Raw genomic sequence first — 144,179 nt, forward strand, 5'->3', positions numbered from 1 at the left:
CTTTGGCAAGGCTGTTAAAGATGTATGTGTGTACACAATACACATTAAGAGTGTTAACCCTAAACCCACATTAATACATCATCTATTTATTTAGACTATGACTCAGCCAAGAAGTCAACCATTCAATGTCAGCTAATATGTAGACAACAACTATGCAAAAACGCACAGACAGGTAAAATACAGCATAAATAAATGTGTAGAGCAAAGAAATTCATGTATCATGATTACTGTATTATTGACAATCCCATAAGTTGTTGAAATACAAAAGCAGTAAAAACACAAACCGCACGTTACGTCAAAATCAATTTTAATATGGAAAACAAGAATGACAACGCAAGCTCAAAGTGAACAAGTCTTTCTCAGTCCCCAATATATTACTATACAGTATCTACTCTGTTTATGCAACGTACATAAAGGACACACGGATAGATATAAGGTTTAAAGGATTGTAACAGAATGCTAACTTATAAAAACACTCATGAAACCACGCACGGTATTGTTCATTCACGCGTTCATGCATTCTTGGTCTCTGTATATGTGTGAAAAGCAAACTCTGATCAGTCTTAACAGAAATTGCCTTAGGCTCACTGCAGCAAAGGTTTCTGGGAGACTTAAGAGTTTTAGTGGTTGGCCTTAATGAACCTATTCATCAGACATCCAGCAATGAACCTTTCAACAGCCAAATAATAAAACATTTAAGACCATTTCTAAAATACGGTAAACAATCTACGGAAAGGAATGCTTGTAAGAAATATTAGATTATAGTTATACATTAGTCCATCAAACCATTTTAAGACTTGACAAGACGTCAAATAAGAGCGATTTCTTGGTGCAACACTCTTTCACAAACATTTGTTACAAGACATACAAGTTTTATACAACATAAAAGTGGGTAAAAATATAGAGAAAATGTGCTTAGAGTAATTTTAATTTTGCAGACATCATCCCCAAATTCATGTGCCTTCTATAGAGATCAAAAATATAACTGGATCTCTTTCAATGTACTTTCAGGGTTCAATACAAGTCAAACTCTACAGACACTGTGGCACAATGTTAACCATAAAGTCCCTTTAAAAAAGGCACAAATAAACAGTGTAACAGTAACTTTTGTATTTTTGTAAATAATGTTAAAATGTTCATATCTTTTTAGTTGTTGCTTTTTTTGTTTTCATGTTAAAGCAATAGTTCACCCAAAAATTCTTTACATTTGCTCACCCTCAGATTGTTCCAAACCTGTATACATTTCTTTGTTCTGCTAAAGGAAGATATTTGTAAGATATTCAGTAACCGAGCAGATCTCTGAAATGATTTTTTTAATATATTTTTTTATTTTCTCCTGTAAAGCTGCTTTGGAACAATGCGCATTGTGAAAAGCGCTATATAAATAAAATTGAATTACAAATATCTTCCTTGGTGTTTAGAAGAACAAAGACATTTATACAGGTTTGGAACAATCTGAGGGTGAGTAAAGTATGACAGAATTTTCATTTTTGGGTGAACTACACCTTTAACTTAATTTTAAGCAATTATGTTATGCCTTTGTCATTTAATTAACGATTTATTTATTTTCAGCTTGGTTTTTTAACATACTACCCACCACTAATCCACATAATTCCATTGAGATAAATCCAATTTATTTTCTATATTATACCACACATTGAACATGCATTGAACCCGGGACATTGGCTTATTATAAATTGGGAAATAGGAAACAGTGCATTCAACTGCACATCAGTCCACCGTTGACTCTAGAACCCTCTCCTTTCTCCTTTGAAAGGGTTTTTAATGTAACTATTACAGTAGTTCTGCTAGACCCAGGCAGGGAAAGTCTCTAACCCGGCTATATCCGAAGAACCTGTAGAAGCATTCATATTCAGAAAGCAAAACAACACTTCTTATCATACTATCCACATACTCAGAACAATAAGACATAATATCTCCAGTGTGGGGGTAAATAACGAACAAAAACAAGACAAAAACGAAAAAAAAATTAGAAAACGACAGCAGACAGCAGTGCTTAACAATACACAACCACAGTTCTGACAAACACAACATTCATCCAGTTGCTTTTATATGCCTCGATTATAAAGTAGGCTAAAGAGTCACTGTTCTTTTGTAAAATAAAAAACAACAACAAAGAGAACATTTATGATCAAAAGAAGAAAAGGATTGGACAAGAATAAAAAGTAAAAAAAAAACATCTCAAGTGTCTATGGATTGGAAAAGCTCTTTGAGTCCCAATGGAGATGTGAATGCCTTTCATGAAGTGTAAATTTCCAGATCTCCACTGGATACCTAACGCTCCGATGATGCTACATTGTGGCTATAATGTTCCCGCTCTACTTCACTGACCGTCTGCAGGAAGAGCATCCATTCCTGACGTATCGTCAGCTTACCCCCAGGTTGATTGTGTAGAGCAGGTGTCAGTCATAAGGGGGGAGCAAAAGTTCGCAGGGTCTGGTACAAACTTTGAAAGGAGGGTCGGTCGGCAATGTCTCGACTCCAGCAACGCATCATGACCTCAAACAGAAATGATGGACAGAGCGGAGGCGCGGAGAGACAAATCTAAACATAGGGGAGAGAGAAATAGACACTTAAAATGAGTTAATGATAACAAAAAGTAGAAGTTCTGAATACATTTTACGTAAAGCATTATGCCATGTAATCTTTTTAAATCAACTCACAAAATCGTATCAGTTTAACCTCTTTTGCGAGACTTTTCACTACACGATTATTGTGGCCAAAATAATCACAATAATATTATTACAATATATTTTATTGTTATTACTATAAATAAAATTGAAAATAAAAAAATAATATATAAAAATAAAAGATTTTAATCAAATTCATCTTTAATAAAAAAAAATTGGGGGGCGCAATGAATCACACAAATTCACTGTTAAGGAAAACTTTTAAATGGGTGCAACCACTGATCATAAATGACTGGATTGCTCATGACGTCATTACACTGAAGCTACCGCGCCGCCATGTTGGTATGCCCAAACGTTCTATTGAATTAATAGGGAGTTATCACATATTAATGATAAAAGTCTCACAATACATTGTTACAATGCAAGTGTCTTAAGCATGTAAATGGTTAATTATTAAAAGTCGGGAATTTTCCCGTCTTATTAGATATAGAGTGAGTTACATTCATTTTTGATACAGTAGCGCACATATCAGATCAGCAGACTAACGAGACGCCTCAACATATGACAAATGTGCTTAATCTGAAATCTAAATACAGACAGTCTGTATATGTTCTTTAAGTCATGAAGCTTTATTTCTAAACATTGACAAGTGCCATTACAACAGTGTGCAATACACACTTACCTAGATACTTTGATTTCTATACGTCGCTATTCTGCCCAAAATATACAAACACTGGAAAACTAAAAACTTATCGCACGCCTAATAAGATGAAAAACAGGTTATTTTAGATCGCCATTTTGACTGTAAGTCAATAGCGCTCTCTATCAGTTGGGCATACCAAGATGGCTACGCGATCGCTTCCGGTGGCTTCACCTCCTGCCATTAGTTTAGCGTTCTAGGCGCAATCCAGTCATTTATATAGATCACCAACTACAACGTTAAACTGTCAACCAGGAGTGCGTTTCCCGAACAACGACATAACTCGCTGGTTAACCACCACAGTACGATGCATAGTTGGGGAAATTAACGATTACGACTGTTTCCCGAAACCGTAGTAACTCTGTCGGAGATCAATTGTTTGAACCAAGTTGGTTCAGCAGTCTAGTTGATGACGTCACACAGGTGGTGGAGTAATGACGTCTACTAATAAATACGTTCAGATCGAATGAATGTCAAATTCTTGCTGTAAATAACATACATTGCATTTAAGGACTACTTTTGTTATCCTATTTTTGTTATCGGTTGTTTTATTTCTCGATACTTAATTCATTTATAAGTGGCCTCCTACGTCATTCCACCCAGGGATTCCCCAGGGTCCTAGAGCACGCAGGTCATGCGCATGCGCACTTTAAAAAAACAGCGCTTCTATTTTCTTGACAAACTAAAAGATATAATTGAATTTGTATATATTTAGAATGATGGATAGCTGAATGAGCTGCAAAACTGCGCATTCGGTGGGGGCAGACACCGGCGTTCTGACTGACAACCCGGAAGCGCAACTCTGTGTTTACAAGAAGATGCACGATGTATATAAGCTGATCTTCGCAAAATGTCTTTTGATTTCGATATTGAGGAAGACTTGCACTTTCTTTGCCCAACCGAATACGCATGCGTCGAAGTGCTCTCGTGAACGTGCACCATAGACTGACATGACAGAGGAGAATACTGTATATCGATTGAAGTCGTTATTTTGGTTTGTTTTTCCGCACATAAAGCATTCTCGTCGCTTCAAAAAAAATTCAATTGAGCCACTATGAACGGAGGGACCAATTTAACGATGTCTTTTGTACTTTTCTGGACCTTGACAACAACTATAACCATTATGTCTATGAGGAGGCCTGGAAATCTCTCGGATATCACCTAAATATCTTTATTCGTGCTCCGAAGAAATGTTCTCAAAACACGTTTAACGTCATGTGGGTGAGTAAAAAAAATCACACAAATTTGATTTTGGGATAAACTTACCCTTTAAATCGTTGAACTATGCTGGAACGACGGAACTTGCAGCCATAGTTGGCTAACGATGCTTTTGGGAAATGCACCACAGACTGACACTTGATATTTGCAAAATGATTATAGGTGCAGTAGTGACACAATATCCATAATCACAGTTATGATTGACGTTTATAAGTTACTTATCACGTTTAATGTCAATGCCGGTATATGGGACACTCCTACTTCACTAATAATGTGACCCACTTTTTCAGATTATGTTTGATAAAGAAAATAAAAGCAATGGGGTATATGCATATGGCCAGCCAGCTAAACCACTTCCGTTCTCATTGAGGTCATTTTTCATCAAGTGATAATGATGTATTTAGTAAGAAAACGTTCAAATTTCAGCGAACCGACAACACTATGGCTGAACATCGCTATCTGCCTTTGTGATCTAGCCTCGAGTAAGTGCAAAAGTTTAATTAGCCTTTATTCATATTTGTGGATGTGGGTTAAAACGGATAGCCTGAAGTGCTTCTTCTTTTTGGTTGTCGATGTATGACGTAATGTTTGGATAATTTGACTCACGTCGTTGACTGTAATCCTATGTGCATCTTGAAGCGACCAAGTGAAAAACGCCATTGTTTCCTATGGATGCTACGTGCGCCGGATGTAACAGAGCTGGCTGAGATTTTAGCGGACATACAGTACGTCATCGCTACCCCATTGTGCCCCCTGCCCAAGCTGACTTTGGTGTGTGTATACCTGTCTTCCCTGGTTTCGGAAGAACTCTCCTGTGTTTTCAATGACCTGCTCATCAGACAGAAGACTGTAGGGCTGCTCCTTACAGAGAGTGAAGATCTCCCAAAGAGTTACCCCGAATGCCCAAACGTCGCTGGCTGTTGTGAACTTACCCTAAAACATGATGCATTGACAAAGAAAGCCATTTTAAACTCATGTTTCTAACTCGCAATACTAAATCTAGCAACAAAACAAACAAGCTCTCCAATATACCCCACCCAACTTTCTGTTTAAATACGAAGAATTTTACTGTATACTTATTTATTGCATCCAATACATATACAAATAAATGTGAAAATAAAACTATCCAGTCTCTCTCACCAGCAGGATGCTCTCCCAGGCCATCCAGCGTATAGGCAGTACAGCACGACCTTGTATACGATAGTAATCGCTACTGTACAGGTTTCTGCTCATGCCAAAGTCAGAGATCTTTATGGTGAGGTGGCGGTCCAGGAGACAGTTCCGTGTGGCAAGATCACGATGCACAAAGTTCAGAGAAGCCAAATACTTCATGCCAGATGAGATCTGTACCGACATGTGCAACAGATCTGCTATGCTGAAGAGGCACAAAAATAAAACGCTTTCGGAATGGGAATATGCAAGGGGGACGGGACAGAATCAAGACTGACTCGTCGGAATCAGACACTGAAAATACACTTGATATTCCAACCTGATTCAATCTCAAATTGATCTGTTACTGTATTCTGAATTCGAAAACAAGATGTTTGTAGGATTCCCAAAATCTGCCCTGAGTTTAACCTTATCATTTTAAACCAGTCCCGTTTTCCATCATATCTACGGAGCTGATTTGAAACTGTAAGGTTAACGTGAAGAATTTAAAGGTTAGGAATGTTACGCTCGAATTTGACCTGCACGATAAGGATATTGACCCCAGTGTGGAGATGAAAGTGTATAAATGTCAGAGGCGTACATTACGACAGACACACCTGACAGACGGAATGTTGTTGGCATGTGTAAGTGTGCTCTCGATCTCTCTCTGCGACAGGAACATGTTGAGATCTCCGTTCTCCATGTACTCCGTTACCATGCACAGCGGATCCGAACTCACGCACACGCACAGCAGCTGAATGATGTTGGGGTTGTTCAGACGTGACATGATCTTGATCTCCTTCAGGAAGTCATTCCTAATGGGTGAAGAAGGTTTAAGGTCATTGACATTGACAGTATATCAGCGAACACAAATATGCAAGATCTAAAATCCTTCGAGGTTAATGACCTGCCTGAACGTTACACGTGTCCCATATTGGATATTTAGAAACTACTTTCAATTTGTACTTACAGGTAGTACGATATCAGGTTTGCACTACACGGTTACTGTGGCAAAAATAATCCTCGGTAACATAATATTGCGTGTTGGACACAAAATAATTTTTGTGGTGCTGATATTATCACGATACGGGCTTTTTGTGGTTTTAAAAAAAGAAGTAAATGATGCTATCCGTCAAATGTATCTTTCATTTAGTCTTTGTGTTTTGTCTTTTATTTATTTTATGCACAGAATAACTCACGGTAATGATATTATCGCAATATCTATTGAAAGGGCAATAACCGTTTAGTTTAATACCACGGTTATCGCCAATAACAGGATATTGTGACACACCTACTTACAGGATTATGGCAGATAAAATCCACCACACAATCGTAATTTTAAAAGTGGGAAACTTTCCACATTTGGGAAAAGTCAAAACATGGCAGAAGCTATTATTGATCCTAATCAATTTTTTATGGTAATGTCAATCGTACACAATTGCTTGTCCACATTTTTTTAATACCTGGCATTGCTGGTGGCGTCCGATCTAAGCTGTTTAACTGCTACCAGCGCCGGCCTGCCATCCTGCTCGGGTAACGGGGCGCCTTCTCCCAAAAATTCTGCCAAACCCTCGGCCTCACACAAGTGCACCTGGAAACGGCAAAGACACAGAACCTTAAGGCATTTCTTGAATGACTTTGAACTACCATGCACACACATATGAATATTATATATAATCTTGACAACATTTTTCAAAACAGTCTGTAAAAAGTAACAAATCAAGTATGTACAAACGCCAACAAAACACATAGCAACAAAAAACCCCAAATCCTCCCGCTGTGGTTTGTAGTGGGCGGCTTGCAATTTTCTCTCCCACTGCGTGTCATCCAGACTCACCTCCCCGAACTGGCCTTCTCCCAGTTTCTCTCTAAACAGCAGGCGCTCTCGAGGGAACTCGGCCACAGAAATGTCCTTCCGCGTGAGGGAGTCGACAGTGAGCGCCGGAACGGCGTACATATTGCTCCCGGTGACCCCCTGAAGGCTTATGATGTCTGTTTCAGCGTAATGGGGCACACTGCTCTGAAAACTCTGATGGGGGGTGCACAGGGTAACATCGGGCTCGGCGTACCCTCCACCGCAGGCTGAAGAGAGAGAGAGAGAGACAACAATGACTTTTGGTTGGCTGTCATTGTAAAAAGAACCCCGATATGTTCCTCTGTATCAATTACTGATATAGTTGTGGTGTGAACTCTGCATTTCTCTTACATTCAGAATGATCTTTAAAACAATGTCTTGTAAATGGTCTCTTTTTTTTCAGCAAGTAAACAAATCTCAGCCTCTAATGCTTTGGCAATACGAATGTACAACTACTGTATGTCACACTAACTACAGTTACTGAAAACTGAGAGAGAGAGAGAGAAAGAGCGAGCGCGAGAGAGAGAGAGAGAGAGAGAGAGAGAGAGAGAGCGAGAGAGAGAAAGAGCGAGAGAGAAAGAGAGAGAGAGAGAGAGAGAGAGAGAGAGAGAGAGAGAGAGAGAGAGAGAGAGAGAGAGAGAGAGAGAGAGAGAGAAATCAAGAACAGAGCAAAAACAGGTGTCTGGGTGTAAGAGAAAAGGAAACATCTAGCTTTGGATCTTACCCTAACTGAATCCTCAGATCAGACGGAGTTCACATACAGCATCTGTACTGTCAAAGCTAAAGAAAGCAGGACTACAGAGTGAAAGAAAGGAAAAGAATTGACAGGCAGCATGCAAAATGATTTACAAGGAATCAATGATGATTCACGTTAAACATGCGAAAGAGAGAAAAATTATTTGAAAGGAAAATGAAAATTCTCTCATAATTTACTGTTCGATAAATTAATTCAGATAAATTAATCTGTCACCAAACTTAGTTTTTAGAATAAATCTGAATTTTGTATTACAGTGTTGTCAGTTTATCTTCTAATACGGGACATCCACACACAGAACATCACAAAAGTAATCCAAACGACTCCAATAGCTTAATATGTTTATTATGTACATTTAATTTAAAACACTTGTTGCGTTAGAAAGCGTCGCATTGCGAGCGTATTTAGCAGAAACCAAAACGAATGCATACAGTTTCAGTGATAAATTCTTATATGGTGGCACATAGATATACATCTGGGATGGAATGAGGTCGAGTAACCGTTGAGAGAATTTTCATTTTTTGATCAACTATTTCTTTGAAAGAAGAAAGAGGTCCGTTTCACAAAGTATATGAGGGGCAGAGATGCTCAGTCTACATTCTAACAGGCGTTGTTCTAACCCCAGTACGATGATCACACAGCAGAGCGCTTCAAACAGTATGATGTATTGAATGGGGAGAGCTATTTGTGTGGCACATAAAGAGCTTTTCACGTTAATCACTGATATTCATGGGGCTCCCGTTTGATTAGGATGCCACGTCAAAATGTTGCTGCCTAGATAGTAGACTATGTAGTCAGTAAAGCAGCCACTAGGGTTTAAAACAGAGTGTGTGTGTGTGTGTGTACCAGAAGACTCTGCGCTTTGGGACAGCTCTGGGAGTTTGTTTCTGAGCGCAGCGGGGTCCTGATACTGGGGATCCAGCAGGAAGATCCTCTCATAGGGAGGGTCGAGTGACACGCGGGGGGGAACCGGAGGGGTCTGCAGCATTATAGTGTCGCTGCTAGAAGACAGACGCACTGTTACCTCCTCCTCCAAAATACGTCTCGGAGCCTGAGCGAGAAAGGCTTGACTGTAATGACTGCTGGTAATGTTTCTGAACGGCACGATGCTTCTGATCGATCAAGTATAAGCTGAAGGCTGGCTAGTGAGTTAAAACAAGCACACGTACCTTCTCCAGGACTTTACACACGTATTGGCACCACAAAATCAAGATGATGATGACCACCAATAAAAGAATAATAGTCACCAGACAGCCAATCAGAATCGATGTACTGCCCTCTTCAGGGGAGCCTGTCTTTGGTGTCGTCTTGATGTCTGAACAAAGACAGAGGGTCCCATTTTTTATTTTGTTTATGTATTTTGCAGATGCTTTTATCCAAAGTGACTTGCAATGCATTCAAGGTGTACCAGTACATAATAAACAATTATTCAATGAATTATTCATTTTAAAATGTCTATTCATTTTATTCACTCTTTACCTATTTTTTGTGTAGTACTTTCTAGTTTGCTGTTAACTTCATACGAGGGCGGGGTAAACACTGGGGGCTTCTGGGTAGGAAGCACATTGGTGGCTGCAATGCAAAAGAATTGAATTCAAATGAAACCACCTTAAATATGCATTTATCGGTCTAAACATGTACAGACAATAAACAAGAAGAGGATTTGGAAATATGAGATGGAGAGGAATGAGCTACATTGTATTAACATGTTGAAAGTGTGTCAAAGTGGAAATAAAAAAATTGGAAATAATAATAATAGGAAAAGCGCTTTTGAATGATTTTCACTTGAGGGATGGCAGTGGAAGGGAAGGCTCGTTCATATTTCGTACCAGACTGGAACGAGATCTCGCTGAACAACATCCAAGTGTCAGCAAAGTAGAACCGGCAGCGTAGAGCCGTGGCTGATCTGTGCTTCAATGGAACCGTCACGTAACGAGCGCTCGGGTTCCGGTCGTCCACGACGGTGTGAAACTCCACCGCCTCTGGTTCCCACTCAGAGATGAGGTGCACTTTAAACACGCAGGATACGGACGCAAAGATCTTCACACCCCGAGAGAACATGTTATTACTGTGAACCTGTTAAAAAGAATAAAATAAGAGATAAACAGAATTGTAGTCATTCATTTATTTAAAGGGATAGTTCATCCCAAAATAAAAATTCTTTATTTGCCCTCATGCTTGAAGGACTTATTTCTCTCTGCAGAACACAAAAGATATTTCGAAGAACATTGGTTGCCATTGACTTCCATTGTATGGGAACAAAACCAATGAGGCATTTCTCAAAATATCTTCTTTTGTTTCCACATATACAGGTTTTGAATGACACGAGGGTGAATAAATGACAGAATTTAGATTTGAACACAACACCAGTTTTTCACTCTCACCTTCATTGAGGTGAAGTTTCTTTGTCTGTCGAACTCAAACTCCATCTCCACGTATCCAGGTCCCAAACTGTCGTTCCTCCAACCCACATAGTCATTTCCGGGCCACAGTCTGTATTGCCTCCACTGTATGAAATCATCCTGACCAATCACGCCATCCGTCAGCTGACCCAGCCCTCCGGACAGCTTCCTGTGGGACCAGCGCAAGACAGGAAGCACTCAGCTTTTGGTGAGGAGTGATTCGCATTCATTCGAGAACTTAAAGACAATCATGATTGTTCTGCTATAGAATGACCCCAAAACCACCGCGATCTCGGGGTTGGCAGCTGGTTTTGGAAAGTTGGGAAAAGAAGGATGTGGAACCAATGTGAAGCACCAGATAACCTTCAAACTGTGTGCAAAGTTTATTTTTTTTAAAAGGTCAGTTCACCCAAAAGCGAATATTCGGTCATCAGGTAGAAATCCTGAAGACTGAGTGAGTGGTTTTCATCAACAAAAGCGTAGCGATGTGATGGCTTTACTTACAAAAACGCCCGAAACAAACACCACAAAAAGTGGTGAAAGTCAAAAATAATTTGTGCACTACAAAATTTTGAATCAAGAACAGAGCAAAAAATAAATCACAATTTACTTTAAGCCACACAATCCGTAATGCCCCTCTATCGCCATCTCTGTTCAAATGTAAAATTGCAGGTTGCGTTTTTATCTTTACATATATTGAAGTCAAATGACGTAAAACTGACAATTCCCACAAAATTTTACAGGACAGCTCAACTTGAAAATCATTATAATATCCTTAACGTTGCGAATTGAGGCATGAACGCAGATTTTTATGTACTTAATTCCAACATTTTGTTTATTTTACGTATTTCAGCTTCGAGATCTTTTTCTTCCTTAGCGCTCAAATCTCTCATTCATGAAAGATTTTTAATAAAAATAGACTTCACAAAGCTTCAAAAGGTTTGGATAACCAAACGTGAGCTATGTGTCCTATATTTATGGTGCTTAAAGGGACGGTTCATCCAAAAATGAAGAATCTGTCATCATTTACTCACCCTCAGGTTGTTTCAAACCTGTATACATTTCTGTGTTCCAATGAACACAGAGAAAGATATTGGAAGAATGTTAGCAATTTTCAGTTCTGGGACATCATCCACTACCATAGTAGGAACAATAATGAGATATTTTGAAGAATTTAGGAAAACAAAGAGTTCTCGGGCAACTTTGACTGACAAATTTTCATTCTTTTCTAAACCAACTCTTTAAAGCTACACATAACATTCAGCGCTGTATAAATCACCTGCGTTTTAGGGCACCGTCGTACGTGGAGTCGTTAAGTGGCATATTGGGATATCCCGGAGCCATCATGGTTTGACCCTCCGGAGAGCTGTAGGCTGTCAGGCCATCTGCACACCAGGAGAGAGAGAGAGACAAACTTTAATAAGTTTTAGCTGTAGAATGTCATTACTCATTTCTCTTGGCTCGTGTTTAAGGCACTCGAGTAACTGAGGTCAAATGAAATAAAGCTGCAGCAAATCAGACACCAGGGGGTCGATCTACATAAACTACAGCTGTTCTCGTGTGAAGCTCTGAGCTCCTTCACCGACTGCCAAAATGCTCCGCTTCAGTCTGTAACCCATAAGAAAGAACAAAACTGAATTTGCATGATCTGTCCGAGCTCAAGTTTAAAATCTAGTGCAAATTTGTGCATGTTTGTCTACACTGTTCAAACAAGAATCATAATTTGACCTGGAATGGCTATAAATGGTACCACAAATCCTGTAGTTATATGGAGATTTGCTACTAGTTTTCTAAGCAACTGTACTAATTTGACTTGTAGGTTGTGAACAATGGAGTTAATGATTTAGGTGAAAAACTGGAAACTAGCACATCCAGTGACCTCATCCTGAAGTCAATAGGTTATTTTGAATGGGTTTTTGCAACCTGATCTCACGGGAATTCGTAACTATTTTACGAGGCGGCTTATTCGTATGAATTCATACGTTGTGAATTGTGCAAAACCGTGCGATGACTAAAAACAGGCAATTCTGAAACCCCACCCCTAACTGGCACAAAAGCAAATCGTAATAAAATGTACGAATGCGATTGTACGAATTCATACAAATACGCCAAAATTAGCCACATCGTAAAATAGTTACGTTTTTGCTGTGATTTTGTGTTGGTTTTTGGTCTAAATAAAAAAAGATTCTTATGCCAAAACATTTTTTGTGTTTATGTGTCATGAAAAATGCGGTTGCTAACAAGAATTGCCATCGCAAATTAAAAAAAAATATTAATGCAACATGGGCATAATTCCGCAAAAAGGTGTGTGAAGACACATTAGTAAACATGTTTTTATGAAAGTTTGAGTTGTTCGAAGCTTGGCGGAGGTGCCATTGATTTTTATTTCTATAGCCTAAGATTGGCTTTTCGTATTCAGGCTTCAAAATTCATGAAAGTTGTGTTAAACATCATAAACTGAACTGAAAACGTCTAGCTACTAAATAACAACGTCCCTGCAACCACCCTAGCCTTTGCACTGTTCACTACCTAAAATGTAAAGTGTGAAATGACTTACCCTGCCAGAGACATCCGAACAGCTCCACTCTCATACACACCGTGTGTACAGCATCAGTGACAGGGATCAGACGCAGGAAACGAGTGATGATGGGAGGATGAAGATCTCGTACCACAGAGTCGTACGTGTTTACATTTCCCATTATAATCTGTAAGGCAAAATGACATTACTCGTATTAATGCTGTATGACTCTTAATAAACCTGCCAGGACAAGTTCAAGTTCACCCCAAAATCAAAAGAAATCATGTCTAAACCTAGTAAATAAAAAATGTAAACGGTCTCTTTACCCAGATTTAAAACAGTAAGCTTACAATAATGACTAAGAAGTTGAGCATTTTACAGAACATTCATTTTTACAGAACTTCACACTGATAAAAATATTTATGATCACATCGTCTTTTGTACCTCACTGCCAAAACGATTTCTCCAGGGTATCCAGCGGTGCCCGTCACGACTGTACTCCAGGCGGTACTTGCGTGCATACTCGTTGCCGGAATTCCGTGCGTAACGACCTTGCGTAGCAACCACGGTGAGGAAGATGAGCTGACGAAGGTCGAGTTGAAGATACTGAACATCTGAGGGCTGCAGTTGACCAGCAGGACACCAGGCACCATCTCCCTCCTCTCTGTTCAACCTGAACAACAAACGTAATAATCCTTTAAAGGGGTCATATGGCGAACACGTGTTTTTCTGTGTCTTTGGTGTGTTATAAGTTGCCCATGCATGTATTAGACACGTATTAAAATTGCAAAAATGAAAGTGTGGGAACAAAAGATGCATTCCATCTAAAAGCGAATGCTCACCCAGACCTGCCTGAAACGCCTCGTGTAGCCACACCCCCACAAATCTACGTCAGTTCGTGGTCTGATTTGACTAAGACCGCCCAAATGTATACGCAAGTAAGATGGGCGTACCTGTCAGTACAATTGCTTTGGAACCTGACGTTCCAAATATGGTAAGAGGCGTCACATTTCCGTCACATGCTTGCAGTATTCGACCAATCACTACGCACTGGTTAACTGGCCAATCATAGCACACCTCGCTTTTCAGAGCAATGAGTTTTGTAAATAATCTGTCGCGTTTCAGAGAGGCGGAGCAAAGAGACGTTACAAACATGCATGGTATGTGGAAAATACAGTGTTTTTGAACCTTAAATCGTGTATACACATTGCATTACATCTAAAAAAATTATATTTGTTTTAGGCGTGTCACATGACCCCTTTAATAATCCAAAAATATTTAAGTATTTAAGTAAAAGAGTGTACACTTAAAGCTACGAGAGGTGCTTCGCTTAAGGTGCAGGATTCGAACTGAGAACCGTCATATCTATGTTACCTTGCATATTGAGGTCCAGTGGTTTCATACCACTGGCTGGAGGCAGTGATGTCATCGTTTTGGATCCTCCCATCCTCCATACCAAGAGGATATCGACATTGAGCTGCGGAGAGCAAAGAAGAACACAATGAGATACATCAACACAAGCACAACAGCTAGACCGAGTCAAATATCAATACGGATTATACCAGCCGATAAAACTAAATATAATATTAGAAAGTAAAAGATGCCAAATTACAGTCAAGAGAGTCTCTCTGAAGTTGCTGGATTGTATAATATTTTACATTATTTCATATCATTTCACATTTCAACTGTCTCAATGTCCATCGGCTCACTTTATTCTCATCATTGCAGTATTTATTGTTGTGCTTTGAATAAGTATGTGGACTTAGAAAAGAAGCATACTGAGATATGGGGCATCAATTAAAAATTATTGTAAAGAATTTTTACATATTAGGTACCTATAAATCTGGCACGTATAAGTGCGTGTGTGTGCTCATGTTACCTGGGTCTGTCTGGGCATTGACCTTAGTTTGTAAGGCCAGCAGCAGATAGAGCAGCATAATGAGACGTCAGAGCCTGCCAACAGACCACAGTACAGACTACATCTCTGCAAAAAAGAAAAAGAGAGAGAGAGTAAAATATTTCTATTTCAATTATTCAGGAGTGGCCAAAAAATATATTAGACATTTAATTATGCATTAATGTCATTACATTATATCCATCCAAGTTTAACTTATTCGCAGGAAAGACAACACAAGCATCCTTTCAGAGCAGGGTGAGTATACTACCAAGTGTGTGAATTTTCGGTAGGTCCTTTGCATTAAATACTACATTAAGTTTAAAGTGCAGAAACTGAGATACTTAGTACACAATGCAAAGCCATCAGCTTGACCTTCCATTTAGAGTGTTACAAAACAGACGTAATGTCAGTCAACTATGATTTCTTAGTGTTTCATTCATGCACAACCATTACATTACTAAGCAGTTGGCAGTTTACACTTTGTTTACACTGTATTTGTTTAGCAGTCAGCTGTTGCACTCAATGTTACGAAATACACAATCAAATTTCATCATTTTTGCAGATGCTACTTGGTTTGATATTTTATTATATACTGCAATGACATTCATAATTTATAGAGTTCAAGTGTGGCTCAGGTGTCCAAATACTTTTGAAGGCACAATTGACCTCATGACACCACTGTGTACGAGATAGAAATCCTCAGGGTTTTTTAAGTCCTATGAAAACCCACAGGCCACATTAGCATCACTGCTATGCTAACTATGCAAACTATGCCAGAGCAGATGTGGTCGAGGAATCACTGACAATTCTGTCCCATTCCAGGGCTCTAGACTCATTTTTCCCACTGGTCGCACTGGTGCAACCCACTTTCTCAGTTGGTCGCACCAACTTACAATTTGGTCGCACCCTTTTTTTATAGTAATCATAAAGACCTTGCATAATGACCTCAGTTGATGAATCGTTCTGTTAATGTTGTCACTCTGTCTTTTAAAATAGTCGGCTATAGACCGCTTCATATTTGCGCTTTAACACTTGCGAGCCCAATAAATCCAAAATAAACGCTAAGAAACTTTGTATTTGTTATTTTATACAGTTGTTATTATTTAGTTTTATATTCAAGTTATAAATTGGCAATGAAATGATCTAACACAAATATAACCTGTCACTCTTCACAATCCTCCTTTATTGCCACCTTTGCAAAAAGAAACTAAAATTATTTAAAACATAAAATTAAATCAATTTAGCTAGCTCAAAACTCAAAAGTAACTCAGAACTAAATTATTATATATGTACTTAACTACACATTCTTTAAATACTTAATCTTACTAACCAATCTTGTTAAATGGTCTAAGCACGCTTGTGTTCTGATGTGTTTTGAGTGACTGATTTGATGGGTTTCAACAAAATGAATCGGTTCAAATGAGTCATTACATCGCGAATCGGACATTAGCGGACATTGACGCACTGTTTGATTTTCACAGCTGTTAGGACATAGCAAAAGATAGAAGTTAACAAGGAAAACACTTCAGTGGATAGGATTTTTCGTTTATGTCAGCTGCATGTGCGGAACACTTGTCAGGGAAGAAAAGGCAACATGTTTATGAGAACATTCACACCCAGCTGCAATTCAGGTAAAAATATTCTCCGAATGCACCACGTGAACATGCATTCTGTCTTCCAACCTTGCTCTTGATTAAAGTGTGAGGGAGAGAGACAGTTCAGAAACCGACATGTTCGACTTCAATAAGCGCTGCGCAGAAAGATCGGAATATGACATCAATGTACCGTTTAGATTGGAGACAAACTCTACTCGCTCTTTCCTGCACTAATCACAAGCGCGTCATTCACTACTCATAAATCACATTGAATGTTCAAATAAATCTTTGGCGGAGCAAGAATTAGTTTTACGCACTTACACCAATGCGACCCTGTTAAACTTTACCTCGCACGTTATAAAAAAACGATCACATTTTGGTCGCAGTCTAGAGCCCTGCATTCAGAATAAAATTCTCACTAGTTGCAAATAAAACAACCACTTTTTGAAATACACAGTGTAACTGACACTAAAGATGAATGCTATTATATTTATGTATACGCTCTGTTGTGCCAATTATTTCTATACAAAAAGATTCACAGTACATACAATACAAAAACACTACAATAAACACCCCAGTAGGCTAAACGGAATTACTGATGCATGATGAGTTGTTCATCATTTTATTTTTGTAATAGCTAAAAGCAGGTTTTTTTGTTCATTTCTAACCACTAAAATGGATTAAATAAACATTGTTTAACATGAATTCTGTGACTTAAATTAAGGCCCTTTACCAGAAAGAGGCATAACATAAAACAAGACATACAAATGGATAATGGTACTCATTTTTACCAAACAGTGCAGCATTTATAGTCTGTTAATCTGTAATATCGTACACACAGAATTTCACATTAGTGGTTGTCATATATCTGCAAGAAACAGAGAACATCCCACTCTCACACACATCCAGACATATTCAGAAGGTTGCTATCCATTCCAAAACCTCTGGATAAAATCTAAACCTTCAAAATTCTTGCACTATATCATTAGTGGTGTTTGCTAGCAAGCATCTATTATTATTATTATTGCTCATACGCTCAGGGATTTAAACAAACCCATAACATTAACATTAAGTATTAAATTCACCAAATTCACAGTTTGTGTGGTGTGTGGTGTGCGGCTTGAGCAGAGGTGGGTTGTATGTTTTCTATACAATTCCCCTATAATTACATTATAGACACCGAGTTAATACATCTAACTACCACAATACAACATAGCAACACCCTAGTAACCATGCACAACATCATGGCATGTGAGGATCCACAGAAAATGTCAAAATCTGACACTTTTCTAAATGGATGTAAGCATCATTGAACTGCCGAGGCTCTGGGGCCCCTTTGACACCAGCAAGTTTCATCACTGGAAAGAGTGAGATCAAAATAAGAGTTGTTGTTAGTAAGGACAGCGTGCAGTTCATGTGTTAGCTTGAGTGTTTTTTACTGTGGAGGGTCTCTTTCCCCAAACCTCAGACCACAGGAATGTGTCTGATTTCATGAGTGTATCACGCCACATCCATTTCTCCAGAGACAATTACACACACACCGTCATCATCGGCCATTTACTGTACAAGTTTATCGAGTTCACTTGTTTTCATTAGACAACACAGAAGAGTAAGATTTATGTGGGGTATCAGCGCGGCATTCTTTATTCCTGAATAATGTCTTATGGCCATGTCTGATTTATATAATATTAAGATTTGTTCTTGGAACATTCGTGGCCTCCAAAAACCTGCCAAGAGGACGGCAGTATTATCATTTTTGAAAAAGGAAAATGTCTCCATTGCGTTTCTCCAGGATACTCATCTGGAGGACAAGGACAATGCTAAATTGCAGAGGAGCTGGGTGGGGCACGTTTTTGCTACTTCATATTCTTCTTTCAGTAGGGGTGTAGCCATTCTGATTAGTAAAAAGCTGGCATTTAGGCCTCTTGATTGTGTTAAAGACAGCCAGGGCCGGTATATAATTGTTAAAGGAATACTTGCAGGAAAAGAGGTTACATTTATGAATTTATACTGTCCCCCAGCCTACTCCCCTGATTTTCTCTCCAAGGCTCTTGCAGTTTTTATGGAACGGGCTTGGGGGACTCTTTTGTGGGAGGAGATTTTAATTGTCACCTTAATCCCTCTCTTGATAAACTTCCATCTGACATTTCTCCCCCTTCTAAGCAAGCGAGGGCGCTTACTAATATTTGTCATGATATTGAATATTCTGATGTGTGGAGGCAGCTTCACCCTACTGATTCAGAGTTCACCTTTTTTTCGGCCCCTCATAAAAGCTATACCAGAATTGATTACATTTTCATCCCCTCCTCAAAAATGTCTCTTGCTTTATCATGTTCTATAGGCAACATTGTGTTATCAGACCACGCCCCCCTTTATTTGGTATATTCTCTTGCTGAGGACAGGGCATTGTCACGGTGCTGGAGATTTCAACCTTATCTTCTCAAAGACAACAAGTTTATCTCCTACTTTACTTCAGAATTTAAGATTTTTTACTCTATCAACTCATCATCCACAGATAGTCCCTCTGTCCTCTGGGAGACATGTAAAATATACTCTCGTGGACTGATTTTGTCTTTTGTTGTGTCCAAAAGACGTGAGAAAAACGAACAGCGTAAACTTCTTGAATCTCGACTAGCGGAATTGGAGAAAAATCACATATCTAACCCGGGTCCTGATTTGCTCAAGGAACTGTTACACACACGGGCTGCATTGAATACTTTTCTGATTCAGGACTCTGAACAATCCCTTAAATTTGCCAGGCAGAAACTATATGAGTTTGGGGATAAACCTGGAAGATATCTTGCTAGTCTCGTCAAGAAGAGGGCAGATTCTCAAAATATAGTCTCTATTACTGACTCTAATGGTGTTAGATTGTTCGATACCAGAACCATTAATAAACACTTTGCATCACTTTATTCCAATTTATACAGTGCCGAACAGCCTGATGATGCCCTGGCCCTTATGCGTCAGTTTTTTGCAGATTTGAGGCTCCCCAAAGCTACAGATGATCAAAAATTACAACTAAATGCCCCAATTACCAGAGAAGAAGCGCTATTTGCTTTGAAATCTATGCCGTCCGGTAAGGCCCCAGGGCCAGATGGATTTGGATGTGAGTTCTATAAGGAGTTTAGTGGTATTCTTTTAGACCCTCTGCTGTCTATGCTCAATCATTCATTTGAAAATGGGATCCTTCCTCAAACTCTTAGGGAGGCCAACATCTCTCTCATTCTTAAAGAAGGAAAATGCCCGGATAGCTGCGCCTCATACAGGCCAATAGCTCTACTTAACTCTGACCAAAAACTGCTCTCAAAAGTTTTGGCCTTACGTCTAGAGAAGGTTCTGCCCCATATTGTCAAGGAGGACCAAACTGGTTTTGTCAAGGGCCGAAACTCCAGTGATAATATGAGGAGGCTCCTTAACATCATCCAAATAACCCAGAGCTGCAAGGACCCGGCCCTCGTGCTGTCTCTCGACGCCGAGAAGGCATTCGATCGGGTCGAGTGGTCGTATCTGTTCTATGCTCTGGAGGAATTCGGCCTGGGTGATAATTTTGTGAATTGGATTAGGGTTCTGTATAATACTCCGATGGCGGCGGTTCTGACTAATGGGCTGAGATCCGACAACTTCCCCCTCCACCGCGGGAATAGGCAGGGCGACCCCCTTAGTCCCCTGCTCTTTGATATCGCTATCGAGCCGCTGGCCCAGGCAGTAAGACAAAACACTTTAATTTCTGGTATCTTCGTTGGTGAAAGGGAACATAAAATTACTTTATACGCGGATGACATTTTGATACATTTGTCGCGACCCCAAACTTCTGTTCCCTGCCTGATTAAGGTAATTTCATCATTCAGCGTCTTTTCGGGATATAAAATTAATTTTGCAAAATCCGAGGCTATGCCCCTGGGGTCATTAACATGTGTTCCAGATATAGCTGAGCCCTTCCCGTTCCGCTGGTCTCCCACCGGTTTCATTTACTTAGGAGTGCATGTTACACCCACCTTTGGTCAGATGTTTAAGTCCAACTTCCCCCCCCTCTTGGATGCTATAAGGGCAGACTTAGACCGCTGGGCCCCTCTCCCTCTTTCCTGGCTAGGTAGGATTGCTCTCATAAAAATGAACGTCCTGCCTAGACTGCTATACCCACTGCTAATGATTCCTATCTTATTATCCAGCAAGGTTATTAAGGTGCTAGAAGGCTGGCTAACCTCCTTCATTTGGAATAAAAGGAAGCCCCGTCTTAAGATGACAAAACTTCAAATGGCAAGTTGTGATGGAGGGTTAGATGTACCAAATCTCAGATTTTACCAACTGGAATCGCACTTGCGGATGATTGCAAGCTGGCGCAACTGTGATCCAGCCTCGATTTGGCATGATATTGAATCCTCTCAGTCGAAGTGTCCCTTGCTGAATTTACTGTTTTTGAATAATCCTGATTCTGTTAAAAAACGTTGCTCTAACCCTATTACTCTCAGTACCATTAGAGCATGGAAATCCATTCGCTCTATAGAAGGCCGGGCTCAGTTATCATCTCCTCTCACTCCCGTTCTTGATAACCCGGACTTCCTGCCAGGCTGTAAGGACCAGGGCTTTAAAGTGTGGAGCACCCAAGGGCTGAATAAAATAGGCGATCTATTCAATGGCCAGATTTTACTATCCTTTCAGCAGTTGCAACAGCAATTTGGTTTATTTAATCAAGGTGACTTCTACAGATATTTACAAATGAGAGACAACACAGTCAAGAGTACAGCTCATCTCAATGGCACCATCAGATGGGTCGCACACGGGTCAGATGGGCCACGCTTACCGCGGTGAAGCAGTTTCGATCTGTATTTTTGTTGTTTTTTGCTTTCAGAACATCTGCAGATGGAAATACCCTAAGGCCTATAGTGTGATTTAAAACAAACGAAACATCTTTCAAGCCCACTTACATGTTTTAGGAACCAACCTAAACATTCCTTGAGTGCCAAAGTGTCTGAAAAGTGCTGTTGTGTGAGGGCATAGGCAAACAAATATGTGTTGGTGGTTGTTTGGGGTGAGTGACTAAAGGAACCAGAAGGAGAGAGAGAATAAAGGGATGGAGGTTTCAGATGGTTTATGTAACGTCTGGCTCATATAGGCCTGTCCAGTACCGAGATTCCAGCCGTCTTGCTCATCTTTCTAAGGGACCTCATGTGACCAACCGAGAAAAAAACAGCAGAGCAGCAAAACACTAACAGACCCATTACAAACAATGCAGTGCTAAAAATCCCGCTAGCATGACATCCAGCATTGCTTTAAAGTTGAGTAAAGTTGGTCTTTTATAGCTTCATTGAGTTCTTAACTTTGTCTAAGCTGTTTCTTAAAATTATTTGGGAGAGAAGAGAACTGACATACAGTCCGTAAGTATAGAAGTTTAACATTAATGTGAATAGTATAGCTAAAACACATACATTTACATGTGTGTATACATTTTTATATACAGTTTATATAATATAAAAATATATATTTTTTTATATATTATTCTTAAAATTATACATGTGTGTGTATTTATATATACTAGTTATTATACACAGCACACACACACATATATTATGTAAACAAAAACTTTTATTTTGCATAAAATTAGTGGCGAATAATCCCTTGACAGCCCTAAATTATAATTTAACACACAATGGTGAAACCTAGTTTAATTTTTGATTTTAAATTGTGAATTTCAGCCTTTCTATTTAATCTCATCATTGTCAGAAGAAATAAATAAGATTAAGAGATCTCGTCCGTCCAATTCTTAAAAGAGTTAACAAAACGTGTTGCTCAAGAAAAAAAATGGAATATTCAACAACATCCTGAACACGCTATGTGATATTGAAGTTTGCAAAATCGATTTAAATTATATTGAAATACAAATATATAAATGGAAATGATATGAAAATACATGTCCTTTATGGGAAAAGAAAGCATCACGACAACAGCCATGTTTAAATACAAATCTATTAGTGTTATCGCTAACCATTGCGATATGCATACAGGTGGGTGTGTGCAACATTTGAATCATTATGATATTTTGTGCAGCTATACTCTAAAAAAGTTCCAAGTCATATCCGATCCAGGCAGGTTCAAGATTCTAAAATTCCAAAATTCCATACTCTTACAACTTGCAAGTACATGCATGCATGCAGACAAACATGCGAAACTCAGCAAACATGCAGGAGCGTGTTTGCTCAACCGAGTTAAACAGCAGGAGAAATGTGAACCCGTGTTATTCACCATCATCTACACAACACGTCGTCCTCCCACAAACACAAACACACACACACAAACACACAGCTTTTTCTCACATTCCTTCAATTTGGTTTCTGCATTGACTTCCCTCAGTGACTAATGTTGAGAATTCCTGCCAAACATCTCACATTATGCAACACATTAAACAATGCGCATGACAAAAGCATGAGAGCAACTGGCATCTCACCAGAGAGATACTGTAGAGCTAAAAGACCAAGAAATTCAGAGCCAGAACCATCATAAATGTCATAAATAATCTGATCCAACAACCAGCTATTCAGGTATAAAATACCTTCAAGTGTACATAAACACACCACACAAGAGGAATATCCAAACAAAATGTTTCAATGACAACCCTTTTTTGGCAACTACTTCAACGGTTTACGCCAAGATCTTATTCAAACTGCTTGAAAGAGTAAATGAGAAATGTGACATTGCCGCATTATACTGTAGACAATTAAGCTCCCTCCTCCACCTGGAAAGCATACAAATCATTCCTGAATTTAATAAAACACACTACTGATCTGAACAGTCATTTGTTCTACGTTCTAGCACTTATCAGGTCTGAAAACAGCTGCGAACCCCTGCATAGGCATTCCTTTGGTAAACTCCAGATAACTTATCACCATAGCAAAGAATCTGCAGCACAGTTTCTCACGTTTCAGAGAACAGCCATCAATTCTAATAAATCAAAGGAAAGTTGGTTTTCATCCCATGCTCGAATGTTTCAGCACAAATATGCAAACAGCACAGTTTCAGATGATATTTTGTCCACACTGGTATTTACACTACAAAGCTTTTGGCAAACCGAGCTAAAAGCGAAAAGAGCTTGGAGGTCACATCGGCAAAACAGCTCTAGCTAAGAAATTCGTTTTTTGTACTGCATTTCGTTTTCATGCAATTAACATTTTATCGTACTTTCTCCGCAAGTTTGAGCACATTTATGAGCATTTATGCTAAAGGCATTTTTCATTAGTTAGGCACCATCTGACCTCTGCTCTGGCACACAACACTTGTTGCATCACAGCAGGAAGAAGAACAGCCCGTAAGGCAAATAATATACAAATAATATAAAAACATGGTGGAGGAAATAGCAGCAATATTATGTGACATTCGAATATTAAACTCGGCTGAGATTCAACAGGTGCCACACCAAGTGATGCGCCCAACTCTGGAATATTGAGTGATATTATTTTACTTTAGCTAAACAAATGTCATGAACAATTTCAGGTCATTTTGTATACATTGTACTGCTATTTCAAATAGACAACAGATTGCACCTAACCTCAACTTTAACAACATACAGAAAAGACAGTGTATTAAGTGAATTCGTGCATGATTTTTTTTGTTTATCTGTTTAATATAGTTTTGTATATATCCTAACACACCATTACGGTCATATTCGATATATATGTTTGCTAGATTGTGTTTGCTACCTCTAGCATGTTCTTACATCCAAATGCAACTCCATAAAACTTTTATAAAACTCAAAAAGCATTTTTGAGATAGTCTAAGCAACTGTGTGCCTATAGCTCATTTGTCCACCACGATTGAAGACTTCAGAGGACCTGTTGGGAGGGGCTTTAGTAATGCTTTTTTCTAATAATCTTATGTCTTTGTACGATTCACATACAAACTAGCCACCTCGTGAAATAGTTACGAATTCCCGCGAGATCAGGTTGGGGTTTTTTAGGGAAAGAATGTAGTCAATGAAGCCATTTGAAAGCTCTAGAAATGGTCCTGGCTAGTGAACTAGAAAGGTAACTGGGAAGTTTTTGCTTGTAAATGTTTGTAGTGGACTACTGTGACCAATCTTTGTGACCAACACTCCCAACATTCCCATTTCTTATTTGCTAAAAGTTTAACTCCACCTTTGCTGGTGGTTACTATTGCTCATGTAATTGTGAAGATGAAAACTGCTGTTGGTGTGAACGCTGCTTAAGGAGACAGTTCAACCAAAAATATGTCATTCACTTGATTGACTCTTTTTCAATAATAACGAAAATATTTGGAGATAGTAGTTTTGGATCCATATGATGGAAGTCAATAGGGGTCCATGTTGTTTGGTTACCGACATTCTTCAAAATATCTTCTTTTGTGTTTTGCAGAAGAAAGTCATACAGGTTTGAAATGACAAGAGTGTGAGTAAACGATGACAGATTTTCATTTTTGGGTGAACTTTCCCTTTAAAAGTCTCCATTCAAAATTTAAGAACTGAAGTTATTCTTGCAACTCAATTTGAATAATTTCTCTGATTTCAATAAACTAATCCACCAATTCAACCCTCAGAAAAATGGCCCATTGTACAAATGCAGAAACCATGCTTTTGGATTAATTATCATTTGTGTATTTTAACACAAATACCCTTGTATGGTTACTATAGTAAAGTAAAACCATGGTTAATTTTCCCACACTTCTTCTATAATAAAACCATTGTTAGTGTTTGTAAAAGATGCCGTCAGCAATCGATGAAACCTGCAGCATAAAAATGATTGTCATGTTTTTACAACATGGAGTAAAATACAGTGCAAGCTTGAGGTCTGTAAAAGGCCTCGCGCTCACATCTGGTTACAGATGTGCACGAGAACGCGCGCTGCCGTATCATTTCGAGGAACGAGCGCGCGGCGCGAGAACTGCCGCCGGTGAGCTCGTGCAGAAACCGTAACATAAAACACTATTTAACAGCGTTTGTACGTTAATAAAGTCATTATTGCATGATCAATTACTGATGACAACGTCATATCAGCAACTACTAGTAAAACAGTTAAACCAGTAACAACGCGGCCTAATGTATAAAACATGACAAATGCAAACACACACAAACTTATAAAGTCAGAAACGATCGCCTCAAGACAGCAGAGCTAAACAAGGCAAGCAGCACAAAACACATTGCCATGCTAAAAATAAAATCCTTCCCCATATCAAATACAGCAGTTCATGTATATCAAACATTTCAAAATAATCGACAACAAAGCTAAGATGACGGTGTAAACACAAAAGTTGACGAAACAAAGTTTAAACATCCACGAAACGTTTTGTTGAGAGTCAACAGGCATCAGTGTTTCTCAATCGCAACAAAGAAGCCAAAAAATCAACAACTTCAGTCTTGTCTTTCAAACTTTTTATCTTTTGCTTTAAGCAGATCGAGTACCTGTTTTTAGGTTCCTGGCGATTGTTTAGTCCCACATTCGAAGGTCAACGCGCCATTACAGATGCTGTAGCATTGTGAAAAAGAGTTTATGCTCTTATAAGATGTTACAATGCATCGGAAGATCTGCCGCACAGCTCGAAAAAAAAAACCCCGTTCAATGTGATTTTTACATCACATCCCTCTTCCGGCCACTTGGAGAAGGAAAGCAATCTATGCAACACTGAACAGACTGAAAATAAAACTGATTATCATCATCGGGCTATTCTTACCATCATCTTCATTATTAAAAATATGAACGAATTCATCATGTAATTTATTAGTGTTATTCTACATTAACATGACCAAATTATAAACCACCTTGTAGGCTGTAACAGGAAAGTTCAGCATGTCATCTCTATAATATCAAAAGAAAAAACTCCACAAGTCTACAAACTAATCGGAGGGCCTTAGGAATTTACTACACTCTTTAAAATGCTAAAGAACAACTACTTTAAGTTCTCCAAAGAACCTTATATAGTTCCTTTTCTACTACAAAGAACCTAATTCTTTATTGAACCATACAGCCTAACAAATCATATTTTGGGAAATTTTTAGGAGTGCAGTAATGTAGTATATTTTGTGGTCTGTATTGATTCAGAAGATTTGAAATAAATGATCAGTCTCCTCCCCAGTCCATCATCACATGAACAGATGGTAAAGCAGATACATGTTCACATCAATGTCCACAATTATTATTGCTTTATGAATCACAGTAAGCTTGTAAAAGGTGATCCCAAAGTATTATGTCTATATAATATTATGTCAATTTTAATCTGAAGCATTGTGTGAGCTCTCTACTGACACAAGATACAGTATAATGCAAATGAATTCAATAAAGTATTATTGTATTCTTGGGCACCTTTGAACATCCACAGCTCACCTTTAAGACTTTTTTTATTTTTTATTGATCTGTTTTCCTACAAAAAACATACTTTAAAGAGTTAAAATAGTTGTCAAGGCATTCTTTTTTGTTGACATAGTTTATCAACAGTTTTACATACATCGTTCAAATATTTTTTCTTTTTAACTAAATCTATAATAACACATAAAGAAGTACAATATACATTGTAATTCTTTGTATATGAAAAGATGTATTCAGACTCCTCTCAGTGTTGTAGTTGTAGATTTAGTCCATTAGGGGGCAGCAGAGACCCATTTTTGCCTATTACGCCGGTCTTATATACGGGGCGACAGCTGTTCATGCACATTCCTGAAAAGACTTTCCTAGATTTTTTTGGATTTAGTAAGGGGCGATGTAAGAGCCAACAACGCTTCCTGGCAGTCAGGGAAATATGAGGAAAACACACAGAGCTACTTAGGAAGTGCCAGAATAAGAGCAGAGAAAATATATATCTCATTGCAGAAACTTAAATGCACTTTTTTAGGCCTACTATTAACACCTTTTAAGTACATTTTAATGCATCTTTAAGTAGGTCCTTCGGATGATACGTTAAACCGAGGTCCTGACTCCCTGTGGTCATTAAAGATCCCATGGCACTTCTCGTAAAGAGTAGGGGTGTAACCCCGGTGTCCTGGCCAGATCCCCTCCACTGGCCCTTGTCAATCATGGCCTCCTAATAATCCCCACCCTCTGAATTGGCTCTATCTCTCTCTCTCCTCTCCACCTATAGCTGGTGTGTGGTGAATGCACTGGTGCCGTTGTACTGTGGCTGCCGTCGCATCATCCAGGTGGTGGTTGAGGAGAGACCCCCCTCTTATGATTGTAAAGCGCTTTGGGTATACAGCAATACACAGAAAAGCGCTATATAAATGCCTCATTCATTCAGATGTTAGAACAATAGATTTGTGTTTGTTCATGCAGAAAGATTTTAGGACTTTAAAATATATTTTGTGGCTTTCTTTCATTTTTGTTAAAGGGCCAGTTGCTGTTTATTGACAAGTTCCAATTTGTCAACAAACCCTTACACTGGGACATGTTGTCACTCAAGGTGAATGTGTGTTTGTTAAAAGATACAGTTTATTTCTTCCCTGAGCGATAACTGTTACATAATAAAAAATTCCAGGTTTTGTCGTGTTTTCATAACCTCAATCAAACTTATAAAACGTAGTGTGTGCTTAGTGCATGTAGTGCTTAGTCATTCTAGCACTGACCTCCACGTCCTCAGATGAACCAGTTATGAGTGGTTTGGCTATTTGGCTAGATGACCATTGCGTGAAGAGAAAGTGAGGAAGTTTTTGGGAAAGGCCTCTGTTGAACAACACTTGGATGACGTAACATTATTTCCTCTTCTTCTGGCCAGAGAGAGAGAGAGAGAGAGAGAGAGAGAGAGAGAGAGAGAGAGAGAGCGAGAGAAACACTAAAAACACCAATACTGAATATCTTGGAGAGAGAGTTTGGAAAACACATTGATTACATTATTTTAGCAACTGCATTCAAAGCACCGGGACACAAGTCATATTCTACAGATCATGTTCTTAGCAAACTCTTTCTGTAGTAATGTATTTCAAAATATTTTACATGCACGACTGAAATACATTAATCTGTTGCAATGACCCTTTTGACCCAAAAGTTGACAGAAATTGTGAGTAATACTAACAGTTTAAGGAGCGTGGTGTAACATTTGTTTCTAATATTCATTATTCTGAAGAATGGAATAGTGTTGGACAGGAATTAAAACCAGAAGAGTGCTAAATTTAGCCTGTCATGTGTACACTGCCATCAATCATCTGGAGTTCATTGTTACAGTGAGATAACACTCCTGAAGAAACTCTGTATATCTCTCTAGGAATCAACCGGTTATTTTCAGAAACTAGTTCAGATGCTGAATCACTTAGATTCTACAGACTGTGTTAGGGTTAGGCGCAAATGCGCAACAAGCTTGAGATGTCCAGGATGATAAAAAACAGTATTGTTTTACAAAGTATAGAACTTGTTTTAAATGATTTCTATTTGTTTTCTATGAAATATTTAGATAATAACCAAAAATAAAAATCCTGTAAAAGATAGACTACGATTCTAATTGTATTACAAATATTCTGACATTATTAACTGCAGTTTGTATAACTGTCATCAGAACAACTTTCCCATTTCCTCCATCATTGTCCTCTAGATTTAAATAATGACGTGTAATGTCTTATAAAAACGTGTTTAATTTTTTTAAATAATGATTGTCCCTTAAATAATGTCATAGAAAGTATGTTAGAAAATAAATCCAACTTCTATGTTGTACATTTTTATAAAACAATCTACTTTTAAAAGCTTAAAACAACAACACATTTCTCACATTTGTCATTTACCCATATAATGATGTCATTCTTTAAAACAGTGGTTCTCAAACTTTTTTTGTAAGGGCCCCTAGAGTGCTTCGCTTTGCGGCCCCCAAATAAAGACTTAGAATTTTAATTAAATCATAAACAAATTAAGTTACACAATGCTGGAACATCAATTGTTTTGGCTGGTGGTCTTATTTTTCTGATGTTTGATTGCATAAAATCTATGATAAATCTCTGTTTCATAAAATGCCACAAATGTATTCCCTCCCTGGATCCATCTTCGGTTTGAGAACCATTTCTCTAAAACAAAACTTACCAGACCATATTAATATTGTATGTGTTTATTGTTGCATAAAACAAATATGACAAAGTGGTCTTTTTTTTAAAGGAAAATTTGGCAAGAAGTGTATGTTCCTATACTGTGACAAAACATTGTTATGTTTAAAATCGCATAGCAACAACAATGACAGACTTATGAGCTTTTATGAACAGTATGTTATGGGTAGTAGTGCTGTAACAGGTGCTGTAACAGTGACATGGTAAGAGGGTTTCCTCTTGACACCCACTCCTAGCTGTCACTTTTCCCTATTTTTATTTTTTAAACTAAAAATGAAGTCATGTTGTAGTCATGTTGATTCAGACTTTCTCTCTATTTCTGCAACACGCAGATTTTTATTTGTTCAGACCTGCCCGCAGAAACACATCCACCCTTATTGAATACCTCCAGGAATCCCTGCTAGAGCATGCCAGCACAGGAAGTCGAGAGTGAATATCCAGCGTGGACACACATCTGCCAAACCGGTTTGTTCCTGCTCTGCCTCCAGCCTGATGGAATAGACTCATGTCATGCACTGTGTACTTAGCGACTGAAGAAAAATGCATGATTCACATGAGCAGACATGTTAATGCTGAATGCTGAGCTAGCTCATATTTTACCTTAAATACTGTGAAACATGAATCATGAATTTCATCAAATGCTGGCGATGGCGAACTACCGTGTGTCACTTCCGGGGCAATTCGGGGGCCCACGGCCAAGCACTTTTGTCAGGCCAAAGAAGGCCTAGGCCACAGGTCTGGAGGCGCCCTAAAAAGGTCAAATAATAACAAAGTTAAAAACGTATGAAGTCTGGATCGAAATGACTTCCATATTAGATGACCTGAAAATTAAATTGGTCTGTGAGTGTTGTATGACCCTGAAAAGGTGTTTATTAATAATAATTCTTCAAATCGCAAATAAAATGTCCTCAATAAAATGTTACAGTATTATTTTGTATTATTTTAAATGTTAGCTTTAGAAGTATTTCAGTTGTTTTTAACGAATACTATGTCGATACAGATATAACAAATGATAAAAAAAGTATTAGGCTATTATATCTGTTGCTTGCAGAGTACTGAACGAAAATATATTTTTATATATTTTCAAAACTAAGCTTAATAAACACAGATACTCACTAATTAAAAAAGATTCGCTTAATAGGACTAGTTGTTATAATCCCACTATTTCAGCACAGTTGAATCGCCCAATAGGACATTTCCCACGCCTAATGCATGACAGGGGAAACAATAATGAATTCCCAAATGAAAATAAAGTGTAGTTCACTGAGCTTTGAACGATTCACTGATCTCTTACATTCTGTGTAAACGAATCGGTTCAAAGGAGTCATTTGTTTGCGAGTCGTTCTGATCACGTGCGTTCATACTGGCGAACTCGCGGTGTACAGAAAAACGCTGTTTCAACGAGCCAACTTCACAGCTAAACATATTACAATGATGTATAGCAAGTTAATTTAGGAAACCTTTTCAAGAAATTTAACGTAAAACACCTGAACAGCGGTGAAACACAGCTAATACAGCTCCTAATAATATACAGTAGCTCTTTTACCGAACTCGTCTCACTGTGCTGGTAACGAAACAGCGCCTCCATTGTGGCGCAATCCTGCAACTGCAGTTACAAATGACTCATTGTTTGACAGATGTTTTGGTCGTCAGTCATTATAACTGTGTTGTCGGTGTTCATGGAGAAATACTCACCGGCACATTATCATTGCTCGTGGCCGGGAGAGTGCTGTGTCTGGCGGGAGAGAGAGGCGCTGCTGAGGTAGGAGCAGCGGTGGAGTTTGTGTGGGGAAAAAGCAGAGACTTTGGCAACAATCTTTAATAAACCATCTTTTTTCCTCTCCGCTGGGTTTCTTTGTTGTTTTATTTCCCTGCGACTTTAACTTCGTTTTGCAGCTAATGTACCACACAATGACACTCTCGCTGTTGGCAGCTGTGCGTTAACTTTCTAGATAGTGTCGAATTCGTCTCGCGCATATACGGTGCTAATGGAATGGTCCGTTGGGGGGGGCTTCGTACAGATGTAATAACGTAAAACATTAACAGGGAATCCCAGGGATATCCCGACTATTTTGATGATTACTTGGGGCTCTACGTGGCTAGTGACATAGCTTATTGGCTAAGTCCACCCCTTTCTTTTGGAGGCCCCTGGTAGCTCGGGGACCCAGGCGATTTCCTACCTTTGCCTAATGGGTAAGTCCGCCCTTGCAGCGGACCCATATCCGATCTGCTAGATATGATCTGCCCTTTGTATCGTATCGCTTTTCTTTGACTTTGTTCTTTCTGACATTTCTCACCTGACAGCACCCCAACGGCTAAATTCTGTTTGTGTGTGGGAGAAAGAAAGCGCGAGACAGAGGTGAATGAGGTAATGAAAAAAATCTCTCACACCCCTTTGTGACATAAGATTGATGACACAAAGAAATACTCTTATGCAATATAAAGACATTGTTGGTTGGTCACCATTACATCAGCTTCCTTCCTGTTGGCATCCTTGCCCGAACTAGCTACAAATAAAATAAAGCGTAATGCTGCGTCCCAATTCGCCTACTTATACTATGCACTAAAAGTATGTACTGTTTTTGTTATGGAAAAGTATACATTTTAGTGTGTTGCCTAGACAACATTGTGGCCATTAACTGTCACACACATCAAAATACAGCTCTTCTTTCCATTTAAGTATTTATTCATTCATTGTTTCATATGTAATGTTAACTCTGTGCTTATATTTATTAATTTAGTGACGCATCAGTTATTTAATTTTATTAATGCAGTGGAGCGTCACTTAACTCCGCCTACTCGCATTGAGTTGTGGGTAAGATTAGCCATTAGAGTGAGTGTGCATCATTCTGCACTTCGAATTTCTACCGGAAGAAGTAGACCATCCGGGAATCTTTGGAATACTCTTTTCAACATACTACGATTTGGGACATACTCATTCTATTTTCGAATACTATTTAGGACGGATAGTATGCGAATTGGGACGCAGCATATGTTCATTCTTTAATTACTTTGTCACCTCATCTTCAACATTCATCTGGAGTGAATTTTTCTCACCTTTCTTTCGGAACAGATTCTTATCATATCCTTAATGTTTCTAATTCCTAACATTTCTCAAACAATTGTAAGTTTATGCAATATGGCCAACGGTACTACATGCATATTTACCATTCCATCATCATGACACAATATGATCTTTCTTCTTCTTTATTAGCCATCTTTGGACCCCAGAGTCATTTGAATACTTCTTGTAAACATACCATAAATGTGCAGTCACTGATACAGATTGGTGATGTTAGGACAACCAACAGAACTTCATAAGACAAAAAAAATCACAGATGTGATCTCTTATTGTCTCATTTATTTCTCCTAGACATCAATGAAACAAAAGGAGAGCAAATAGAAACATTTGCTTAAGTGTTCCTAACAAATATACCGTACCCCAAAATATAAAAAATCTTTATGAGTGTTTCAGAAGAGATTCAGAAAGACTTCACAAAGTTGTTGGCTGCTCATGTACCGACTGTTTTAACGGACGCGCGTGCCTGGACTGCAGTTAATTTCCGGTCTGTGTTTGTATATCGGTCTGGCTAGCATCTAATAATATAACTATTTATATTTTATTTAATTTATGTTAATAATAATTTATTTTATAATTTCATTGTATAATAATTGTATTAAATAAACGACTTGTTGAATTTTGTTGTATATGGATTTTATTAAATAAACAGTTTGTTGAATGGGTCCTGTAGTTTCGTAGCATTTAAAGAAACCGTGTGAGACACCTAGTGGTTGAGCTTGGTCTCGCAGTCTAAAATCAAAATATTGAAGAGGCAAGTTTAGCCAAGTAACGGTTCTTCTCGGTTTCTTTTGCTTGTTATCAGAAATAATGTACTACAGACACTCTATTATTTGCGAATGTGCACCGGAAGTTAAGGGCAGTCCACAAACGCGCGCATGCGCAGTAACCTTTGTTGATGTTGTTGCTTTGAAACCGTTTATAGCATTTACATTTAAAAAATATATTGAGCATTGTAAACAACATTTATTGTGCCAAGAGTTGTTTTTTTCTTAAACATTAGTAATGCGGTACTTGAATTTAGTTGCACATTGCCAGAGTTTGTTTATACACGCTCTCTCAAGGTCACACTGAGGTCTCACAAACAGGAAACGCATCATAGATGAAGCTGAGGATGAACACGTGTGCACAAGTTTGGACACATTTGACTAAATTTATATTGTGAGACTTAACTGGTGTTGTGTTTCTGATCTTAAAAAAGCTATTGATTTAAATAAAACGATTTTTGTTTGCTCTACACAATTCTCATTTTTAATGCATTTTAAGTGCACTTCTTATTTCAGATCTCACTCTAACAATGCCTCTTCTGTCGAAAACCTTTGGTCTCCTACTGTAGGATTGTACAGTTTTTGTGTGTGCGTGTCAGAGATAGAACTGTACTCTTTGTACATTATGTCTTCAATCATGCCCCGACACGCCAAACACACCTAGGCCGTTTTAGGGATTTCTGTATTTCTTTGCTTTACCAGCTGTATCTCTTCATCCTCCCATTTCCTCTCGGGTTTCAGGGCAGTGGGCGTTTTTCATTAGGAGCATGTGGTGCCACCTGACTCAAGGCTCTGGAATGCCAGCTCACACAGAGAGAGAGAGAGCAGAAGGGGGATGAAAGGAGAAAACCGGGAGGTTAGCGTGCATAGAGGAGTGTGTGTTTGGTGTGGGGGCGTTCAGATGTAAACTGCTTATTTGAATTTGTGGCAGTGGAAAATAAATGGTGTTTTATGTGCATCTGTGAGGAAGTGTAGTTGGGAATCTCCCACAAGTGTTGATGGTTTGCTTGCTGCCACAACTTCCGACAGGAAACACTTACACACATGTGACCGGCGTGTTTGTGAGGGTTAATTTATGAAAGCTCAATTTGTAAATATTTTGTTAGAAGTGGCAAAGGTCAGAAGTTTGAATCCTAGGAAACACTCATACAGATACAATGTATAGTTTGAGGTATGTCGCTTTTGGAAAAAAAAAAACATAAATATGAATAAATATAATTCTTATAGTGAACAAATTTGTCAAAAAATGTTTATATGCTTATATATAAAGAGAAAATGATAACTCAGGCATTTTACTGTATATTCCCCAAAGCATCCCATAAGAAAGAAAAGTCACAGATGAGATCTTTTTAATATCTTCTATAAATATAGCTAAATATTATATATTTAAATAATATATATAGATATATTATTTTTTCAAGACATCAGTAAAATTCAGAAGAGATCTCAACAATGTCACAAATTAAGATCAGATTTGCCATGTCTTAACATTTCGTTATGAATTTAAAGCAAATGGTTCTTCAAATCAATTTTAGGGGAAACACTTAATACTAATTCTAAATCTAAATCTAATTTGGTATTCAAATAAAACACAACAGAGAACTCCACAAAATCTCATGAGCTACTGTATATGAGGAGTAACATTTTCTACTGAATAGACCTTTGACCTTTAAGCTACATTGCCATCTATTATTTCAGAAAAGTACATGGAATCATATTTCGATTTTATATCATTTTAGTGTTAGCTGCATATTTTTTACTCTTCTACTGTCAATCATGCAGATGTGTTTTAAAGCACGACAGATGTTTGGAGTTCGAAATGGACAACATCCAACATGTGGATGGGAAACTGTGAGGTGTGGAAAGTTGTCTTAGCATGATGGATGATGCTCTGGGCTTTTCCTCAATTTGTTTCCAGTCTAATTTCTATCTCCAAATTAGGTTATGAGGGCATTGGATTGGCTATGTACTGTATGTTCGCTTTAACAATCATGTAATAGCGTTTAAGTGTGGTCTTAATGTAAAATGGAACCTTTATCCGGCATTAAATGACTTTGACGGGTGTAACAGGTCATAGTCATGTTGATTAAGTCATTTAAACTAATTTGGACATGTAAGGCTCATTTTAGGTACACAGTTTGCAAGGTAGAGTTTGAGAACACATATGAAAGTGTAAAGTGCACTCAAAAAAATGATTTTACGATACTGTTCACTTTATTTAAACAATTAATTTTGTTTTAACACCATTGTATTAGGTTTTATGTTCAAACACAATTGCATTGTGTTAAACGGACTAAAAACAGTAATGCTTTGGCTTAACTAAATGTTTACATTTTAAATTAACATGTTTCAATCAAGTAGATCAAAATCATATTTGATGCTTGTTCAATGTACTAAAATAAATCAAGTTAACACAACATAAATGAATTTAGTTGTATTAAAGTAGCGTTATTAACTAGGAACAGGATTTCCACTTCCCATCATGCTTTGCACGGGGCTGAATAGGGAGAGTAAAAGTTGCAATAAAATGTTATTTTATACATCTTTTATCAAAATGATGAAACACGGATATTTGTTCATGTTTAATACTCTTTTATGTTTGTATTTAAAAGAGTTTCTGGTGTGTTAATGTTTTTGGGGGGTTACCATTGTGGTAAAGTGTAGAGCATGTGCTTGGGTTGAGGACCTGCTAACCAGATTTAAAATTGCTTTAATAAAAAAGCAGGTACTTGGGGTATGCCGAAAGTTTAACAAAACCAACTTCTGGCTAACTCCGAACAATAAGAGCTTTATTTAGCTTATTTAGTGTGTTAAAAATAACAGCTGGTTCCACATAATGGAAACATGTTATCGCTACTTAAATACTTTTAGTAGGATGAACTTATTTGATTCAAGTTATTTGGACATTATTTGGACATGGTTGTTTAAGTTTACTCAGTTCAGTTTAGTTCGTTTTACATTAAGTATTTGAGTAGAGATAACATATTTCAGTTGTGTGGAACCACTGTCCATAATTTAATTATGTTCGTTTAAAGTATAATTTTTTTCAGTGTGTTTGTAACAAAGTCACAGGTGCAGAGTATGAAATTGCAGTTTTTTTATTTCACTTTTTCAAACAGATTTGTGCTCAATAGTCCTATCAGCGTAAACGTTAATGAATTACAAATGTAGTGATACGTGTCAGAAATTAAATACGTTCATATTTCAATAGTAGATTGTATTAAAGTTGTTTTCAGCTTGTTGGTTACTTTATAAAGTTTGATTCTGTGAACTGATGAATTTCTAGCTCATATTAATATTCATAATATTGTTCATAAAAAGCAACAAGTAATAAAATACATCAACTGACATTTAAAAACAATATGAAATAAATAAGTCAATAACAATAAATAGATAACGTTAAATAAATAGCTACAACAAACGACAGTTCTTCATTTAACACAATAAAATCTTCAATGTGAGGTTCAAGTATTTCTGTGCGTTCAGCAACACAAACTTCAAGTGAAGTTTTGCACGACAGTCAGTGATATTCAAGTATATCTAAAAGAGCCGTTCACATTTGGCTCAGTGTTTCACCCTTCAAGTCCATCAAATGTTTTTTTTTCAGCTCCGCTGGAACAATTGGGCTTTCCAAGCGCCCCCAGGAAACCCCACTGCTGTCCACCTTTCAAACATTGAAATTGTTTAGTCCATTACGTGATTTTCAGTTCTCTGTACCGAGTCTATGGTAAACTGGGTATAGAAGAGCCACCACGTATCCATTGCGACGACCGTGCTGGTAATGCGCTCTCACGTCTTCCTCCCAGTTTGCTCTCGGGCACGTAGTGTTGAGAAACTGGTTCTCCTTCTCGTTGCTGGCCTGGAGCTGCTGGCTTGACATCTGGGCGAAGTCTTTCCCCATCATCTGTCTGGCTTGCTCCTCGGCGGACTGGAAGGAGAGGACGTTGTACGTTGTGGCTTCAGTAAAGGCTGCACCTTCACTCTGCGTGGACTCAACGGATCCCTCCTCCGTGTAGATCTGCATGAAGACCACCAGGCACAGGATGAGCAGCCACCGTTTGGCGGGGCTTTTCTCGACCGGTGGGAGATATTTGCGCACTTTTGAGGGGTACATGACCCTCGTGTTCCTCTTGCGCGGGCGCGTCGGAGCCGCGCGGTAAGGGAGCGTCGGCTCCGGAATGCGCTCGAAGGTGAAGATCTCCGGCTCCGTGTTGCGCGGCATCACCGGTCTGAAATCAAAGTGCGGCTGCTGCTGGAAGAAGTTGTTTGTCGGGACTGAGAAGACCAGACTATCTGATCTGGCGTACATTCTTTTCGTTTCAGGTCAGTTCGCGCTATTCTCTGCGTCTTGTTCTTTAGTTCTCAAAGTAACCTCTTGTGACTTCAGCGTGAGGTTTATATATTTTGCTTTTAAGAGACGCCCATGTTTTAAAGCCACACCCTTAAAATGAGTTTGCTCAAGACGGAAAAACACAATTTTAACGAAAAAATCCCCAGAAATCTGAGAATATGAACTCAACACATGACACAACACAACACACCGAGCTACGTTTACCTGCCTACATATAATAATATGATCTTATTTATAGATAAAGTTAACTTTTCACAGTTATAAATGTTGCTGCCTTAAATGTTTAAGTATTATCAAACTGTGTAAATCTTTTCAGCTTAATATTTTAAATCTTGACTCGTGATCAAATGCTGTAACATGAGAAAATGTTAAAAGAGTTTTTTGAAAACTTTTCTGGTAAAGTGATATAAACATTGCCATGACTTATTTATCACATTATTTTTACAGTGTGTTTATCAGTTATATCAGTCTTAAAACAAATGGTTCCAATTAACATCAAAAAGGTTCTTGATAGGGTTCTGCAAGAAAACAAAAACATTGAACTATCTTGTTTTTTTACATGCTAGTATTACTGTATGTATGCTATTCACAACAAAGGTGCTAAAAAGTTCACCAATGCCATAGAAAACATTTTTGGTTGCCCACAGAACATTTCGGTTCATTTCGGAACCATTCGGTTTTCTTTTTATAAACACTAGAACTACAAAGAACGCTTTGTGCAACACACATTTTTTGTAAATGTAATGCTCAAGGTTTTTTCTCTTACTGTCTAAACTGTTTGTGTGAACCATTATACATTTATATCATTTAAATCAGTGTTTTCTTAGCTTCTAAAAGGCATGGCTAGCAAGTGTCAAAGCTATTGTGTCGAGCTAGAATAGCATTTTCTTTCATGGCTTCCAGTGTAGGGATGTCCCTTATGACAACACTGATGTAAAAACTTGTCATATTAGCATAATACATTTCAAATGTTATGGATTAATAAAGAACTCTTTCAATAGCCACCTTTTAAAGTAAGTACTATCTAGACCACAATGTAGCCTACATTAAAAACATATAGGCTAACAATTATAATGACAACAATAATAATACAAAATAATAAACATTATACATTATTACCCATTACTTGGAAATATGTTTTTTCCAATTTAGTCTTTATGCAACCAACTCTGTTCACAAATAAAGTAACGAATTTGCTAAATTATGTTATAGAATATGTTTTCTTACATTTTTAGGGCTGTCAAACGATTAATCACGATTAATCGCATCCAGAATAAAAATTTGGGTTTACATAATTTAAATTATTGGCAAATATACATTTTTCTAAATATTTGTGTACATGCATGTGTTTATAAATACAAAATGAATATGCACAGTACACAGACATGCATTATGTAAACACAGACTTTTATTCTGGATACGATTAATCGCGATTAATCGTTTGACAGCCCTAATTTTAATTAATGTTGCAACTGTCTCCTGTTATGGGGTCAGTTGCAACATTTGACTTCGTCTGTTCAAGTATATATTGTGCGTGTATATACGCATGTTACAGCAGTGTATAGGTGGGTAGCTGACATATGTGGGTATAACATATTAAAATTTTGGTTTTCTACTGAAAACAGTCTCTGAGAAACTGAAGGAAATACAAAAAGTGTTGCAACCGTCCCCAGTATCCCCTACATAATTTACATTTACATTTAGTCATTTACATTTACCTTTACCTTTAGTCATTTACCGGCCACTTTTTCCACAGCGACTTACAGAGAGTCCAGGCAGCAATAAGCGATATGTCATACAGGAGCAATAATACAATAGGTGCTAATACCAAGTTACTAGTTTCAACAAAAGCTAGACCAATACCTGTTGAGAGAAAGAGAGAGGGTTAGTTTTTTTTAATCTTTTTTTTACTCATTTGCCTGTCAAGTACTTACAGAAGAGATGTGTTTTAAGTCGTTTTTTGAATGTTGTGAGAGATGTGGTTGACTAGACTGAGTTAGGAAGAATGTTCCACCAGGAAGGAGTTGTGAAGGACAATGAGCGGGTAAGCGATTTACTTTAGCAGACGCTTTTATCTAAAGCGACTTACAGAGTCTTACAATTTTTCGAAGTCTTTCTTTGCCTGTCAAGTTTTCACAGAAGAGAAGGGTTTTAAGTAGTTTTTTGAATGTTGTGAGAGAAGTGGTTGACCGGACTGAGTTGGGAAGAAACAATGTTGGCAAATGTGTACATCTGGACAGTTGTCATCAATGCTCATCTTATACATGAAAATATGAAAAATCAGTTTGAAAGCATGTAGAACTCACACTGTAATAATAGTGCTGATGTAAAGAGTTTGGTATCAGGCCATGCAGACAATGCGCCACAGGTTACATCAAACAGTGAAGAAGCAGAATCATGCCGACTCCATACATGGAGTTGATTTCCAAAGAAACGGTCTTCCCCCTATCATGAATCAACATGAGACTAAAACTCAGATTACTTCCTTTATCAGGAAGGTACAGAACATTGATTTTTAATTCAACTACTTTACCAAATAGTATACTTTTACTATGTGTAAACCAAGATGACATTAGTTTAGTTTAATGCAAAGTCAACTTAGAAAACTTAGTTGTCCCCAGTATTTTCACTTTGCATTTGACTGATACGGTATGTGTGTACATTGCTCATGCATTCTCTGTGGTCTGCCGAGTTTCTCTTAGTGCGAATGGAGGTATGTCTGCCCCGGGTAAAACCTCGGGTATGGCATGTTGACTTTAGGAAGGGCCACAAAGGCTTGGCGTCACCCTACTAAAAATAACACTCATGCACACACACACACACACACACACACACACACACACACACACACACACACACACACACACACACACACACACACACACACACACTGAGTTTGAAGAACAGTTGTAGGTGAAGGTGTGAAATTCAAGCTCTGTGATTTATGGTTTCCGAGTTGTTGAGCAATGCAGCGTGTAATGTGACTTGTGCATTCCGTTTGTGCCTTCAAGCCTAGCAAAGTTGATCTTAAATCACATTCATGAGAGCAAAAAGATTAGGATCTAACTGCGTTATGGCTGTACCAGTCGCTGTGAACTACCTCTACCTCTCAGAAAATGTCGCACACTATTTGATCTGCTTTTGTTTGTCTGGGATTCACACAGTTTCGGCCAATTAGAGTTTGTGATTAGAAACTATAGTTTCTCAAAAGAGCGTAACACGAGGGACAGTTCACATTCTCTCTGTCGGCTGAACTGGCAGATGAAACCTGACAGCCAGAACAGAAAGCATGAATTCTTGGTTTGTTAGTGAGACGTGGGTCATTGTTTCCCATTAAAGTGTCTCATTCATGTTCTCTGTAGTTTTCCAAGCGTCTACGTGCTGGTTATCATGTCAGTCAAACATAATTTTGCAGCACCGATGATTACAGTAAGGGGGCGGCCTGTGTCACTTTCAGGTTGGGGAATGAATGCATGTACAGTAATGAGAATTCAAAACGAAGTGCTTATGAAAAAGGCTTCTTTTAAGTATATCTTTCCGGGTGAAATATGAGCCAGACGTATTCTTACATTCTTAGAATTAGTTAACGTTACTGAAATGAGCATTGTTGTAACATAAGAGGGACAAAAGCGTAAACCAAATGCTCCTAAAGCATTATTATAGATGTCTATTTATAGGTTGGAATGTGTAACCTTTTCTAAACAATTGGACCGTCAAAGGAGGTGTGAAAATCCTGGATGATTGACAGATACAGTATGCTTTAGCGTCACAGCAGATTAAAGTAATGCGTTTAGAGATGCTTGAAGCAGCACTGTGTGACGTTTACAACTGAATTAATGATGTCTATTGAATTCTATTGCTGAAATACACTCATATGGATAAGGGCAGTTTTCAAAAATAATTCAAGTTTTTTATCGTACACACTACACGTTTTTTTCCTGATCTTAAAGCTCTAAGGCGATAGAGAGGCAAAATATTTCAACTTTAATAAATAATATTTAAAATACATACCCAAAGAATTGCGTATAGTTTAGTGTTGTGTATAGTATTATATGGATGAATACTACATTTGCCAGAATGCTCAAAGAAATTTGGCCTTTAAAACTGAACCAAACATAAAAATCCAGATTTCAAGATGGAAAGATAAAAAGCCAGTCTTTCCTGTGAATTTTTCTTTCCGTCATTACAATTCAGACTTCTGTGTTTCTGTAGCTCAATTGATGGGCATTGCATCAACAAGACAAAGATCATGGGTTTGATCCTGAGACCTGAGATGCGCGCTCTAAAAAAATGTTGGGTTATTTCATCCCAGCGTTGGGTCAAAAAATGGACAAACCCAACCACTGGTTTGGTTGTTTTAACCCATAATGCTGGTTTGTTTAACCTATTATTGGGTCAAATATAAATCATTTGCTGGGTTAATTAAACCCAACGGTTGGTTTTGTCCATTTTTGACACAATGCTGGGTTGAAATAACCCAACATTTTTAAGTGTGCACTGTTAGCAGCTTTGGATAAAAATGTCTATCAAATAAATAAATGTAGAGTACAAAAATCACATTTAATATCCTAAAATCAGACTCATTGAGCCAGTTGTTCATTTATTCTCTATGCACATCAAAAGAATTAAAGAGACTAAACTAGATATTAAAGTCAATTTAAAAGACAGAACACCGCTCTGTCTCACACTTTAATATTGGCATATGTCAAGTTTACGTCTAAGCCTCTCATGATGATTCAAAATTGAGTTCTCATGGGAACAGAAATGTTCAGCCCTGTGTATTGATAACAGTTTGGGCATAAATCAGATGACTAATGTGTTTGTGATGATGACAATGCATCACACCTGCTCTCTACATGATATAAGCAGACAGGTACACATTTTCTCACAGTGCTGGTTGAAGTTGCACAGATGTTAATAAGCTGAGGCACTCAACAGGTGACTATGGTGTTTCTACGGTGATGTAATGTTCACTGGTAAGTTTCAGGTACTGTAATGTCTAACTAGCGCAAAAGCAGTTACATTAGAGGTTTGGTATGTAAATGTGCATGTTTGGGGTCGTTGTCATTACCATGAGACCGATGTTTGTCTGGGTGTCCTTACTTTGTGAAACATGTTGGTCGTAGATTTCACATTCAAAGTTTCAGGCATCATTTACATCCTTCGACATTCCGTTTAGTTCAAATGTATTTCTATGCAAAGCAGCTTTACAGTAAATGCACCGTACAAATGATGTAAAACATATTTGATTACTGTAAAAAATGATGAAAACATGTTTGGTCAGTCCTTTTTAGTGTATTAAATGTATGTTTACTTTAATCTTTAAGAGACGAATAGATTGGACGGTAAATATAATAAATGATTTATTTTGTGTTTTTATGACCATATATATAGCAAATTTATGTATGTATGTATGTATTTTTTATCACCATTAAAATTAATTTATGTAGGCTATTATATTTATTATATTATATTATTTACGACCCTGAACCACAAAACCAAGTAGCACAGGAATATTTGTGGCGAAAGCCAACAAAACATTGTTTTGTTCAAAATGATCGAGTTTTCTTTTATGCCAAAAATCATTAGGATATGAAGTAAAGATCATGTTCCATGAAGATATTTTGTACATTTCCTGCCGTAAAGCTTTATTTTTGTGAGTGGATGCAACAAAATCGCTAACAAAAATGGCCAGAAACAAGCCTACAAACTTCCCTCGCTGCTGCCTATTTATTCGGCTTTCAGATGATGTGTAAATCTCAATTTCGAAAAACTGAGCCATAAAAGCCATTTTTGTCGTCCAGGGTCACATTTAATATTGTACATATCATACTATTAATATTATTTCCTTCTATTATCTAGTTTGCTTTTCTTGTCCCACTTTGTGATATAATAAGACACTAACAAAGGAAGAGTCGTTTAAATATTTTATTATGTCAAATTATATACAGTGTAATTATTTAATAGTACAACAAATCTACAGTAATATTGTAAATGCAAGAGCAGACGCTATCCAGACAAAGCGCAAATATTTCCTATCGTCACACCACGATGTAATAGTTTCTCTCCATCCTGATATTCATTTTTCAACCCAATATGAATATATTTAATGGCACATGGCGGATTACACATACTTTGCCGTCAGTGATGGAAGCATTCCCAGACGCACACACACAACCGAGTCTCAGCGCTGGAGTGTTGAGCATGCTGTGCGAGTTTGTTTTTTCTCTCAGTGAATCATAGACTTGCCTTTCCTCTACGCCGTTGTGTGACGTGTGTGTGTGTATCAGCACTCAGATGGCCGGATTTCAGTGAATGTGGGAAATCCAGTACAGCTCAGATGGGTTTATTCAATCACGCTGCTCTTTCCTGTAGCACAGACATTTTTTCCCTTTGTGTGCACGTGCACGTTCCCGCACGCTCTTATAGTGTTTTCTGGAAAAGCTCACTAACAGTTCCTGTGCTTGCGGTTTTGCATTCACACACAGATGTGGCATTTGCCACAAGTCTCAGAAACAGCTCCTCACTCGGTACAATACGCTCGGGCGCTAACGTGACTGTTTAAACCCCAGCACTGTGCCACGTCTATCTCTGAAGACCCCCAGGTTAAGGGTCTCTCCGTCGCAGCTTCCCCATATGAGCAGGAGGTTTCCTGGGACGGCTGTTGGGTCTCACAGAGCCCGTCCTCCATGTAGATTTGCAGGAAAAGTAAAGCAGAAAGCAGAAGCAGCCATCGTTTTGCAGGATCGCTCTCCTCTTTTGGCAAGATCTTCCTCGCTCCTGGGGGGTAGAGGACCCTTCGGGTACGCGGCCTTTGGGATCTAGTAGGTTTAGAGGAGATGGGTTTGTCTCCATCGTCCAACCTTTCCACACTGGCATACGGATGAAGCTCTGAGGATGGAGAATGCATCTTTAAAGATGATTGAGAGCTTTGTTGTCTGTGTAGATTTGTTTCGTCTCCAATACGCTGGCTAACAATCATCAATTCCGCAAACATTCGTGCTGACTCTTTCCTCAAATGGTTTGCTTTGAGACCTTTTTTCAAAATCTTAGTTCCGCTGTGTCTTGTGGTAATTTCACCTGTGAATCATTAGTCCTTTTATAGATGTGCTTCACATGGGTGTAACCCGAACACCTTTTTCAGGACCCGCCTTGTGTGTGCTTGAACGGTTCCTGGGGTTATTTTTAGCTCTGTTTACCCTCACGGCATCCCCTTTAATTTGGTCGAGGGAAGCCCTTGTTCTCCATGACATGCCACGCGTGCTTGCTTACTAATTTTATTTGAATTGTTGCAACATCTAAGCCATAAACTATTCAGGCATGTTGCTTCAGGTAGGCTACTATTGTTCAGGACAGTGAAAATAAAGCAAAATCACAATATTCAACTTGTATGTTTCCTGCAGGCCCGGTGCTCAGGGGCTACAACAAAAGTGCGTTTTTTGCACGATGGTCTTGCCTTTCAAGAATTGTGGAGCGTGTTGCAACAGAATGGAAGAAATTTTATGTTCCCTTTTTCACAAAACGTGAAACATCTGGAATTCTCTGTGGTGGCTGGTGTTGTGTACATGTTTCTCATAAAATTGCTTAAAAGAATCAAAAATAGAAACAAATGAGACAATTGTTAAAATACAAGAGTATGGAGGTGTAAAACGAGGTCAAATAATCTGGATGTGAGTAAATTTGATGAGAAATCTTTGAGTTCATATTGAGATCTTCAATAATATTCACTTTTGATTGCAGACGTGACAAATCTGAGCTCAGTTTGAGACATTGTTGAGATATCTGAAACTCTAATGGACACATTTGTGAGATTTCTGCCTCTTTTTCTCAGAAGGAAATATCCGAGACGCAAAATACCTGAGCAAAAGTATCCTCTTACCTCATGTGATCTCATCACTGCAATGGAGAAATAAGTGAGATATAAAAGAGATCTCATCTGTAATGATTCTTTCTACGGACTGATACAAATCTTTCGATTTTGCAAAAACGTGCTGCCGTCGCTATTTTGAGTGGTTACCAGATTCATAACATCTTTTTCTCAGAAACTTCCCAGAAACTGTGACAAAAGGGCCCTGAATATACAATTCCAGAGGGGCCTGAGGCTCAATGACAGATGGAAAATATTGGGCGTATCTGAGAACCTGACACTCGAAGGTAAACATTTCGTCTTTGCATTCCGTACAGAATTACAGAGTTTGACCTTCAAGGGACTCTTGCACTTCGCATTTGTTTCCAGGTTGCTATGGTAACTCGTTATTCCTGCAGCCACAGTATAGAAACCTCAAGATGTATATTCATGGTTGCTCAAATGACACGGTTATTAGAGAACTTTGGCGAGTGTGGTTTAGGTTCCAGCTCAGGCTGATGACATGGCTGTTGGGTTTAGATGAACTTTTTGAACCCAACAAAAGAGCTTCTGTGAACCCACACACAGAAAGTGTTTAACAGGATGTAGGTTTTGATTGATGGGGGTCGCGTGATCTATAAGCAGGAATGATTTCCACTTGGTGACCGGCTTGTTTGTGGAGGAGTGTTTATGGTAAGAACCGCATCACTCTTTAATGACGTTACTCATCGGTCACTTACTACTATCCCTGAAGAATACGTTCACATTAATGCTTGGAGTTCATTCATAAGTATTAATTTTTATGGGTGCTCCTTGGGATTCAAACTCATGACCTTTGTGCTGCTAACAAAATCAATATAGCCTACAAAAATACGGACAGGGAAAAAATTAAAGAGACCATTTCTTTTATGAATTTACTATTTATAGGTATGCGTTTAGGTAAAATAATATTTTTTGTTTAATTCTGTTTACTACTTAGAAATATTGTTTGCATTTATTTGTAGAAAATAAAAACTGGAGAAACAGGTCAAGATGCTCTGTATTTTTTCAGACCTCAAATACTGCGAAGAAAACAAGTTCATATTCACTTTTAAGCATCAAAACAGTCATATTTGTACGTAAGTGTAAAAATATCTATTTTTTATGTGATAACCTGGATTTTTGATCACAGTTTTCACGTGTCTTGTCATGCTGTCAGTCTCTCACATTGCTGTTGGATGACTTTATGTCGTTGAAATTCAACAGACACTGTACTGGAATGACCACAATACATCTAGAAATGCTGATTAAATAAAAATTTGGAATAGCCTCTTATTTTTTTCCACGGCTGTACATATGGAATATTCATATATCAATAAAATTATACATATAATACTTTACCCTTTAAACCGATTTACAGCAAAAATCTATAACTTTTAACAAAATACCTTCTCATAAAAACTATAACAAAAACGAAAATTACTATGTAATCATTGCAATAATTCTGTAATAATTCTTGCAATTATTTGTGCAAAAATTAAGAGCCCAATCACGTACAAAAGCACATCTTCCTGCAACAAGTCACAATATTCGGGGTATCGGCCATACAAACAGTATGTGTGGAGTTAAATTCGGACATTTAAATCTACAATCCATAACTTTTGTATAGTTAAAATGAAAGAAAAATCAGTTATTGAGCAAGTACATAAATAAATCACTGTTCAAAACTTTCTCCTTCCCCCGATTATGCAAAAGTGGTAAAGTCATTTGTGTACAAGGGAAAGGCCTAAACTACATTACAAGTTCATCTCTAGCTCAGAAAAATATGCATTATTTGACCATTTTTGGTGCTGTGTTTCAGTTCCCATTTTAATAGGATGTTTCGTCATTTCAGTGACATTATGAAGCAAGCTCTTATCCGGGTTGCTTCAGTTTTCTCATGACACCATGAATCTCATGAATCTGAACAGAAAAAAACAATTCCACAATGCAGCAAAAGTGCGTACACTTTAATTATAATTATAATAATTCGAAAGTTCATTTAAAAGCATGGGTTAAAACAACTCAGCGTTTTCAAAGTGCATCTATAAAGCACATAAAGGCCGCAATGTAAAGATCTCGTGCTTTGAATGATGTTGTTGGAGTAAAATAGCTGGAAGGTATAGAGATTTGGAAAACTTAGTCTGGTCGTGGGCTAAACCACAAAGCAGAAGAATGCACCGGCCCCGCTCTCCACCTTCATTCTCAGTCTTTCCTCACGATAGCTGCACGCGACCCACAGATCAAACACCCGATAAAACCTTCATTCTTTTCATCTTTCTTTTAATTCGTTTTTTGGTCGCTCTTGCTGTTTTGCCTTTATTCATCGAACACCGTTGAAAAATGAGTTCCAGCAATTTTGGCTAGTTTGACGTTTTCTGGAATTGCTTTACCAAGACATTCACAGTACATAATTGAGCTGTCTGTAAATTCAGATGTCTGGATTATACATGTCCCGACATTGATACTTATATTATTTAACCTCCCCGCGGCATGTGCATACTTCATCTGCAGCAGGAAGGTGGGAAAGTGTGATATGAATAGCAGCTAGGTGAAAAAGTCATAGCTCTTCTACATATAACCAATGAGGAGCTATTTTTTAATGACCATGACACACAATATAACTCAAATTCTTATTAACAGAGACATTTGCTGTAATTTTAACGGAATAACTGCATTTCAATCTTTTTTAATCAACATAAATTAAAAGCAGCGCCAGAGATTCATTTATAAATGCGTGTTTTTGCATGTGTGCGTATGGCAATCGCGTGACATGAGCTTTTAGGTCGTGTCTCAAAGCGATTAAAAAGAATCTTGTTATTCAGAAAGAGGCTGTAGGCAGGTGGGGTTTGTAACTGGGATCCAAAATTATTTGTGGTGGTAACCAAGCTTCAGTCTCTCTCTACACACACGCACACACACACGCACGCACGCACGCACGCACGCACGCACGCACACACACACACACACACACACACACACACACAGATGTTGTGCTTTCGTGTTTTATAGTGATTTTTCATAGACATACAGTACATGACTTTTATACTGTACAAAGTCTATATTCTATCACCTTATGTTATTTAGTATGATATAATTTATATTTTAAAAATGTCCCCACAATGTAAAAAAATGGTCTGGTATTAAAATCTGTGTGGGAACATTTACCACAAACACACAGTTGTCTCCAAGGGTGAAACCAAGACTAAACTACCAAACACAGCAAACAAACTACAACCAGCAACCAAACACAAATATACTGCAATTTTGCACGTAACTTAAACGATGAAGAATATTCTCAATAAAGTAAGAGTTATATAACACTGTGTACATACTTACATGTGAGGTAAAACACAATTTAAAGGTCCAATGTGTGATTTTTTGGAAGATCTATTGACAGAAATGCAATATATAATATACATAACTATGTCTTCAGAGGTGTATAAAGAGCTTACATAATGAAGCATTATGTTTTTCTTACCTTAGCTACTTCTATCTACACCGTGGGTCCCTTTACATGGAATTCATCATGTTGTTTCTACAGAAGCCCTAAACCAGGGGTGTCCAATGTCGGTCCTGGAGGGCCACTGTCCTGCAGAGTTTAGCTCCAACTTGGCTCAACACACCTGTTTGGAAGTTTCTAGTCTGCTTTGTGAGACCTTGATTAGCTGTTCAGGTGTGTTTGATTAATGTTGAAGCTAAACTTTGCAGGACACCGGCCCTCCAGGACTGACTTTGGACACCCCTGCCCTAAACGGACAAACTGCTCTACAAAGTGCGGTTCGTAAATACGTTGTCGTCTTCGGCAAAGAAGCGAAAACGTGACGACATCTCTGCCCCGTGTCAGCCACCGTAGTGCTTCGAAAGGGAGGGGGAGGACTGGAGTAAGCTGTTGGTTGCAATTCGCAACCTGACCGCTAGATGCCGCTAAATTTCATATACTGGACCTTTTAATACCTCAGCACAAAAACTGTTTAAATTAAAGAAATTCCAGATTATTATTTGAACCAAATAATTTACTCACCCGCGTGTTGTATGACTTTCATTCTGATGTGCAACACAAAAGTAGATATTTTAAAGTAGGGGTGTCACAATATGGTATATTGGCAATAGCCATGACATCATAATCACGGTAACCGTGGTAATTATTCACATATCGTAATACCGTAAACTAACACCCATTAAAACCCCCACAAAAATAAACAAAATTAAAGATAAGTTTAACTGATGGCATAATTTATTTAGTTACATATCGCAATAATATCGCTGTTGCGGAATATTTTTTGGCTACAATAACCGTGTAGTGAAAATTTTTTAATGAACAATCTTTTAATTTGTATCCATTCCTTTAAGTAAAATCTTTTTTAATGAGTTATTAATTAAAAATAACCCCAGAATGATCCGTTCACAGATGTGATTATTAAACTGTGTAATTCACACAAAGTGCACACAAAGTTATCGTGTGGTTTAAGAAGAACTAAAATATTGTGCACGAGTCATACGTATAGACCTTTGTTATAGGTTTTTGGTGATGTTGCATCCCTCTCATAACTCAAAGCCTCTGTCCTCATGCATTGTGGTAATTTTTTATTTGCCCAGTTTCTCACAGAAGAAAGAGTCATGTGAATCTAACAACTATGACAGAGTTTCCTGTAAGATGTAAAAAAACAAAAATGTACTGTATGACAGAAATGCTCACATCCTTAACTCGCTTCACTATGAAGTGGATTTCGTTTAAAGCAAGTTAACCTTTGCCACAACTTGTTTGCATCCGGTCTTCGCATACAGCTTTCCAGCCGCTGTGTGATAGGCCAGTTCATCCGCCAGTGTCTCTACCTGAGTGATGTCGGGATAAAACCCCTCGAGCGTCATTTCCTCCAAAAAGCAAAGGATCACATGCTCACGCTCCAGTAGAGACAGAGGAACAACCTTCACCGCGGGGTCCTTCCACAGAGGATGGATTCCAGACAGGGCACGCCGAAGCGATTTATGAGCTCCAGCGATCGAGCCGTTTTGCAGGACGTGAGCTGTTATTTCCCTTTGGCCCAGGCTGCTTAGAAAAACATAAACCACGTTAAGAAACTCATTCTTCTGATCTGGTTTAAGAAAGGACTTCAGAGCGTCCAGCAGCGGAGGCTGCATTAGTTCCACCTCATCTAGGATGAAGAACGGAATTTGCTCTTCTTCCTCGGCTAGAGTCACTACCTCGGCTATGCGCTTGACCAGTTTGGAGGCGCAATGCTGCGCTGCTTCCTGCAGGGGGCAGTGGTGCTTGGAAAAATACTGCACCACCAGCTTGTCGCCTATCACGGAACGGAAGTGGCGAGCGAACAGGCGACCCAGGTGGGTTTTCCCCACGCCAGACGGCCCGTGTAGAGACAGGGCGAGGGGTTGCTGGTGGTTGTAGGTGGACAGGTAATCTACCAGGTGGTCCATTAGCTCCTCTAGCACCTCCCGCTGACCGAACACCTCCCTGTGTAATGTCTTCTCCAAACCTTCAAGGTCGTATTTCAAAGTATCATCCTCCAAGATGGCGTTGTAGACCTGGGAGAACGGATTTCGCAAAAGGTCACATGGATACAGGCTTCATCTTTAACAAAAAACAAAGGTAGACTTTACCTGGAGGAAGATGATGATGCAGAAGAAGATCAGGAAATGTTTCGATCGGTTGCGTTCCTTCTTCGGCTTGAACATGAGAGTGTCATTAGGGAACAGCACACGACGCTTGGTTTTCCTCTTAGGCCTCTTAGGTTGGCCATCTGAGATCATGCAGTTTGAGCCGTTCAGGCCCAGCCTGGCTGAGGTAGAGCCGTGATCCGTATGATGTTTCTTCAGGTATTTCTTCTTGATTTGGATCATGGCTTTAAGCTGTGGGGAGAGCAGAGACCTGCTCTGCCTGACTGCCGTCTCCTTTTGCTCACCTCTTTCATTTTCAGTCTGAGCATCCATTGGAACCTTTTAACCATCCACACTGTCAGAAACACAGAAGATCAAATCAAGAGAGATCAAATTGCCATTTTATATGCCATCCAGAGTGACTTACAAGGCATTCCAGGTGTGATTCCCACTTAACACATATACTGATGAGAAAAATGTACAGCTTGAATGAACTTTGGATAAAAGCATCTGCCAAATGCATGAACGTTAATGACTTTGGCCTTGCTAATGTTCTACCATCTGAGCTTGAGGAAATCTACAGGAAAATTATACTGCACGTGCCAGTGGTTAACGTGACATTTTGATATATTTCTTGGCAAAAACATGATAATTCGTTATAATTAATAGTTGGATTTGGCAGCCATATAGACGTGTTTGTAGAAGTTGGTGGTAGACTTTAAACCTTTGAAAGGCATTGAAAACTTAAGGCTGGGCATACGAATCCTAAAGGCCATTTTAACCCTAAATCATTCTAATTGCATTTTAAAATGTTATAAGCAATTTGTAAATGGATTTCAAAGTCTTTGCAAAGCCATTTAGAATGTTTCTACGGCAGGTCATGTACAGTATATCCACTCCCAAATATTTATATTTAATATGAAACAGTTGTTTCTTTCATTCCAAATAACTCACAGCACACTAATTGTAGGTCACAGTTAGGTCTCACTATTTCAACTAATAGTGCATACACAGAATAATGTCAGAATACTCAAAACTGCCTAGTAACCACATCCAACAGCCTACCATTATACCGTATAAAAATTATGGTAACCATATCTTTTGGGATTTTATTTGTTATGATTAGTACAACCATAGTTACCACAAATTAACCATGTTTTACTACAGTTTTACAATAACCAGGACATCTGTAGTAAAACTGGCTATACAAAAACAGCACTTTTTAAAACCCACAGTTAATCTTTCTTAGCCGTGACCTTCACATTGGCAAGTACCATTTTTATCCTTAGAAAACATATTTTTTATTTCAGATGCAAATGAATCAAACTGCATGCCAGGATGACACAAAGCCATCATATATTTTCCTAAAATATGATCAATATACAGTATGAGTTTGTTTCCTTGTCCACATGTAAGGCCAGGGGATGAGGGTAATGTTTTGCATAACATACACTCACGCTTTGCATTACAGCATCAGGAAGCTGATGGACATGTACCACACACAGTGCAAATACAGTTAATATTTAATAAAATGTTACTTGTTTTTGAAATACACATAGCTGCCCAAAAGTACTATGGCAAACTTTAGTCCATTAGATAATATACAGTTGTAGTAAATCATATGAACGATAGACACGACCCATAAACATTTGACAGCAATGCGATAATCAAACTTTAAAAAAAAATGTTTAAACAGTATACGCTACATCACTGTTTGCAGAAAAGTGTGGTCGGCTGCAACATCATCATCATCATCATCATCATGTGTGACAACACATTCAACACAGACGAAAAGCACATTGCTTCAACTAAACAAAAACAGGCTCTCAGAAAGCTGAGGTGGACTGCTACCTTTAAAGCTGCATTGGGCTGTCTGTCTTCCTTGCTTCCACGTGCTGGAATATCAGTTGTTTTCTTTATGAGGATGATGAAGTAGATGATGATATGTCTGTCTCTAATGTGCACACATTCACACCTGCTCACTGAGGTCTCACTTTCATCTCCATCTCCTTATCGCTCCACCCTTTCGTGTATCTGTCACATGTCTCATCCTTCTTTTTTCCCAGTGTCACATGAAAATATGCAAAACCGGATTTATAAGGCGGATATAAGAAGAATAAGTTTAGTGAAAAGTTGTAAAGTAGACGATCTGTTGTAAAATATTTAATAAATCAACGAATGAATTTTGAAGGCAAATCGCGTTTACCGCGGAAGCGCTTACGGTTAGCATCAATATCAACAGTACATACGGTCAAACCCGTTACTTATGGCAAGCTTCCAGTCTAACTACTGAGATTCAACGAAAGACAACGCTTTTGTACTCCGCGTAGATCGTAAACTATTTCAATCGGACGACAAATGTAAACGTTAGTGTTTGTTATATAACGTTACGGAAAAAAACGCAGGTCCCGTTGAACTTCTTGTATAATATGCAGTTTTGCCTGTTCCAATATGGCGGCGTTGGTTACATACGATTCAGCAGTCAATGTTGCTTCTATGTATGTGTAAAGTTTATTTTTTTATATTTCAAGATCTCAAGTTTATTTACTGAAATCATGTAATATCGAATATAGTGATTCATTTACAAGGATTGAGCCTTTATTGGCAGATATGGTTTCTAAAAAAATAGCAAGTGGACTTTATGCAACTTCGTGAAGACCGTAAAGGTATTCCTTGGTGGGGGGATTAATAACAAAAAATGTTATTAATGTTGTAATAACATTTTTTAAATATAGGCTAATTGTAATTCGTGACATCTGTGAAATGTATTTGTGACATACATTTCTTGTCAGGGTTTTTTATCAGTTTCCCTTACATCTTATTGGGTGTAAGGTTCACAAAATAGTTAATGGATAACCCAATACTGAGTATAAAACTGGCATCTCTCTACATTGCTCACAAATTGTCTAAATAACATTTACATAACCCCTCATGTGAGTGGAACAGAAAGCTGTTTTATTTTGCATTATTTTCAGTCTAATTCATTCGTCATATGCCCATCCCTAACTAGAGATTACGCCAGCTCTAGTTGAACATCCCGTGTCATCCTCCTGCGAGAGCCTGCGGACTGACTGACCATCCCATCTCCAGTTCAGGCAATCCCATCACCAACCAAGAGCAAAGTGACCATCTGACCATCCCAGCTCCAGGTCAGGCAATTCCACCCCCAACCAAGAGCAAAGACGGACTACTTGTCACATCAATGCTAAATCTACAATACTTAGTATTTAATGCTAAACTTACATCACATGACAGCAGTTTGAAGTTATAGCTGCACTCAGTTATGTTATGCCATTACTATTTACCCTTTTTCTGATATCAGTCACAAAATAAAACAAAATTAGACCTAAACAGTTTCAACATAAATCACAACTAAAAAGCCATTTATTTACCATTGGAGTTTGGGTTTTGTTTTTCGTTTCTATAGTAATATAAAACAGGCAGTGGCTACAGTACAGACCTGCCTACTTCTGTGATTAACAACTCCACCTTAATTTCAGATTATGTCAGCATATGTCATAGGGACATTAATAAATTAACCTAGCAACCCGCTCACTTTTGTGTATGTTCATGTTTGCTTTCGAATGCTGGAGAATAAGATAAAAAAAACGTAAGCAGAAATGCATTGTGTGTTTGGTTTACTAAGACAGTTTGAAAAATGAGCTTTTTATTAAAAGGCAATATTTGATCACTAAAATGTATTTTCACTGCCGTATTTTATCTTTGTGAAACCTGTTTTTGACCATGTGATGTGCTTAAATTTCAACATTTTAACATTTTTTGATCCGAACCATAACTCCTATCAAAATCAAATCTACATCAAATACACAAGTGTCTGTAAATAATGCATATTAAACACAAACCACAATTTTTTAATTAAATTATTTTCTTACCCAAAAGGAAAATGTTTTTTTTTATTTTAAGCAAAAACATCACAACATTTTGTTAGATTTATCGTAAAACATAAATATAAATAAAATATAAACGTAAATTAAACGTTTCGACGGTGTTGTAAAACAACACAAAAAATGGTGGTTCTGTTTACAAATTTAGTATATGTAAAGCAATTTTTTTTGTTTGTTTGTTTCAAAAACTGTTTTATATTAGCTACACAATAAAAAAATAAAATATTTATATAAATTTATGTGTAAATAAAGAACAATATCTGATCAAGAGGTACTCATGTGGCTGAATATAAATATCATAATATGTAAGATAACAATTTTTTTGCCCTCACGTTTTGAATACCTAGAACATTTTTCTCATATACAATTTCATTCATGGCCCAAGACTTGGTGGATTTGTGACCCTGGTCCTGCCCTTATTTGACATTGATAACATTGCTTGAGGCGGGTGGGGGGGATTACTCACGCACTGTAAGGTAGACATCAGGTCTCATGGTATGTGGGAGTATTGCTGACTAACTTGTGGTTTGTTTGTGGTGAGTGATGTTGGCATTGACCTCACTGGACACTTGTACACTAATGAGAGGCATTCTGCTTTGTTATGTCGCCTATTTATACAACACGTTGCGTAAGAAACACCTGTGATGTCTTTATTTCTTTGTACCTTTTAAAATGAGCCAAGACATTTGTTCACTACATAAACAACAAAGACAAAATAAGGCTTTTATTTTCATATTTGCTAATGTAGCAAAGAAACGGGTAGTAGAACAGGTACAGACAGCATTCTTATGATGAAACAAAGAGTTACTGGATTTTTTGGAAAAAAAATGTCCGTATGAACACGGTAAAAGTTGGCAGTTATATATCATGAAATCATTTTTTTACACTCATGTATATGAGAGGATAGAAATGGCATGTTTTAGATGGACTCAGCAGTGAACGCAAATACAAATATACAACTCTTTCTCTTTCTCACACACATGGATAGTCAAAACTAATCAGACCTTCACAAAAACAAAGAAAGTGAACAGTCAAAACTCTCGCCAGTTCCCATGAAGGACGCACGTAAGCAGACCAGACTGGTTGGCTGAACCAGACACACACATTTGTTTCACTGCGTTACTGAGGACATCTCATAGACACCTATTGCTTTCAGGCTTCTGTCCCGAACCCTAATCCTTAAATCTGAACCTCAAATCTGTTGCCATATTTCAAGTAAAATCTGATTTGGGCAAAGCATGAGCCTTTACTAATGTGTGTTTGACATATTTCACAATATTAGTAACGATGTTATAAAAAAAGGCCCGTACAAACCATCCAAACTACTACATATTAAATGCACGCACGCACGCACGCACACACACACACACACACACACACACTTTCACATTCTTTGTCTCTTACACAAGTAACACAAAAGCATAGAAACAATAGGACATATATAGTTCTCTTAATACACAAACACACAATGACCTGGCAGAGCAGAAATAGTAACACAAATATACAGATTACTACTGTTATTCCCTCTTTGTAATGGTTGAAATGGCTGGCCTCACTCCTAAAGCCTCGGCCGTGCCATATGACGCACACGAGCTACAAAAATACAAAGGCAAAGATGTGTCATATAAACGTGATGGGGCCTTATGACATCACAGTTCGCCGTGCATCCCTAACCATCTGCATCTTCAAAGCACTGGTGACCAGTTAAAACAAACACGTATCTTTCTACCACACATTCAAATCATCACAATCCACAATTAGATGTCTTATTTTGACATATTCCATTTTGATGTACAGTATATGTCTGTGGATATCTGACGTAATGCAGAGTAAACTGGCACGCCGCGGCGGCTTATAAACTAGTTTGTGATGCCCCTTAAAAAACTTTATCCTTTGTGCTGTATGTGCTATTTTTATACATTTCTTTTTAAATATTGACTGTTGATTTCTCCATTCAGAAAAGTCCAGTTACAATTCATATTTCCCCCTGGCCAAGAAAAAAATGCATGACAAACTTAACTTCCTTTTAATTAATTTCATCACATCCTCTAAAGTCAAGTCATTGCTACACAGCAATAAATTTCCCTGTTTGTAAGATTTCACTGGTTTATTTGGTTTTGTCATCCATACAAGGCAAGGGAGTCCAAGGAGGCTCTTGTACTTTTCCATTGCGTCAGCAGCACGTTATTGAAGCCTGGCAAAGTTTATGAATGAAATTTTGCGACAGAACGCCATCTGGTGGTCGGGCAGGGTAGTGTCCCCTACACAACACTTGTGCTGTGTGCTAATTCACCTACCCTGTAAATATGGAATTATCATACTACGATTTGAAACATATAGGACTAACTTTAATTTTGAAAACTACTGAAGACGGATATTATGCGAGACATTTACGCATTTGGCAGACGCTTTTATCCAAAGCATTTGTATCCGAGTATGCGCAATCCCTGGATTCGAACCCATAACCTTGGTGTTGCTCGCGCCATGCTCTAACCACAGAGCTAGAGGAAAGCAAAAGCAAAGAGACGAAGGGTTGGTCACAAGATGATTTTTTTTAGATCACCGTAATAGTAAACGTTTCATCGGACAGACGCGCCTGGCCCAAAGTTAACTTCCGGTCTGTGTTTGTTTATTGGTCTATAATATAACAGTTTATATTAAATTTATGTTATCCTTTTACTTTAAATAAATTGTAATAAAACAATCTACTCTACAGGGCCTTGATTCTTTGCTGCAGGTTGTTATTGATTCTTTGGGCCACATAACATTTGTTGTTGCTGTTGAAACCGTCTATAAATGTAAACATTTTTGTGGAATCTCATGAAGATGTGATTTTAATAGAAAAAATATGTTTTAAAATTAAATGTATACATGATATGTACTCAGGTTTATAATAGAGAAAAAGAAAAAAATGACTTTTTTTTACAGTTAAATGTAGTACTGTCAAATGATTAATCGCGGTTAATTGCATCCAGAATAAAAGTTTGTGTTTACATAATATATATCTGTGTACTGTATATGTAGAATTTTATATTTACAGTACATATACAGTACATGCATATATTTAAGAAAAATATAAAATTAATAAACATTTATATATATAATTGACTTTATATATATGTAAATATTTCCTAAATATGTATACATGTATGAGTATGTGTTTATGAATACAAAATATATTATGTAAACACAAGCTTATATTTCGGATGCGATTAATCGCAATGAATCGTTTTACGAATAATCTGAATATTAAGAATTTGGTCTGCCAAATAATAGTTCTGTTGCCAAGCGACTTTTCACATTAATATAATGTGCGATTTTACAGTACAGTATCACAAAATGTACAGTCGAAAGCACCCATTTTATAATATAGACTTCAAAATATACACAAACAAAAATACGAATATATTTGAAAATCTGCTCATCCTGTTTGTTTCTTGTTCAAGTGTAGTTGACATCCGAATGTTGTACAATGGAAAGTTATGGCTATAGTGCTATATTTAAAATCAAGATTTTTTGTTCACTTGGAAGAGAATGGCAATAGTAGCCGTAACTGCCAGAATCGCCACTACGCTCATGATACAAGCTTTGCACATGGGTGTCCGCAGTACTGTAATCAGCAGAGATCTCTCTCTGTTGCCATCTTGCTGTGCACCGATGGGGATCCCGACATCCAGAGTTTGACTGATGGTCCGCGGTACAGCCGGCTGGGAGCTGGGCGCTCGCTTCACCTGCAGTTTGCCTTTACTCCGGTTAAAACGGATGCTGTAGACCTGTTGCATTGTAGCCGGCAGGTAGGACAGCACCGTGGAGTCATTTGCGAGCTTGGGAAGACCCAGGTCGGGTAACGGGGTGTACGCTCGGCACAGAGGACACTGGAGGGTGTTGGGTTGAGCGGACTTCACGTTCATCCGGGCGAGGCACTCCAGGCAGAAGGTGTGCTTGCATTGGAGTACCTTAGGTGTGTTGAAGACATTGTTGAACTGGCAGAAACAGACGACGCACTCCAGATCAGGGGTCTCTTCATCATCCAGGCCAGGTTTTTGGGGGTCACAGATGTCGTTCGAGTCAGGCTCCATGACAAAGGGAGGATGTGAGAAAAAGGAAACTCAATGGGCATCTTCAGCGTCCATGGTGATGTGGCACACCTGGAGAAGAACAAGAACAGATTAGTGATTTGAAATGGCGAACCTCTTGTCTGGTTGTCGATACAAAACATTCTCAAAACAAGAGATAGTTCACCCAAAAATACAAATTCTGTCATAATTTATTCACCCTCGTGTTGTTTAACCTGTATATGACACTTTCCTTCTGTGGAGCACAAAAGAAGATATTTTGAGAAATGGTTGGTTTTGTGTCCATATACACAATGGGAGTCAATGGAGGCCAATGTTGTTTGGTTTTGAAAATATTTTCTTTTGTTCTTCAGGTAAAAGAAAGCCATACAGTTTTGGATCGACACGAGGGTGAGAAATTCTGTTTCCCAGTAGCTTACCAGTGGGGTAAGAAAAGTAATTTTTAAGAAAAAAGAATATCATTTTTCTTACCTCATTGGCAAACATCAATTTCTTGTTTAAAGCATTTTTTTCTGTAAAAACGTTTTGTCTCCAGCAATCAAGTAGAACTACACCATCTGCCTGCAAAAAGCATTTTCGTCCATCTATGGCCATCCAGAAAAATCCATTTATTCAAAAGCAACATATAAAAAATAGCAAAAGATTTCAACAGAATATGGCAGGCAGTAAAGAGTTATTTGTCATTGCAAGCATGCTGTGGATGTGTTTTTAAACAGATTTGCCTTGGAAATGCTTATAGGTTTCTATCAAAGCTATGCAAAGCAGCAGGTCGTTCCATTGCTGGCACAAATAACACGGGCAGAAAGATTAGATGACTTTATTAGAGGTTCATTAGATGACCTTTGAGTTTAGCCTCAGTCCATCATACTGTATGCTGCATTTAAATACTGAGAAATGCCAAATACCCCTGACATCAGTTTGGATACAAGAGTCTGCTAGATGAATAAATGTAACGTAGTTTTATTACTAAAAATTGTGCCATTTTGGTTATATGAATCCCTTTCAATTATGCCTTCAAGTTGTGAAAATATCCAGATAATATATGTACTTTTTAAATATATTCCTTCATATTATTATTCTGTTGTTGTTGTTCCTGTAGCTCAGTTGGTAGAACACTTAAATGTGTAAAATGTCATTTAAATGATATTTATCAGTTGTTTACTAAGAAAATCCTTAAGAAGGGCGACAAAATGATGCATTTATACTCTGTTTGAGCACGTTCAACCTATAACTTTTTAAAAATCTGATCTTATCATGCCAAATATTTTCTAAAATATTTAGGGAACAGTGTTACATCAAACTATCCCATAATGCAACTCATACATGTTGATACTGTTTAAAGACAATACATGACAAACAAAATGGATGTCTGAATACACACTGTATCTAGACATCACTGTAATATATATCAATATACAAAGTTAAATCCACAATCACTCACACGTCTTCTGCACAGGTGTATTTCCCGGTCGACAGCAGTTTGCTTCTTTCAGACAGAAGTGATTTCTTTGCTGTCAACTCGCTTCTTCACACCGTCTCCCTGTACATCTGCAGGCTAGGTCTTCCTTTGCACATCTACCAAACTTTTCCTTACATGATTTACATAAAAAAACAAAACAAATACTCAACTATTTTTGACCGTGTTTTTTAGTCTCCCTCTCCACTGCTGTATTGCAAAGAATGGCAAGATTTGAATATTGGAGCAGCGGGCAGGAGGAAACGCAGAGCGTGTAGTCAAATGCAGGCCAGCCGTGTAAACTCGCCAGGCCGAGAAGAGAAACAGAAAGAACTCTTAGAAAACAAAATGCGTATTAGGTAAAAATGAAGTAAATTGGTACACTTTAGTGAGTGAAGACGATGCCAAAAACCTCTTCTCAAAGTAAGGTTTTGAAAAGGCCCTCATAAGAAAAGTACTACCATGGTACGATGACGTACCATGAACGTCACACGGTAATGCCATAAACCATGGCATCAACACGGTACTTGTCCATGTACCATACCAACACCATTGTGTTTCTTTAAATGTAACAATATTTTATATATTATAAAATCATCGATTAGGTAAGACATGGTTTGCAAAAAATCATACAGTAGCACTTTACTTTTTAGTTAGTGTAAGATACAAACACGATTCTGCAGAAGTTTCCATTTCCTGTTTTGGTATATGCAAAACAAAACAGAGCCGAGAACATCTCCCCTTCATTGAACTTAATTTAGATAATACGCAGAAAAAACATTTCCTCCAAACTAATTGTTCTGACACCTCGACATTTACATAATAGTCAAATAAAGGTGCTTCATCGGCGGCTTCATTGTGTCTGAGGAAAATAGATCTGTTTTATTAAAATGACAATATGTGACTGTCTAGTCATCAATATTCTGATACACTGAAAGGAGTGATATTTTGTTATTTGAAATCAGACAATGCACTTCATAACTTAAAAAATACAAAATACTTTTTTGGAGCGACTGTATAACGTGCCCCCCAACAAAAATAACTTTGGTTTATGTCTGTGAAAACAAAATCTTTTAACATTAAACACATTGCCAGTGTCCGAAAGACAATATTCTGTGAAACACGTCTCAAATACAACTGTCCTAACATTAACATCAAGCAAAACTAACTGACTTCACATTTAATTGTTTAATCACTAATCTCTGACAGAATATCCAAATCTGTCGGCGTGTGATGGCCATGTCGACCCTCTCTCTCCCTCCTCATGGTTTCCAGTGTATAAAGTCAATGAGCCGTCTGTTTACATACATGTTTGAGTTTATTTATGTGTGTGTATGTACTGTATGTATAAACTCTAGCAGCATCTCTAAACGCTTCAGTTTATCTAGACTAGATAACAAACCCTGAGTTTGTGTATACCTAGCTGTGTGTGTGTGTGTGTGAAGCGAGAGAGATAACAGAAAAACGAGAGCGTTCATGTCATTCGCTGGGACTTCCTGCATTGATTTTGGCAGTGTATTATTTTGGACTTGTTTGCATTTATCTAGTTTAAATCAAAGGTCACCAATAACACATTCAGTCAATTCTGATTTTTCATAACTAAGTCAAAGTGTATGACCTATACAGCTTTTTTCTGACATTTATAAAAAAAAAGATAAATAACATGTAAGTGGAGGTTGTCCATGCAACTCACTGTCTGGATTCTTACACCGTGTCTACGCTGGACATGACGCGACACGACAACGGTTTGTTCTTCATGGGTTTGTCGTGTCACGCCGCATCCAGTGTGGACAAAATTTACATTTTTTTTACTTTATTTTTAATTACTTAAATAGAACATGCATGTACAGTACAAAATTTTAAATTATAATGCGTTCTATTGTCTTTTATCGTATCGCGTCGTTCCGCGTCCGGTGTAGACACAGTGTTAGCACGTTGCTGTCCAGTTGTCAAGGGTTTGTAGCCTGTTGCTAAGGTGTTGCGAGCATGTTGCTGTGTGGTTGCTAAGATGTTTTGACTGGTTTTGTAGCACTTTCCTGTGCGGTTGTTAAAGGAACAGTTCACCCAAAAATGAAAATTCTGTCTTTATTCAATCCCCCCTAGGTTGTTCCAAATCTGTATTCATTTCTTTGTTCTGATAAACACAGAGAAAGATATTTAGAAGAGTGCTTGTAACCAAACAGTTCTTGGCCACCATTGACTACAATAATTGCTTTATAAATTTCTTTGTTCTGTTCACAAAATAAGATATTTTGAAGAATGTAGGAAAGCAAACAGTTCTGGGGCAATTTCGACTACCATTGTCATATTTCCTACTATGGTAGTCAATGTTTGGTTACAAGCATTCTTCCAAATATCTTTCTCTGAGTTCATCAGAACAAAGAAATGGATACAGATTTGTAATGATGACAGAATTTTCATTTTTAGGTAAACTTTCCCTTTAAGGTGTTGCATATAGTTTGAGTGGTTTTGGAGCATGTTGTTATGTGGTTGCTAAGATGTTCCAAGCAGCTTTGTAGCATGTTGCTATGCAGTTGCTAAGGTGTTTTGAGTAGGTTTGAAGCACGTTGCTATGCAGTTGCAAAGTTGTTCCGTATGGTGGTCGAGTGGTTTTGTAGCACGTTGCTGCAGTTTCAAGCATGTTGCTGTGGGGTTGCTAAGGTGTTCCGAGTGGTTTCTTAGCAACCACGTAGCAACATGCTAAGAGGTTCCAAGTAGTTTTGTAGCATGTTGCTGTGCAGTTGCTTATGCTTTCTAAATGGGTTTATACCATGTTGCTATGCGGTTGCTATGGTGTTCTGAATGGGTTTGAGTGGTTTTGTAGCACGTTTCTATGAAGTTGCTATGGTGTTCTGAGTAGGTTTGTAGCACGTTGCTATAGGCAGTTACTAAAGTTGTAGGTTGTCGCATACTGGCCAGAGTAAAATAAAAAAAGCATAATATTCTGCTCTGTAGATGAGGCTCGGTTCCTGCTGTAATACAAATCTATGGGATGTCCGACAACTTTAAAAAGTAATGTGATTCTAGTCCTCGATGGTTTGGAACTACAGTATTATTCATGTCTGTAGCACAAACCTGAGTTAAAAATGATCTCTGGAGTTACTTAAACTGTTCATTTTAACTCGTCACCCTTGCTTTTGCAGATATGAATTAAAAGCGAGCCACTTCAGTGAGGTTGGGCGTCGCTCCATGATCCAGATGAAGCTGGTGAAGTCCAGTGTTAAAGCTGGCACACAGAAGACTACTGGAATCACACGGAGCCAGAGACACCAAAGGGCCCGAACCGTCCAACGTTAATGTGGATAAACATTCTGCGGACAGAACGTGGAGAAAATACAAATCAATACAGGTAAATTAAATGACACCTTAAAGAAACAGTTGTCCGATTGCTTATTTCTTATGTCAAACAAACTTTAGACAGTATATTAGGAAGAGGAAGCCGGCCTATCTGTCTGAGTGCTACCTCTTGACCGTGCATATGTTTATGTATGCAAACATCAGTGTGTGTGTTACCTGCAGTGTTCTGATCCCATATTTTCACCGAGCTGTCGTATGACGATGACGCCACAAGGGCAGGACATCCGGAGCGTGGGGGCAAAAACACACAACACGCTGTGGTCTGCAGGTGTCCTCTGTATTCAGTCACCTTACAGCCCGGCTGCCGGAGGTCCCACAGCTACAAGCACACATATTCAGCCTTTAGTTTAATAACACACGTGCACAAATGTGTCCTGGCAACGTACCAGTCATACTTACAGTGGCTTCGCAACCCTGCCCGCCGAAACCGTTGCTGGTGGACAGCAGGTGGTAACAGTTAGGACTGATGTCACAGTGCGTCTGGATATACTGCTTCGCTGGAAACGTGTTAGTGACCTGCCAGGTCCGACTGTCCCACACCCTTAAAGAGACAGTACATATTAACACACAGACTTAACCACATGAAAAGGTACAGTAAATATCGAGGTGATATAATATTGTCTTTCTTTATGTTCATGTATTTTGGATATTTTAGTTTTCTCGTATTCATATTAAAAAGGCAACAACCCTTTAACCCTGGCTTGAGACTATCAATGCAATATCCCAATGAAAGGTCTTGTATAACAATTCTGTGACCATCCAACCTGGTAGTTTTGTCTTCTGAGGTTTGGACTATAGATGTGCTGTCTGGCACCCAGCATAAATGAGTCACCTGGAATACAGAGCGATAAGACACATTTATATTCAGGATTAAGAACAGTTCTGTACCAAGGACTTCTGGGTGAAGTGGTTTGTAAAGACTTTCTGACCAGGTTACGTGAGATGGTGTTTCTCTGCAGACATTTCCCTGACTCGATGTCCCAGAGGCACAAGGAGTTATCCCGAGACCCCGTGCACAGCTGTGAGCCATCTACAAACACAAATACATTACAGCATAAAAGCAAATCTGCTTCCTGCCTAAACCACTAAATTATGTTTGCGATCTTGTAAATCTCAATCTGAAATATAGACCACTTCGGAAGACGTAAACAACGTTGGTCCAGAAGAACATCCTGTTTCATTTTTTTTAACAGTACACAAACGTTTGAACAATATACAGTACAACCAACAGAACATTTATAACTGAATGTGAATGTTAAACAAATATCTTTAAAGGTGCCGTTCCCATGATGCCAGTTTTCAAACTTAGTTAGTTAGTGTGTAATGTTACTGTTACACTCTAAAAAATGCTGGGTTATTTTCAACCCAGCATTGGGTCAAAAAGGGACGAACCCAACCATTGGGTTAAATTAACCCAGCAAATGGTTTATATTTGACCCTACAATGGGTTAAAATAACCCAGCATAGGTTAATTTACAACCCAGTTGGGTTCGTCCCTTTTTGACCCAATGCTGGGTTGAAAATAACCCGGCTGGAGAGAGAACGGCTGGAATCGGACTACAGCCCTTTACTTCCCAGGTAAATGATGTCACTATTCTGAGTTTTTGAATAACTTCCGCCCAACGGAATACGACGAAGAAGGGGCGGGGCCTTCCTTAGAGAAGAGGAAGAGCCGCTGGAGTAGTGTTTGGTTCTCAGAGATTGTAAACATTTGACTGAGCTACGTGCTTAATTACTTTCACTTTAATTCATATCTGCAAAAACAAGGGTGACGAGTTAAAATGAACAGTTTAAGTAACTCCAGAGATCATTTTTAACTCAGGTTTGTGCTACAGACATGAATAATACTGTAGTTCCAAACCATCGAGGACTAGAATCACATTACTTTTTAAAGTTGTCGGACATCCCATAGATTCATCACAGTCCTACAGCTGGTAATAAGAATTCAGCTACACACATTCTAAGATAACCAACGGTCAAATAACAGCTTCCATGACTTAAACACCGGCTGTGAAGGCTGTTCTGTGTAATACACTGATATTGTGTGCGCATACCTCTAAAACACTTCTATGAAACGTCCTTTGAAGTCCTGCTTGCAAATGTCTCCTGGTCAATCTGCTTGTTCTATCATCCAACTTAGGTCCAATATAAAAAGGAAAAACTAACACTTCTGCTATTAGTGTTAATTAATATAACCGATCTGATGCCAATCGGTCCGGTGTCATTTCTCTCGCCATAGTAGGAAAAAATCACGTTTGCACATGCACTGGCAGAACTCCGTTACACTTCGATCGATCCGCATGTTTTTAACTGATGAAGTTGATGCCATTGTTACTGTAAGCCAAAGCTTATGAATACACGGGACCGACCAATCACAACAGCCTGAGAAGCGGAAGATCGCTGATATGGTATGGGTGGGACATCTTCAGACACCAATCACGACAGACTGGGTCAGCTTTACCAATCAGAGCGTTTCGGAAGGAGGGACTTTATAGAAACCGGGAAAAAGTCTGATTGTTTTGTGAGAAGAGGGACAGCGGTGAACAATAGACTTGAAATATGTGTATAAAGCGTTTTTTTTTTAACTAGAAACATGAACATCCATTGTTAAACACCCAAAAAACAATCAAAGCTTCAAAAACAGCCAAAGCACGGCACCTTTAAGATTTAATCATATATATATATATATATATATATACAGTATATATATATATATATATATACACATATATACATATACTGTATAAGCTTCCGGACCAGTGTTTACATCTTGCGAAGTGGGCTATAGAGCAGCCCCTAAATGCACTTGAGGTTAGTTTAGTTTACTAAAATGAAAACTTTGAAAACGTTTCTGTTCATTGAAATCAAATCAAATATAGGGCTAAATATTATTGCTAAAACTTAAACTAAACAAAAAATTTAAATGTTGCCTCAGAAATGAACTGAAATAAGTTTAAGGCACTATTATATAATTAATATAAATTACTATAATTAATTAATCTTATTTTGCAACATAAGAAATAAATAATAAAATGACAAAAGCATGTAACAAAATTACACATATGAACATAAAAAAAATCTTTAAATAAAAGCTCATTTGAACTAAAAACAAAACTATAATAACTCTCACACAAAATTTTTGTTTATGAATGACATTGTATTAGATGACACAATATTAAATCAAAGGGCATTGAATTGCACTTTTCAAGCACAATAGTTTAACAAAGTGTTTATTAGATTGTACATAATAAACTAATGAACCTTTTTGGGTTATGAGATTAGTGGAACATGTCCATGTTAATATGATGGACTACACCTGCTGTTATTCCGCTGGAACACCTGTGTGAACTTGAAGAGAAATTGCTTCATATCTACTAGAAGTTAAAAACACCTTTTCTTTATTTTTACTGTAAACCAGTTAACAATATTGCCGAGAAAAGGTCTGGCATCATTTGTTTACAGATTACTTTTTGCTTTGTTATCTTGTTAGCTACCACAATAAATAAAATTCATACATTTTTAGTCACTAATCAAAATGGAAGTTTTATCGCTTTTATTATGAATACATTTCTCTCTACATCTAGTTTATAAACCCTAAACACTGGCACAATTTGACGTTAGAACATAAAAATGTTAGATAGTACAGTCTGTCACTTCCGCCAATACAGATCAACGATTTTTATGACATCATTCAGCACTTCAGCTTCTCATTGGATTCCAAGCTGTGAGGTACTGCAACTAAACACCATAAACTATTTTAAACAGGGGAAGGATCCACTCGATAACTTCCCGTTTAAAAACACATTGAACAAAACTGTGTTTCAAGGCCCTTGCTGGGTCTTTAAAAGTGGCTGAAATGTGGCTACTGCAGGATTGTGGGAGTTTTTGGTGAGGTATTTGCTTACCTGGGCTGACTGCTATTCCATTAACTACCAGCTCATGGCCTGAGAACTCCTGGATGGCTTCTTGCTCTCGACCCAAATCCCACATCCGAACCGTTTTATCACGAGATGCGCTGAAGATCCAGGTTTTACCTCTAAAACTACATAACTACAAAAACAGAGAGATATGCTAATTGTTTCACCATGAATAACTCAAAAACATTATAACATCTTATAAATGGAAATGAATGTAGACAAATGCAGTTTTCATTACCTTAGTAACTTCTCTGCTGTGGCCTTGAAAGGATCTACACAGTTTCCCAGCTCTCCAGTCATACACAACAACATCCTTAACACAACAAGAAAGAGACATTTTTAAATCATTTTAAAATCGACATATTTCGCAATAAAATTAACATGTTATAATTCTTAGTGCGTGTTTAAATATAGGCGTAGAACTAAAGCACTGCCGTTCTACACCACATATCAACAAAAAAGAATAGTTTTTGTTTTAAAAAAACCTTGCCATTCACCATTTGGTAAGGCCATATTTATTTTAGTTTTAAAGTTTTATTAATATTTTAAATAAGCTTTTTATTATATTTTATATCTTTAGCTTCCATGTTAGTTTAATTTTGTTATGCATCAAATATTATTTTATAATTTTGCTATATGTTTAATTTATTTTTATTTCCAGTATTACTTTGGTCTTTATTTATTTACAGTTAAAAAATGTTGTGCTTCAACTTCAACCTATTTTAGTTTATTGCTAAGGTAAAATTTCTAATTCAACACATTTCTAAATCTAATTATGGGAATTTACTTTTAAATGGCTTACAGCTGTCTCAACAAAATAAACTGAAATATTTTAACACTTCGAGTGAATTACAAACAATCATGTCGACGCTGTTCAATGCCCCTCACCATGTCTTTGCCCCCTGACGCACAGAGGTCAGAGGTCAGGCTGATGACACAGTTGATAGAGTCAGTGTGGGCAGGCTCATACTGTACTACCTGGGGTACAGGCGCAGTTTCCGACCCCTCTTTGGTCCTGTCAAGGTGACAAAAACGTATTTCCATGTTATATGTCAAATTTACTGTATGCACATGCACCTCTTCTGTACATCACTTTTATAAACACTGCTCTTCTCACCTGTACAGGTCAGAGCGCCGACCCAACTTGCTTTGTAGTTTTCCCATGCTTGTAACAGGTGTGCTTTTCCGTGCACAAGCCTCATGAGAGGAAAACCTCAGTCTGTCTTACTCATCTCTCCATGCGCAGGCCCTCTTCTATCCTCTTTCAGGATCTGTGATAATCACACGCGCACTGTTTACTATAACATTTTGATGAAGACATCACCCCCCGGGCCCTGGCAACCTCACAGCGGAGCTTTCATCTGCTTACAACAGATGCTGGTGCTTTCTCTAGCATAAGCTGGTAAGCTGGTAGCCAGTTATGTATTGGGCTCAGTTATGTATGGACACAGCCTGTTTCTCAGAGATATAGGAAGGCAGAGCGACCTTAATCCTATTAAGTGCATTAGTAGTTCATCGCATTAGGTAACAGCTAGGATGCAACATGGCCAAACTGGCCAACTGTGCAATGGCACCAGTAAATACGCAATAAACATGGAAATGCACCAGTTTCGGACTGGCTGCAGGTATGTGTAGAAGAGGGCTGGCATCGGTTTGCAAATGCATCAAGTCTGGCAAGCTATGCAAGTGGGCAGTTTACCTATGCATCTTTACATAAACGAGATATACGTGATGTTTTGGTGAAAGCATCAAACGCAGTAACTACAGTATGGCACAAACGCTTACCTTTCTCATGCTTACAGCAGAAGAGCGCTCATCTGAACGTCCAGTTAGTACGCAACCGTTATTGTGAACCCCTCGCACGAGTGTGCACTAATGTAGAACATGTTAAAAAGTAAATGAAACGGGGTTTCTCACGCATCGTGATTCTTTTGGCTCTAAATCTTTCGCGGCTGCCTGCTAGCGGTTCATCTTGCGAGCGAGCGACGCTTTCTCTGTTACCAAGCCAGCACAGGTCACGTGACAGGACACGGGGCGGAGCGTTGTGGCGCACAGGTTTTCATTATGGAAGCAAATATACAGACAAGTTCTATGCTGAAATAAAGTAAAATAAGCAAATACAATTAAAAATATCTAGATAAAAAATATCAGTTACTACGAATTGCCACGTGACCGCACACGGGGCGGGGTTTCATGGGCTACAGGAGACGAACAATGAAGAAAATAAGTGGAATTGTAACTGTAAAAATGTGTTCTTTTTTGTTTAAGTAAAACATTAAATTAAAGAGTTTTTGAGAGTTATTTAAAACAATGACCATCATTTTTTATTTTATTTTATTTTATTATTTTGTGTTGTTTTGTTTTAATTTAATTTAATTTAATTTTTTTGTGTTGTGTTGTGTTGTGTTGTTTCGTTTTGTTTTGTTATTTTTTATTTTATTTTATTTTAACCAGGTCTAAGGTCTAAGTCCACACCAGCATTCAGGTCAAATTTGTATATTTGTATTATGGCTTCTCTTCTCTGCATTTCTTATCATCACAGTAATCCATTTGGTCAAGTATTTATTAATATTTCAGTTGTTTACTTTTTTGGTTATATTTAACAAGTCCAGTGTCAGTGATGATACTGGTTTGGTCAGAGACGCCCAGAGTGCTGCAGCTTTCTATGATCAGAAAGAGGCTTATGGGCTCTGCGGGTCACTTGACTGAAACAACAACAATGGTCTCTTTGTGATCCAAGCCTAACCAACACAATGATTGAGATGGTTTAATACATGTTTTTTTCTTATAAATAAGGACCAAAATTGGAGCTAACACAAAATATTCCACACTCTTCATCATAAACTGGCATTAGGCTTCAATCCAAGCGCATATCTGGGGTACGTACCGCTGTGATCAACTGAAGCTTATGATTAAACTAATGAACACAGTCTCACCGCCCATTCAAAGTTAATCTTTGAAGTGAGACCCGAAAATCATGATGGAAAAACTTTTCTTTACTTCTTCAATGTGTAAAGTGTGTGTGCTCTGAATGAACGAACGTACAATGAATAGAACAGAAGACTTCTCAAATTTAAGAAAGGTAAGCTTTTAACATTTGATTTGAAGCACATAAAAAAAAGGCAATCTGAAAAGGCCTGGGCATAGATAAACAATTGACATGCATCTGTTAAATGACCAAAATAACCCAAACACATCACACAGGGTTTCTGTGGGTGATTCTAAAGGGAATTTCATAGTGAATCAGCTCATGCAGTTCCCCTTTTCATGCTCTAAAACAACAGCATGATTGTAATTCCGCTGCTATATCTGTTATTCACATTATCTGGAGCTTTAAGACGGGATCTGTCCGAGGATGAGTTCACATTTCAGTCTGAATCTGTGAAGAAACATTTGGGATATTGAGTGAAACTTTGAATATTTAGGAGGTAAAGTTAAAAATGGGTGATGATAATGAAGATCTTATGGAATATCAACCTTTGCTTAAAGACATCCAAGAACCAAAACGACAAATAAAGGTATGACGTTAATATAAAAAAATTACATTATTAATAGGTACTTTTTTCTACAGGCTACTTGGAAAAACGAGAAAGACATTAATAAACATAAAAAATCATTTTATCATTTAATTTATGTATTTGCATTTTTGTTTGTTTTTACACATTATTAATATATACATACATTTTGCATACAAGTTTAAGATTTCACATAACACTGTAATTTTCTGCATTAAGACTTTATTACTTCCATATTTTTATATTCTGCGAACTGTGTATTTTACGGATGGTGTTCGATTATTTTTAGTGCTCGACTAGACTCCACTGTCCTTAGATCAAAGTCAAGCTCCTTTGTTCCCATTTGCCCACAGGTTCCAAGTAAGACTCTTGTTTTTGCTGTGTGGGCTGCTTGCATCGGTGGGACGTTTCAATATGGCTACAATTTATCTGTCATAAATGCACCTACCAAGGTAAGAAATGGGTACATTACCAAAGCTTGGCCCAAATTCTTGCTGTCTGGGTTTTTGATTATAATTTATATGTCACTGAATATACTGCTTTTGAGCTGTTGTGTTATTGCAGTTAACATGACTGTACATTCACATGAGGCCGAATTATATGCAGTACATGTACATGCGACCTAAACTGATAGTTAGGGTTTGAAAATTCTGTAATCATTTACTCACCCTGTTGTCATTTCAAACCTTTATGACTTTCTTCTGCAGAACACAAAAGAAGACGCTTTAAAAAGAAAGTTGGCAACTGAACAGCATTGGACCCCATTCACTTCTATTGTATGGACACAAAACCAATGCAAGTGAATGGGGGCCAGTTAACAACATTCTTCAAAATATCTTCTTTTGTGTTCTGCGGATGAAAGACCGTCATACAGGTTTGAAATGACAAGAAGGTGAGAAAATGATGACAAAATTGAGATGTTTTGGTGAACTACTGAACTACAGTTACTTCCTGTCATACATTTACATATTTGGCAGACGTTTGCGACTTACATTGCATTATACTGTACGTTTGTTGCTAAGCATGTGCAATCCCTGGGATCGAACCCATGACCTTGACGTTGCGAACGCCTTGCTCTAACCACTGAGCCACAAGAAAGAATGTCATGTGAATCTGGAGTTTGCTCTCTGACACACTTTTGCAAAACGTGGCTAAAAAGAAGTGACGACACACACGCACACACACTTCTTATTTTGCAACAATGCAAAATCGTGAAACACGCTGTTGAAATAAAGAAAAGTATTAGTCACCACAGAAAACTGAAATGGTAATATTATACCAAACCCATGTTCATTTTTACCACGGTAAAGCCACAATTCTACCATCGCTAACCTATATTTGTGTCCCTTCTAACAGGCCGTGCAAAACTTCATTAATCAGACATGGATGGAACGCTACAATACAGAAATATCTTCACAGCTTCTCACTTTCCTCTGGTCCACCATAGTGTCCATATTCCCTCTTGGTGGGCTTGTGGGAGCGTCTGTGGGCGGAACGCTGGCTATTCGATTTGGAAGGTGAATTGCTGCTTTTGAAGATTCTCACAGTGAAACTCTGTGTATAATGTGTTTTAGATTCAAGGATGTAGTCAAATAGCACGATTGTTTGTTTCAGGAAAGGGACACTAGTGTTCAACAACACCTTTGCACTACTGGCTGCCTTATTTATGGGGTTGAGTTATGCCACAAGCACTTTTGAACTGCTAATCATTGGCCGCTTTCTAGCGGGACTGAATGCAGGTATCTGAAGCTTTACACACAGATCAGATGATGTGGAACATGTTGTCATGCACATTGGGCCTTCTTCACGAAACACCAGCAGAATGAATTTGCGTGCAAACTGAATTCATACATTTGCATGCAAAATGTCCAGTTGAATCGAATGTCACAACTTCTGGCCTGCTTGTTGAACGATGCCGATCTTTACTCGATTCCTCTAACTTGATTTATTTGATTGACAGGTATAGGGATCTGTGTGCAGGCTCTGTATCTGGGTGAGATGGCACCCAGAGCTCTGCGTGGTGCCATGGCAATGGGAACGTCCATTTTTATCACCGGGGGGATCCTGACCGGACAAGTTATTGGCCTCAAGTGAGTAAAGTTAATAACATGACTTTTTGTGTCGTTTAGTATGCTGTTTTACATTTCAAGTATGATCATTTCCTTAGTTCTTCTTTAGGAGTTCTCATAACGACAATCACTGAAATTGCAAAGATAAAGAGATGTGGAGATCGATTTGTGTGTATTTGTGCGTGTTAGGGAGTTGTTAGGTGGAGAGGAGTACTGGCCCATCCTCCTGTCCACAACTTGTATTCCAGCCATCCTGCAGCTGTTGATTCTGCCCTGGTTCCCCGAGAGCCCTCGCTACCTTCTCATCGATCGTGGAGATGAACTAGCCTGCCGAAAGGGTACAGGATGATACTTTCATTGAATAATTGTTTTGTGCTATTGTAATGCTAACATGATACTGGTCAAAGTTTTGATAAAGATCATATTTAGCATTAGTGTTTAAATAAACATAATTCTGAAAATAAAGAAATACGGACACATGAGATGAATTAAACTGGAACCAGTGTAAAGATCAACACACGTTATTTTTATTATCAGCATGAAATTATTGTAATATGTATAAGGTCATTGAACCTTGATGATAAATATAATCACGAGAAACACATATTCCATCCGGTTTGTTTTAATGTTTAACTGGTACCGTGTGTAAAAGTTAAATGTACAAACATAAATGCGTAAATTATGAAGTCAGGTAAAAACAAACCAGAGTTAGATTTAGAAGAAAATTGCTGTTTAAAAAAATCATCCCAAATGATTTTTAATAGAAATATTCTCTATTCCTTAAAGAGACAGTTCACCCAAAAATAAAAATTCTGTCATCATTTATTCATCCTCGAGACCTTTGTTCTGATGAACAGAGAGAAAGATATTTGGAAGAATGCTTGTAAGCAAACAGTTCTTGGCCAACATTGACTACCATAGGAGAAATGACAATGGTAGTCAAAAGTGCCCCAGAACTGTTTGCTTTCCAACATTCTTCATAATATCTTGTGTTCAACAGAAAAAGGAACTGTACAAAGCAATTTTTCATATGGTTGTCAATGGTGACCAAGAACTGTTTGCTTACAAGCATTCTCCCAATTATCTTTCTCCGTGTTCATCAAAACAAACAAAAAAATGTTTACAGCAACTTGAGGGTGAGTAAATGAAGACAGAATTCTCATTTTTGGGTGAATTGTTCCTCTGACTCGGTTTCATCTGTGTTTTGCAGAACATGACTGTGTTGGCACGAAAGGTCATGAGTCACATTTAAACTCATGACTCCATTGACGTTTGTTATATCTCAGTTGCCCGTAATCACGAAATCAAAATGTTTAAAGACCGAAGCGCAAAATCTCATTGAAATGAGCACGCTTGAGCTAAAACCAATCCGCCAGGTCGAGCCAAACCACAGAAGCGAGAAAAAGAGAATCTCGTGAGTAAAAGAATGTTCTGCCCTTTTGCTCTTTCCTTCAGCTCTAATGTGGCTTCACGGAGCAGATAATTACCACGGCGAGCAAGAAGACATGGAGAGAGAGAGGGTCAGCGCGGCCGGTATGAAACCCAACAAGCCCTGGGAGCTTTTTACTGACGGCGGACTGCGCTGGCAACTACTGACTGTCATACTGCTGAACGGGTTCCAGCAGCTCAACGGCATTAACGCAGTGAGTGCACAACATTGTTGGTCTTATTGTACATCTCTGTTGTGGTATGTTACGCCATCACAGCTAGTGCATCGTGGCATTGTGCACACTACTGAAGAGCTTGTTTTGGAATATTGTGAACTACGAAGACCACTTACAGTGGACCCACAAAATATTTGGACATATGAATGTCATAGCATTAAATAAATAGTGATTTCCTGTACATATCATCTCCTATCCTGCACATTACAGTACACCTTGTACAAGGATAGCACATCTATTTATTCTGCACATTTTTTCTTAAATATTACTTTTGAAATTTTACATGTAAAACCCATAAAGCATTTTTTCAGGCTCTTATGTTTAGGTTCAGTAATTTCACTTGAATGGCAATGAAAGGGTTATAAGTAAGTACTTGAAATTAAGGATTTGAAGGATTTGAAGCGAATGATGAACATAACACATGCCAAGAGCGTTTGGTCAATATCACATCACATTTTTGACGTTTTGTCGACATACCTGTATTATATATATTCTAAAAACAATACCAGACACATTCTGTGTGTGTGCAAGCACACTTGGCAATAAAACTCTTTCTGATTCTGATTTTTTTTTTAAACAAGACAGCACAAATAAATGAGTAAAATCAAATAATAAAAAATCTAAACTGAAAAGTATGTCATCTTCACATCAACTATAGTTAAACGTTTTTGTAAATTTGGGCCAGCATCATTTGTTCATCTGTTGAATTATATTTTGTCATGGATGCAATGACATTAAGACTAACTTGTCTGAATGCTTTTACTGTACATTCAACTTAAGTCTTGACAGTCTATAGTTCTGTATCATCATAAGCTAAAATCTTTGATTTGTGATGTGTGCCATCAGGTATAATCTCATACATTTCTCAAAATTCTTATAATTTCTAGTGGGACTGCAGATGTGTCATTCTGTGAGCTATCTGTTCACATGTCAGTGATCTCTCTCTCTCTCTTCCAGATTTATTTCTACGCAGACTACGTGTTCACCCAGGCTGGCATTCCAGCAGACAAGATACCGTACGCTGCAGTAGGAACCGGAGCTTGTGAGTGTGTCACGGCATTGACCTGCGTGAGTCTGATTATCAGGACAGACTTTATGTTGTTTTATCGGTGTGCTACTAAGAATCCCATTAATACACACAGATCTTTAAAAAGGCGAAAGTGAGATAATGTGCAATGTCCGGCTGTGTTTCAGGGTCTTCTGATTGAGTCTCTGGGAAGGAGAGCTCTGATTATTGGTGGATATACTCTTATGAGCCTGTGGTGTGTTTGTTTAACCATAACGCTCACTTTCCAGGTAAACCTTTATCTGTAATCTTCAAAACTATACTACTATATCAAATCACATTACAAATATGTTCAACTACATTTTCTCAATTTTGTATTTCTGTACAATGTTTTTGCTTTAAACATTTTACTATTAGAAATGATCTATAAAATATTTGTTATGCTATATTTAGAATTTTTTTTAATCTTTTACAACCCAAAAATCTTTAGTGTGTGTTTAAATATTTGTATCATCTTATATGTGGATGTAACGTTACTTTGCTGCATCTCCCTCACAGGAGTCCAGCCCGTGGGTTCCTTATCTAAGCATGATCTGTGTCTTTATGTTTATCCTCAGTTTTGGCCTGGGACCAGGTACATGAATGAATGAACATACAGTATGTATAAAATGCAGGAAACATACCATAGTTTGATCAGAGTTGCATTATTGTGCTGTGTGTCACAGGCGGTGTGACAAACATTTTGACAACAGAGCTTTTTACACAAACGACTCGGCCCGCTGCGTACATGATCGGCGGCTCTGTCAACTGGACATCTTTCTTCTTCATTGGCATGGTCTTCCCGTTTATTGTGGTATATATGAACACCTCATTGTCTTTTCATGCAGACGTTGTGTACAGTCGCTATATGGTGAGTCTGTTCAGTTTTTAACTGTTCTTTCTCTGTTTTTTAGAATGGCCTACGGCAATACTGCTTTCTTGTTTTTCTGGTCATCTGTTGCTTGGTGGCCACATACATCTTCTTCGTGGTCCCTGAAACCAAGAACAAAACCTTCCTGGAGATTCAAAGCGAGTTTCAGTCGCAAGAGAGAAAGAAGCTTATTGCTGCCAATGGGACGGCAAATGGACATTTACTGTCCACATCGACATGAATCACACATAGGCATTTACAAAATATGTGCCAAATAAGTGAGCAGCAGATATTTGAAATAATGTTAATTATGGGGCTAATCTTCTATGGTACTGAGCTACCATAACGTATACTGTATTCTTCACAATTTCATGGTAATGTGAATTGTCATTGTCTGCATTGTCATTTATACACTCACAAAAACTGACCTAACACATCATGTGCCTTCAAAATGAAAACAGCCCTCTATAACAGAGAATCACATGATGAGTCTGTCTCACATCATGGCTTCAGAAAAAAAAATCATATTGCTTCATTACAGCAAAATACTATGCAGATGTACTATAGATATTGTAGTATGTGATACAAGCAGCTGGCTTGTATAACGGTACAGTACTGTATGTTGGTTTTTGTAATTATTTGGACTTTAAATTCTGTATATAGGATCCATGTTTTGTTAAGCAACAAAAAGTATGTTTAATAAAAGCAATGTGCATGAATTTGGCTCATTTTAATGTCTTTATTTTGAAAAAAGACAACTATCTTTTCCATGACAATAAAGGAAATATAAGCATGCCGCATAATCATTTTATTGTTTGTATTTACATTATGGGTGTTTTGAGCTTTAGATGTTTACAATATTTATTTAGGTTTACATTTTAGAATAATAGTAAACTCACCAAACTATGGAAAAACTCAAATGTAACTACAGAAATTATAATACTGTTTAAAACAGTCTTCAAAACCTTTTAATCTGAAAAGTCTACTACAGTATGTGTAAATGTCTGAAATTATTTTTGTTATAAAATATTATTTTCTTACATTAGATAATTTTTTTCTTTGAAATGCATTACTGACTAATGAAGAAAAATCTGCCAATAAGAGCTCAGCTTAGATAAGAACTCTCAAATAAAGTTGGCATAAATGAGTCTAAGTGTATAACAATCCTGAAATAAAGTTTTGTTACTTTGAATAATTTCTCCCCAAAAATGTTACATTTGTGTTATTTGATACTTGTGTTAAGATTTAATTATTCTAAAAAAATATTTTCCAGAACGATGCTTACGTGAACAATAAAACACCAAGAGGGCCATTAATGAGACTAAACGGATGTTGCGGGATTTAGCGCCCCCTGTAGGAAACGTGCATCTATGACATCTCGCTTGTGATTGGACGCCAGAGTGGTGACGACAGGAGCACGTGTTTTCGCATCAGATCTGTCACTCGCTATGGCTGGCCGAAAGGCATTGAAAGTTTACCTGGACCTCCTATCGCAACCATGCAGAGCCGTACTTATATTCCTCAAAATCAACAAATTACCGCACGCGGTCGAATACGTTGCGTTACGAAAAGGTGAGCAGCATCAAACGGGGAAGTGTTGTTCGTTAGTCTTGAACGCAGTGCATGTAAATGTAAAGCGCAGATGGCTTGAATCCAGCTCTGTATAAAGGTTAAGCTTCCGCTGTCTTCCACTATGTATTGTCATCTCGCATTATGCTTTCAGTTATTACATAATTATTTACTTAATTTCATTAGAGTCGTTTAATCCTAGTCTTGTTGTGTACACTTACTTTTGATAGCAAGAAATGACTTTGTTTAATTGTAGGCGAGCAGAGGAGCCCTGAGTTTACCAAACTCAACCCAATGCAGAAAGTGCCTGTGATGGATGACAATGGATTTGTGCTCACTGAGAGGTAAGACGACATCATGAAATAAAAATGGTTTTAGCATGAATGTCTATTTAGTTTTTAATAATTTTAACATTGACATCATTGCACGCTTTCATTTGATCTCTTTCCGTTACAGTGATGCTATATTGAAGTATCTGGCAACAACTTACAATGTTCCCGATCACTGGTACCCCAAACATCCAGAGAGGAGAGCCAGAGTGGACGAATACACCGCCTGGCATCACATGAACACACGCTTGCATGCTGCCAAAGTCTTCATTTTTGAGGCAGGGTTTGCCATTCACTAATTCCGATATCGGTCCTTTTAACATACTGCTTAAAACAAATCGAACATATAAGGAATATGCAATAAAGCTTACATTTATTTATAAGTTCAGTGTTCTCCTGCAGGTGTTATTGCCACGCGTGACGGGACAGCCCACAGATGCCGGGAAGGTTGATAAGGCGCTGGCAGAACTAGAGGGAACACTAGACAAGCTGGAGAACATGTTTCTGAAGAGACAAGCTTTCCTTTGTGGCGATGACATCTCATTGGCTGATTTGTTAGCTATTTGTGAGCTCATGCAGGTAGGGACGTCCTTGATCACATGTAGCTTTGACTTACCTAACTTAGATATACAATAGAGTCAAAGATACATCAGCTACAAATCTTTGTTCCTCTGATATAAATGATTTTTTTCAGCCTCTGGGCGGCGGAAGGGACATTTTAAAGGACAGACCCAAACTTCTGACCTGGAAGAGTCGTGTGCAGTCGGCGCTGTCTGATTCTTTTGATGACGCTCACAGCGTTCTCTACCGGTTAAGGGACAAAGCCAAACTGTGAAGCCTTCGTCTCCGTGTTAACAATAATTTAGTCTCTACAAAGAGAACATTTCATTAATATCGTTAATTTAACAAATGGCCAGTGCGTCTGCAACTTACCTCATGGGTTAAAAAAAGGATTTCTGTATCTTCCATTCAACATGGATATGCAGTTAAAGTTTCTCATTTGCCCAATATGATGATGTTGAAGTAGGTGGTTTGAAGTGAAACATACGGTTCAAGAAACATTTTTGTGCCTGTATAAATTGTAACTAGTATTCACTGTCCAGTACACTAAACAATACCAATTTTTTTCTGACAGAAATATCCTATATTTGCACATGTTGGCTAAATAAATAAATGTAACCGTCATAATAATGTAATAAACTTTCAACAAATATGGACTAGAAAATGTAAAGACATTTTATTGTTGACAAATACGTATTTACAGACTTACACAGTGATAGACAGCGAATAAAGCTTAGGAAAAAGAGTTAAAAATAGCCACCAGGAAACAGGAATAAAATGTGCGTTAATATCAAGCGGCAGGTTTCCTTTTGGATGATGGTTCACCTCCTTCTCCTTGTGCCTTACGTTTCTGTGAGGAAAAACGTCAGCTTACAACACTTCAAAATCAACAGCAAATAAAACAAAGTCATTTAATGAACAGAAGTGTGTGTCGTACCCTGGACGGTTCAGGAAACATTAGCTGTTTTGCAGTGTCTTTCATCTCATCGTCCTATGATGGAGGTCAGAACAATGTTTTTAGGGTGTTGTGGTGTTGCAAATCGCATCGATACATAGTATTTAAAACCAGAAGGATTTACTTAAGACATTCCGATTTTTAATATAAAGCCATAGAGACCATTTCAAAATTATTTTCAGTTTTTCTGTATTTACTATTTATAGGTGCTGTATGCGTTTAGATAAAATGATCATTTTTGTTTAATTCTGTGAACTACTAACAATATTTCTCCCAAATTTCAAATAAAGTATTGTTTCTTTTTGCATTTATTTTGCAGAAAATGAAAAATGTGAGAAACAGGTCAAAATAACAGAAAAGATGCTCTGTATTTTTTCAGATCTCAAATACGGCAAAGAAAACAAGTTCATATTCACTTTTAGGCAATACAACAGTAATATTTGTACATTTGTACATGTATTTTATCAGTTTTTGTCTTGACTTTATGTCACTCCTGAGGCTTGATTTTGTTGAAATTCAACAGACACTGGACTGGAATGGCCACAATACATCTAGAAATGCTGCTTAAATGAACAGTTGGTCTCTTAATTTTTTCCATGTGAATAATCTGTCTGTGCATTTAGAAAATCTCAATCCCTCAATTTGCATTGTAAAGCAGGTCAAAGTTCATAGGTTCGATTCCCAGTGAACACATATGACAAAACGTATAGCTTGAATTAGGGCTGGGCGATATGGCAAAAAAGTAAACTCGATAGTTTTTTTCTATATTGATCGATAACGATATTTATTTCGATATATATTTAATTACAAAACTGTATTTAAAATAATCTATTTTAAATACAGTTTATTAACAAAAGTTAACCTTTAACCAGTTAAAATTCAATTAAATGAATGCACTGTTGCAACACAGAGGATATTAGGCCATAAACAACATGTACCAGTTCATTCAGTCTCATTTTGACTCAATTGACTGGTTAAGTAAAGGGAGTGTTCATTCAGTACATTCAACCAATGAAAGGGCTCCGTTACTGCGTACATTCGAACGCTATTGGCTCAGCACCTGCGCACATACATAACGCTGCAATAATGTCTTGCTCGAGTAGTGGGTTTTATTCAATGCATTCAGTGAACCTTAGTCTTTCAAAAAGACATCTCACATAAACTGTAGTACATTTCTTTAATCATGCAAGCATCTTACATACAAGGTTCAATATTTTAATGTGCACACAAACTCACTTCATTACATCTCTAATCTGTACAGGGCAGCGCTGGTTTGTTTCATAAGCACCAGCTCATGTTAGCAGATATGTTAACGATGGATATAAAAACGTTTGTGCTTGAGTTTCGAAGTAACTCGCTTGCAATTGCGCCTCAAGTTTGTTTTGTTTAACCGGCGATTGCGAAAAAAAAAATAAGACACTTGATAAACCGCGTGATGACAACTCGAGGTTAGTTTCACCTTTGTTTCCGCTTCCAGTAATGTTTTCCTCCTCATGTCGAGTTTTCTTTGCCAAGTGCAGTATGAAATGGACTTCGTACATTGACGCGCATGCTAAAAGCTGCACGCTGACTGACTGTTGTTGCGTTTATTTCTGCGTTCTGTTAGACTGTAAGATTAATACATATCGAGTCAAAATGCCAATAGCTTATCATCGTTTTTGAAATACATTCTATCGCGATTCGATATGATATCGTTTATCGGCACAGCCCTAGCTTGAATGCACGGTCTCTTTGGATAAAACCAAAAGCATAAATGTAAATGCAGGGAAAAAATTCACAATCTTTTCAATAACTTTTCTCTGACATAACCAAGCCCTCTTAATGTTTAACTAGTGCATTCCAAACACACAGCCAATCATACTGTAGTGTATAGGGAGACATTAATATTGAGTGTGTACCTTTAACCATGGATGTTCAAGAGCCTCTTCTACACTGAGACGCTTCTCAGGATCCACAACCAGGAGCTTCTTGATCAAGTCTTTGGCTGAAAAAATATTTTACACACATCTAATTATTTATACACATACAAAACAATATACAACATACACTACCTAACCGGTATACTGTTATAGACAAGGTGCGGTGTGTAGTATGAAATGTACAGTACCAGTTACCTTCGTTCGAGACTTTCTTCCACTGAGACGGGATAAAGCGATAATGACCGTTGATGATCTGCTCTCGAACCGTCATGGTCGTGCATTCAGTGTTGAAAGGAGGATAGCCACCCAAACTATCACAATACACACAAATACACAGACATGTTTTATCATTTTAAAAGCTCATTCTCATTTTGTGACACAGGTGTCCCAAAGGCACAATAGTTAATTTATTTGACAACAGCAACAAAAAATTATCTTTATTTTGAATGAAATCTAATTTGTTTTATTAATCCTAACCAAATACATGTCTTTCTATAAAATAATTTGTATGAAGAGCTTGCTTATGCTTTATTAAAATACATGGCAAAATTCATTTATACATTTTAAAATGTGTCCTAAACCTTTTGAGGTCACAATTTTATTGCATTAATTCAACTTTTACATAAAGAAAAATGCTTATCAATGCTGCAAGCAGTCCAATTTTTACTGTGTTTTGAGTTAGCTTGCTTGAGCAGATCACATCTTGAACAAACACAAACATTAAAGGGATAGTTCACCCAAAAATTACAATTTTGTCATGATTTACTCACCTCAAGTTATTCCAAATCGGTTTCAATTTCTTTGTTCTGCTGAACGCAATGGAATATATTTGGAAGAATGTCAGTAACCAAACAGATCTCATCCTCGATTGACTCCCATAGTATTTGAGATCTGTTTGGTTACTGACATTCTTCCAAATATCTTCCTTTGTGTTTAGCAGAACGATTTTTTACACAGGTCTGGAACAATCTGAGGGTGAGTAAATGCCTTTAATTCCGGACGTAAGTGAATCCACGGTCAGTCATTCAACTTAAATCTCTACTCACCAGATGAACAGAAGCACCCCCAGACTCCAGTAATCTACAGCTTTGGTGTAGCCCACAGTAGCAGCGTGAGTGAACACCTCTGGGGCGAGATATGTGGGCGTCCCACATAGTGTCTTCATTAGAGAGGACTCTTCCAAAATCTTAGACTGATTAAAATCTGTTATCTGTACAGAGGGGAAGCCAGAAACGTGTTATCTGTACTTTTCGAGAAGGTGAGGTTATCAGCGTAAGCACTGTTTCTGTACACATCCTGTTATATCAGGTGCAGGCAACTACAAAGACCAAACCTAGCCTGCTTCTCTGAACTTTGGAACTGCTAAATGTTTAACGTAGACTAATTTTAGTGCTTTTATTAGTAAAAAACAAAAGTTGTTCAGATACCCACCTTTATCAAACAAATGTCGTCATGTGAAGCGAGCAGCACATTCTCTGGCTTCAGATCTCGATGAATGATCCCGTTATTGTGAAGATACTGTTAAGAATAAAACAACAATTAAGCAAAAACACGATTTATTTATTTGTCTAATCGATGCATTTGGTTTGTTTGGCATTCGTAATGCTAAAAATGGGGTGAATGTAAATTCTACATATTTCTGAACACGGTCATGTAGTTTTCTCGCCCGCATATGAGAGTATTAAATGGGACTTCAATATTGTTTTATGTATTTACAGATGTTTAAAGGTCCAGTGTGTAATTTTTTGGAGGATCTATGGACAGAAATGCAATATAATATACATAACTATGAGGTGTATAAAGACCACATGAAGCGTTATGTTTTTATTACCTTAGAATGAGCTATTTCTATCTACATACACCGCGGGTCCCCTCACATGGAATTCGCCATGTTTCTACAGTAGCCCTAAACGGACAAACTGCTCGTAAAACGTTATCTTCTTCGGCAAAGAAGCGAAAAGGTGGCAACATCTTAGTTCTGTGTCAGCCGCCGTAGTGCTTCAAAAGGGAGGGGTGGAGTAATCCGTTGGTTGCAATTCGCGCTAGATACCGCTAAATTTCATACACTGGACCTTTAAAAGAGAATATGAGCTTACCTCTACTGCTTTGAGCATCTGATAAAAGTAAAGTTTAGCTATGTCTTCCTCTAGCTGTTTCTGTGCCTTGATTCTGCCAAACAGCTCTCCACCCTCAACACTGCAAATAACACAGAGATGATATAAATATGCTTTATTACAATAAACATTAGACACGGTGGATTTAGCAAGTTTTAAAAAAGATGTTTTGGTTGTTAATTGGGCAGAAGTTATATTTTCCAAATTCATTGTAATCATACAAAGAGAATACAATTATATATTGTAAATATTATAAATGGTGTAAAATATTATGATGTGTTTTATAAGAATACATCTTATCTTAATATGTTTTTCATTTAGTTTTTTTTGTCTTGGCAATTAATTATTTTAAAGAAAAACTTTACTAAACATCTTTTTTCTTAATGCTGCAATCTGTAACTTTTACCTCTTATTATGAAGTTGCAGGTTACTTTATGTACTGTACTTACTGTATGTTTTCATGGGTTGAAGTAAATGACATAAAAATTATATTTAATGTTTAACTGTACACGATAGCTCAACTTTTAAAAACATTATTATAAACATACCCTTCAGTAATGTAAGAAACAGTTTTGAGTGATTTTGAGCTACACAAGTTACGGATTGCAGCTAGTTCATGTCAAATTCTTTTAGATAATAATGCTTAACGCTACAGAATTACTTACTACTCTAAAACAATGTAGTAGGAATCTTCTGTCTGGTAGAAATCTTCCGTTTTGATCAAACATGGCTGCAGGAATAAAAACAATATCCCGTATAAGAAAGATCTTTTTCCATCTCTATGGTGCTTAAATAACCATGAAACTGACTTACATGATCAATTTTCTTTAAAATCTCGATCTCTCTTTCTGCATTTCTCGTGGCCGTCTGTGACACAAATGCATAACATTTTAATATCAAAGCATCTCTTACAAATGTGTAGCGTACACTGCCACGTAAACAAATCTGGATCATACCCCTATTGATGGAAAATCATTTTTATTTATGGTTTTCAGCGCCACTTTTTTACAGGTTTCCTTTTCGATGGCAAGTTTGACTTCACCACAGACCCCTCTGTTGAAAAAACAAACAGCAGCATAAAGAAATTGATCAAAAAACGTAACTTTGTCACCTTGCGGCAGGATTAAAACAACTATTGCTAACTTAACAGGCACCATAAATGTAAGATATAGGAACATAAATGCAATGCAATGCTGTCATTAAAACCAGCAAACTGTATTTAAGTGCATTCAAATGCGTTTTAACTGTATTTAACAAACCAAATATTGTGAAATTCAAGTTACTTACGTTCCGATCTTTCTGGCTATGTGGTACTTGTTGCTGAACTCTGCTGGGAGGTTCGGCTGGTCATTGCCCATCTTATCAATAAACATGAACACTGGAAAGACACGAACACACTCAAAAACCAATAAACCAAGAGACAGTTCATCCCAAAATAAAAATTCTACAATGTCACAAACTCACAGAACCTGAAACATGTATATACCTTGGTGTTTCTGTTCTGCCAGCGCAATGACAGAGTTGTTGCTCAGGACGCGCTTACTGCCTTGTCCTATTTTATCTTCATCCACCCACGTGCCGTTACCACTCAAGTCCTCAATGTACACAAGATTTTCATCCTAAAACAGCAGCAGAGAAAAACAGCCCATGTTGTGTAAACATTTCTTTTACCGTTTGTTGTAGAGATCAATATCATAACACGGCAAAAAGCAAATACTGTAGATAAAAAAACAAAACACATTTACACACAATTACAACCGATAAACAATCAATCATTTTATATACAGTATTTCAATAATGTACATGTCTTATAGCAAGTTTATTAATAAGCATGCAATAATAATCATTCATGAATAGAGACAGTCCTGCTTTGTAGAGTAGCTCATATACAACGCCCTGCACGCAAGTTTTTAATCTAATAGTTACAAAAGCTTTTATCCGTATAGATTAATATGCAATGCGAAAAATCCCTTGCTCATCACTTGAAGATTTAGTTTCACGTCATGAAAAATAGAGAGTTTGAAGTATTAGTTCGTTATTATTTGTCTCACCCTGAAAATCCTAAAGTGGTTCTTGCTATACGTGTTGAAGCGTGCTGATTTTTTGACAACAGAAGTCTTAAAAGTATAGTCGCACTGTCTGTCTCTTCCGAACGAGTACTGGTCTTCCACGCAGTCTGAAAAAACAAATTACAAGGTTGAAATATGTGAATTCTGGTATTATTGTGGTCATTATTTAGCTTCTTCAAATATACTTAACTGAGAACATGAAATCCCTGCACCAGGGGAATGACGCGGCCCCAAACCTGAGGCTGAGGTTCTTCCTCATCTTCAGGAATAGACTGTAATTCCTGTACAGGGACTGTGTCCACTGAACTCAATGTCCCTGAACCCGAGGAGGAGCCCTGACTTGATGGCGTTGGGGCGGATGAGGAACTGGACCCAGGCTGGGATTGGGTTTGGGACTGGGATTGGGACTGGCCACTTGGTCCGGCTTCTTCAGACATGATGTTCTCTTACTCCGGACAGCAATAAAAACAAAATGTAAGAACATCACAGCTGGTTTACAATCCAACATCACCACACATTCACATTGTGTGATACAGTATTCATGCAATGTGCTCCGTTTTATACTGCACATTTTGGCAAATGTAGAAAGTCATCCAGATTCTATATAAATTGAAATAGTGGACACAGAATACTTGTACACTACAGAACTAAAAAAAAGAGAAGTATGCTATTCTAAACATAGCCAAAATCATTTTGCAGCACTCCAAAGCTTTAGACAGACAAAACAGCAAACTGCACCTAAAACTTTATTCGAAGGACTTTTATATTGAAGCTTTAGATGCATCATATCACAGTTTTTTGCTTTCACATATTCAAATCAACACACATTTTTTGTTGTACATCTGCACCCTAAAAAACGTGTATTTTACACGTGGATGTTATTAGAGCTCAAACTTTGGTATTTTTGAATTGAAGGCAAATATAAAAATATTATATAAAGGTGACACAAACAAACTTGAATCGCAAAATGCTGAACGAACTTTGAAGGAAATACATTATAATGCGTGACCTTGGCAAACTCAACTTCTGAGACTAATTTCATGCACGACCCGGAATCAACGCAATGCAATACAATTTAACAAGACAGTCAGATTGGAGAAAAATGTGCACAGAACAAAAATCATGAGTTTTTGACAAAGCTTGCACACAGCACATGCTGCGATTTGCCACCGTTGCTTTACGGATAAACCACAAGCGGTCAAGGAAGTGCTGTTGTTTTTATTCCGCGCAAATATTCATTAGCATAACATCGACGTAAAATATAAACGTTATTATGCTGCGATTGCAATTGCATATCAAAATGCATACCTTTGTCAAGTCGTGTTTTACAAATAAATTAATCCTTGCAGAGTTGGAATATCAGGCAGCATGGGCACCTCATCAATCTGCCGGGAAAACACTTCCCACATGAGTTTCAAGTGAACGTCCCATAACATCATTCGGCCAATCAGAACTGAACGCAAAGTCTCACGGGAAATGTAGTTTCCATATTAGTTCCGTTTCATTATTTTACTTTATTTTTCATTTTAAATGTTAGACAATGTATTGTTTTTATAATAATAATGATAATAATAAAAACGATAGAAATAATAATATAAAATAGAGAACATGTGTGTGTGTATATATATATATATATATATTTTTTATGGATATATTATATTTGTTTTTCATTCTTTTTAAATCGCATGTGTTTTTGTTGTAAATCACATTGGTCAACTGCTGTTGTCTTTAATTGTGCTATAGAAATACATTTACATTGACATTGAAATTGACAACCACACAGAAAAGCAAAATGTCTTTTGTTGTATATTTTCCTCGCTGCCTTCTCCTTTTTACTGGAAGTGTTTTAAAATACTGATTTGGTTTAACTGAGTTTGTAAATGTGTCACCGTGTATCCAAACCTTTATTTTGACACAATTCCAAACATATGACCGGAAACGAGAGTTACAGTGGACAGACATGGCAACATTAAACATACTTAGGTTTTTAAAAACGTTTGAAGGATTAAAGCATGCACACAGCTTAATATCAAACGGACAAAGTCTTGCGTCTGGAGTTTCGTGTTTCGCTTTAGCGCGATGTTTCACTTCTCACAATCAGGACATGAAGGGCGTGTTTCATAAAGCAGCCAAAGCAAACCTGACACTGAACTACAGGTGTTTCTGCACTGTTACAGCCAGCAGAGTTTGCTGGAACTGTGGATCTTCTACGGAGTTATTTTTCTGTTCATCCTGTAAAGTCATCCAGCCTCCCCATGACATCATCAATTATTTTCAGATATTGAACTGGTGAGTTAACTGGTTGTTGATAAGTTACACCTTATAGATATCATTTATACATTTAATGTGTGTTTCAATGCATACCATGTATCTAAATCCGTGTATCATTTGTTCATTCGTTTTTTCAAATTAAAACCAAAAATTATGATAATTAAATGTTCTTTACATTTCCTCAGTGAACTGTTCCTTTAATGTAGTCGTTGTAGACAAACTCACCAGAAACATTTATAGTATATGTTTCTCTTTCCTCAGTGAAGAAACGTTTTCCTTGGACACCAAGAAACTTCAGAAACGATTTGTTGAACTACAAAGATATCTTCATCCTGACAACTTCAGCCAGAAATCATTGGTACTGACCTATATGCAACGCTTCACAAATCTGAATGTTGCAATCAGGGTGTAGTGACATCCCGTCCTTTGTGATGACCTGGAGTGCCAATATGATGCTGGGCAGGCATAGCAGCTGTTCATGACATTTTTTGGATGACATGAATATTGTGTCTGGTTGTTTTGTAATGTCTATTGATAATAACATACAAAACTCTAAATATAATGATTCATTTTTATAGGATGATCCATTGGTAGGATGAACTTTCGGAACAGATTTTGATGGTGTAAAAAGGTTTGAAGCTAAATGTCATTTATTTACTTTTTCTTTTGATTTTTGGGGTGAAATATAACCTAAGTGCAAACGTGACGTTCACCCTGGTTCCTTCAGTCCTTTTCATGCACATTCCCAGTTTAGACTGTAATCCATATCCGTATCTGTTTAGATGCGAAGGCAAAACGGACACATGCAATCATTCATACAAGCCTGAAGACAGCTCGTGGCTGATTGGTGCACGCGTTACGTACCCGCCGTGTCTCCTGACAGCAAAAGCAAGCTGGATGTTCATTCTCCAGGGTCTGGCAACCCTGACAGCTGAAAATGTTTTTCTTCTGCAAGTCATTTCTTTCGTTTCTCACCTCTTATTCCACCTGACGTCTCGCTGACGAATCTCATCACAGCTCAGACCCTCTGCGTCCACCCACACGCTGAGATCCTTCAGGAAAAAAACACAATTATCAACATTGCCGGGGTTTCGTTTTTTTTGTTGACATTTCACAGCATTCCCGAGAGGAACTCCTAACCACAAACACGGAATTTGCCATGATGTCTTAAAATAAATGTGACATCCGTACGTAATTATATAACGTTCGGGAAAGTTTGAAGAGTTGGGCTTTTGTTTTGATACACTTGTTACTTCATAAAATCAGTCTTCTGGTAATATCCTTTGTAGCTTTGTGTTGCCTGATAAAAGAATGAATCTAATTTGATGTGATCTGCACCTGTTTACAGAAAGAACAAGAGTATTCAGAAACGCAGTCAGCCCTGGTGAACAAAGCTTACAGAACGCTACAGAAACCTCTGAGTCGGGCCATCTACATGGTAATTATTTTTTTTGGTAGAGTTTGTTGAGTATGAGAGAGATGTGGGTTGTAAACAGCGGCCACAACAACTATTTTGACACTTTAGTCACACTTACGAATGTGTGAACGTCTATACAGTACATAATAAAATACAAAACCAAGTGGAAGAAAATCTGACGCCAAGTAAAATGATTTTTTGTGTTGTAATTGATAAACCAACAGATTGAAGTAGGCAATTTCGGACACAGGGTTTGTTTTGAGAAAAACACGTGTTGCCAAAAATGTTTTCAAATCTTTGACACACACTGAAAATATGGGTGCAGTTTATACATATATCTTTCCTGAGAAACTTTGCTGAACTTTTAACCTATTAATAGAGCTAAAGCGGACTTCTATTCTGTAACCTGGTTCAGTTTCCCCTTTATAACCTGCATCTTCTGCTGTAGCTGGAGCTGCGAGGCGTTTTATTGGAGGAGGGTACGGATGCCACTGCCGACCCTGCGATTCTCCTCGAGGTCATGGAGGTCAACGAGAGCCTCGCAGAGACTCAGAACCAAGATGAGGTCGACGCTATCGGGCAGTCAGTGCGAGGTGTGTAGGACAAAAAGCTCCTAACATTGTTCCGTGTCCACTTACTGTATGTGGCTTGTAGCGTGTTTATTGTATATGGCTGTTTGTTGATCTAGGTTCATTCCATTAGAAAGTTCAAGGTTTCTTGGCTTATGTTTGTGTTTTATTCATTCAGTGATAGTTCAGTGTGGTTACAGCATAACGCTTTATTTTGGGATTTTTTTGCCAAAGGATGTTGACATTATTTTGTGCCGTTTTCCCCCTATTCTTTCACCAGATAAACTAAAGGATTTGACTGAACAGATGAATTCGTCTCTGAACAAAGGTTTGTTCAACCTGTGACTTCCCAAATCTGACAGACATTCACTTCCAAGGCCACGTGCACATTTCCTTGGCATGCGATTGGGATATTGCTGGTTTTGTGTTTGACTCGCAGGTTTCTTTTTGCAGGTGATCTGCTGACCGCCAAAGGCCTTCTGGTCCAAATGAAGTACTTGTCAAATATAGAGGAGAAGGTGAAAAAGAGAATTACAGAGAGTTGGTAAGGGAGCGTGAACAATTGTAAATAATTTAAACTTCTTTGTTTTGTCAGCCCCAGCGCTGTTAAAGCGTCACACTTGTGTTTGCACATTTTAATTGTACTATTTAATGTTGTTTGTGTAGGCTGTATTATTATTGTTGGCAACTGAATAAATACACTTATTTTAATCTATTGTCAAAGGCAGTGTTTTTCATTGTAAGGGTAATGTATTAAAGATATGAAATAATAAACAAAGATATTAAAATATTTATTTTTGGTATGCAGTCGTATATTGTTAACAATACTGTGAATTTTAATTGTGGGACATTTATGCTCTTCCCTTTGAAAGAGTTTATCTTTATTAATAATCTTTATGGATACTTTTTGTTGCTCTTTTGTTCAATGCCTACTTTTATTAAAAAAAAAAAAAAAATATATATATATATAAAAATGTAAATGATATAAAATGTAAATATAATATAAATATAAAAACTAAAATATAACGTTCAATATAATTGTTCAATGCCTAATTTTATAAAAAAGTATTATAAAAAATATGTATAAAGTATAAATACTTTTCATGATTCGCACTCAAAAAAAGTGTTAATATATTAAATACTTTTATTCCATGGAGGCAGGTTAACACAAACGTTTCGGCAAATGCCTTTATTCGTTGTGTTTAACTTGGAATAAAGTATAAATACTATCTTAAACAGTCTCTTGTTCTAAAAAGAATGTGCTGACTTCCTCAATACAGTAGCTGCATTCAGCGTTAAAATGTGAAATCCTACAAGACAAAATCTGTGAAAGTATTTTTTTAGCCAATCCTGTTTGAATCTCGAGTGCTCGTACGCATAGAATCTCTGCAATGCTCTTTGTGATAAATGTTTTTTATTTCTCTCTAATGGGGACTGATTCATTAAATTGTAATTGGAGCAGGATTTTAGATGATGTCATTACTCTGGACATGTAGTTTAACATCCGTCTCTTATTAGATACTGCAGAGACAGGGTTTCCTTATTGTAATCGTTTGTACATTTGCTTATGGTGCTATATGAATTAGATTACACAATAACGGGCCTATCGAACCAGGATGTATATGTAATGTAATGAAATGTAAGTGAAAAGGAGAGTTGGTAAGAAATAAGGTGTAAAGTTTTTACTGACCTGTAGGGGGAAGCATGTGACCTTACCATATTGGTGTTGAGTGGGTGGGTGTACTGCAGGTAAAAACCTCAATAACTGTGTGAATTATAGGTTTATGAAATTTATATTCCTCTCGTAATGGAAGAGTATCGCCTGAGCTGCTTTTATATTACAGTCTGACACTTAGATTTAAATACATATAAAAACATGATTTTTGGCTCCATTTCAGATAAATATCAGGAAAATATTTATTTCCTCAAGCCGAGGTTGTACACAAATGACTATTGATTGTTCTTAACCATTTCTTTACTATTGTTCATACACCTGGCTAAAGGGATAGTTCACCCCCCAAAAAAACTTTCACCATTTACTCACCCTCATGCCATTTTAAATCTGTATGAATTTGTTTCCTCTGCAGAACACAAAGAAGATATTTTGAAGAACGTTGGTAACCAAACAACATTGGACTCCATTGACTTCTATTGTATGGATACCACAGATACATTTCTCAAAATATCTTCTTTTGTTTTCCACAGAAATACATTTTATTTTGGTGTTTATTTACAAAGTAAATTAAAAATGTGCTTTTCTAAGCGATCAGACATTTCATTTACCTGAAAGATGAGAAAACAAAAAAAATCCTGTAGATGAACAATTAAGTAGGAGCTCGAGCAATAGACCAGAATATCACAGAGTGCTTTACGAATTTCGACTCCCTGTGTGATGACTCCCCTACTTCTGATTGGTTCATTCACTTAGGATGCTGCTTTGTGATTGGCCCCTATCTCTAAAGCCTGCCCCCACACCTAATCCTAACCTTCGTAGGGGAAAACAGGGCAGTCTTAATCTCACGGGGAGTCAAATTTTGATAGGACATGGCACTATGTAAAGTAGTCATTTCAAGCAAATGTTAAGCTGCATCTTCAATGTCGACGACACAACATAAAAAATTGGAGGTTAGAAAAAGAGCTTAATGATGCCAGTTTACATTTAATCTTCAGTATAAATCCGTGTAATACCACTGGAGCAGTGCCCGTAATGTACCGCTGCAAACCTGACTCGCCTTGCTTGTTTATTAAGTCAAGAACGACAACGTCACGTTCCTAAATTTCCCTTACAGGAGAACGGTTTCCTTAATACATGTAGATGTGCTGAGAATTAAACCACAGCGCAGACAGAGCGAGAGAGTGAGTGTGGACAAGGGTGGCCATCTGATGTGATTATGATTCATCCCATAATCGGAAAGCATCCACCGCTCTGCCAAATTAATGGAAAAACATGATCGACCACTTCTGAAGCTACTGCTGTGTCCAGCTACTCCTTCAAATTGGGTTTGAAAGAAAGAAGAGAATGAGACTTTGAGGGTGTGCAGGGAAGAGAAAAACAAATGTTAAATCTTCAGCGGAGAGGAAATTGAGTTGGATGGCATGAAAGAGAGCGGGCAAACATGCGTGTCTTCAAATGAGGCCGAGATTATTAAGGGGGTCTTATGCTGCCATCACATGCCTCATGCGGTAGGTACGGCGTAGCCTACTCAGAAAGGCATACACTACACCGTAGCCTAAGGCTCTCCTGATTTTGCCAAGTGGTTGATGTCCTTAGGGCAACATCATGTTGACCCTGGGGCAACATTTAAATCAACCAATCAGATTTCAGAAATAAATTTACAGTTATTGTAAATAACTATGGCCTATTGGCCATTGCCTGTGGACGCGGATAACGACGCACAAGTATAAACAAAAATTGGCGCGTTGCCTACAGCATAAGTCCAACGTACAAGTAAAAAATTAATTTAAGACCAATCATAGCTCTTGCGGTCCGCGTCACATTGACACGTCGTAGGGTACGCGTCTCTGCGTAGGTCCGACGCAGAAGTAATAATCCGCCTTTAGGCTGCATCCAAATAACCCCACTTGCAGTCTTTGTACTTGACCACTTGACTACTTTCATAACATATTTCCTGTTTTTGGCCCAAGTGTTCTACTGGGCATAAAGATCCCAAGTGCATGTAGTATTTCTAACCCGATGGGACACACTTAGCAAGTGCAGACATTTAATTAATGTGTTTTTTAATGTGATAAAAAGCAGTTTTACAAAATACATAACCTATCTTTGGAGTTTACACCATTAAAGAGTGCAACACTTTACATTTTTCCCACAAAATTATATGTAATATCTAATTATATAAGTCAGACTTATTTTTACAGCTCTTTATTTGTATTGCATCAAAGCAGCTGTACAAAAAAAAACGCATGTTAGCCAAACATAGAATAAATAAAGATATAACCTTAAAAGGTTGTAGCATAACTTACACTGGAAAGCTTGCTGCAACATCTCACGAGATCCGGGCAAAAACCTGATGCATGATGGGATTCACTTAACTCTGAATACTGCTCCGAAGCGGTATTCAAGATAGTGTGGGTTTAGTGTGCTTTAAGGGCACTGCACTTTTTAAGACATGGGGCAGTGGGGGTATTTGGACGCAGCCTTACTGAACAGTCTTACTGCTGTTTTCCTGCAGAATTGGGATACTTTTAAACTGCCGCCACAGGTTGCTTTTTATTCCACAGGTTAAAAGAGGAAAGATTTTTACTGTGCCCTAATCCGCCTACTTAGACCATGCCCTTAAAGTATGTACTGTTTTTGTCGGAAAAGTAAATTAGTTATCTCCTTCGGCAAAGAAGAGAAAACATGACAACATCTTAGTTCTGTGTCAGACACCGTAGTGCTCTGAAAGTGGTGGAGTGAACCATTGGTTGCAATTCGCAACCTCACCTCTAGATGCCGGTAAATTTTATACTTACCTATAAAATTTACCTTTAACGGCGCATGAGGAGCTGCTTTATTAATCTGACTCACAGTTCTTTGTCAAACTCAACGTGTTAAATAAACACGACTCAATACGTTGCTCCTACGTTTGTTTCAGTAACGGAAAATCTAACAAGCAATAATTACAGTTAAAATGTGCATACAAGCAACGCTCCACGTAATTCTAAAAATAAAATGAGTTTTCTTTACATAATATATAATGAATATTTCTTTTGATTATAGGTTATAATGTGACCTGCTGGGGCCGGTTGCATAAACTGCTTAGTCTGGTCATAGTCAAACTTTTTTCATCAAGACTGGTCATAACTTATGTAAATCAGTTACATAAAAAGATATATGAAATATGAAAAGTAAGACTGATTAATCCTAACTAATTGCTAGTCAGTGAGACTAGTTGTTAAGACGCAGTCTTAACTTAGCGGCTAAGTTTAAGCAACTGGGCTCTGGTCATGTTTTTGAGGTGTTTCATTGAATTCAGCCCGAAAGCCTGTGAAAACGCTTCTGGGTTTGTCAAGTTCATAGTTGGCCATCTGTATAAAGAGCCTTTTTATCTACAGTATAATGCTGAAGGTGAATAGTGTTAATGATGTTGCACTTTCAGAATCACCTAATGAGAAATCGTCCTTGTCTTCTTTGCCTGAAATCCATTAGGGTTGCTCCAGCTGAGAAATACGAGGCTCTTCCACCTCCGTGAATAACATTACGACTCCACGCTCACTTCACTGCGGCGTGTCTCTGGACTTTTGATGTGAGAATCGCGGGAGGATTTCTGGGGAAATGTTTCTCAAGTAACGACAATTGCAGCGAGAGCCATGGAGCTGGTGGGCGAGTATGTGGGTTCGAGCAGACGGCATGACTCACCAGCGTCTCCCAGATTCCAGTTTGAAATTCTGTGATCCAACCGCACGTAATCTCATCAACAAAACATGCGTCATCGAGATTCCTGCCAATTACTTACCTGGACGCAACGTGCCTCGGTTGTAAACATGAATTTCCTTTTCTCTATTTCTTGTTTATGCGGCAGTAGTTAAGGGCGATAAGACGAATCAGCCCAAGACTTACCAGATTTCACATACTCCTCATTGAAAAACATAGATTTTGTCATATTACAGAAGCGTTTCATGCTATCATTGTGGTCAAAGTCAATGTTTGTGACAATCACAAATTTATGAACAGATGTAAGTCTAAAATTGTGTTGTACCTTCAACAGAAGACGGAAGCGGTGATGCCTGTATGGAGGTACGTCTGTAATACTTTGAGAAAGCAATCCATTTAGCGTTCTCATTCATCTCAATGGCCATCAGCTGGTACGTGTGGCCCTAGAAGTGCATCTTTACTCAAGGGTTGTGAACGAATCATCACTCTAACGTTGTGATTTTGTATTTGCTTCAATTACAGCACTTGGTACACTTGGTGTCCAAAAGCTTGTATTGAACCAAAGAATAAAGAAAGAACACAATTGTCACTCTTTTCCATAACTGAGCTCTGTATCTGTATTTAGCACTTCAAACAGGACTGACAACCGTTTTCAGCTACTACGTGAATGGAAAAAAAGCCATTATAAATATTTGTAAACGGTGGTGGAGACCCCGTCGCGAACAGGCGTGGAGTTTATTCATAATTCATGTCGCAGGAAAAAGCGATTTTGAATCTCAGGCAAGATGGACTTACATTATCTGTAATATTCTCCAGCGAAGGCTGGAAATGCGACCGAAAAATGGCGTGTGCACTGCGGGGAGGGTGGCCCGAGGGGATGCTGCTCTAGATTTTAATTAAAGGTTGGCGGGGCATCAAACCTCAAGGAGTATTGGAAGGATCAGAGAGAATGAGGATGATTAGTTATTCTTTTGAAAGTATAGAAGGTATTGTAGGAAATCTCAAAGCTCAGGTTTGGAGTGGAAATCTTTGAAAGCCAGCAGTCGAGTTGGTAAAAAAGACTAGAAATAAACGGACGTTCGGAGACTCTTCCCATGCTAGACTATGATGTTATCGAAAGTTGATGGGCAACATGGATAAGGCATCTTCACGTTACATTTGCTGTGAAAATTAAGTCGTCTCATTCCATTTGCACAGCATAATAGATTAAATATATTTTATATAGCGTTCTGCTCATGTCAAATCAGGCTTTGAGAAAACCCACCCGTAAACTCTGAGCGCCGCAGAATATAGTGTCCTGTGATGTTCTTATCACTACGCTGGAGTTTTATTCAAGTTTGTCAGAACTTTGAGGAACTTGATAGCCTGCAATAATAAAAAAGAAGATCCTTGAAAAAGAGAGTGTGTTCCACAAAGCTTTTGTTGTTTGGAGCTGGTGCACGGGTTCATTAGAGATCAGAGTCCAATAAAAGTGCTCAATAACAGTAGCTTTGTAGAATGCAGTCTGAAACCTTGTGCTCTTTTTACAAAATGGATCGGACTGTTTAAAGTCTAATATATCTGTCTGGATTTCTGAAACATTTGAGAGAATGCCTAGCTTTTGTGAGTTTTGGTTTTGTCTGGGTCCTAATTTAACCAAGTAGGATATTTCTGGATCAGCTTTGCTTTCAATCAGCCATAACCCTTATCTTAATGGCTAAAAGAGAGGGAATTCATTGTTGAATGGGGTTGACAAGAATGTTATAAAAAGCCCCTAGCAGAATCCTATCATACACAGAGGCAGATGTAAAAGTGAATGTTATAGCTATAAAACGTTGACAGTGTAACTAAGATTTGGGGTCCAGGGGTGTCCAGTATGTTGCAAGGGGGGCCCGGAAAATTTCATGGAAAAAAGATCAAGCAAAAATATTAAGTCAACCGAACAAATTGTGTCATTCTAATCGTTCATCTGTTTTTTTGCAACATGAATAGGTTCCAGAATTGTTTACATTTGTATCTTTCTTGTGAAATGAAAGTTGCTACATTACATTTGAATTGAAAATGTCTCTTCAGTGTTATATACATCCAACAAGTGTAACCAACTATTTCAGTCTGAAAACATTGTTGTCTTTATAATATCACATGTACTATTTATCTAACAAAGTTTAAATGTTTCTTTACACATTAAAATTAAAGATGGATTTGTATTTTAGAAAGGGGTCCCTCACAAAAGGTGAATCTTATTTGGGGGTTTTTAACGCCTGAAATAGCACTCCTTGGATCTTGTCCAAGACATTTACGAATGCAAAGATGTGTTAAATTGAGCTTGGGTGAATAAAAGTGCTATTGTAACATTTAAGCTCTTGCATTGAGTGTATTTCAGGCCTAAGCCTTAAGACCCATTCACTCCAAGAACAATAAAGATAACTATAAAAATACATCAGCAAACAAAAACATTATGTATATTCAGAGCTTGAATGCTGCCATTTCACATTTTTTTATGTTTGGCCCTTTTAAATTCTAGTGGATTTTTATTATTCATCCTTCTGAAAGTGATCCCAAAGATATTGTTCCTGCGTAACGTTATTGTTACAGTTGTGGATTCTGTTTTTTTCAAACACAATCTTTATCTTTAAAGTTATAATTTTTGGTGTGAATGTACCATTAACCTAACTGAAAGTCTTATTGGTTGATTTAAATGTAGTCACACACTAAAAAATGAGTCATTTCAACCCATTGTTGGGTCAAAAAATGGACAAACCCAACTTTTGGGTTAAATTTACCCAGAGAATGTTTATATTTGACCCAACAATGGGTTAGAATAACTCAGCATAGGTTAATTTATAACCCAATGGTTGGGGTTGTCCATTTTTGACCCAAACGATGAAATAACCCAACATTTTTAGAGTGCATGAAATTTTGAGTTTGAAAGTTACAACGTGTTACACCGGACACGGCACATGGCTCGTTCTAATGGGATTGTCGCGCCGTGTCACATTAAGTGTGGACAAAACTAAAACTTCTAATGGGTTCTAATGCGTTCTTTTGTCGCATCGCATCGCGCTGCGCCATGTCGGGTGTAGACACGGGGTAAGATAGTAAAACGTCAATTTAACATTTTATGCTATGTAGATTTCACATCATTTCAACCAAAATGTTACTGGGTACTCAAATTTGACAAGTCGGATATAAGCACTGTGCTTGAAGTGATGCCAGACTACCTGTACCTCTGCATCTCATCCTAAAGCATCTCTTCACACAGCGAAATCAAGCAAATGACTCTTGGTTGCAGACTTTAACTATGAATGTTTGGCTTTGAATAAACAATTACGGAAGTGCGCCCTCAGCTGTCTTCCTGGACAATGATGGCGAGATAATGATGCTGAAGCTTTTGTACCATTTTCTTGTAGTTCAACAGCACCGCAACCTCTCCAGCAATCCCTGTTTCCATGCCAACAGTATCCTCCATCCGCTCTCCTGCAACTTCTCAGAACAATAAACACACTCGCACAAAAAAAAAGGCTGATTATGGATTTCGTAGTCATCACACCTGTATTGATTCTCGGTGTCTTTTGATGTGTTGGAAGAAGATAATGCGGACTGTATCAGACAGGATGTCCTTCGTCTCCGTGTTATTTGTGTCGACGTCCGTGATGGAGGGCTTCCATTGAGGCTTTGACACAAGATCCTGACAGCCACAGCGATCGGTGCATTGATCTAATCATTAACAAGAGGTAATACATTTGCTTTCTTTTGTAAAGCTTTCTTTCGCTCTCTTCATATCTATGGTGTCTTTTTGTCCCTGCACACACATACTCTGAGAATATAATCATATCAGACCTGCCTATTGTGTCAGGGCCTCTGGTTAGTATTGAGCTGAGCCATTACACGGTCGAAGAGCGAAATAAAAAAAACCTTCGCCTTTCCTTCAGCCATATTGCTGTTATTGCATGTGACAGGACAGTGACCACATAACTCAATCCTGTCAACGCTCAAATTGAAGGCCCTGCAGGAGTATTTGTTGCCATTGACCTGGGTTGTCCGTGGCTTCTGACTTATGAAATGGTACAACTCCATTGTGAAGGTATACATTATATGTCTACATTTTATGTCTTTTCAACTATCGCTTGGATTAATCCATGAGCATGTTAGATGTGGATTTTTTATCATGCATGATTGAGTCGTGCCAATCCAACCTGATCTCACAGGAATCTGAAAATAAACAAAATGTACGATTATTAGAAAAAGCAGTACTGAAGCCCCTCACCCCACCCCTAAATCATCACTGGCGTGAAAGCAAATCATAGTAAAATGTATGAATAAGATCGTACGAATAAGCAGCCTCACAAAATAGCAAATACGAATTCCTGTAAGACCGTGTTGACCAATCATTACCAATAAACTAATAAAAATAAAAAAGTTTTCTTTCAGGAAAGGTCGGAATTTTGGAAATGTCAAGAACTGATTTCACTTTTTGTTTGTTTCTGTCATTTAGTAGCAGCGAGAGTGAGTCTTCCGATTTATTTTGTGAGCTTATCATTCGCATTAAAGAAACCTATCTAACCTCTTTTGTAAGGCTGGTTTGAAAAAACTGCTTACATGTCCTAATTTAACTAAGGCCTAGTCCTGGCTTAAAAGGATAGTTCACCCAAAAATGAAAATTCTGTCATCATTTACTGACACTCGACTTGTTCCAAATATAAATTTCCTTGTTTTGTTGAACACAAAGATATTTGGAAGAATGTTAGCAATTTTTAATTCTGGGACATCATTGACTACCATAGTGGGAAAAATTTAAAAGGTAGTCAAAGGTGCCCAAGAACTGTTTGCTTACTTAAATTCTTCAAAACATCTGATTTTGTGTTCAGCAGAAAAAAAGTCTACTATGGTAGTGAATGGTGACAGAATTAAAATTTTTTGAGCGAACTATCCCTTTAAGCTAATCTCTGTCCAGGAAACCGTCCCAAAAAGTTCAAAATTGTGTCTTAAAACACTTACACGAGTAAATCCTGCCTAACGTTTCATTTTTTGTTTTACATAAAACGGAGAACAATATTGGGCCACAACACACGATGGTAAGTAGACAGTGACAAAATGTTCCTTTTAACAGGTGAATTATTGCTCTAATGCCTCAAACTTCACTAAAATTGAATCGTGTAGATAAATATTACACATTGTTTGCCAGGCACCTTACTAAAGAGATTTTTAAACCAGCCTTCATATGCTGCTTCACCGCTCTGTTAAAACACCTGGCACCTGCAGCTGCTAGACTAAATAGATCTGGCCCATGTAGCCCTCAGAGAGACGAGCTTCACGCCTCACCGCGTCCCAGCTGAACGCCGCCTTTTCCAAGTTCTGTGACAAACTCTTGAGAATGAAATTAGCCTGCCGGGACAAAGGCTCAGTGCACAGAGGTTCTTTCAAAAGTACTACTCAGAGTTGAAGTGCTTGGTGTATGGATCAGGAATGATGGGTTCTGGGATGAGAAAATGTTTTAGGCCTGCTTTTGCTTTTCTTTGTCTTGTTATTATTGTGCTGTGATTTGATTAGACTAGCAAAACAGATTAAAGTCCACGTGAACCGGAAGTTGCGAATGTTTTTACTTCCGTATTCTGACACATTTCCGAGTGAAAAGGAATTTCAAAGGAGAAAATTAGTGGGCGTGGCTTGCGTTTTTGACTGCGAATTGATTGGATGCGTAAAAACAGCTCATTGATTTTGAAATAAAACTGACAACAGACTGACTAATTTGAGATGGATAGTCATTTCAGGGCGGAAGTGCATTTTCAGATTTTAACTGAAGATTATGAGGGTACATGAATTTTAAAAGGAAAATGACCCACATTGATAAGCTATTTACTATAAACGCTGCAATATTTCATGAAAAAATAAGAATTGTCATTTTTAATTTCACTGGGACTTTTAGGGTGACAATTCACATAAAAATGAAAATTCAGTCAGCATTAACAGCTGCGGAAAAATTAAGAGACCTTTTCCGAGACAGCTTTAAATTTAAAGATGTACTATTTATAGTTGTGTTTAGGTAAAGATGATCATTTTTGTTTCATTCTGTGAACTACAGTATTTCTCCCAAATTTGAACTTGTATCTTTTTGCATTTATTTGCAGAAAATGAAAAATGGAGAAACAGGTTAAAATAACGGAAAAGATGCTCAGTATTTTTCCAGACCTCAAATACGGCAAAGAAAACAAGTTCATATTCACTATTAAGCAATACAACAATAATAATTGTGCATGTATTTAGGAAAAGTGCAACAATTATTTTTATGGGATAACCTGGATTTTTATCAGTTTTCATGTGTGTTGTCATGCTGTCAGTCTTTCACATTGCTGTTGTATGACTGTATGTCAATCCTGAGGTTTGATTTTGTTGAAATTCAACAGACACTGAACAGACAATACATCTAGAAATGATGATCAAATTAACATTTACAATGGTGTCTTATTTTTTCTGAGGCTGCATTTACCCTTACGTCATTTCAAAACTGTATGACGTTCTTCTGCAGAACAAAATAGAAAATATTTTGAAGAATGTTGGTAACCGAACAGTTGCGGTTCCCATTGACTTACATTGGTTTTGTGTCCTGAAAATAAAAGTGAATGGGTACCACCATGTAACGCCCAGCCAGCAGAGGGAGCTGTCACCCGAGTACTGACTCCGTTCCACCCCTCTGCTGCATCTGCATTCACTTCCTGTTTGGTGACTATTTAGTCTGGGACCACATGGGATCTCATTGCGAAGTATTGCCAGTATATCTGCCTTACCAAGCATATCCCTGTAGTCGCTGCCTGGATATCTATTCTCTGATTACCCCTTTGTTTTGGTTGCATTGTTTTGGACTGATATTTCTGGATTTGACTCACTGCCTGCTTAATCACCTTTGTCTTGATGTCTCAAGACTCTCAGAGAAAGAACGAGAGAGACGTCGTAGACAACGCTTATCTTTCTACTGTGGAGAGGCAGGCCATCGTAGTCTGGGATGTCCGCACAAATCTCAAGTCAACCCCAGGGTAAATACTGAACATTTTTCATTGCTCAGCAACAAATCATTCACTGTACCTGTGTGTGTAAAGACTGATATTCTGTCTCTTGACTTAACAGCGATGATTGACTCTGGTGCCGCTTTGAATTTAATTAGTAAAGACATTGTCACTAAATATAACATCCCTACTCAACCATGCGACCCTCCAATTAAGATTAAAACCATTGATGACAACCCTATTGGGGAAGGGATAACCCATCAAACCAAAACTCTTGTTTTCAAAGTAGGACTGCTACATCAAGAGTCTATCACACTATACATTGTAGACTCACCCAAGCAGGAGATCATCCTAGGTTTTCCCGGGCTCTCTGCTCATGACCCTGTCATCTCTTGGCATCATGGTGAACTCACACATGGGTCCTCTTTCTGCCTAAAGAACTGTTTTCCCACAATCCCAAAACCATGTCTATCCACGAGTATAGAAAGCCCAAGGACCAACACCACCATGAACATTCCCACATGTTACAACGACCTCTCTGAAGTGTTCAGTAAAACCAAAGCCACACAATTACCACCACACCGGTCCTGGGATTGTGCCATTGATCTGCTTCCCAATGCTATGCTCCCTAAAAGTAAGATTTATCCATTGTCCAGGAATGAAAGTCAAGCCATGGAAGAGTATGTTGAGGAGGCATTAAACTCTGGTTTCATTCGCACATCCACATCACCCGCTGCTGCAGGATTTTTTTTGTTGAGAAAAAGGACGGAGGACTTCGACCATGTATTGATTACAGAAAACTCAACAACGTCACTGTGAAATTTCGTTACCCACTGCCCTTAGTTCCTTCAGCCCTCGAACAGTTATGAGAAGCCACTATCTACACTAAACTAGACTTAAGAAGTGCATATAATCTGATTTGAATTAAGGAAGGTGATGAATGGGAAAACAGCTTTTATCACTGAGCCACCCACCCATTCCAAGTTATCACAGATCACAAGAACCTAGAATACGTGAAGAGTGCTAAACGTTTAAATCCACGCCAAGCCAGGTGGTCATTGTTCTTCAGTCGTTTCCAATTCACCGTAACGTACAGACCAGGCAGCAAGAACAGCAAAGCAGATGCTCTGTCCAGGCAATATGATTCCATTCACAAACACCATACATCAGAACCTATCCTTCCTCCATCTGTCATCTTAGCTCCGATATCCTGGGACATTATGGAAGAGTTACAACGTGAACAACAGAATGAACCTTCCCTTGCCCAATGCCCCCCCAACAAACACTATGTGCCTCAATGTTTACGACAACGTATCATGCAGTGGACCCACACATCTCTCAGTGCCAGTCACCCTGGAATTTCCCGTACCATCAAGCTAGTCCAAAATTCCTTTTGGTGGCCAGCAATGACAAAAGAGATTATGACCTACGTGAAGTCATGCCAAGTCTGTGCCCAGTCTAAAACCCCTAAGGAACTACCTTCAGGCCTTCTACAACCTTTACCCATTCCTCAACGCCCATGGTCTCATCTGTCCATAGACTTTGTCACCGATCTTCCCCCATCAGAGAACTTTACTACTATTCTAGAAACCATTGATCGCTTCTGAAAGTCCTGCCACCTTGTACCATTAAAAAGATTACCCACCGCCATGGAAACAGTTCAAGCTTTATTCCATAATGTATTCAGAGTTTATGGTCTTCCAGAAGACATCGTCAGCGATCGGGGAACTCAATTTACTTCTCAAGTCTGGAGAGCTTTTTGCAAACAGCTCGATATCAATGTGAGCCTTACTTCAGGATATCACCCTCAAGCCAATGGCCAAGTAGAACGTCTGAATCAGGAGATTGGCAGATATCTAAGAACTTATTGCAGTCGAGAGCAACATAGATGGTCAGAGTTTCTCCCGTGGGCTGAGTACGCTCAGCATTCCCTTACCCACTCTTCAACTGGCATCACCCCCTTCCAATGTGTCCTAGGATTTCAACCTCCCTTATTCCCGTGGTCTGGCGAACCCTCTTCAGTACCATCTGTGGAGGATTGGATTCTTCGTAGTGAGAGGGTGTGGGACAGTGCCCACATCCGTCTGCAGCGAGCCATAAGGAGACAAGAACTTCAGGCCAACAAGCGGCATCATCCACATCCTCCCTACCAACCAGGGCAATGGGTCTGGCTCTCGACGAGGGACATCAAACTTCGACTACCCAGCAAGAAGCTTAGTCCAAGGTATGTTGGGCCACTTAAAATTCTTGAGAATTAATGGTCACATACAAATTGGCGCTTCCTACTAATTACCGTATTTCTCCCTCCTTCCATGTCTCCCTCTTGAAACCGGTCCACCTGGATGCTGACCCCGGCCACGAGGCCCCAGAACCACCACCACCATTAGATATAGACGGGGCCCCGCCTATCAGGTGAAAGAGTTGCTGGACTCAAGACGAAGAGGGGGTGAGATCCAATATTTGGTGGACTGGGAGGGTTATGGACCCGAGGAGAGATCATGGGTGAACACCCGCGATATTCTGGACCCTTCCCTTATCGAGGACTTTCATCAAGCCAGACCCGATTGCCCAGCACCATGAGGACGTTCACATCGAGCTCCAGGAGTCGCTCATAGGGAGGGGGATTCTGTAACGCCCAGCCAGCAGAGGGAGCTGTCACCCGAGTACTGACTCCGTTCCACCCCTCTGCTGCCTCTGCATTCACTTCCTGTTTGGTGACTATTTAGTCTGGGACCACATGGGATCTCATTGCGAAGTATTGCCAGTATATCTGCCTTACCAAGCGTATCCCTGTATTCTCTGCCTGTTTTGTGTGTATGATTCTGCCTGGATATCTATTCTCTGATTACCCCTTTGTTTTGGTTGCATGGTTGGACTGATATTTCTGGATTTGACTCACTGCCTGCTTAATCACCTTTGCCTTTGGATTAACCTCATGTTTGTTGTACGTCGGACAGTCATCTTGGTATTGACCCTTTGCCTGTCTACTCAACTCTGTTTATGCTACTCATCTAATAAACTACCGCACATGGATTCTAACTCTGCCTCAGCATCATCGTTACACACCATTCTTCATGCCACAACACTTATTGAATTTTATTGGACAAAATGAATGCGGTATGACTCATTTTTATAGTCTATATTTCTGAAAGACGGAGACAAATGTAAAATGTGTAAAACACGGCTAAAATGAATTTTGTTCACAATTATGTATGCATTGGCACAAAACCCAAACAATTTGTTTTAATGCGCTCTTCAGATAGATCGAGGTAAGCTTTTAAAACACGATTTAAATGGCACAAGGAGAAACTTATGAAGTGCTTTCTATTGCTCAGATGCCGCCGTCAGCACAAAAGCTTTGTCATCGGCTTTGTCATGTTCGGTGAGTTTATCTCAAGGTATTGATTTCTGGGACCAACCTCTCCTGTTAAAGTGACATTATTGGTTTCGTGTTGGCCATATGAAAAGCCAACATGAACAAATGGGTCGGCGGAGTTCATAAACTCTGCAGTCAGGAATGAATCTGTGAATTGGTGCGGTTTATACTGAGAGCTGCATTTTCAGGAAGAGGCTTTCTGTGAATGTCATTTTCTCAACCTGATTGTCCGGTTTTACTGTAACTCTGTGTTTACATGCATTAGTCTTTCTGGTGTCACATTAATTCTTATGGCTTCAGTTTTTTAGGTTGAAGATAACATATCTGCTGTAAACAGATGACACATTTGGATGGGTTAAAATTTTTAGGTCATGTGTTTAGACCTCAGAACAGGGCACCGATTTTTTCTCTTTTTTTATCCTAATGTCATTTTTTATTCCTGTCACAGGAGTTCCTATTAGTTTTAATTTACTGAGTTTAAATTTTTACATAACTTTAGGGGTTATGAACCGTTATGTTTTTATTACCTTAGAATGAGCTATTTTGGTTGCACTTTATTTTATAGTATGTGTACCTATAGTGTACTTAAATGTACTTACCTAAGAAAGTACTTGGTAGTATAAGGTAACTACATGTTATAGGTTTAGGTTTAGGGGTAAGTTCAGGGTTAGTACCTAGTTATCACCCAGTTATTAAATTTACTGTAATAGCACAGTGTACATGTACATGGGAAACAGGACTGTAAAATAAAGTGCTACCGCTATTTCTATCTACAGTACATACAACTGCACTACAGAACACGTTTCGTAAATACGTTATCTCCTTCGGCAAAGAAGTGAAAAAGTGACAACATCTTAGTTCTTTGTCAGCCACAGTAGTGCTTCAAAAGGGATGGGTGGAGTGAGCCGTTGGTTGCAATTCGCAACCTCACCACTAGATGCCGCTAAATTCCATACACGACATGTATATTATTTTATATTAATATTTATAATATAAAATAGCATTGTTAATTTTTGCATGTTGACATTTTTGGTTTATTTGTCAACTACCCATGTGCATTTGCATTTTTTTTGTTGACTTTGTTAACATTAGTTTTACATTTACATTGTATAATCTGAGATAAGTCAATACTTTTTTTCTACAGTAACAGATGTACATTTATTCATTTAGCAGAGGCTTTTATCCACAAATGAGAAAGCATTGAACATTTTCTCAGTGAGCTAACGATAAGCAACGTTTGCTTTTTGTTTGAAATAAAAATCTAACCACTTTTCTGAAATACACGCTTCACATTTCTGCATTGAAACTCTCCAGAAAGCCTTGCCCGCACAGACTTCATGTTTTGTTTGTACAAACGGAGAGAAGTCGATACTATTTTCTATTGTAATTGACAGCATGCCACCGATACAGTGCGATTGGGCTTAACTTGTAAACCCAGAACATAATTTAATTGGCTGCAAATTTATAAAGCGGGGCTGGAAATGCTCTTGTTTTAAGGCAATGTTTGTACGATTTTAAATCAACAGTCTGACAGTCCTGTAGTACCTCGCACAACAAAGTCACAAAGCCATTTCTCCAGCAGCGAAGCTTGCTAATATTTTATTGCAGAACCCCCAATTGGCCGGCAGTGATTTATATATTTTACAAAGCCTACTTTACACTGGAAACCTGGGAAACGCTAGAGAAAGAGAGCAGAGACTCCAGCGGACTGAAAAATGTCACGTCTCACACAGAACATGTTTGCTGCGAACCAATTAAACCCAATATGGATAAACAGCATGTCTGCGTCGCTTCCAGTCCAAATGAGGGTAATGCCGTGTAAAACCTTCCTCTTTCTCTTGCATCCATCACGTCCAACATTATAAACATTTGTGGGGATCGAAACAACATGGCTGCACTCATTTTGTCTTTCTTTGGCAATGTAGCTCTGAACATCATCATCTTCCATCAATATCTGCCAGTGTAACAGCGTTGCTTCAGTTGAGCTCTACCTGGAGGCATCTTCTGGAGAAATGAAACCACATGCCTCCTCACGTCCCCCTCCACTTGCGGCGTGCGAGGGATTTGCAGCAGAAGCAGCTGTGGCGAGCAGACGTCGACAGCATGGCAGTCTGATAAAGGTGGAATATTTGACTCGGTTAACTGGAGGCTTTTCAGTTGTCTGGGGTCTCATCAGTGCGTGACTGCGGCTCCTCGAACGAGCGCGTTTTCTGCTTGATGCATTTCTGAAAGTTCAAGTTGCTGTTGAAATGTAAAGGAGTTTAGGTTGTAAACAGGATTTGCATTGTAAATTCCAGTTAGCTGTAGGATTATATGCTTGGATTAATCTACTTTCAAGGGGACCTCAAGATGACTTAAAGGAATGGCTTGCTCAAAATTAAAAAAACGTTTCCATAATTTATTCAATCTCACGTCGTTCAAAACCTGTATATAATTCTTTCTTCTGTGGAACACAAAAGAAGATATTTTGTGAAATGTCTCTGTAGATTTGTGTTCATGCAACGGAAGTCAATGGGGTCCAATGTTGTTTGGTTACCAACGTTCTTCAAAATATCTTCCTTGATGTCTTTAGAGTGAGTGCATTTTTGATCACATTTGTTTTGCATTAACTATCAAAAACTATGCATCACTCTACACAACAACTTGAGTCATAGAACAAATTGAAAATCAAATGCATGTTTCTAACATTTGGTATGCCTTTTTTCTTGCATGGAAACCAAGAGGATTCACGTTATACCCCATCTGAGAATCCTCAATGGAAGCAGGAAGATTTCTGGAAGATTTACACAGTTTTAAATATCAATAACAAATAGCCCAGACCCAACTTTTAGCAGAACTAATTGCTGTACATTGAAAAGAGGAATGTTTGAAAAATATCAATACTGTGCTGCTCTACAGCATGCGCTATAATAAATATGACACAGTTATTTCAATCAGCAGGTACAAATTGAGAAAACTGTGAAGTTCAAGCGACTGCGTGCAGAAAAGGTCAGACTGAGTTGCCATTTCAAATCCTCAACACTCAACAGTGGTCATGTAGTCTGCTTTGTAGGGTTCCAGGAGCCACAGATACTGAGTATAATGTTTACCAATGCTACAGTATGTGACATGAGTTTGGGGAATCTGTTTTGAGAGACCAATGGTGGACAGGGAATTGTTTTGGAAATGCTTAAAAGCAAGCAATATTTTTGTCATCCAATTTGGTGAAGCAAATAGAGCAGAAATCACACACTTCAGATTTATTGACTACCACCTGTAGCGTATCTATTACAAATCCCACTGCAAATATGTAATAACTATAAAGCTCGCTTTTCCCTAGTGTAATGCATGTTAGACTTCTAAATGATCACTCATTTTTTTTATTATTATTGCAGTGCAAAGGGGTGTAGTAGGAATTTTAGAGGACAAGAAACATACAGTATTGATCTCTTTAGCAACCTTACCTGATTCTTGAAGAATTTTATGATAATATACAGATATTACAAATTTTTATTTAATCTGCATTTTTTGATGTATTGTTGTGGCCATTCCAGTCCAGTGTCTGCTCAATTTCAACAAAATCAAACCCCAGGAGTGACAAAGTCATCCAACAGCAATGTGAAAGTCTGACAGCATGACAAGACGCATGAAAACTGTGATAAAACTCCAGGTTATCACATAAAAAATAACTTTCTGAATTTTTCCTAAATACAGTACATGTACAAATGAAGAGTTTGGTTCCAAAATGAGATAACTCAGTTTTAAAAATGTTTCAAAAATCATGTTTTATTATAATGTTATCATGTTTTGTTAGTTAGCTGTATTTTGTTTTGTTATTATGGCTTAATCAAAACAAACCAACTGCAGTTTGATTGATATTAAATGGAATGCACAAAAAAAGCTTGATTTTTTAAACATTTTAAAAACGGAGTTATCTCATTTTGGAACCAAACTCTTCTTTTCTTTGCAGTATTTGAGGTCTAGAGCATACTTTCTGGTATTTTGACCCGTTTCTCTTCTGTAAATAAATGCAAATAGAAACAATATTTGTATTTAAAATTTGGTTGAAATATTGTTAGTAGTTCACATAATGCAACAAAAATGATAATTTTACCTAAACACATAATAAATTCAGAAAAACTGAAAATAAATTTTAAATGGTTTCTTAATTTTTTGTCCGTGGCTGTAGATTATACAGTATACGCCAACTGTAAACTAAAATGGAGCCTTAAATGAATTGGTTCCCTTAAGGACTAGCATCAGCACGCAATGTCTTGTTCCCGTCTCTCAGGGAACCGAGGTTAACGTTATTTATAAACTTACCTCAGTGGCTTTAAAGGGGTCATATGGCACGAATACGTGTTTTTCTGTGTCTTTGATGTGTTATAAATTGCCCATGCATGTATTAGACACGTAAAATTGCTATCTAAAAGCGAATGCTCACCCAGACCTGCCTGAAACGCCTCGTGTAACCACACCCCCACAAATCTACGTCAGTTGGTGGTATGATTTGACTAAGACCGCCCAAATGTATATGTAAGTAAGGTGGGCGTACCTGTCAGTACAATTGCTTTGGAACCTGATGTTCCAAATATGGTAAGAGGCGTCACACGCTTGCAGTATTCGACCAATCACTACGCACTGGTTAACTGGCCAATCATAGCACACCTCGCTTTCCAGAGTGATGAGATTTGTAAAAAATCAGAGGCGGGGCAAAGTGGAGATACAATCATGCACGGTATGTGGAAAATACAGCGTTGTTGAACCTTAAATCGTGTACATTGCATTACATCTAAAACAAACCATAATATTCATTTTAGCCGTGTCATATGACCCCTTTAACTCAGATTTGCAGTCTGCAATCTAAAGACAATTTTATTAAAGATATCAATGTGGACTCTCATTTGTTTCTGTTTTATTTGTTCATTTTAGGAAGAACGTCTACTAAGTTCATATTTAAATGAAGCACAACTGAGAACTCAACATCAAATCCCATAAACTATAAAAGACAGAGAGAAATACAGTTTTCCTCTGGGTAGGTAACTGGAGCTAGGATTGAAAATGGAGAGCAGAATATCACAGAGACTTGAAGAAGGGCTCATTTGAGTTCAAAGAAACGAAATTGTTTGCATTTTCGGATCCAGACATCTAAAAAATGTCTCGGATCAGTTCAGTTTTTATAATGTTTAAATGTTTTTTTATGTCTTAACAAATTGTAATTATCGCCACAGGGCTGATGAGATAAAACACAGTCTTCCCTCAATCATGCAAAGCAAATAACTACTAATCCAACAACTCCTACATTTTTATATTAAGAATATGTTGTTTACAAGACACAACTGCAGTTATCTTAAGTAAAACTTCATTACCGATCAAAAAAGGAAGATAAAAGGTTTGGAACAATTTTACCAGCATAGAGATTGCACACAGGATCATCAAAGCTTGTACACATTATATTACATGAAATGTCAGAATTGCTTCTTTTCCAGACACACGCACACATTCTCAACCCATGTCTCAACCCATCTTGTGTATTCCGTCCACAGAAATCTTTCATCAGCCAGAAGAGAAACTGCCAGAAGGGAGGTAAGAAAACCCAACTCTTGTAATATTCCTCCTGTCTGTGTCTTGTTAGCTTGTGTGTGTGATAACTGCAGTATCAGCACGCTCGTGCCCTCATGACCTTTTCTGTTGTTAGACGAATTAATGCCGACACGCCTCCATGCCCAAGGTACTCGCCATCTCCTCAAACACAATGAACAGTAGCCGTTGCTCGCTCTCCCAGGCTGTTGTGTGGCAGTGTAATAATGATTTACACGAATGAGTTACTCAGGACAGATAGAGACAGTTTTATTGCCACTGCGATAAAATCGCAGAGGGTGTAATGTAGTTTTGACAAAAAAACGTGCCTGAATTAGACCTCTAAAACCAATTATCGGCCATGACAGAATGACTTATCAAGATGTCCGGGAGACAACGTTGATATTTATGTGCTCAGAACTTGATCATTTTCTCTAAAGATAAATATTGGTAATTAGTGGTGTCTGCTAAAGCAAGCATAACTTTAACTGCCGCTCGTATAGGGTCAGGGGCTTGTTTTAAATCTCTTGTCACGCATAGACTTTCGAGTACGGCAAAAATAATACATAAAACATGTAGTTCACCAATGCAATGCACATTTTCAACATTTATTCACCCTCATGTTATGTACAGGTTGTATACAGGTGTAATTTTCATGCGTTTTTGAAATGTGGTAAAAATGTTACATTACACAACCACATTAGTTGGGTGTAAAATAAAACGAAAACCATGTAATTTTACTTTACAAACATTTTTTATTGTAGGTTTTTTTTCTGGTGCCCCAGTTGACGGAATATTACCGTTTTTACAGGATTTTTTTTACAGTGATATTAGTGTCCAGAATTTGGACGCAATTAACAAAGATGAACGCAATTTTCTTAAGCATAATTGATATCATCGCTCTTATTTTTACATCCAATGATCTGCAGTAGTTATGCTTTTTATTAAGACCCATAAAATCTGCTTCATTTCACTTTGTGTTTCTACGTCATAGTTGGACGCTTTGCAGTTACCAAACCTGTGTAGCGTTTTACACCACATCTGACTGTCTAAAATACTCTAATGACATCTAAAATGTTCTTTTAGATTGTACTTTCAACACATGGGAGGGTTTTTTGAGTTGTCCGTGTTTAACCTTTTGTTTATCTGAGGTTTCTCATATGTTTTTTTTGTCTTTTGGAGCTTGCTCCTCGATTCTAGAGCTGCTGATTTATTCATAACTGTACAGAGGAACTTCTCAGAAACTCTTGGCCTGAGCCATCGCGTGGCAAATGTTGCCATCTAATACCTGCTGCGTGTTGGGTACAAACTTGTCTTCCTCTCTGACCGAGGTTCAAGGAAATGTATTATTTAAACCCATCCTTTCTGACCCATTACAAAGCACCTGCTGACCTTTAAGCCTCGTCCATTAAGTCACCAGTGTGTTTTTTTGCCATTATCACTTGTTCTATTTCTTGGACTCACAGAAATACTGAAAGGGCTGGATGCCGCCCCTGCTGCTGAGATATTTTGACACAAGAGAGCAAAACAAGTAAAGAAAGAGGTTAAAGACATGTTTTAGTAGAAGAGTCATGACCCTTTTACCTTGGCATTAAAGTAGCTGCATAAGTCACAGTGTCTCATTTGAATTGAATGCGTTTGGTTGATGTGAGGATGCACTCGCCCTGTTACCCATGCAGCGCTGAAATCTCATAAATGCACACATAGAATCTACTGTGATGAATTCATCAGTTTCACTCACACTGCTTCAGTATTTGCTGAATTAAGGGTTCAAATATGAGACAGACTCAAACCTCACGGAGGAAAATCTAACAACGGTCATTTTGCTTTTCACATTGACTGAGAGTGATTTGATCAGACCGCATCTCTCATTTCCAAATTACCCCCAAATTCATAAATGAATCGGAGACTCCAAAAGGACAACGTTACAGATGAAAGACATTGTGAATGAGACACTGAGCTTTAGCTGGAGTCATATTATAACCTACACCCTACAGCAATTGTAAAAATTCATTTATAAACAATTTTGTCTCATTGCTCCATGCACTTCATTGTTTCTTATATTCAGGACGCCCAGAATAGCCACAATATACATGTTTTATGGTTTAATAAATTTGTGATAAAAGTTTTCTTGTAAAAGTGAACGCATATTTACTACAGTACATGTCACGGGAGCTTTTAAATACAGGTTTGGATGTTGTTAATGTCTTTTTGGATTGTTGAAGCCAAACCAACCTACTGTCTATTCATAAACAGCCCATCTTTATAAACAGTTTTGTAAACATAGTTGGCATTCATTAAACATCACGTGAGACTTATACACAAGTTAATAATTTCTAGTATTTTTATTTTAAATGATTTAAAAAAACCTCTCAATGAAGCCCCCACCCAAACTTAACGTCCCTGGCGTGAAAGCAATGGTACTAAAATGTACGAATGAGAGCGTACGAATTCAAAGGAATACCGCCTCTATTTACATTTATATATTTATAACCTGATATCAAAAGAAGTTGTACATATTTTAGGATGTGGCTAACCAACACCTTACTTCACCCCAAACCCTAGCATCACAGCCATAAAAGGCTAATTTATACATGGCACCCCTAACCCCGCCCCTACACCTAAACTCACAGGGGAAAAGTCAAATCATAACAAAACATACCAATGAGATCGTAGGAAATAGGAATTCACACGAATGCGCCACCTTATAAAATACTTTAGGTATGAATTCCTATCAGATTGCGTTGATATATATTAATACATATGAAAGATACCGCGCATTAAAATACATTAGTCGTGCTGGGTGACACGAAAAAAGGGGGGAAATTCGTGTCAGTAATCACGAATTAATAGATTACGAATTCCGTGAGACAGTGTTGGTGAGATTGTGTTGGTTATTCTCGTAAAAGCAAAATTGCATTGGATTTTTTGTAAGTGAACAGGATAATAAGAAGGCTGTTTTTGTGCTTGATGACGCATGACAAAACAGGTCACAAAACAAGTGTCAGAACATTAGTTGGGAGTGTTTAATTTGTACAAAACAATGTCTGGAGAAGTTTAGTCTGGACTTTAACTGGCCACGGAAATGAAACGCACACCAATTAGCAGTTCAATTTAAAGATGTCTGACACCTCAACGTATTTATTTGTGACTTGGTACGTGTAGTTGTGTGTGTGCCGATGCCACACATGGTACAAGACAGGCACGATTGGTCAGACGCGTTGAAAGGAGCGAATACAAAACCTCAGTCGTCACCAGCATCCGGAGCGCAGGGGGATAATGACTGTGTCCGTGTCAACAAGCTGATATAACCGCACGCTTGACTTCACACGTCGGCCAGCCTGCAAAGCTGCGAGTCCAACGTGTCTCCTTATTATTCTGGGAACCATCTGGTACCCACACAGCTGCCAAACGCGCCGGGCCAACGGCAGCCCGAGGGCAATGCCACTATCATCCCACTCCTCTGTGACTCACAATCTAGCACAACCTGCTCGTCCGTGCCATGTCTGACATGGAAATTCTGTTAGACTTCAGCCAATCAGATCCATCAAAACTACAATCTATGACCCGCAGACTTTGAAAGTGACGCAGTTCCGTCCTCCGCCTAAAGATGGCAGTAGAGCTACAGCTACAGCTGAGGGGGTGCCCTTGTAAATTATTCAAGATTTTTCAGGACAGGTTTTTGTTTATCCTTTATATGCAGAGTTTGGGGTGTAATGGAAAGTTTTGTGGGCGAGAGGGTCATAATTGTGTTTTGAGGAATGGAGCGAACTTGACGACAAATTAATTTGTGTCTTTTCTGCCAGTACAGATTCTGCTGATAAAGGACCAGGCTGACTTATTTTGCCATTAATTAGTTTTCCCAGGTGCAAGCATGGGATTGGCCAGTCTTGTGTGTGTGTGTGTGGATGCAGTGTGATGAGTCATTGCCCATATGGATAATTTACTGTTCTCGTTTTGCCTGTAGTGAAAATATCGGCTTTGTGTAAATGTGTATTTGGGGTAGTTTATTAGCACAGCCATATTCATTGACGGTAGAGAATTTCATTACGTTAAACATCATGAAAACGCAGTGACCATTTTCCATTTTTTATTTAATCAAAGCTTAATTTTTCTTAAAAATAATACAGTTTATTTAACAGTTTTAATTTTATTTTTCAGTATTTTTCCCTACTACTATTTTATTTTTTGACTACTATGGTAGTCAATATTGGCCAAGAACTGTTTGGTTACTCCAAAATATCGTGCTCCAAATATCTTTCTCTGTGTTCATCAGAACAAAGGCATTTATACAGATTTGAAACCAGAGGCGGATACAGAAAGCAGATGATAGGTGGGCCTGTAAAATTGTGGGTGGGCCGGAATAATTCGCATCACCCTTTCAACCGAAGTAATTTTTAAGAAAAATTGATGGACCGGTGTTCTGTCCCACTGTGGCGTCAAATGCAATTCAATAAACTTCGCTCTACAAATGAAACGGCATCACTGTGCAGTTGATTTAACACGGTCCCACGGCTTTGCGGTGCATGGGCTGTGACGGTGGCAGTTTTTTTACCACCAAATCAACAGCGGTGGTGCGGTGGTTTGGGAAATATATATTATTTATATAAATAATATTTATATTATTATATTTGGCAGCTCACCACCATCATGGCCACCGCGGTGGTGTGGTTGTCACGGCCACCGCCCTATATGCGTCAAAACTCAGCGCGGTTTACAAGACTCATGTTTTTATAGCTAGGCCTGTCGGAGGCGTTTCCAATTTTTATAAAGGTCTCTTGTGAAAGTAAACTCGGTGTGCACCTCAGGAAAATGTCTGGATGCTTTACAAAATATGGCATATTTATTGTGGACGATTTTGATTTACTAATTTGGAAGCCGAGTGAGAATATCAGTGGAGGCTGAAGCACAAATGCTGCCATTAGCACTCGACTCATTGGATGTTGCTGTGTGTATTTCACCTTCATTTCCAGGGGTCTCGGTGTGTGTTTCTTCAGCGTCATTGTCTAGATGTGTGTTTTTTAAAAAAAAAAACTGCCGCATGGATAGCTGTTTAGCCATGTTTACACGATCATTGAAAGAGAATCTACAGACAGCGATATTGGCGTGCAGCTTAACGGCCGTAACGTAACTGACTTAACGTGAGCACATTCTTAAGAATATCCAAATATTATTATTAATAAACAAACAATTCAAATGTTTTTATTTAATTTATACAATTCAAATTTAGAATTAAGCTTAAAATTAATATTTAATAATATTAAAAATAAATTTCTTGGCTCTGACTGGGTGGGCCAGCAGTCAATCTGGGTGGGCAATCTGGGTGGGGGCCCACCCGTAGCTTCGCCCCGTAGCTCCGCCCCTGTTTGAAACAACTCAAGGGTGAGTAAATGATGACAGAATTTACATTTTTGGATGAACTGTTCCTTTAAGCTGAGTTGTCGGGTACAAGTTTGACATATTTTTACTTCAGCCTTCGTAGAAATAAGTACATAAAGTTAGCTGCAATTTTGTGTTTCAAACTGAGATGGCGAAATATAGGCAAAAGTTACAGATTGACGATTAAAATGGAGATTTCTGCTGCTTCTCAAGCATCCCTCCTATAGATTAGACGTGTCTAACGATTCAGAAAATATATCAACGGTGTCTCAAACTGTGCTTAGATCTGTCAAAATATCAAAGTCTCATTTTCAAAGTCAGAGATTTCAATATTCACCAAACTTAAACATCAAAGAAAGTTGTCTAAGAACTCCATTAAGGCTCCTGATGGAGCAACATCAGAGCAGAAATATTTTCTCGAGGAGTTTTGTCTCTGGTGTTTTGTTGCGGTTTCAATCCCTTTTGAGATAAGAGAAGAGCTGTGGCACCAGACTTGGTGAAAACGAAATAGATAGAAGAACAGAAGAAAGCGAGTGGAAATGACAGCAGCGGGCTGGAGGCACAGGTTTAGGGTGAAGATCGCAGGACAGGGAGGAGCCACGGTAGATCACAACAACAATAAACAGTCTTCTTCCTATTTTAATCTCTCTCTCTGGTCCACACAGATCTTCCTACGAGGCACCTCGGGGCGCAACATGAATATCAGGGGGAAACAAGTCGGGTTAAGTGGAAGTTTTACTTCTGTAAAAGTGAACGGATGTAAGTGAAGTGAGTAATATACTATATACGTATACAAATATATGAAAACATTGGAAAATGTCTTTACACAACCTGCTGGGTCATGTATTCTAATTGTTTATTCCAATGATTATTAATAAACAAACATTTATGAGATACCTGTAGCATCATGAGGTCCTGCCTTCCTGTGGAATAGATCCGTTTGTCTAGGTCACTTTCCTTTAATATAGTGTTAACTTTTATAAACACGAGAGACTGAGCACAATTATACATTTTCTTACAAAGTAACACAAATAACAAATATTATTGATTTGTTTATTTATTGGCTATAGGAATCATACACTTTTATATTTGGCACTAGCCTTTTTATTTTAGTCATCTAAAAATGATGCTAAAATGTTATTTATATATTTTTATATATTAAAAAAATTCAAGTTACACTTATATAAATATATATTTATTATTTTGACAGTATTTGACAGTATTTGTTTTATATCTAATTGCTTCAACCTCACAGCCAAGATAGAACTTTTAGGTGCAAGTGTCAGTTTTAGTTCTTTATTGTCATTACTTTGTTGCTCCTCACGAGAAAAACAAATTACAGGACAGTATGGGACAGTAAATATGCAGATAAAAATATAATATAGTGCATACTAGGAAAGGACAATAAATAAATAATTACAAATAGCAAATGAAAAAAATTGTGTAATGAAAAAAAAAAGAAAAGAGAACCTGAAAGAATAGACAATTAAATAGATATTCACAGTTTTGCAAGTAAGTAATAAACAGTAAAGTGATTATATTAAAGTGATGAGTGGTATCAAGTATCTCAAACAATCAGTTAAAAGTTTGTTAACCATTCTTGCAAAGTAAAATGATCATATATTTGTAGAAAGAGCTCTACTGAGCTTTCAGCCTGTATGTGATTTTTTCAGTGTAAAACTTTTCTTAAGTGGAAAAACTTGGTGCACTTTTAATTCCCTTTGCTGATTGTTAAACTACACAACGCTCTGTAGTTACACTGTACAATGAATGTGTACAATTCGACATCCACTGTTGAAGTGCTATTGGCCTTGTAATGTAGATATGCAAATTGAACATGAATATGGATGTCATGTTAATTTGCCTTCCAGTTCCATTACCTCTCTTCCTACTGAACAAACCAAATGCAGGCAGCTCTGTCAGCAGTCGTTTGCATTGTAGAAAAAGACGCAACCCAACAAGAGGGTGTTTGAACTGTATAGATATTAAGAAAACTGTCCTACAGTAAGTGTTGATGTATGCAGAAACTGTTCAAAGCAGCGCATCCGTTCAAAGTGTCACATTTTTGCCATATGAATATCATTAACACGTCCATACTTCTTTATCGAACTCAATTATTCATGTTATTTTAATGCCAAGCACTTTTTGGAATGTAGGAGAATGGGGTGAAATGGAAGGCCTGAAACAGAGATGCATTAGATCAAGAGGATTTGGGGATAATCAAGAGATCCAGGCTAATGTACAACTGATTTGGATTTTGTGAGTGATTGCGGCCCAAAATTTTCTAGTCTGGATTTAATGACACATCAGGGGCCCGTTTCAGAAAGGAGGTTTAGTGAAAACTCTGAGTATATTAACCCTGAAATGAGGGAAACTCTGGGTTTTCCGTTTCAGAATGTGAGGTATGTCAAACCTGAGAAAGCGGGGTAACTCAAGCCCGTTTCTAAAGGAGAGGTATCTTATACTCAGAGTCAGTAACCATAGTAACTTACTCTGTGAACCTAACCTGGTCGGGAGCAGGTTTTCTTTGGTAAACCCAGAGTTTATTTCGATCTCCTCCCCCTTTTAAAGCGCAAGTGGTGTAACTCATCCATTCATTCATTAATACAGTCATTCATGGCACACATTTTGATTACACAGAGACCATCTCAGTGACTTATACTGTATGTCATATGTGCTTTTATAGAGGATTCATGAAGAGGCTGCATTAATTCATTGGAATGTACTTTGATTTCAGGAGAGCACCGAGTGGAATTTTGTCATTTCCCTGTGCATTTTTATTAAAACTGTACCGTTTTTCTTTACAGTGAATTAGATGTATCAAAATATATCTCATCCATCCTTACACATAAATAAAGTGCATGAATAAAGAAATGAATAAATACAGACATACATGCAGAAATGAAGCGATAAAGGTAATAAACAAGTAAATTTGACATGCAGCCATTCCAAGTGAAATCTGTTCAGAGCAGGATTCGAACCGGCGATCAGTCTAACTTTGCACGAGAGTCTGACGCCCTACAGGTGTCCTATACACCATGACGTCTGTCTTGCGTAACTAGAGCACTCATGGCGAGTGAGAACATACAATTTTTTTATTATTTCTGTTGTTTCATTCATTTAATGATTAATTTATTTGTTTATTGGTATCAATTTATTAATTTAAACTTAAGTCATTTTCAGGACATCAGTAAATCGAGCGGAAAGTGTGCCTCACTCTCATGTGCTTTCTGCCGCCATGTTGCTTTTTTTGGTGCTGTTGCCATGGTGAATCGTGCTATCTTCGCTCAATTGATGATGGCTTTTTAAATCAATGGTGCACGCGCGTAACCTAGAGTGAACTTACTCAGAGTGGATTGAACTAATTGAAATCACCTGTTCTGAAACCGAAAACTCATTGCGATTCTCTGAGTAAATCAACTCAGAGTTCACATTTTAACTCGGTGTTGGTTGAACCTCCTTATTGAAACAGGCCCCAGATCTCTGGATCATTTCTGGTATGTTTGACTCCAACTAAAGGTACACTTGTGAGTCTTTTTGACCGATTTTGATATAGAAACATCACATATTTTTGACATGTTCATTTAATATTATTATTGTTTTCAAACATTCGAAGATCCCCAAAATCTTGCATTATATGGATTTTGCTACAAAACTGTCCCATCCTCTACAGTGAGACAGTGACTCTATAACAATAATAATAACAACAACGACGACAACAATTATAGTATATTATTTCAATTAATAATAAATTGTAAATAAATTTGTTCAACATAATTATTGAACATAATTATATTACACATTATATTATATTATTACCGTCAATCAGATGTTACTTGTGTGTAGTTTACAACATGCATTTACTTTTTACTTTACTGCTTATTTACTCTATAATACTTTTTTAAGTCTCTGTTTTAATTAGAAAGATTAGATAGTGTCTCTTTTTTGTACTACTGCAATGTCTGCTTTTACTTTTGTCAATTTCATTTTCCAAAAGGAGACACTGAGAAATGCAAAAGAATTCAAATGTACTATGTACTATGCTTGCACCTGTGCAAATGGCAATAAACTTTACACTTTTTAACTTAATAATAGTGTTTTAAAACGCAAGTAAAAATAATATTAAGCAGAAGAGGTACAAGAAGAAAAATGTGTTTAATTGATACAACAACTCGGCGAAAACATTATTTTTCAGCTGTGGAGCTGATTGATTATCAGCAAGTGTTTTAACTGTTAACAGATTCAGATGTTGTAAAAAGCTGTCAGTTTTTTTAATTTTGTGCAAAGCAGAACTTGCTTCTCAATGCCTGAGGTTCAGTTACTAACCCAGACCTTTAACTACAGGGCTTTAGGACTCGAGTGCTGTCAGTTTCTTTGCTCTTAAGCAGGTTGCAGGTGGTGTGGTGGTTAAAGCTGGGGTCTGATAACCCAAAGGTCCTACGGGTGAACCCTGCAGCTGCCTTCAGTAGTTCCCTTATCAGCACTGAGCTCCTGAGACAGACCCTTAACCTCAGGTGAAACTCCAGGGAAATTACCTGTTCCTGTCATACGTCAGCTGCTTTGGATAAAAAGCACCTGCTAAATGACGAATGCACTTATATTCTATTTCAAAAGAGCTTCTTATGAACAGAATAGACTGGTAAATTACAGTAAAGGTTTCTTTATTATACTTCCATACTGTATATACTGCAGGAATACAGTAGCAAGCTATTCCGAACAAACCTGCTGTCATTTTACTGAATAAAGGCCCTATAATTCGCGTTAAACTAGTGGTTCACCAAAACACTTATTTAATAATTTTCTTGCCGCCTCAAATGGTAAATTATTTAAGTATATTGTCTTGCTGAGAACAGCTTCAACCATAAAATGCCATTTGAAAACATTCAATTTCCTTTTGTAGCATGCATTTGAAACATTAAAATGCATGCTACACTCGTGCAAAAATGTTTCAGTCTTTAATGCGTGTCTAAAGGTGAATAAAAAGCACCTGGTTATCCTTTGTCACAAACGTGTAAAACCTGCAGGCAGAATTTTGATGGATGCCAATGAAGTTGAAGCAATTAGCAATTCACATTAAGGCAAAGAAGTGGACAGGCCGCAGAATTGCTTGTGACACATGACTGAATATTCAATCACTATGTTTTCAAATCCTCCGGTTCCTGTTTTAAAATCCATAACTCTTGTTTGCATTGGAGAATGGACATCTGCGGCTCACGGTGCCTCACATATCCACACGTACATCATTATACTTTAGCATTACTGTCAAAATTGATTATTCCTTACTGATGTTTTCTGTTATTGAAATATGGAATTGTCTCCATCCCACCTGAGTTTTGTGTTTCTCTTTCAGACCACTCAACAATCCTTTCTGTAGTGGACACTATGTGATCTGTAAGAATATTCGTCTAGATTTAAAGATAGGTCCAGTGTGTCATTTTTTGGAGTGTCTAAGAAATGTTAATATACATAACTTTGTCTTAAGAGGTGTATAAAGACCTTACATAATGAAGCGTTATGTTTTTCTTACCGTAGAAAGAGCTATTTCTGTCTACACACACCGTGGGTCCCTTGCATGTAATTCGCCATGTTGTGTCAGCCTCTGTAGTGCTTCAAGGGAGGAGGGACGGGTGGAGTGAGCTGTTGGTTGCAATTCACAACCTCAGCGCTAGATGCCGCTAGATGGGACTGACTGGTCCTTTAACATTTTTTAAAGTGTAAGTAGGCTACTTTTAAACAAAAGTGCAAATGTGCAAAATGTCGGCATTATTAAAGGAACAGATATAGGAACAGATATCACCCAAATACGAAAGTTTTCTTATAATTAACTGAAATTTTGGTAATATTTTTGGTAATGGTATGCCATACGGGACCGGGGGCACTGAGCGTGCATTAACGGTTTGGGTAGTTGTGGCCCAATGGTTAGAGAGTCGGACTCGTGACCAGAAGGTTGCCGGTTCGATTCTCAGGGCCGGCGGGTAACGACTGTGGTGCAGTCCCACTGCTTCTGCCAGATGACCTTGTAACAATGCGACACACCCAGGTCTGATCAACCTTGAGGGTTGAGGGTTTCTTGTGAAAAAGGGCCGAAACACCCAATGAGGCTGAGGTGCACAACACCCAATGAGGTGCACAACTGACAATGTGTCGCATTGATGGGAACCATACAAAGGGCATTATCAGTAGCACCTCACCAAAAGGCATCTTTCACCCAGGATGATTATGATGAAAGTGGGACACACAACTCATGAGATGTCTCTCTGATAATGGCAAGGAAAGGTAAGTATGCTATGTATTTCTATAATCATTTATCCCCCAAACACAGAGGATGCCTCCCCGACGAACCCAGTGAAACCTCGGACCTCCTTTCCTCTATTCATATTCTTGACTGCTTCACCCTGTCATGCATAAGGCGTGGGAAATGTCATATTGGGCAATTCAACTGTGCTGAAATAGTGGGGTTATAACAACTAGTCCTATTAAGCGAACCCATGTCAGATGTATATGGCTTCCTTTTCCAGTTTAAACACAAATGAATAATTTTACATTGAAATTTGATCATATATCATCTTATATTGGAGCTGACAATGTGAAGCTGACATGGTGAAGCTCTAAAAAGCACACATGTCCATGATTAAAGTAATATAAAGGACTGGGTTAATATGTCCTTGAATTTGATACAAAATGTTCTTTAAAAAAGTCTTAATAGTGACTTATACTTTATGTATACAGTTTTTAGCCTTTTCAGATTTATTGTAGTTTTAGTAATATTTTAAATAACTTTCATTGTTATTTTTAGCACTTTTTGTGTTTTTGATTATTTATTTATTAGATTGCTTTATAGGTGTAATTTATTTTCATATTTTAATTTATTTTTAATTTTAGTTAAGTTTTCAGGTTTGTTCCGCTAATATTTTTAGCGCATCAACCTAAACTTAATTTAGGTTTAGAGGTGACATTTCTACTTTTTGTTTAGTTTCGGTTTTTAAGTGGAGCTATCATGTTATGTCATGCATTCTGACTGCTTTACACTGATAAACGTGCTGGCTTCTCATGCTTAGGTCAACTTATTATAAGCTAGCAGCTAGCATAGCTAGCAGCTCATGTTTTTCTGGAAATAATTTTTCCGGCTTCTTCAGATAGTGTTCTTCAATGCATGCTGCACAAGCACTTTAACGCAGAGACCACTACAGAAGAACACGTTCTGTCCGGACTTCTATCTTTACCCTGCCGACAGTTAGAAATCAAAATGGCAAGCTGCCCTGTTATTTGTCAGTGGATTTGTTAACATTGACAAGCACAACCTTTTATTGATACACCCTCGTGGACTACCGCTGAGCAAGATGTGTTATAACCTTTGGAAATATCACCCCAAGCGTCATATTTTCTGCTAACAGCGTTTTCACACAAAAAGCCTCACGCTGGACTCACAAAGGATATTGCTATGTTCAGCAAATTATCATTCCAAGGAGATAAGCGTTTTAATAATTGATTACAGCGTTTTACAACAACTTAAAGATTTCTCCTCCTCCACAGATCTGTTCTACGGTTTCGTTCTGGTTTTGACCGCGTTCACCCACACGCTGCAGTCCTTGTCTGTTCTGTGTTTTTGTACTCATTAAAAAAACAAGATAAGCACATTTTATTTTGTTTACCTGCATAGCTTCCTCTGCGTGGTACAAAAGTATATTCTGCATAAATAGCTTTCTTGCTGTTGCATCATCGCATCTAAATTTTGCTGTGATATGGAGGTTGTTCTCTATACTGTATCTTCTTTACATAATATAAGAACAGTTTGTTGCTGTTTTATTTTCAGCTCTCACGGGTCAACAATAACATGTACGTTATAAGGTAATTCACACTTACTAATTTATTTGTTAGATTATTTTACCATAAATGTTAATGTGTTTCATTTTTATGTGATTTACACTATTATGTCACTGTTACTGTACCATATATGGTGAGGCAGGTGAAGTGGTTTTTAAATTAATATCATGTCTATCTTGTGTTAACCATGGTTTTACGACAGTAACCAAAGTTTTTTTTTGGTTTTAACTGTAGTAAAATTATTGTTCATTTTGTTAGTGTCATATATCCCACAACAAAATACACATGTACTGTATACAGTTGGCAAAAGTGATGTCTGGAGGGCATATGCGCACAGTATTTGTTTATAATTGCCCCTTAGGTTTTATTAAATTATAAAAATATAAAAAAATGTACAAAGTTGAAAAAACAAATGTAATTTTTTTACATTTTATTTATTTAACTTTTTAAAACTATATTTTTAATTAATCTTATTTTTGTATTTATTTTTTATTTAATTTGTTTATTTGATGAAATATTTTATTCATTTTTTTGTTGTATTCATTTTCATTAAATGTATTTATTTGATATCAAGGATTATTTTTATTTGAATATTAAAAAAAAGAAATAAAACAAACATTGATTACAATATATTATAAATATTTTGTTGACCCCCTCTTTTTTGCGACATTATTCTGGGCCTTGACTCAATGAGCATTATGTTGTGTCATTTATTTGCGATAGTTCATAGTATAGACAGTTTCATCGGACGCAGAGCCTGGTTAACTTCCGGTCTATGCACAAAGCATCTGGAAACTGTACATTGTAAGAAACAATAAGATAAACCTGCAATAACACATCTGCACATTCATTTAAACAATTATATGTTGTTTTTTACTTTTGTATATAGTGCATTATTGTTATTATTTCATTTTCATTATTTTCTATCTTGATGTATGTTTCATCTCTTTCATCTATGTTTGCACTGTGGAGTGATTCTGCGGACTAAATTAAAAAGGAATTGCAAACTGCATTTGCAAATGCGTTTTTTATTTGTTCGTGTCAAAATTGTGACATAATTCAAATGCAAATGCAAACCGTTTTCATTTGCATTTACGCGAACGTACAATGTCTGCCAAATTTCAAAAGGAAATGTAAAGTCTATTCTCAAAATTATACTTGTTAAGTACCGCAATTTGGATTCATTGTAAAGATTTTCTCTGTATGAAACTTTGCATCTGATCCTCGTTTGTTCCATTATTGTTATTTTGGCTTTTAGCTGTAGCTGAATCCCTTTTAGCCACAACCGGTGTCGCCCTGACGGTGCCACCTTGGAGTTGGACTGACTGCCACCACTGCGACAGTGAATGACGTCACTTCCCGATACAAACACGCCCCGTTGAATAAGCCCACCCCCGCCATTGATTGACAGGTTTCTGTACAAGTCAGGGGAAATGCAAAGGGATTTGCGATTTCATTTGAGTTTTGGCAGGCTTAATACGCGACACCAGAGGAAGTGAAATAGCATATGGGGAATTGATATTGCGATTTAAATATGGCAGGGTCGTAACTCGTAAAACAGAGGTAATTCATTTGCAAATAGACTTTGCTTTTCCTTTTGAAATTTGGCAGACATTGTACGTTCGCGTAATTGAATTATGTCACAATTTTGACACGAACAAATAGAAAACGCATTTGCAAATGCAGTTTGCAATACCTTTTTAATTTAGTCCGCAAAATCATTCCATATTGCACCATGTGTACACTTTCTTCAGCACTAAGCTCCTGTCACCAAGTCAAATTCCTTGTGTGTCACCAAGTCAAATTCCTTGTGTGTGTAAAAATACTAATAAAGCTCCTTCTGATGTTTGGTTATAATTTAACAATTTATTTTATATTACATTTATATTATTATTAATTAATATTATTTTATTGCATATTAATTGTATTGAATTAAATTAAAACTACTCGACAGTTATGGATTCTTTGCACAGGTCTATCAGAAGTTAAGTCTGGGCCACATAACGTTGATGTTGTTGCCGCTGAAACCGTCTATAATCTAAATGAATCTATTAAAACCAAATTAAAGATAACTTTTTCAAAGAGAGGTGACTATGTTTTCTTATTCTTCACACATGTTTCTGACTAATATGCAGTGTAAAAGCAATCAGAGCAAATGAGATGCAAATACAAGACCCGACTGTTGCGTTCGCATCAGTTTCGTTTACAGAAAAGTTTTTTCCGGGCGACGACGTCTTTGTGCCACACAAAATGAGAACAATCCCCCTGTTTTCAGACTTAGCTAAAGTTGACATTTCATCTGTTTCTAAATCAGATTCCATGTAAAAATGCTCAGCACAAGAGACTGGCAGCGAGGACGACATGCATAATTCAGCAGTGTGTCTGTCGTTTTCTGTGTGTGTGTGTTTGCGTTGTGCGAATCGGATAATTCGCTTTCCTTGATAGGCATTTATCAATTCACTCACAGATACTTCTCCAGCGCAACAGGGGAGCTTAATTTCTGCTGCGGTGCTGATGTGGTGATCTGATTCAAGCCCTCGCAGGCTTCCCGTGTCCTGTATGACCTATCCTTCAGACTGCTGGAGAAAGGTAGGCAAGTGAACAGAGGCATTGTGGGTATCCGGTGTCTGGGTTTGGGCATGTTTGAATTGAAAGCATGTGCCAGGACAGCAAAAACACAATGTGACAACAACAGAGAGGTTGAGTGCTAATTGAGAAAAGCAAAACAAGTAAACATGCTGACAAACTCATGGTGAGGTGAATACAGTAACTAACTAAATCAGTTTTGTTTTAATCTCTCTCTTTTTCACATTTGGCAGATGCTTTTTTCCATACGCGAAAAAATCAATATCTCAATTAGAAATCGATGAGATTCAATGGAGAGCAAATAAAAACGTTGGCTTAAGATAGTTTAGCCCAAAATGGAAATTCTTGCATCATTTATTCACCCTCATATCATTTCAAACCTATATGACTTTCCTCTTCTGCAGAACACAAAAGAAGATATTTTGAAGAACGTTGGTAACCGAACAACATTGGACCCCATTGACTTCCACTGTATGAACACAAAACCACTGAGACATTACTCAAAAGATCTTCTTTTGTGTTCTTGTGTCAGTTGCTGGGGCAACAACACAAGCAAAACCTTTCAAGTTTGCAAACGCAAGTATCTGTCACGATAGCTCAAAATGCTATTTTTATGCTTTTTCAATTAACACATCTCATTATGTCATCGCTCCTGAGGAGAACAGCACATGGATTTGTTAAGCCTGTGTTATGATTGCAATCAAAGATGAACGCTATATGTCATCTTTATGCTAAGCCTCTTTTAACCTGCACTGTAATCTTTCATTAATGTGATGTTCCGCTGTTGGCTGTAATTTACCTTTTCATTTACCTGCTCCCTCATCACCGGCTGCACCCACCGCTGTCTAAATGGCTATTTAACCTCCATACCCCAATCGGGTTCCCATATGCTTTCCTTAGTGATGTTCATGACACCGGCGTTAGATAACATTATCAATCAGGGCAGAGATAAAGCAGATGTCATCACTTCCTGCTGGGCTGTTTGCTAAGGGGTTTGGCTGCCATGATGCACGATGGGAATTTTACGTGACACATCAGTGAAATGTCTTCGAAAGGGAATTTTATTTTTATGTATTACGCGGCTCTCTACACATACTGAGAGGAAAATTGTATTGATTTAATACACTGCAGGTTGCTTTGGATAAAAGCCTCTGCTAAATACATACATGTAGATGTACTTGATGCTGATTGGTCAACCTTAACATTCTGAAACATTCGTTTTGCTGTATTATTGGCCATTGTCGAGGGAACTGGATTTCTACTGCTGTTGCTAGTCTCATGTCTCTTGTAAAAACGCAGAGTTGTCAAAACTTTATTTTTGTGTCCTTAACTCCTAGCCAGGCTTGGAGTGGTTTTGACCTGACTATACAACCTGATCTCACGGTAAATCATAACTATTTTATATGATGATGATTTAGAATGAATTTGTACAATGTAAAAACAAATAATTTTTAGAAAAAGCAAGCATGAAGTTTGTAAAAATTTTAATAAAATGAAAAAAAATGATAGTGACTGGTTATATCTAAATTTTTCAATTGGGTCATTTCAAGTTCATCCAAAAATGTAATTGTTTACTCACCCTTTTATCATTTTTAACTTGTATGACTTTATTTTTCTGCAGAACACAAAAAATGTATTTTGAAGAATGTTGATAATCAAACAACAGCGGTACCCCATTTACTTCTATTGTATGGACATAAAACCAATGCAAGTCAATGGGTACCACCGTTGTTTGACAACATTTTTCAAAGTATCTTCTTTTGTGTTCTGCAGAAGAAAGTAGGTCATACAGGTTTGAAATGACAATAGGGTGAGTAAATGATGACAGAATTTTCATCTTTGATTGAACTTTGGAACAGTGAAAGTTTGAAGCCAAATAAAAAATATTAAAGTAACCCGTCACAGCAAACAGTCACTGAGACGAAATTACCAGGGACGGATTATGACATCAAAGGGCCCCCCGGGGCCAGTTACCTCCAAGGGCCCCCTCCCACAATTTTTCCGTTCTTTCCCTTAGCTGCGCATTCACAGTTATAGAAAGTGAAAGTTAAGATGATAATGAATATTAAAACCGTTGCCTGCGCTACGCTAAAAATAATCTATACATGGTTTATAGAAGTCTAATATTAGCTACACGGCGAAAAATCAACAATGGACCAAATTAAGGCGTATGAAACACACGTCTTTAAATAACTGTCAAACATACACATATTTAATGCATCACATAAATCAAAAAATATTTCTCACTATAAGATACCCCTGTGACACATGTCTGTAAACATTAAATCATCAAGCAAAAGATTCAGAAAATGCAATTTAAATGTGCTGTAATTTAATTATTAAGTTAATTTTTAATAAGTTAAATTTAATTTAATAAGTTAAAGTAACATAAAAACATAGTTGCCATGATTTGTTAATCATTTCATTTTTTATGTAGGCTATGGGACCCACATATTAAACATAGATAAACATTTGTTTTCATTGTTGTTGGGTTCTCTGTACCAAACTGGATGGCGCAACCTTGAAGCTCAGGGCCCCCGCGGGCTTATGGTGGTCAAGGGCCCCTGGGCACTTGCCCCATTGGCCCGGTCAGTAATCCATTCCTCGAAATTACATATTATGATAACGTGCAAATAAAATCAAATGAATTAGCCACCAATTCGATAAAACATGAATTGCCTTGAGATTCAACTATACTTTTTTCCTGTACTTTATCGTCAAGAAAATATATTGGCGCACACAGACAAAACATGGTCGCATGCCGTATATAATACAACATAAAGTCACCATGCACACAATAAACAAGAACAAAATTGCTCTGCTTTCTCCTGTGTTCTGGCACACAGCAAATGAACAGGCTGAATGAATGGGCTGTGATTTGGCATCTCTTTTACTCTTTTACTTTTGTGTTTTTCTTGGTATTTGGAGGTTGGTCATCATCCAGTTGAAAGCCCGGGGAGAATGTGAAGAAAGACATTATTTGTGTCGTCTTTGTGCTTCTCACATTAGCATGATAATTATAGCTCAAACTCAATCACGTAATCAAGGCACATAGAAGTGTCTTGGCAGGCAATGGTACTTAAAGGCAGAATATGTGATCCTGTCCAGAAACATTTTTTGTCATGGTGGTTGGAAATCTCTTTGAATCCTGATAGCAATCAATATGTAAAGTGGTCTAATGATATTTGTATAATTATATATCGTCTGTGAAAGGCATAGGACCAAAAAAGCGTTCGCCCTATCATTGCAATCGGTCCGAACGCAATGATAGGTCATGTGTACATTTTCAGTCAACGTATTTTGCATCCCAATGCGCACCCTGTTCACGCAGACACCATACGTCATCAGCACGGTCACATACGCTGTGCAGACACCGCGGGAGAATGGCAGGTGGAACCTAACTTTCCCCTCGAAGGACAAACAAAAAGAAAGACTAATCGTAACTTCTGGACAGGTATGTACATTTACATTTATGCATTTGGCAGACGCTTTTATCCAAAGCGACATACATTGCATGATACTATACATTTGCGTTTAAGTATGTGCAATGGGATCGTACCCATGACCTTGGCGTTGCTATTGCCGTGCTCTAACCACTGAGCTATAGGAAAGGTATAGGTCATTATTCGATTTTGATGGGTTTTGATTATGTTGCTTAGTTTGTGGACCTTTATGTATTAGCTCAACGACATTGTAACCCAGCGTCTCACGGGTTGGGAACTATGCTGCATCTAATCCAATTTAAAAGCTGTTGTTTACATTAGCTGTTTTCGCTATTGTAGTAACGTTATTTACTTTGTACTGTAACGAATTGATCCAAGAGCTTCTGGTTTGTGTGCGTTCATGTGTTTTGGAGTAGGTGTGGCTTTGGACGGCGATTCGCATTCCCAGGTGAGATCATGATTTCAGTGCTAGCAGGCTAAATTTAGCACCTTACCCAATCAGCCATTGCCCCTACTGAAACCCACCGTCCGTTTTTTCTACTGCTGTAGAAACTTTTTTGAGAGATGACACCAAGACTTGTCTTTAAATATATTGTATTGCTTGCAAGCAGGATCAACTCAAAACAGAGTGACAATCATCAGTCTGCAGAGAGCGGAACCCTCTCTGTTATTTGCATTCCATCTTTATACCCCTACTCCCCCTTTCTCCACCAATCATCAGTCTCATTTTACATCATCCCATGCTATGTTTCATCCTAATCCACAGCTCCAAGGCCATGCACATCTTCCCTTCTCAATAACACAAGACATCATTCATTCTAGAAGCCTGTTTGTTCTTTTACCTCAACCAAAACCTCACATAGGCCTCCTTTCTGCTACATTCACAAAGATAAATCAGTGGAACACTCCTAGTAGGCGCTAACAATCTCACACCCGTGTTAGCTGAAGTAATGCATACATATTTTTACATTAGTTTGTAAAGCACAAGTTTGCAAAAGCACGATTTCTTTTCCCTCCACACTACTAATTAGAAATAATGTTTCTATAGGCTTTTAAAGTGGAAAAATGTGTATTTCTCCAAAATGCAACAGTACAATAAATCAATGTATGGTGTGCATATAGTGTGGGATGCCCACGACTGTAACCCACCATCAGTTTTTTCTACTTGTTAGAAATAATGTTTCTATAGGCATTTGAAGTGGAAAAAATTGTATTTCTCCAAAATTTTGCCTTGAAATAAATCCACATATGGTGTGCATGTAGTGTGGGATGCACCCTATAGAAACTGACCATCATTTTTTTCTACTTATCAGAAATTATTTTTCTATAAGCCTTCAAGTGGAAAAATGCATATTTTTCCAAAACGCTAAAGTATAAGAATACTTCATATGTGGTGTGCATGTAATGTGGGATGTCCTCTACAAGAATAGACCTTCAGTGTTTCTACTTATTACAAATTATGTTTATATACAGTAAGCCTTTAAAGTGGAAAAACGCATATTTCTCCAAAACACTTCAAAGAATACTTCATATGTGGTGTGTATATCCTGTGGGATGTCCTCTGAATAGACCATCAGTTTTTTCTACTTATTAGAAATTGTTACTATAGGCTTTGAAATAGAAAAATGTGTATTTCTCCAATATTTTACTGTGAAATTCTTTCGTGTGCATATAATGTGGGATGCCCCCTACTGAAACTGACCAACAGTTTTTTCTACTTTAGAAATTAAGTTTTTATAGCCCGTTTCTCCAAATGCCCCCTACCGGTCAACCACATCTCTCACAACATTGAAAAGACTACTTAAAGGAACACTCCACTTTTTTTGGAAATAGGCTCATTCTCCAACTCCCCCAGAGTTAAAGCGACAACGAGCAACTTTTTGACCTTAAAATAATGTCTCTAAAATTATTTTAGTGGTAGGTCAATTTTGTGATACTTACGGCTGATCTACAACTTACTAAGGAATCAGGTGTTCCTTGACACTGAAATGTTGCACGGAAATGCGTTTCCTGATATTGAAAGCAGTCATTTTGCTGAGTGTTTTGCCACCCAAGGGGGCGCGCTCCGTTTTAAACGCAAAAACAACTAAAGTAGCAGAGCACCGCTACAAACACACCTCACACAAACAAGTGGCGCTGTCAAAAACACACGCAACACTGTATCGCACGCGTGCTACACTGGTAAATGTATTCTTAGCACAGACACAGGCTTTTTCGTAGCACTTTACAGCCCTGAGTAAAAGTCAGGTCTTTCAGGCTGCGGAGAAAATAATATGCGTTCCTCTGGCGCAGGGGTTGCAGGTTATAGGTCCCCAGCACTGTTTTAAAGATTGCTAAGCGACCAAATTGATCAAAACGCTTTGTATTTTTGTGTTAATTATTTCGATTAAAGTAATTTCAACTTCAAATCTGCATTCAGAGGCAAACGACGTCACACTTTTTTAGTTTCAGTTTGGGTGCTCTGGACTGAACAGCATTCTTTACTTTTACGAATAATTACTCTCTTAAATCTTGTTTTCATTACCAATTAATTCAACCTTTATTAGGCTATGCATGCTAACCTCTAAAACAAAAAGCGCATAACCTTGTGGAAAAAATAGAAAAACGTGAACTGTGGTTGCTTCTACCTGCGGTTTTATTTACTAACAAAACGGGAATACATGCCAAGCTTGCTCATCTACAGTACATAGATCGATACATTTGATTATATGGCAAACAAGAATCAAGAAGTTATGTATATATAAAATAATATTTTATTTAATTATACATTCTATAATCTTTATATTTTGGATATATCCTAATGTTTGATGCATATATTAATCTCGTGTTAGGGAAAGATCACATCATATTTGTCACCAAGGAGGATCATGAAGCCCCCAGTAATGCTGAGCTTATTGAAGATGACCCTAATGATTCCGATGAGGATCACGGTAAGTTTTTTTTACATTTGCATTCTGACAAAAGATAAAGATATCTATAAAAATTCCCCTGTGGGCTTCCTCAGACCTCAAAGTCTTAATAGAATTGGCTTTTAACAAGTACTGGAAGACAACATGTTCAAGAATGAATTCTCACATTAAGAACAATGACTACATTTTTTATATGTAATTCTTTCAGGTCTTATTTTACCCAATGGGGAAATAAACTGGAACTTCCCGTGTCTGGGTGGTATGGTTAGCGGCCCCTGCGGACAGCAGTTCAAGGAAGTCTTTTGTTGTTTCTACTATAGCAAGGAGGAGGTAAAGGGGTCTGATTGTGTGGAAAACTTAAGGAGTTTTCAGGAATGTATGCAGAAATACCCTGAGCTCTATCCACAGGAGGATGACAAAGACAGCGCCCCCCTGGAGGGGCTGATACTACACCTACTGAATCCACTTCAACATACTGTACCATCTCCTGATTCTGAATCAGCGGTCACAGAAAACCCAGCAGCTAGTTAACATTATTGATTAAACAATTTAATGAAGCAAAGTTCAATGACGGTGTGTTTGAAGGGATTTAGCTCAAAGGTTCTGTACCAGGTGCAAACAGTAGGGGGCAGAAGTAAACCAGAGCAGCCTTTCCTGCTAGCCTAGTGAATGCAAATATCCATTGCTGAGGTGGGGTGTGTTAACTAACGTTAAGGAGTGTTTATATGTCCGTTTTTGTCCCACAAACCATACTAACCTTGAGCAGGATTTAGATACATTTATAACTAAAGTTATCATCTGTTACAAAACAAGCCTGGTCAGCACATTAAAGGCAGAATAGGTGATCCTGTCCAGAAATTTTTTTTGTCATGCCGGTTGGAAATCTCTTTACATCCCGATAGCCATCAATAAGTAAAGTGGTCCAATGATAATTTTATAATTATATATCGTCTGAGAAAGTATTTATATTTGGTCTGAACGCAATGATAGGTGGTGTGTACATTTTCAGTCAACGTATTTTGCATCCCACTGCACACCCTGTTCACGCAGACACCATACGTCATCGGCCCGGTCACATACCAGGACACCGTGGGAGAATGGCAGAAAACAGCTGGAACCTAACTTTCCCCTTGATAAATGTGTGCAAGTTTGCAAGTGGCACTTGCAAAGGACAAACAAAAAGAAAGACTACCACGACTCAATCAGCAAAGAGGTGAAAGCAGAATTCCATTCGCTATTACCAAAATGCTATTAAACAATTTCATAATAGTAAACATTATACTATAGTACTAAAAGTAATTGTTACTTGACAGAATTTAAAAGATTCGCCTTCTAGCTTAAAGGGATAGTTCACCCAAAAATTATTTACTCACCTTCTTATGAGAAGAACGATGATGCCCATTGATTTGCATTGGTTTTGTATCCATAAAATAGAATTTAATGGGTACCGCCGTTGTTCAGTTACTAACATCGTTCAAAACATCCTTTGTGTTCTGCAGAAAAAAAGTGATCAGGTTTGAAATGACAAGAAGGCGAGTAAACGATGACAGAATTTTCATTTGTGGGTGAACTATCCCTTTAAGGTTGCAATAACTAAAAACTTGATTTAGTTAAAATAAGTTACGTTACTCTTAGCATGTAATACTTTATCTGACTGTATGAGTTAAAAACAAAGGTAACACACTTAAGACATGAATCATATATTTCGATGGGTAACAAATAAAGAGAAAATGCTTTTATCAGAGCACTTTGCTTTTTAATGTTGTGTTAGCTAACACCTTCATCTTGTTGTATTGCATTTAGCAATTATAATGATTGGGTCTACGCAAAACCACTTAACATTTAATATTTATACATGTGTATAACTGTGATTGCAAACACACAATTGACTTGCTCTTGAACATTCACGAAGCGGCTTGTCCTCCAAAGCAAAGTGTGCATTGCCAATATGGTCCATCATGGCATAAAAAGATTAAAAATAGCCGCCAGGACAATGTCCAACCGAGACTTTTAACGGGTGAATCCACATTCATTCCTTCATTATTAACCATTTGATCGCCATCATACATGTATCATGTGAAAGCAAACATGTTTGCAACACACAGGCAACATTGTACAATAAAGAACATACGATTCTGTTTTCCTCTGAGACCGAGTTTATTTTCCACTCTCTGAGATGCTGCTGGAATCTATCAAACTTGGGCTCTTACATAAATGTAGACATTATCATAACCTTAATATTGTTGGAAGAGTTGAAGCTTTATATTTCACTCGACTGGATAACCTCGCCTTCAGCTAGTACCCCCGCTGTGGTTGCTCACATGCAGGCGTCTTTTGGCCTCATACATCATGCATTAGGTGCTTTAGCTGCAAGGTGAGATGGGAAAGTCAGTACGGTGGAAATTAAATACAGTGGTTGAAACCACAACGTCAAGCATTGCTGTATAGTTGCCGTAATGGGCGGCATACTGTTTTTATATGGTAAACACCCTCATGAAGGTCAAAATGCCCCTAAAAATACATTAAAGGGGCCAAATATTGGACTGCTTATTTCTGACAGGTGTATTTGAACAAATAGCTTTGGGCGCTAATGAGATCACAGTGTATCATTAGAGGCCGCCGGCCGCTCTCATTATTGTCTGCGCATACTGGTTAGAAATAATATTGGGATGAGGGAGGAATCGGGGAGGAAGCTTTTTCGAATGCCCTTCTCAAGAGAAAACTCTCGGTCTATTCGCACATCATTATAAACCGAGATGCTTTCTCATCTTAAATCCATTCTCACGAGACTCCATGTGTGTAGGAGACATGCCAGTTTCTCGCAGCGTGGCATTTGTGCTCTCACACCTTTAGAAGGGAGTAATTACATGCGGTATTGAGCGTGGTGAAAAAAGCTCTGGGAAAAAGTGTAAACCTGCCTCAGAATAGCTTATGCTCCAGAGGCGTCAAAAGAAATTTCACTTTTATATCTTGAATGTGGGAGATGCAGCGTATATCGTGTTGGCTGTGTTAACAGTGCATGTCATTTTGCCTTTAAATACAGCAGATCATGAAAGAGCACAGAGGGTACTGTAGTGTCATCCTTGCCTTAGTTATGGTTAGGCAAACATTATAACTATATGTGCAAATGGTCGATGACTTGTAGGGTTCAATTATATTAGAAAATATAAATAGATATTCTAGTTGAACCAAATGTATTTATGCGAGTAATCACTCCATGATTCTTTCCTCATTTTCTCATCCTCATGAAAGTCTAAACTTGAATGACTTTCATTCTTCTGCAGAACACAAAAGAAGATATTTTGAAGAGTGTCGCTAACCAAACAACATTGGCTCCATTTTATAGACACAAACCTACCGAGGCATTTCTCAAAATATCTTCTATTGTGTTCATAATACAGGTTTTGACTGATATGAGGCTGCATGATGATGACAGAATGTTTATTTGGTGTTTTGATGAAAGAAATATTTGCAGTTCAACTGTATGTGTTTACACTCTTTGTCTTTCTCTAGTTTGTTTTGTGCAGTATGGGTTCTGATCTATGGGATGAAATTCATTTCAAATTGATTAACAAATGCATGCACAGTCATCCGTGAACGTGATACAAGTTACACTTGTATTTTAGTATTCACAAACAAATGCCGTATGATTTGAATCTGTGAAATTTAGATTGGAATAAACATGAGGCGATTTGTACAAATAGAGACAGATTTGTGAATACAATGTTTTATTTTGTGTTCATGTATAATCATTTTGCGCATACCAATGAGAAGTTGTGCATTTGTGTATCCTGCAGCGCGCGTCCATTCATCCTGTTCTGTGCATTCGGATTTTGAGACGTTCTTTACGCGGTTTTGCATTAGACAATCCACACACAAACAACTTCAGATCCACGCACACCGTGCATAAACTACGGCCTACCACTAGATGGCAGTCTGACGGAGCGACGCAGAGGTTTGCGGCATTGACTTTTTGATCAAAAAGTCAATGCAAAAAATGGCATTGACTAGACTTTTTCATTGTCCGTCATTTTGAACAACGTTATCGTTGTATTATTATAAAAAGTGTAAACATATTTTCAGTTCGTTTTGAAACTATTGCGAAACAGATTAGACGGTGGTGGGCGAATGGGCGAGAGTCATTTTGATGGATTACAATGAGGGCAATTTGTAATTCCCCTTTATCTCAAATTGGTAGCATCCAATCATTTCCTTTCATCAGAACGTGATCGCAAGTGACCGGAGGAAAGGGCGCATGTTTCCCGATTCATTACTCATAAACGTCTCGCCCATTCAGGAAAACGGGATCCGTGGAGGCTCGCGGTGCCGAGCCAGGCGCCGCGCGTGTATAAACAAGTCATTAGACTATGCCGTCTCACCACCGTCTAATCTGTTTCGCCATAGTTTCAAAACAAACTGAAAATATTTTTACACTTTTCATAATAACACAACAATAACGTTGTTTGAGGATCTGATTCTGCAATGCATGCATCTGTCACTTAATCAGACACCCGCGTCGCGTGCTCACACATACACACAGGCGCGCACAGTGGTGCGGTGTTTACAAACTTTTTTCCTTCAGAGAGAGAGATAGCGACTAGCGTTATTTTGGATAAACCTTAACTTTAAGTAAGGGGGAATGTTTCTCTGCGTCTTTTCCATTCAGTGAGTGGCAGAAGCACCACATAACAAATACAGCATCTTAAAGTAACTTGTAAGTAAATTAATAAATGATTACAAAACAGCGTTTTCAAGCACCTGTCATTGTTACTGTTATGATTATAAACATTTGTCTGTAATTTTTGTTTTATGTCCGACAACAGAAACATTAAATATGTGAACGACTTTATTGGGTATTCAGTTTAGTAAGTTCAGAGAGTAAACGCATGTACATAGTGATGATGTCACAAACATGCTAATTAGCACGTAACATCAACCTTGGACCATAGTGACAGGTGAAAATAGATTATGACAGATTTTTTACGAGCCTAGTGAAAAAGTGTAGCGCAACCTCTGCCGCAAACCTCTGCGTCACTCCGTCAGACTGCCATATAGTGGTAGGCCGGTAGGACTGGACGCCGGACTGGATACCGGCTGGGCAGGACTGGATGCCGGCTGCACAGGACTGGACGCCGGCTGCTGCACCGGCTGGGATGCCGGCTGGATCACCGGCTGGGCTGTAGACAGTGACCCCCTCCTCGACTTCTTCTTCTTGGACCGGCCCACTCGACATGTGGCCGGCTGCAGAGAAGCGAGGGGAGACCCGGCTAGCTCCGTGCTGGACGAGTCGTGTTTTTCAGTTAGGGTTTTTGCTGTTCTTGTTTTACCTTTTGCCCCCACGTGGAAAGTCTTTTGTTAGATCTTTTGTAAGATCCTTAGTTATGTTTTTCCCCACCAAGGGTGTTAGTCGGCCCCTGTGATTGGTCTACCGCGAATGAGGCTCATGAGCTACAGTGTTTGGGGGAGAAGAGTGAAGTTTTCACGGGCAGTCCTAGCAAAACGTAGGTGGGGACAATATGTAGTGACGTAAATCTGTGGCGGTTCGCGACTCGGACTAGGGACGACTCGTTTGCGTGATTCAGAGTCGACTCCCTTTTTTCCAAGCCAGTAACTTTGTTGTTCATTCAGCTTCGGATTTACAACTTGGCAGACTGCTTACTTTCAAACACTGCAACATTACACACTGCATGAAATGTAATTGTCATGATCTCATGTTATGTACTCTTTAAGTTAATATACATAAAAAACACAAACTAACACATTCTCACCGGTAAAGTGGAATTTCTTCAGGAATTTAAATATTTCATTTTTTTAGAGGCTGTGTGGTGTTGTTGCATCTTGAAAAACCAACGTTCATGGTAATTTATAACTATTTTATGATGTGGCCAATTTGTACAATCTTATTTGTGTGTTTCAGTACGATTTGCTTTCATGCCAGTGACGGTTGCAGTTAGGGGCGGGCCTTCTACTAAACCAACGCTTTTGTACGATTCACATCATACAAGTTCATATTAATTAGCCACCATGTAAAATAGTTTCAAATTCTTGTAAGAACAGGCTGGAGAAACGATGTGGGCACTTGAGCTGTCACCATACCAGATTTTCACGTTACGGTTATCGTGACCAACAGAATGAGTGGCAGTGATATTATCACGGTATTTCTTTCAATGGTTTTTAATGAACAAATAATGCTATCAGTTTAGTTCTGTGTTTACTCCTTTTTTTGGGCCAGGAAATCACAAATAAAATTTGAGTGATAAAATTAGGAAGAGAGTTTGTATTATTGTGGCTCTAAAGGCAAAACTTCAAACAGGTGGTGAATTATTTTACGATATTATCATAAATTTGTAATACCACGGTTGCCAGTATATTGTGACACCCCTAGCAGGCACATTGATGTGTCTTGACTGGTTGATGGTGACATCTACTAATGCATATCTATGTCATAGAGTATATTTTTAAAAGGCACCTCTTGAGGGAAAATATTATTTGTATTGTTTAAAGGTCGGGTAACACACGCAGTTTCTGCCAATCTCATATTAATCTTGAGTACCTATACAGTAGTATTGCATACGTCGCATCTTCGAAGAGTATTTAGTTTGATCAAATTTATAAAACAGAGATACAGTTGTACGATTATTTCCGGAAAAGACGAGCTGCTGGAGGCAGGCAGGGGGAACGGAACTACAGCATTAGCACACAATACATCATCGCAATAATCCCTTAGTGTTTTTTAAATTATGCACGTATGTGCTGATTGCCAACAAAACACAGACATATGACTTAGTTTGACTTACCGTGTGCAGTTCATGTCCGGCATCTTTTAACACTGGGACCGCGCCATCTATCAGTTTCAAACGATCTCCAAATCCAGCGTTATATCCAGCATTTATATAACATCCATCACTGAAATGCCGTGAACAAACAAATGCACCTCAACCTCTCTCACTATCGCAAGAGTAACAAGCTGCAGCTGCAGGCCCACAGCGCAGCCAATCTTGACACAGCGCAGCCAATCTTGACAAGCGGGTCTTCCTATCGCTCATTGATTGGCGCATGGGCGGGCTATTTCCTTGAGAATTGCCCAATAAAAGGAATAGGATCCCTGTTACGAAACAGAGATCCAGACTTATAAAATAGTTTCCGAAACAAGTTGGAGTGCTGGGGGAGTGTATCAAGCACAGAAATACGTCATACGTCCAACTCGTTTTTTAACAAGTTGACCATGATGAGCATGAGAAGCCAGCATGTTTAACAGTTGTTTTGCTTGTAGTCAATGTGTCTCATGTACAGCTGCTTTGTAACAATGAAAATTGTAAAAGCGCTATATAAATAAAGTTGAGTTGAGTTGAGTGTAAAGAAGTCAGAATGCATGACATAGCATGTTACCCGATCTTTAAAGTATTGTGTAGACATACGCATGTTCAGATTCACTATAGTAGCTCACGCTGATGAACTATATGTGAACTATGCCAAGATAGAGGTCATTAATCTCAGGAAGGAAGTCTGCACCCAGTGTAATTTTAGAAAAATGTTAGCACTGTATTTTTGGTGCAAGAAACCTTGACTAATACTACCAAGTAGACTCCAGGGAAATATGCGTAGAATATTAGCCATTAAACACATGGTCATTATGTCAAAATGATGTCTAATAAAACTTCCTTCCTTTGTGCAAAACAAAGAGCGCTTTTTTTCTCCCGATGAGTCATACTGTATGATAGCTGAAAGACTGCACCGGTTTCATTACGAGAATTCATTTGCTTATTGTTCCAGCTCAATCTCCTTCACTTGTGTTATGATGAGTCATCTCGTGGCAAACATAGCCGAGCTTGTCTGTATCTAAATAGATGTGAGAAAGCCATAGACAGGATGAATATATGCCCTCATTTACTTGCTTTGTTTAATTGGGTCGCACATACTAGCATAACATGTTTGCTTTAGAGGGATGCGACCAATATGTAGAGTCTGTCTGTCGATATAAATTGCTATTGTATGCGTCCTTGCATCTTGAAACTACTTCATTGAGTTTGATTATAAATTCTATTAAAATTCTATTATATTGTAAAAATAAATTGTAAGTGCCCTTTTATTAAAAGTCACTAAAAAGTTGTTTGTCACTAAAGTGATGTTATTCTGTGAAAGTCCGTTTGTTGGTTGTGTGGTTACATGTTCATGTATGCGCTGGAGTTGTTTCTTTAACTTTTATATAATTTTATATAAAGCTATTTTATATTTTAAGTATATATTCTGAATGACCAAGCCAGCTTGTGCCATCAAGTACTAGGCTCTGCTGAATTCTTTAAGAAAATGTGAAATCTCACAGTAGGGTCCTTGAAGTTTCCCCCTGTAATTTTGTCTCAGGGGACGGAGGCCACAGCGAGACTGATGTTTTCCTCTCTAGATGGGCTGACTCAGGGGATTAAAGGAGAGAAAGCTCCAACTAACTCCTCTATTTCATCTTTCTGGGTCATGCTGATAAGCCCAACGTGTTGGTAATACATCTCATTAAAGAGCCGGAGGATTTGTCATAGACGAGAGTTCTTGGGCTAAATGTTTACTTTTAATTTAGACCTAAATAAAGTAAAATGGGACTTAGATAATGATGTTTTATCTGTAATGAACGTGTTGTTGCTGAATTGTACGTTTGGGAATATGGCAGCCTGTTTTATTCTTAAATGTTTGATCAGCTTTATTTCTCATAGTAATGTTTTTATTGGGTTTTGTATCATTCATGTATTTTAGATCATCTAGAGAGTAATCGGTCACATGACAACAATGACATTTGGTTTGATTAAACTGATAGTTTACAAAAAGAAAAACTTTGTCATCATTTACTCATCCTCTTGTCATTTCAAACCTGTTAGAATAGAAGATATTTAGAAAAATGTTAACTGGCCCCCATGTGCCGGTGCTGTTCGGTTATCAGCATTCTTCAAAATTCTTCAGCATTCTTCAAAATATCTAACTTTGTGTTCTGCGCGAAGAAAGAAAGTAATACAGATTTGAAATTACAAGACGGTGTTGATAATAATACCACATGTTTTTATTTTTGGGTGAACTATCACTTTTGTGTGCCATATTTAAATATATATTGTATGTGGATATAAATTGGTTTTCACAGATGTTCTGTTTTAAATATTGTCCCGTTCTTCAAATATGGCTTTAAAGGACTATTAGGGATGGGTACCAAGAACCGGTACTTTTTTGGACCGGTACATAATTGGGTCGATACCAGAGTATCGATAAGCTTCATGACAAACGATACTGTTATCGATACTTTTATCTTTTTTATCTCAGTGTATTCGGGTGTTAAATGGCGAATTAGAGGCTGCTGCCTGTCATTTTCCATCCCTGAATGATGTCCGAATGGCCGAAGTTTGCTCGACGTATGTGTGATATCTAGGGCCATATGATTTCCGCGGTGTATTTGTAATCTGCTTGTTTTGCGTGTTTATGAGTGAAAGAGTGGCATGGTTGCGCTTGTTGAGCTTGTCCGTCTGCGTTTCACAACTAGGAAGCTTCCGTCAAACACCCCTTTGCGGAAACCCGTCAAAATAAAAGTCCTTAATTTGCGAACAAGTTATAACATTGTTTTTAATAATTCGGCGTACATTTACTTACTTTAGTAAATTGAAGTAAATGTGCTAGTAAAATTATAAAAAATAGT

At 37.9% G+C, this 144,179-nt stretch overlaps 10 protein-coding genes and 1 long non-coding RNA gene across 13 annotated transcripts; 5 read left to right on the plus strand and 6 right to left on the minus strand.

The window, feature by feature from the left end:
- Positions 1-290: 290 nt before the first annotated feature.
- On the minus strand, positions 291-26,290 carry ddr2l (discoidin domain receptor family, member 2, like). The gene is made up of 17 exons (XM_057322622.1): positions 26,149-26,290; positions 15,127-15,231; positions 14,622-14,724; positions 13,692-13,920; positions 13,287-13,434; positions 12,009-12,114; positions 10,712-10,898; positions 10,157-10,403; positions 9,807-9,899; positions 9,497-9,642; positions 9,174-9,378; positions 7,556-7,800; positions 7,182-7,309; positions 6,336-6,533; positions 5,710-5,944; positions 5,353-5,502; positions 291-2,565 (listed from the first exon to the last, which is right to left on the minus strand). Exons 2-17 carry the CDS (start codon positions 15,182-15,184, stop codon positions 2,428-2,430), a joined length of 2,616 nt encoding a protein of 871 aa, XP_057178605.1. The 5' UTR covers positions 15,185-15,231; positions 26,149-26,290; the 3' UTR covers positions 291-2,427.
- Positions 26,291-36,829: 10,539 nt separating this feature from the next.
- ier3 (immediate early response 3) lies at positions 36,830-37,972 on the minus strand. Its single transcript, XM_057319510.1, has one exon. The coding sequence runs from the start codon at positions 37,910-37,912 to the stop codon at positions 37,307-37,309; it is 606 nt and encodes a 201-aa protein (XP_057175493.1). The 5' UTR covers positions 37,913-37,972; the 3' UTR covers positions 36,830-37,306.
- Positions 37,973-50,464: 12,492 nt separating this feature from the next.
- Positions 50,465-53,579, minus strand: tor4ab (torsin family 4, member Ab). Its single transcript, XM_057326114.1, has 3 exons — positions 53,286-53,579; positions 51,438-51,789; positions 50,465-51,362 (listed from the first exon to the last, which is right to left on the minus strand). The coding sequence occupies exons 2-3, from the start codon at positions 51,765-51,767 to the stop codon at positions 50,553-50,555; spliced, it is 1,140 nt and encodes a 379-aa protein (XP_057182097.1). The 5' UTR covers positions 51,768-51,789; positions 53,286-53,579; the 3' UTR covers positions 50,465-50,552.
- Positions 53,580-58,494: 4,915 nt separating this feature from the next.
- LOC130546488 (RING finger protein 225) lies at positions 58,495-61,158 on the minus strand. Its single transcript, XM_057321781.1, has 2 exons — positions 61,045-61,158; positions 58,495-59,487 (listed from the first exon to the last, which is right to left on the minus strand). Exon 2 carries the CDS (start codon positions 59,416-59,418, stop codon positions 58,846-58,848), a length of 573 nt encoding a protein of 190 aa, XP_057177764.1. The 5' UTR covers positions 59,419-59,487; positions 61,045-61,158; the 3' UTR covers positions 58,495-58,845.
- A 2,851-nt stretch (positions 61,159-64,009) lies between these two features.
- On the minus strand, positions 64,010-70,996 carry wdr31 (WD repeat domain 31). The gene is made up of 10 exons (XM_057321769.1): positions 69,931-70,996; positions 69,263-69,416; positions 69,034-69,160; positions 68,384-68,458; positions 68,134-68,278; positions 65,158-65,258; positions 64,993-65,060; positions 64,628-64,769; positions 64,385-64,547; positions 64,010-64,182 (listed from the first exon to the last, which is right to left on the minus strand). Exons 2-10 carry the CDS (start codon positions 69,307-69,309, stop codon positions 64,022-64,024), a joined length of 1,029 nt encoding a protein of 342 aa, XP_057177752.1. The 5' UTR covers positions 69,310-69,416; positions 69,931-70,996; the 3' UTR covers positions 64,010-64,021.
- A 70-nt stretch (positions 70,997-71,066) lies between these two features.
- Positions 71,067-78,101, plus strand: slc2a11b (solute carrier family 2 member 11b). Of its 2 annotated transcripts, none has more exons than XM_057321757.1 (12): positions 71,067-71,227; positions 72,014-72,112; positions 73,017-73,177; positions 73,275-73,399; positions 73,621-73,750; positions 73,919-74,067; positions 75,185-75,372; positions 76,351-76,461; positions 76,588-76,689; positions 76,958-77,033; positions 77,125-77,252; positions 77,353-78,101. In XM_057321757.1, exons 1-12 carry the CDS (start codon positions 71,177-71,179, stop codon positions 77,548-77,550), a joined length of 1,518 nt encoding a protein of 505 aa, XP_057177740.1. In that variant the 5' UTR covers positions 71,067-71,176; the 3' UTR covers positions 77,551-78,101. The 2 variants fall into 2 exon arrangements, with proteins under 2 accessions (XP_057177740.1, XP_057177733.1); XM_057321750.1 differs by lacking the exon at positions 71,067-71,227 and adding an exon at positions 71,288-71,663.
- A 628-nt stretch (positions 78,102-78,729) lies between these two features.
- On the plus strand, positions 78,730-81,030 carry gstt2 (glutathione S-transferase theta 2). The gene is made up of 5 exons (XM_057328228.1): positions 78,730-78,881; positions 79,135-79,222; positions 79,335-79,485; positions 79,610-79,786; positions 79,902-81,030. The coding sequence occupies exons 1-5, from the start codon at positions 78,758-78,760 to the stop codon at positions 80,040-80,042; spliced, it is 681 nt and encodes a 226-aa protein (XP_057184211.1). The 5' UTR covers positions 78,730-78,757; the 3' UTR covers positions 80,043-81,030.
- Positions 80,504-88,230, minus strand: chek2 (checkpoint kinase 2). Of its 2 annotated transcripts, none has more exons than XM_057328207.1 (15): positions 88,134-88,230; positions 87,016-87,270; positions 86,808-86,932; positions 86,243-86,375; positions 86,044-86,134; positions 85,713-85,809; positions 85,570-85,623; positions 85,422-85,486; positions 84,739-84,838; positions 84,074-84,160; positions 83,689-83,852; positions 82,838-82,953; positions 82,622-82,707; positions 80,706-80,759; positions 80,504-80,618 (listed from the first exon to the last, which is right to left on the minus strand). In XM_057328207.1, the coding sequence occupies exons 2-15, from the start codon at positions 87,260-87,262 to the stop codon at positions 80,559-80,561; spliced, it is 1,479 nt and encodes a 492-aa protein (XP_057184190.1). In that variant the 5' UTR covers positions 87,263-87,270; positions 88,134-88,230; the 3' UTR covers positions 80,504-80,558. The 2 variants fall into 2 exon arrangements, with proteins under 2 accessions (XP_057184190.1, XP_057184198.1); XM_057328215.1 differs by having other exon boundaries at positions 87,016-87,274; positions 88,134-88,220.
- A 533-nt stretch (positions 88,231-88,763) lies between these two features.
- hscb (HscB mitochondrial iron-sulfur cluster cochaperone) lies at positions 88,764-91,851 on the plus strand. The gene is made up of 6 exons (XM_057362780.1): positions 88,764-89,114; positions 89,358-89,454; positions 90,445-90,534; positions 90,962-91,106; positions 91,363-91,410; positions 91,536-91,851. The coding sequence occupies exons 1-6, from the start codon at positions 88,786-88,788 to the stop codon at positions 91,628-91,630; spliced, it is 804 nt and encodes a 267-aa protein (XP_057218763.1). The 5' UTR covers positions 88,764-88,785; the 3' UTR covers positions 91,631-91,851.
- An 8,068-nt stretch (positions 91,852-99,919) lies between these two features.
- Positions 99,920-106,475, plus strand: LOC130546778 (uncharacterized). The gene is made up of 3 exons (XR_008961813.1): positions 99,920-100,169; positions 103,355-103,466; positions 103,558-106,475. It is a non-coding gene; the product is annotated as an uncharacterized LOC130546778 (long non-coding RNA).
- A 21,668-nt stretch (positions 106,476-128,143) lies between these two features.
- LOC130563983 (mitochondrial intermembrane space import and assembly protein 40-like) lies at positions 128,144-138,879 on the plus strand (the record flags this gene model as incomplete). Its single annotated transcript, XM_057349836.1, has 4 exons — positions 128,144-128,163; positions 132,020-132,051; positions 134,435-134,533; positions 134,721-138,879. Coding segments are annotated over 4 exons (474 nt in total), but the record flags the coding sequence as incomplete, so codon positions are not given.
- Between the last annotated feature and the right edge of the window lie 5,300 nt (positions 138,880-144,179).

The sequence above is a fragment of the Triplophysa rosa genome, linkage group LG2 (assembly GCF_024868665.1).
Source record: "Triplophysa rosa linkage group LG2, Trosa_1v2, whole genome shotgun sequence".
Classification (NCBI taxonomy): Eukaryota; Metazoa; Chordata; class Actinopteri; order Cypriniformes; family Nemacheilidae; genus Triplophysa; species Triplophysa rosa.

Bases quoted from the DNA above. Each gene is read 5' to 3' on its own strand.
- hscb (XM_057362780.1), top strand. From the start codon at position 88,786: ATGGCAACATTAAACATACTTAGGTTTTTAAAAACGTTTGAAGGATTA. The intron at 91,107-91,362 runs GTGTGTAGGACA...TTCTTTCACCAG, and splicing joins TATCGGGCAGTCAGTGCGAG to ATAAACTAAAGGATTTGACT. The intron at 91,411-91,535 runs GTTTGTTCAACC...TTCTTTTTGCAG, and splicing joins GAATTCGTCTCTGAACAAAG to GTGATCTGCTGACCGCCAAA.
- chek2 (XM_057328207.1), bottom strand. From the start codon at position 87,262: ATGTCTGAAGAAGCCGGACCAAGTGGCCAGTCCCAATCCCAGTCCCAA. The intron at 86,376-86,807 runs GTGAGACAAATA...CTGCTGTTTTAG, and splicing joins ACCACTTTAGGATTTTCAGG to GATGAAAATCTTGTGTACAT. The intron at 80,760-82,621 runs GTACACACTCAA...CCTCCATCATAG, and splicing joins TTGAACATCCATGGTTAAAG to GACGATGAGATGAAAGACAC.
- slc2a11b (XM_057321750.1), top strand. From the start codon at position 71,586: ATGGGTGATGATAATGAAGATCTTATGGAATATCAACCTTTGCTTAAA. The intron at 73,400-73,620 runs GTATCTGAAGCT...TTTGATTGACAG, and splicing joins TCTAGCGGGACTGAATGCAG to GTATAGGGATCTGTGTGCAG. The intron at 76,462-76,587 runs GTGAGTCTGATT...GCTGTGTTTCAG, and splicing joins GTGTCACGGCATTGACCTGC to GGTCTTCTGATTGAGTCTCT.
- tor4ab (XM_057326114.1), bottom strand. From the start codon at position 51,767: ATGGATGCTCAGACTGAAAATGAAAGAGGTGAGCAAAAGGAGACGGCA. The intron at 51,363-51,437 runs GTAAAGTCTACC...CCGTTCTCCCAG, and splicing joins GCATCATCATCTTCCTCCAG to GTCTACAACGCCATCTTGGA.
- wdr31 (XM_057321769.1), bottom strand. From the start codon at position 69,309: ATGGGAAAACTACAAAGCAAGTTGGGTCGGCGCTCTGACCTGTACAG. The intron at 68,279-68,383 runs GTAATGAAAACT...CTGTTTTTGTAG, and splicing joins ACAGCAGAGAAGTTACTAAG to TTATGTAGTTTTAGAGGTAA. The intron at 64,770-64,992 runs GTTGGATGGTCA...TGTCTCTTTAAG, and splicing joins TCAGAAGACAAAACTACCAG to GGTGTGGGACAGTCGGACCT.
- ddr2l (XM_057322622.1), bottom strand. From the start codon at position 15,184: ATGCTGCTCTATCTGCTGCTGGCCTTACAAACTAAGGTCAATGCCCAG. The intron at 10,404-10,711 runs GTGAGAGTGAAA...TCTTTTTAACAG, and splicing joins GAAACTTCACCTCAATGAAG to GTTCACAGTAATAACATGTT. The intron at 9,900-10,156 runs GTACGAAATATG...TTTGCATTGCAG, and splicing joins CGAGATCTCGTTCCAGTCTG to CCACCAATGTGCTTCCTACC.
- LOC130546488 (XM_057321781.1), bottom strand. From the start codon at position 59,418: ATGGAGCCTGACTCGAACGACATCTGTGACCCCCAAAAACCTGGCCTG.
- gstt2 (XM_057328228.1), top strand. From the start codon at position 78,758: ATGGCTGGCCGAAAGGCATTGAAAGTTTACCTGGACCTCCTATCGCAA. The intron at 78,882-79,134 runs GTGAGCAGCATC...GTTTAATTGTAG, and splicing joins ATACGTTGCGTTACGAAAAG to GCGAGCAGAGGAGCCCTGAG. The intron at 79,223-79,334 runs GTAAGACGACAT...TTTCCGTTACAG, and splicing joins GGATTTGTGCTCACTGAGAG to TGATGCTATATTGAAGTATC.
- ier3 (XM_057319510.1), bottom strand. From the start codon at position 37,912: ATGTACGCCAGATCAGATAGTCTGGTCTTCTCAGTCCCGACAAACAAC.